This window comes from Anguilla anguilla, chromosome 14 (assembly GCF_013347855.1).
Source record: "Anguilla anguilla isolate fAngAng1 chromosome 14, fAngAng1.pri, whole genome shotgun sequence".
Taxonomy (NCBI): Eukaryota; Metazoa; Chordata; class Actinopteri; order Anguilliformes; family Anguillidae; genus Anguilla; species Anguilla anguilla.
The window spans coordinates 17,617,273-17,761,451 of record NC_049214.1 but is presented as its reverse complement, the minus strand read 5'-3'; the positions used below and the strand labels follow the sequence as shown (position 1 = coordinate 17,761,451).

The following is a 144,179-nucleotide window of genomic DNA, read 5'->3' as shown; positions in this document are numbered from 1 at the left end:
TTATGAACTGAGCTTATGAACTTGTTTTTGTTTAGAAGCCAGTGAACCATTTTTAAAGGCATCACCTGAAACTCAGACCCTAGGAGAAAAAATGCCAATACTCTGATAGTTTACACACATTGAGAACAGAATACCTGATATCGGATCTGCATCGCTCCAGACTATACAAAAGGAAACACCTGTCAAAACAAGGCAGTGTAGAGTGAGAGATTTGTTACTACGCATCCATAAATGACTACAGTAAACAGGGCTGTAAACAAGTGGAGGTGTGGACAGCTGCAAGCGTATTAATAAGACTATGGACAATAAAGGGCTTAGTTTAGGATCGAGATAACCACAGTGATATGTTAAAAATTCCCCTCAGGGGTACTAAAATAAAGACTTCTCCAGCAATGCTACTCTTAACTGTCTGTTCCTCCAAAGTAAAATAACCAATAGTTTCTAATGAACTGCCAAAAAATGCAATGGAATATAAAATTAAACCCAAGGCAAACTTCCTCTGAAGTAAACTAATAAACAACTATTTTAAAATTATATAGTGTGGGTTGAGACTGTCATCTGCCACCTGACAAAGATGGGTATTCATACAGAAGCATACTATAGTAATGTGTGGCCAAAATAAAACATACCATCATGTGTGGGCAAAGAGAAACATATGGAGATGTGTGGGAAGGAGCAAACATGCTGTTATGTAAAAGAAATAGCACATTTTCAGTAATGTGGGAACAAACAGGTGCTTAAAATTTCAGCTTTTATCTGTCATTTGTTAGGGATTCACTCACATGCTGAACAGTATTGCCCATTCCTCATGATGTGCAACTATCATCTCAGTGATCTCTGAGTTAGTCACTGCTACTTAGAAAGTTTATAATGTCCCGACTGATGCTTTTCAAGTTCCTTCCTGCTGGAATAGCTGCTTACAGTGATCTTCTGAGGTACTATTTTTTGAGGAAATGTCTCATGCAGGCAGACTAGTATGAAACTTGGGTGGTGGTGAAGTGACTGATGGAATGTAAGTTTCAATACAGCAACTTGCTTTGTTAAAGCACATAGCAGCTTTGAGATTTGTGGTTGAGATACTAGTGGGTGTAATTCATGTCCTAGAACAAAACACCTTAATTAACATCTTAATCATGAATTTTGAAGCTGTTATGTGCTTTAATAAAGTAAGTTGCTAACAAGTTGCTGTATTGAAACTACAACAAACAGCCACATTCCATCATTCTGTGTTGCCTCCTGGAGCCCTGCATTATTCTCTTTTCTCAATGTGCCTGGGAGGACTCCTCAGTAGGCGCTCACTGTGGGTGGAAGGCCATGTCACGACTGAAGTGTTTTCTGAGAGCAGCCATCAGCAGGGTACACAGGGACCTCTGCAGCTCAAATGCTGTGATTCAGAACAGATTGCAGGGGTCAAGACCCCATAAACACCTCTCTTCTGTACTGGACCTCAGTAACCACCCTGTTCTTACCACAGTATATCACCTTTCACACAACACTTGCAACTGCTGGGTTCAGATATGTTCAAAACATTAATATGTCATACAAAAGTGTTCTAATGCATACCAACAACAGCTGCATTTTAAATGCATTTCCTTTTCTCACAAAAATGTCAATGAACGAATCAATTAAATACAACCAATGTAACAATTATTCAATTACTAGTTTGAATAAAGAAAACAAATAAGCAAATACATTAGAATTTGATAACTAACGATGGTAGACTATGGGTGTGAATTGTAATGGTTCACTGGTGCACCAGACTTGGCATTGATAGTCATGGTCTGTTTCCTTTACTCTTGTTGCTTGGGACAGGCCAAGACTTCTGTCACAAGATATTTATGTTATATAGCCACTATAACTTTGCTTTCCTTGTTGACTCAATGCAGTTTAAATTTATTTGTTAAAAGAGAATTAAAAGAGAATTTGTTATTGGTCAGTGGCTTATCCAGTGATGTGAACTCTCATAACATACATAATGTATTAGGAATATTTAACTTCCAGTTTGAATTTGGCGAACAGACTTGCGCTTCCTCTCCCAATCAGTTGCATTTAAATCTAATGTCAGACTTAAAGAAATGTTTAAGTGAATATTCATTAATGGTAATGATGGAAGACACAACAGCACATTGACATAATTTAGGGTGGTTTTGTGAGGGCGAGAAGTGAAAGGTTTAGGGCACTTTGAGCTGTTGTCCCTAGTTCTGGGGGGAAGCATGTTTCTCAGGTCACAGTGCTGTGCCTGTCCTGGGACTGGATGAATGGTATATCTTTAAACATGTGAAGGGCGTTGCGCTGACCACAGCCCTGTAATCATGATATTGGGTGGGGAGGATGCTGCAGTGGCCCCTATTTCACTGCTAAATCAAGGCGTAATTACAAAGCACCGAAAAACTGCATTAAAACAGTTATGTCTCCACTCCAGGAGGTGCATGTGTGCACACCATGTAACTGGACCTCCACGATATTCTCTGCAGGTTTCTGAGCATGTTAAACATAGGTTTTTAATCTGTCAGTGCTTCTCTGGACAGGAAGCTCACTTTAGATATTGTAATGTCTGAATGAAGCTGGAGGAAACCCAGAGAAGTACACATATGCTCAACCAACATGAGCAAAAATCAACTTGTTTTTTCTGGTCATTGAACCTAAAGGTCTACAGTGATTGAATTATGCCCCCCAAAAGTGTTTGTCTGACCATGCAAAGTTGTTGTTAAGTTACTTTGTTACACTTTGTTACATAGTGTTCTGGAGTATTTACTCAATTCCATACAAAGAGCGACACCTCTTGAAATGTGAGCACAAATTCCAAGTCAACAAAGGATAGTCTGCCAAGTTGAATGTGCAGTGTTGTACAGTATGTCAGATTACCAGCAGGTGAAGAAAATCTACTCATTCCCTTTTGTGTGGTCCTATAAAGGGATACTATCCATACAATGCAGGCATTTAGGCATTATAATGGAAAGTACAACTAAACAAATAATTATTTTGTCTCTGTGGTTTGTGTTCATATTGATGTTCTGAAAACAAGTAATTTCAATGATCAAAAATTTTCACTTTTATAATTACTCCTCCCTCCTATGGTCAGCCTTGATCCCATTGAAATAAATCCCTACACATTTCCGCTGGTGGGTTCTGGGCTGATTTCTATTCTTTAGTACCTGATAAGGAGATCTTCAGAGTTGAAGGGCTGGTACACTGGTAGGCCATGAAAATCAATTTCACCAAATATTAAACAGAAAATTGTGATCTTACTAGAAACATGTAATTCACTTTTGCTTACACATCCATTGCATGTGTGTTAAGTTAAAAAAAAAAAAAATTAAGATTAAATAATACAGAAATAGTACACTAATAAAGAGTAATGTATAAAGCATGTCTAAGAGGGTTTTCCTTCCTTTGTTGGCAAACTATGTATCTATGTGGCTCATTAGCCCTGGTCAGTTGAAGTGAGTGAGTTTTTTATGGAAAATTGTTACAGCAGTCACAAAGTTGAATACAAAACGTAATAGTCTGATTCCCATGAGAAACAAAGATTTATAGAATTTTTATCCTTCTACAGCATATTCATTCACTCACCTTTTCCTTTTTATTTTTCATTCATGGACATCAGAAAGCATGCAATAATGACTAATGCATTAACAAATTGAAGCAGTTATTTAAATACATAAGTAGCTTGACGGATCATTACCGCCAAATGCGTGGTTTATGTTGGAAAATGGATACACCTTTCCTGGAAACCGAATTGGTTCCTTCTGAAAAGTTCTTTTTTCGTCGTCAGTGAGTTTCAAAACAAGGCACGCCATTATAGTCCAGCGACTGGAAGGTTTCTCAGAGTCTGAAGTAAGACTTTCAATCTTCTCTGTTTCTCCTGGACTCAGATCAGTGATCCCATTGTCTTTCCCCAAAATGCGATCTTAATCTTCTCTGAATGGAGTTCTGTTGCGAAGCTCTTTCAACTGCCCCGCCAGAGACGATAAGGCCCTCCCCGTCTTCAAGGTATTCGCAGGGAAGTTTAACAGCAATGCAGATTCAACCTGGGTCAGGTGAATGGGGTTGAAGAAGAATACTTTCCAATTTCAAAGGTGACAAAATACCATGATTGTTTACTTATGCAAAGATTGCACATTAAAAGAATATTAGCAATTTTCCAGTTTGCAATGGCACTGGTAATGTTACGTCTGACTAACTGACGTAAGACTTAACTTTAGGAAACATTCTTGACTCATGCATCAGGTAATCTAGAAGAGCATCTCTCATCCAAGGTGAATCATGCAGTGTTTGTAAGCATCACACTAGTAACATGTTTCATTGCAGTTTATTTTAGGTTAACTCAGTTTTGGAAAGTATCAGATATGTAATTAAGATCAATTTTGAAAGAATGAGAAAAATGCATACACTGTAGTGTAAAAATTCAGTCTTCCAGTAATGTTTTTGTGATTGTACATCCCTACATATTTCTCTTTGCGGTGTCCTATTTTGAGCTTGAGAAAGTACAAGATATCTCGGATCAAGAGCAGATCTTTCAACCCTATCATTTGTCCAGCATGACTCTGCTCTGCCATTATAACCAGGAAAAACCTTGATTTATTTTCTCTTAGAGCCTTGCCAGCCCGCAATGCCACAGTTACACTGCTGCAGTCACTGTGTGGCTGCAGTCTCAAAAATGTAAAGTCACAGAACGGATGCAAATAAGCACCGCGGCAAACATATGTAGTTATTCACACCCTAAAGACGAAGCAAAATTCTTTTAAAAAAGATCCGTGATTAAAACTGTTGGAGATCTGTAAACATCCACCCTGAAGTATATATCCAAGAGGTGCCAAATGCTGAGAAGAGTCAAGCTGCCAAAAAGCTACAAAAAGATAAAAGTCAGCCGAGACCTTCCGACTCTCTAATCAGATTGCTGCTGTTGATGGAGTATATGATTCAGTCTCAGTCTAACCATGTGAAACAAGCTGGAGAAGTGCTGTATGTGGCATTAGATGAATACTGGGTGGCTTCAGCAAAAATACCAGAAACCTCTGACCTTAACCCTGACTTTGGAGAGCCATAAAAGCTCAATGTCTCCCTGTGCCATGGTAGAGATGCACGTGCATTTAGTATGTGCCAGTCCAGGAGGGATTAGGGGAGTGATGCTAGTCTGTCCACAGGTAATAATGATACGGCTTTTATTCATGCCTGCAAAAGGCTGCATCCTGGCAGCCTGAGGGTAGAATGCCTGAGTCTCAACAGAGGCCTGCTTCCAGGAGAAACTCTGGTGAATGGCCAGCAGGAATGCACAGAATGCTGGGTGTGCCTGGGCTCTGTCTGCTCAGGGTTAAGACTCTTTATTTCAGATAACTGGGCTGTCTGGTCCCCACTAGGCTGGGGTGACCGGCTGCTGCTCGCAGCTTTCGGCTTGAGGGCTGCTTGAATCGTCTGGGCCCTGCAACACCCGTCTAATATTGAGTTTTAGGAGTTCCTCCAAATGAAACTTGTCACAAAAGTGCTAATGCTGTGTTCACACAAGCAGTGAAAAATGTTAACAGTGTAGTATGACTGTAAATTTGGTTTTGCTGGATGATAAGGCAGTACAACTTTTTCTGTCAGCAGTAAAATGAACAAGGCTATGTCATCTGTTACTAGGAAACGCTAATGTAAGTAAGATGTTACAGAAGTCAAATAAATTAAAATACAAAACAGACACACCGCATGTATTCCATAGTAATAACATCATTTTTTTTCAATTTAATAGTATGAAAACATGATATTATATAACTGCTAATATGTGAATACACAAGGTAGCTACATTGCTACACTCTCAGAAAAAAGGTACCATTCAGTACCTAGAAAGGTACAATCGCTTGTCACTGGCGGTACCCCTTGAAGGTACAGAACTGTACCTTTACCAGAAAAAAAGGTACCATTCATTACCTAGAACTAGTGACTCGCTTGTCACTAGTACCTTTAGAGGTACAGTTTTGTACTTGTACAGAATTTGTACCTTTGTGTACCTTTATTTCTGAGAGTGTACACTAAAAAAACACAAAACCTTTCAAACTGTTAGCTCTTCTCCTGAGCTCTCTTTTGCATGGGAATACAAATATGCCCTTAACTGGCTAGAACCAGCCATATTCCAGGAGGGAAAAAGACTGATCAAAGAAATAGCTGAGTTACGTGATGTTATTTGGCAGATGATCTTATCTGGAGCATCATGATGCACATCTTGTGTACTTCGCATGCTATCCATTTATACAGCTTGATATTTATTGAAGTAATTCAGCTTTAGTACGTTGCTCAAGGGTGCAACAGCTGTGCCCCACCTGGTGTTCAACCCTAAAACCTCAGGGTTGGGCTTTACAAGCCCAATTCTCTTACCATTAGGCTACACTGCCATCATTTGTTAATCTACATTCAGATAAATGACTCGCAGGAGGATATGCAGCCTTTCAAATCTGAAAATAAACTACATTTTCCTCAAATCTGAGACTGCCATCAAAAGATTTTACATAGTCAGTATAAAAGCTAAAATTTTGGCTTGTTGATGGGATGGATTATTGCTTACTCTTGACAGAAAACATTTAAAGGAATCTTATATAATTTGTACAATGTATAATCGCTTTTGGTGAAACTTTGTTAGTCTTGTGCCCTGTCAACTTGCTAGAAACCCTGTTAAGCTAGCTTTCTAGCTCAGTTAGCTGGCCCCAGTCAGTGATACAATTCCCTTTTTAAATAACTGGAACATAATCATCTCCTTTCATGAGACCAATAGTGTGTCATGGCAAGAAAGGCCATATTAGTTCAACTTGGATTCATGCATCTGTTAAATAGACGACCACTCTTCTCACCTCAGTTTGCTGACGTTGCAACTGACAGGCACCTCACTCTGCCACCTTGCCTTGTCCTGGAACGTCTTTGGGAGGAATTAGTGCAGCAATAATGGGATCAGACCATTTGTGTTCTGCTGCTCAGGTCACCGGTAACAGTCATGCAATTGCATAACTATCGCTTTACCATGTGACTCGTGTCCAGTCTGCACTCATGGGGGTGCCTTTACCTGAAATAAAGAAACACTGTATACTTGACAGTAAATGTAATGCCATTTTTATTACCTCATGTCACTTCAGGTTTTTCTATGCCAGTACTGTTCTATGTGAGCCTTCTCTGTGTAGGGAGGATAACTTCTGGCAATTACAACCCAGAAACCTAATTTTAAATTTCATAGCACTGCTCCTTCCAATGTGGGAAAAGAAGCTGTTTTGATCTAGCGTTCCAGTCTTAATCAGTTCCTTCTCTTTTCACTGAACTTTATGCTATTTAAAATCATATTAGATTCAGTGGGAAAACAAGAAATTTCTCAGAAAAGTAAGCTCTTTTTCTGAATATAAGAAGGAGCCACTGAGTTTACTAATATTGAAATCGTTTGCCGTACCCACAGCATACAGATAAATTATAAATAATTTTTGAAAGCTTATTGGTTTGCTAATTTTGGGTAGTTGGACGAGTTGCCAAGAAGGCGTTCGGCATTGAAAGCTGGACCACTTTTTCTGTCCAGAGACAGCATTGTTCATTGTTTGACTGAGTTAAGCTGAACTTCTCTTCTAAGGTCAAGTCTATCAAACCATTACACTTAAAAGCAACAAAATAACTTATTTCAAAACTTTGCTATCAACAGCTCTGAGATACTGAAATATGTACGTGTGTTAGGCCTTTTCTTTTCATACACTCATTTAAGTGTGTGCACAATCTAAGTTCAATCTGCCTAATTTCATCCAAATGATCTTTATGCTAAATTGCAACTACTGTTGGAAACTGACATTAATGAAGTTAATAAGAGCTGTTCATGCAATTGTAGCCATTAAATAAAGTTTTCATTTTCAATGGAAGATACCAGCACTAGGGCGATATGGTACATGTTTAAATAATAATAATAATGAACTAGCATTAGCAATAATGGTCGCAACAAGATTAATGACAGTACCTGTGCATGAATGGTTTTAATTGTGAAATTATATCCATTAACCTCATATTAAATTCAAACAGTCTCAGTTCAGTCTGTTTTTCATAGTTTTTAGAATCTGTTTTTTCTTTTTTCCTCTATTTAAAATTAACATCTGTACCTCTTGAGTAACCCTTTTACGCACTTGTATCCCAGAAGCACAGTGGCAGAAGTGCATGTACTTGTCTGATGTATTCATCTAAAGACCAGGGCTTTACAACATCTCAGCATACAGGCTTTTGAGTCCTGCATTATAAGAGCTAGCACCAGCTGGAGAAGAGACATATCTCTCACTGGTGAAAACTGGTAACTTGTGGCTAGTTGTGGTGTTGGAGGAACTAATACAGTGGTAACACAAGGAATATTTTCAGACTTAAACTTAGAGTACCTACCCACACTGCCCAGTTATGGTTGGTTTCCAATCTGTCTGTTTTTATTAGTGCCAACCTGTCTTACTAGTGTTTATAGTATTTTGTGAGAATATGACACATTTCAATTTTCATGATTGCAAAACTGGCATAGTACAATAATGACTTGCGGATAATTTAACCTTTGTATCATAAATTGCTCTGTCTGCATATGTGAACAGTTCCAGCTGTGGAGAAATTTAGACCACACAGTGTGCCAATGGCAAGATCACATCATTGCTTGAATTGTACTTCATCATGTTAAAAGAGCCCCCTGCCATGGCTGGAAGTGTCTTGAGCAGGCAGAATGACACCATGTATGCAGTCTTGAACAGCCAAAAAATTTCAATCACACATTAAAGATGAATAATTATGCACTGTGGTTTTATATAACCAGTGTAGCATGCATTGACGCAGCATCCTCTGGAGTCCAGCTGGCAACATGACTGGCACCATCAGTGTCTCCAAAAAAAAGAAAGTCTACGTACTGCCAGGACATTGCTGAATCTGTATGAGGGCGGCTCAGTCCTGGCCTTGCAGGGCCACAATCCAGTAAGATTTCCATCTCTCTGGTGTGAAGAGAAGCCTGCTGAGACGCCCCTGCTGCCTGTAGCCCTCCTGGGCCAGGTATGTACAGCCCTGATCTAACAGCTGAGGTCTGTTCTGGTCTCTGGGTAACGTAGTCATAGCGTTGACACACAAGGCGCTGTTGTGGGTATCCATGAACTCTACAAATAGAAACTCTTACTCATGAAAAGACCTAGTATTTTGTGCGTGGGTGTGTGTGTGTGTGTGTGTGTGTGCGTGTTTATTTCAGTGTACTTTCAAGAGTTCTTCATGCCAATCAATGGAATTATCAAGATGAAAGAAATTAAAATTGAAAATTAACTTTAAAAAGTTAATTGGAATTCAAATCACGGAGAGGTCAATTAATTTCTCCCACTTATTAATTGCATTGTATAATCAATGCAATCTGGAACCTAAGAAACAAAATGTGTGTGTGTGTGTGTGTGTGTGTGTGTGTGTGTGTGTGTGGCGTGGGGTGGGGTGGGGTGGGGTGGTAGGGGGGAGGTGTAGGTATGGGCATGGTTTGTGAAACCGGACGTGTCAGTGATTCACAGTTTCTCATGTCTGTGCAGGCAGGTTGTCTCTGAATCAAAACTGTGTTTCAGCCCCGAGTATTCAGCATTTTCCACTTGTCCTGTGTGACTCTCAACCCTGTGTGGTGTCTCTGGGCATATGCTGTCACTAGGTAATCCCCACTGAGCGGTGAGCTTGTGTCTCAAACCTGGTCCTGCCTATTTTGTCAATGAAGAGCGATGCCAGAAATGGTAGTCAAAGATCCAGGGCTATTCCCTCAGAGTAATAGCAGATTGATTTGGAGATCAAGGATATTACTTTTATTTTGTCAAGCGCTGACCTCTTTATATCTTTGGGACTGTCATGACATCATGCACTCAACCAGTGTATGCATGTACTGTAACAGAGGTAAGTAATGCCAGTAGGGTTAAAACAGGATAATAACTGTGGGCCATGCAATAAAGTGTTGTTATCTGATATGTAATTACAGGGAGCCGACTGTAGTGGCGTATGCAGGAGGAAGTCTGAGCTGTTTTTGCTATATTGTAATTACAGGGACAGGAAGACAATGACAAGCCACATCCTGGAATACCATGGCGATTGCTTTTCAAGTGTCCTTGTCAAAGAAAGAGACATTGATCATCTCTCTGGCTTTGTCATATCATCTTACTGGCAGCTACATAGGTCCTTTTTTTGTTTATATGATGAGTTTTCAGACTTTGACAGGTTAAATTAATGTGAGCTGAATAGATACTGTATTTGACTTCATAAAAATACAGTATTTATTATTCTATAGAGAAAAAAGTCAATGTCAGTAACAGTTGGCTGTACATCAGTATAGCATCATTCAGTATAGCACAAACAATACAGTAATAGTAATTTAATCAAAAATGTATATAACATAGGATTGCAAAATATATATGACTGAATGACAGTATACAGAGACGAATACAGAAGCATTTATACATAGTCCACTAATAAAGACTTGCCACTTTAAAAAACTTCCAACCTGTTTGATAGCTATTGTATGTCTCTGGCTAAATCATTTTTCAATTATGTCAATAGTGATTTCACATCAGTAAAAAGGCAGCCACAATTTGTCTTACAGTAGCTGAAGCTTAAAACTTGAAATGATTTTTGTTTCCAAGAAAGAGATTTAACATTCCAGAGCTGACAGGACACATCTTTGTCCTGGATCTGGAAGCTGGAGCTGCACAGGCATCAGAGCAGACCTGTCAGTTAGCCCTAATGAAATGCGTTTCTTCATCAAGAAGAACAGACCCTGAGGGGAGCGGATGAACCAGCGGAAGGGAGTACCCCAAACGCCCTGTGTTTGCATTTGCTGAAGCCAGGTTCAGCTGAGCTCAGACCAAACAGCAGAGGCTCTGTTGCTTCCATTCCAGCTTGCCCGACTCTCGCCCACATTGCAAGGGAGTTGTTTTTGTCTGGCCATTTCAAATCAGACATTACTTGCGCCTCCTGGCAGAACCAGGCTGTTTGTGTTCAGTGTAAAACGGTTATTTATATCTATTTAATCACATGTATTTATTTATTTTCTGTTTGAACTATCTGCACTCTGTATACAGTACTTTATGCCCTATGCACAAGACTGCATATACCTACTGGCACATTAGAGATCATCGCAGGTACAACATCACAGACACCTTGGGGGAGACCATTATGTCCTTCTGTCATTAGCTCTGTAAAGCTGGTGCTGTGCCCCACTTCTCTGATTTTATATAGTCAGTGGAGAAAAAGGCCTCTCCCACTGCATGTTTTAAAACCTGCTACGTACAAAACATGCACATCCAGTCTGCCAGATACTTGGCATAGTAATGAGAAGCCAGAATGGGGACCTGGTTTGAGGTTATGTACAGTACTTGGCACTCTGCCTCACAGGTCAATATAAAGACTTGGCATTAGTGCAATATTATTTATAACAACTTGGCACCGAGATACCTTTGGTTGTGGCTGTGCTAGTATAGATCCTATAATCCTTTTTAATGTCATCCATCATGTTCTCTCATTTCTAAATTTTCTCTGCCATCCATTAAGCATAGCTGAGTTAAAATTGAATATTAAAATTGTGTAAACCCATGGTTCTAAGTCATGTGGAAGCAGAAATGACAGGACACAGCTTGTGGTTGTGGTTTCTGTGTGATCAAACAGGCCACAGTGGACCAAGAACGAAAAAAAACTGTAAATTGGGGTTGCTGGTTGGCTCATCCAGATAAGGCGCTGTTCTAGTTTTAGTGCATGGAGGGGCCCTACGGTCTGGGAATGAGTCCCAACCATGAATGATGGCAGTCTCGCCCAGAGTAAGGGACGGTTCAGCGAGCAGGGATCTGTGTCTCATTTCTCTCTAGGGAACCCTGCTGGTTGATCAGGTGCCTGTATCAAATGAAGTATCTTCCTCTGACTCATTTCTGTGTGAGCCTGACTTGTGAGCCGTCTCTAAAGTGACCCTTGACATTGTGTGCTTCAGAGAATGATTGTGTGCACTCTCACAAATGGCAGACAGTGGCAGAGTGCTTTTATAAGCTACTGGGTATTCTCAATAGAGGGGAGCATAAAAATTAAATTTAATAAATCAGGACTAATGCTAATTATTGCAAGGTACTGCTATTTTCCAGCTTTTCTGTATATTTTAATAATGGCTCTGTATAGCTGTAATACGTTCACAGACTGCTGTACTGCTGCCATATTCAGCTCCTGCCTGTTTCTGGGGCTAGTTGCATTCGGTTTTCTCGTCAGCATATGTTTAATTGGTTTCAGATCAAGTGAATGACTTAGCCAGTCAAGATTTTACCAGTTTTTGGCTCTGAAAAACTCCTTCCACTTTTAGGTATTTCTTAGCAAGCTGTAACCTGGCCATAGTTTTTTTTTTTGAGGTTAACAAGTGGCTTACATCTTGCAGCATAGCCTCTGTAGTTCTGTATGAGTGTGTATAGCCTCTGTAGGTCTTCTGTGGAGAGTAGTCACTGACACATCCACGCCTGCCTCCTGATCAGTTTTTCTGATCGGTCAGACAAGTGTTTGGGGATTTTCCTTCATTGGTGAGAATGTCCCCAGTGCACTCTTGTTTATTTTGGTAAGCCTAAAGTTTGGCCTATGTCTCAATGTTTTTTTTTCTTTCTCAGCCTCATAATGGCTTCCTTGACTTTCATTGGCACTACTCTGGTCCTTATGTTGACAAATGGCAATAAAAAATGCCACAGGAAATCAAAAGCCTAGAATCCAGATTAGATGCTGAAACCTGACTTATACCTGCACTAAGGAAACAACTGAACACACCTGACTCATCAGAAATACCTATGAAGCCTTTTGTTCCAAATGTTATGGTGCCCTGAAATGGAGCACTATGAATAAAAAGTGCTGTAATTTCTACATGGTGAAACCAAAATTAATTCAAATACCCTTTTATAAAAGCTGAGAATCTGAAATTTAACCACAAAGATTTACAAATCTTAAAGAAAAATCCAGTCAAAGAAAAAAAAAGTATTTCCAAACATTATGGAGCTCACTGGATGTATATTAGTGTATAGTGTAAATAATTATTGCACTTGGTTCTTAGAGGATTGCTAAACATTAATATAGTGCCTGCTGCTCTTGTATTCCTGTGGTATGCCCTTGAACAGTCATGTCATGATAGAAAGGAACATCTTATATATGACGTAAAATGTCTTGTGTGATCATAAGCATGCTGTGTACATGCCCTCACTGAAGCATTCTGTCCTACATCTAACCAGATTAGGTTCTAAGGAAAGATAAACTTTCCCCTTCAAACAATCTCATTAAACCCTTCAGAGTTCTCTGTATTGTGTGTTTGGTTTACTGAAATTCTACCTTAATGAAAATTGTAGGATCACAATGAATCTAATCCATAAAATACTCAGTTAATGGCTGTTTTGTTGGGGAAAATGCTTTGGTGCTTTCCAGGAAGGCTCTGGATTTACTGCTGTTCTTGATATTCCCCATCACAATTATTCTGCACAGATACAAGCCCATTTTTTCTCTCAGTAAAAAAGGACTAATGAGAAAAAATAGGTTGATAGCTACATTACTGCTTAGCGGCATAATTTCATCTTTGGTCCAATGGAACTGGGCCAGGTGGCGCAAAATCAAATCTCTGCCTAATAAGAAATGCAGAGGAAAAAGATGTTTCCAAAGTTACGACAGCCGCCCTAATGCTTTGCTCTGTAGCATTCATTCAGGCATGATTCTCAATAGCCTTCCTGTATCCATAAAAAACCTCCTCAGCATAGTCAACTGAGCACAAATCCTGCATCGAATTGTGTTTCTTCAAATAAACAGCACACACTACAAAAAGGAAAGTTTTCTTCATATTTCTGTCAGTGGTTCTCTGGATCTGGCTTCCAGAATAGAAAAATCAGAAGTCAAACCCATAGATTTACTACCAGTTATACATTAAACTGGTTTTGTCTTGGAAGTCATTCTTAGAGGAATGCAGAAAGACTTGAGGCAGAAAGATTCAGTGCAGATACAGTACGGCTGGGAAACACCTCTACTAATAATGCTTATGTCATCAGCCTCCTCATTTCTTTCTTGTCATTTGAATATTTTTTTTTTTTTTAAAGTTATGATGAAAGGCTCATTTGTTTAATGTAAAATGCCAAAGTAAGGGCTGTCATCTTTAAATGAGGTTGCCTAAAACATGCTGACTTGTTACATTTTTGCCAACAACTGAGCAATGTCTAAAACAAAAGCAAATGTTTGGCAGAGGGATGAGAATGGGGATGTTTTCAATTGCATTTTCTGAAGTCGAGAGTGAGATCTCCTGCTATTATGGGGCGAATTGTTCTTCTGCTAGAAGGATGTGTCTCCACTTGAAGACCTGTGTGTATTTCTAGCCTGGTTGAAATGTCCTTCCATACGCCAGAATGAACCTTGCTTAGTCAGACCGACTCAACTGTAAGGCAAGAGCTTTGTTCTTAAAATAGAGGAAGTAGAACTTTTAAGTACATAGTGGATTATTTTGTTGTACATCACAGTTTCAGACAACATAAATAGTTAATCTATTCAATTTATGTAATTGGCCTTAGAAAAGCACATTTTTATATATGTTCACATGTATACAGTGTATACTATGTTTATACTTATATAAACACACACATATATTTACAGCATGTGTGCATGGATGTGTGTGTATTCGCCTATTGAAGCATGAAAGGAATCCCTGAAACACACCCCCTAAACCCCTAAACCCCTAAACAGCAACATTGCCCAGGTCTAGTAAAAATAATTTTGTCCCCCTCATATGTTCTCCACAGCATGATCTCTGAATGTTAAATTATTCTCGATTCTTGGGTGTTTCGGGTGGCTCTGTCGGACTGGTCAGAGGGAGATCAGAGGGTTGTACCGATGCCACAGCGCACGTGCCGTTGGGTGCGAGGGTGGCCTCTGTCAGGTGTAAAACGCTCTGTGCCTGAACAAGCAGAGCAGCCCCGCATGGCCCAGCCCCAGCTGCTAAAGATAGCCCGTGTGTGGGGGGCATCCTTTGGGCGTGGCTCACGGTTGGCTTGGGGGGGGGATGAGAGGAGCGCTGTATGTCTGTGAGATATGTCAGCATGGTGAGACTTTGTCGAGGGTCCCTGGCCCGAACGCAGCTGCTCCTAGAGCGGGAGGGATAAAGGGCTGATTTATTCTGCTGCCAAAGGTTTGTGAAAAGTGGCCAGATTCTCTGACGTTCGTATACCCACAGGACTCTCCTCCGCAAGTGTCTGCCGGCACAAACTGTCTATTCACTCCAGATCCAAACCTCAAGCCAGAGTCACACAGCACAAAGAACAGAACTCCGCTTTCTTAAATTTGTTCAGGGCGAGAAAAGGAAAGCTGGACGCTGTGTGTTCAAATTGCAAAGGCAATGGCGTTTTCCTCAGTCTTTCTTCTTTTCTGACATCTGGCTTCTTCAAGCATCCAATGATTTTGTGCTTCTGCAGTTTGATATGAGAACTGTCTGAGATTCAGAGCTCCAAGTTGGGCGTAGACCTCTCCTCACCATTGAAGTATTTTCACGTCTTCAAATAAATTTCCCATGGGGCTGCAGTCACCTTCCGCTCTCTGTTTGCTTTCAATTTTTGTTCAGTGGCTCAAATAAATGCTTCTGTGCAAATTTGACACATATTTTACAAATGGTTGAGAGTGGAGTCATGCAAATTCACATACACGGACACTGGAGCCTGCAGCAATCTGTTCCAGCACCCCCCCTCACATGCACCATTTTCCATGCTGGGGATGTTCCGGAATGATCTGCAGTAGACTTTCCAGTACTCTGGCCACACACAATGGCTCTTGACTTTCTGCCTGCCGCCTGGTATTTTACAGAAAAGAGCACAGAGCACACTCAATATGCTTTATTCATCAGTGCTTGATTCATGGCATGACATTTTAGCGTATTCATTCCAGCTGCTTCAGTATGGAATATTTTTTCCATAATCAGCAGGAATAAAAGCAGCAATCATGATAAGTGACAGAGAACTTGCAAGGAGGCTAGTAATTCTGTGAACTTTACATTCTATTCATTCTATATATTCTATTTGGTTTACATCATATTATAATTCTACACTTTCCATATTCACCTTTAAAGAAATTGTTTTTTTTTAATTTTTACAAAAAAACTTATTTTGAGGAAATACCATAGATTTATTTCTCTTTTCCCTTAGCAAATGAAGAATGCAGGTTTTTCATAAAAACTTCAAACTTCTGCCATATTGCTCTGAGAGAATTAACCTTCTTTGCGAGCATAACCTCTTCAGATATTTGCTTTTTGAAAAACAAACAGTTCAGAAGGTAAATAACACTGAGAGAGGAAGGAGTTAAAAGGCCCGGCTTTCATCTCCATTTAAATGAAGCCTTTTGATGGATGTTTCTGTGAAGTGTGGCATGGACTCGCATTCATGGCTCAAGTGCAAACTCTCTCTAAACAGGCATGCTGTTCTGGGGAAGTAAATACGGGAATTTTCAAAAGTCTTTCTGTCTCTCAGATCTGTTTGGATTTCGACAGGAAGTTCAATGAGCGAATATAGGTGCGACTGTACTAAAATATTAATGAGGTTGTATAAAGGATCTATTCAAAATCCCGCTGCAAAAATATGGCTCTTCTGGGACTTCAGTTTGCCTGGCATCCTGTTGAATTCCAGTCGTCGAAATGGGACAGGAATCTTATTTTATAAATCACACTCTTATCTCCTTTTACAGCAGGCTGGGCCCGCGCAGTACCCCGTACAAGGTTTACAGCTGAAACATTCCTGCCTGGACTAGAGAGAATAAGAGAGACGAGGCCCACTTTATTACTAAGCTGGGTAAAAGTCAGTTTAGAGATTAATGAAGGTTCTTATTTGGTGGAGATTGCTGGGAAGGTGGTAATGAACAATGTTTGAACAAGAAGTGTACTTGTGATGTAGAGAAACTTTGGAGACCATGGGCAGCAAGTGAAATCAATAACGGGAGACAACAGCGGTTTCTAAACAGGCCTCTGGTACCAAAATATTTTTGTGGGATGGCTCAGAACTGGTTGGGCAAACATATATATATATAAACATAATTATAATACACAGAGAAAAATATAGATTATGTAACTAGTAATTATCTTTCACAGAGTTTTAGGCATCCAGTGGCCAATATTGTACAGAAGACAACATATTTTTTACTGTCTTTCACTGTCTCTGTTTTAGTCTTTAATTTGAACCTTAACATTTTTTTCATCATTAAATGTATAAATACATGTGAAAGATCAATAAACCAAATGAAACATTTCAGAAAGTCCAGCAGCTGATTTCTATGTGGTTTTGAATTCCTATCCCAGAATCTCACTGCCCATCACAACCATTCCTCCTCTTGCCTGGTAATCCCATGAACTGCCTTTTTCTGGAGATCAACAGTGTATGTTTCCCAATGTTCCCCTTGAAGAATTTCTGTGTAGCAAGCAGATCACAAAATTTGAGGTATTTTGGTCAGTTTTGATTAAGAAGTGCACTTTATAGAAAGGTTAGGATCAGTCCACTGTAGGAGTCCACAATGAGTCCTTTTTTCCAGGTAAAGAACTCAGGTGTGCTGTGGTGTTCCTGAGGTTAAAACAGACAAAATGCAAGATATTCCTGAAATCGGTTATTTCAGTTTTCAGTGCGATGCAGCGAACTCAATGACCCACTGTTTTGTTTTTTTTTGTTTTGAAAGGGGAGCATCAGAAAATGTACTTGCTTGTGTTACCACCAGAAGCCAGTGTTGTCCCTCCAGTGGTCCTGCTGTAGTGGGGCATGAATAGAAGCAGGGACTAGATATGGAGAGTATTGGTTGTTCTCCCTGTCATCTGTTTGTCATTTTTAAGCATGAAATTCTGAATTCAGAAGGGAATTATAGTTGTACATCACTACAGCAGGATTTTAAGGGCTTTACACTATTTATGATCGTATGCCAAAACTGACATTAAATTAAGAACAAGGGCTGAGAAAAAAAAAATATGAGAAAACATTTGGCTGAACTGAGCACAAGCCTCTGAGAAGAGTATGCAATCATCTTTTCATCTCAGCAGAGGCAGAACGATGGGACCAGTGGTGTGCACACACACACACACACACACATACACACACTCACACTCACACACACACACGCCCACACACATACACATACACACACACGCACACACACTGAACTGTTAAACAGCAGTGTATCTAGGGAACTGAACTTTGAACTAGAAGGTGGCAGCGATGAATCCCCCCAATTTAGAATGTGGGTGCTGCTGTCATACCTCGTTAAGCAAGATACTTAACCTGAGCTGCTTCAGGAAATATCCAGCTGGATAAATGGATACCCTGTAGCCCATAAGCCCATTGAATTGGATAAGGGCTTCTGTTAAGTAAATAATAATATAATGGCTAAACCCTCCACTCTACTACTGCTTTACTCTCTGGCTTGTGTAGCCAGCCCATGGCTTCAGTCCAGTGCTCTCCACAACTCCATTCACCTGTACAGAGAAAAAGAGAGAGAGATAGAGACTGAGAAAGAGGGAGAGAGAGGCCAAAGAGAGGTTTGTCTGTTCCCTGTCTACTCCACGCCCAGTGCCTTAGCTATGAATTCTGCCTTTGTGATGTAACTCTTATTTACCCTTGAGGAAATAATATTTACTCAAACAAGTTGGCGACAAATGTTTCGCATCATTCTGTACAGTGTGGTCTGGGTATTCAGAGCCACTGGAACCTTTTAAGCAAATTAGTTTTTTGTTTTTTTTCCCCTTCAATGTTCAGAAATAGTATGGCCTGAAACATTTATCCAGCATTATGTTCCTGGGGTGAACACTTTGCTGCTGCGTCCAGAGATGTGATGAAGGCACAGTCAAGTTAACATCACCGTCTGTGAGCCACAAGTGAACTCCTCTATATTAACTGGCATGGTCTGTGACAATTCAGTTATGCAGTTCCTCTGTTCCTCCACATCTCCCCCCCTCTTCAAAACCCCATGCCCTGGTGCCCCCTCATCACCATAGTGACGCCCTCCTCTCATTGGCGGCACATGATACCCTCCATTTGCTTTAAGAAGGATCGGTTTAAGTAGTGTTTCCCAGACTTCCTGTGGGCTCTGGTCAGGCCGAATGCTGAAGCGCTAGGTTTAAATATGTTAGCATGGCATGTGATGGGTGGAGCCCCTGCAATATCCTGCTCCCCAGGATGGTAACAAGACAGCGGTCTGTTCACACCGACTGCATATTTTCCTTTCATTACAGCGATAGCCACTGACTCGACTGCTCCCTCCACCAGAACCCTGCCGCTCTCGGCCATGAAAGAGCGCTGTGTCAGGGCGAAGGAGTCAATGCCACAGTCAGGAGGGGAAATTGTGTTTCACACGCCAGAGTCAGGAGAGGAAATACTGATACACACACGCCGCTGTCAGGAAGGGAAATACTGTAACACACACCGCAGTCAAGAGATTAAAACACTGTTACCCCGGCTACTGTCACACGAGTGTAACAGAGGGGCAGTCATCAATCATTTTTCAGTTATGCACATTTTTAGTTGGAATTAATAAAAACTGTTCTTTCAGAATCTGAGCTTTATTTTTCTATGAATAATATCCATTCCGATGCTTCTCAATCCTGGTCTTAAGTAAGCTTTTTATTTCAGCCTCTAGATAAATTGTGTCTGAGTGAGCTATTTGCCTGAATACTTACTTTATTTAACAGTTATATACTAAAATTTGACAATGTGCATTGCTGGATGTGTTTTTTTAACAAATGTAAAATTATTTCTCTGTTTTTTTTATCCATTTCAGCATGGCAAATGGCAATTTTTGTCACTTGGACCAGGAGTTGTCTGCCCCATTTGCCACCACACTGGATAAAGTTGGGATCTGTAGAGGGGTGTCCTGTTTTTTTCCTTCCCCCAATTTAGTAGGTCCTCTGGGGTGATGAGGTGTGAGCCATCGACAGCTTTGAAGTTAGGGGTGGTTTTGTTGGAGTTTCTCGAGTTTTCTGTGGAGAAAACTCTGGAGCCCCCTCTTGGCTGCCAGCTATGCTTTGTGCTTGTGAGGTAATTGGCCCACCTCAACGTGTCCCTCCCCTGTGTATGGCGTGTCTCAATTTTTAATTGAATTGCGTTAGAAAGATGTGTTGCCTTCCAATCTGGTTTAATCCTCTTCTCAGCTGTCCTGAAATATGAAACTCCTTCTTACCTCTTGTGCAGTCAGCCTGTATTGTGCGACTTTGCACATTCTGCTGATCAGGATTCAGGGCTCTGAAATGATGCACTACTATGTTTATGTACGTTTGTGTGTGTCTAAATTTATATATATCTCATAATTGAAAGTTTGTTTACCATAGAAATGTACCTTTTCTCCCAAATGTTTTATGTCAATGGCCTGGCAACATTTGGTTCTGTGCAAGACCCCCTGTAGAACATTGCTGTACTTTTATATAATTTAATTCATATGTTGGTTTTTATTCACATTCTTTATTCACTGCCATAATTCTTTATTCACGGCTAGCTGACTGAGAGAGAACTTCTTCTGAATCGCCACATGATTTTGAACAATACATTCAGTATGTGTTCTTTTCATTACATTTAAACTCCAAAGCAGATCCTTCAATGTCATGTTCCTCTTGGTAGTAGGATATAAATAAAGCTGAATTAATATTTTGTTTAGTGGTAAACTATCTTTATCCCTCCCATGATAAATATTGCAAATCTCGGGTTTGAGGTCATGAATGTATTTGCAGATATACAAAGAGAAGGTCCATAAACTCCAGAGTGGAAAAAGAATGTATAGAATGGACATACAGTAACATTTCTCCGAGAGAGTTGGGGAAAGTACCCTTTCTGGTTTGGAGAAGGTCTCTGGTGATGTACAGAGATCACTGATCCAACCACCCTACTTCACATCCTCCATATCATAGTGAGATTAATGGTCTCTGAATATGATCTTTATTATCTGAAACAAGTCTGTGTTGGTCGTACAAAGAATCTTCTTGAAATCGTGGGTGAGTAATGGGTGAGTAAGCCAAAATGAATGTGTGAAATGAATGGGGTTAAAGAACCCTAGAGCAGTGACTCAGCTTTGCCCCATTACAGAATTTGTGCTAAAAGTTTTGTTGTTGAATTATCAACAAAGGAAATAATCACAAAGGGCAGAATATCTGTCATAGCTATTTGGAATAGACTGCCCCTGCTGTAAAGACGATGTAAATAATAATTGTTTTAGTCTTTACATTTTTTTATTGAAAAATTGTGTTATCCACACATTTCGCTTATCAGTGAGCAGTATGATTATTTGAAATTCAAACGTGTTGAAAAAGAGCATAACTCTCAAAAGAGGAAAACAGAGCGCACAAAAGACCTATTTTTGGTGTTCCAGTCTACAGCTAGAGCAGAACCGTGAAGTGTCTTCAATTACAACGTGAGCACTAAAACGTAATGGCTGATGTCTTATACCAAAAAAGTGGTTATTCCTTCAGGATATAATTGCTAATGTTTTGTCAGGCATTCATCAACCCTTCTGGTTGTCAAGACATCCCACAGAAAAGACGAGTACTGAAAACAACTTCACTGGCCTCCAAAGACACACCCTAGGTGTAAACAGGAAGCCGTTTTCTAAATTGATGTTCTGCAAACCTGGGCAGGTTATGTGGATTTGCTGCATATAAGTATAAGGAGCTGGTCATGTGGTCTATTGTTTGTGTCAAGGACAGCTAGTGGTCTCAAAATGTAGTGTGCAACTAACAACTACAAAAGGGGATGTGCCAAAGAACACATAACGTGACAATAATTTGGCTGTTGTGATTTGTTTTAATAAATGCAATATATGTTCCTAACTTTTAACGGCATTCTGCAGATTTTGAAAGCGCTCTCTTTCTCATTTTCACAGCCTTCTAAAATCAACTGCACTGGCATACACAGTTGAACATTCATTTGATAGTTCAACAATCGCTGTTACAAGTAGTTCACTGTGAATGTTTCATCCTGTTTTACTCTTGTTTTTTTAAAAACAGGTAGCAAATCTAAGATGCGATTGTTCTAATTATAACCATACATGTGTATGTCATGCAGGAAAATGTTATTTCTTTCTAGCAATCAGAAGTGAATCACTTGTTTATCAGGCTATTGATAAATATTTAACCAAATGTTTTATGGTAGAATAAATCATGAGAAACGGTGTGGTTTTTCTCTTTCATCGGTGGAACCCCAAATGTTTTATGGTAGAATAAATCATGAGAAATGGTGTGGTTTATCTCTTTCATCAGTGGAACCCCAAATGTTTGAACCATTACGGTGAAGGTCAAAACTGAGGCTGAAGTGTGCTGTTGTGTTCCATTGGTGTTCACACTGTAGCCACTCAACTTTAACATGTATCAGTTGCTTGGAACTCATGTTATGTTGATATTACAGTTATTGGTCCCTTCTCAGTGCCCTCTGGTCCTGTCAGTCCCTCCATCTGCATTTCTATCTGAGGTTTATTATTACAGTATCAGCACTGACCATATAAATCTGGAGCCTATAAAAAGTATTAAAGCCATAAACAGAGCTGATCTCAATGCCTGTTTTTAATAAGCTACTCATAGGAAAAGACGAGGGTAAAAAACCATTTATATTTGATGGAACATTGTAGCCTATAGCAGATAACATTTTGTTGGTATGACCACACACATGGAATGACGTTTAAAACAATATTTGATCTTGGGTGTTGTGGCTTCTCTAACTTCTGCTATAAGTTTTCTGTGCTCCACCTGGTTCTTGTTAAGCTTTATGATCTCTACTGAATGGTAAAAGGAAATGGTCCCTCTGTCCCAAGTTCAAACTGCCCCACTCTCTGGGCACTGCTGAGATTTCCGCCATTTTGCTGAACCATAGCACAGAGCAGACTATACACAACAAATCACACATACACCTCCCAGATGAGGCACGGAAACAGAGCATGAATCTGGGAGGTGTATACCTCCCAGCTGCATGCTCACTTACGCTGTAAATGTTTACGCTCGATCACATCGCATAAACACATAACATGGCTGTATGTGCACCCTCTGTCAACCGTCTACAGTCACATATCAACATATACACTACATGCACACAAGGGAGAGACCTACGTACAGTATAAGTACACATAGATAGAAGGCCTTCTACACATGTGCACTCACACACAAAAAGACTTTCAACCTATGAATGATCCCTGCCAGCATATTTCAGCATGTGTGAAATCTCAAACAGTATCCCTTTATGTGTGCACACTCTTAACACAATCCGACCATCATACAAACACAAAGATGTATGTACATGTTTATGTATTTTATGTCTGTAAATCTTACATGTGAAGAATGTGTCCGCATGTATAACTGCAGAGAGAATATGCCAGAATGTATACACACAGCGGCAGTGGGGAGCCATGGGGAGTGGACAATTTGGTATGTGTTTGGTAAGATCAGCTCATGCCATAGATGGAACTGGAGTTTTGTTCATTTCCTGTTTAAATGTATGAAATGGGAGAACATTCCATCTGGACATGTAGCATTATGACAGCTGTACCCAGGGTGCTGCCTCAGCCTTCTGCCTAGCATATACAGCAAGTCTCCTCACGATGAGAACCTCAGCTTGCTGTTATTTTTTGTGTTACACAGAAGTTAGCATCCTTCCTGGACTGTTTTAGCTTATGTGAGCTTTTCTGTTTGGGTGATCACATATATGACTGGTGGATGGTCATTAGCTAAAATTATAAGAAACTAAACAAATGGGTTGAGCTCCTTTTTTTCTCAATGGGTCTGGAGTACAGACTGACGTTTCTTTTCATGGGTGACCATTGGCATATCCAGTCCCAACAGAGCCATCCTAGAGATTTAAACAGTCTCCTTCATGGTTGAAAGGAGTTGCTGTTTCATGGATACATGGGTAATTTGGATCTGTTTTCTCTATGGAATAGAACACTGCATTTTAGACATAATAAGGGCTCTCCTTCCTTCTCATATTATTCACCAGAAGCTTCCCTTGGGGTCTGCATTTGGTGTAATCTCACAATCAAATGCTGAGCTTCACAGTACCAGTGGCGTAAGAATCCAGGGAGGCTACTTGCTGCAGTGAGCATTTCTGCAAGACTCCCCTTTCCCTGCTGAATTATTAACTTCTTCTGCGAATCCATAGCTATAACTACAGGAATTAACCCAGGCTGAGATGTGGAGAATGACAAGTATTCTTTTAGCCCCTTACTCTCAGCGTCTTTACATCGTATAAGCCTTCCTATTGCTTGCCAGGGGAAATTAAATGTTTATTATGTACCCCTGAGGGTTTCTTTTCCAGAGTGAGTTTTTGTAGACTTAAAGAAAGAGGATAAGTCTTTCCTCTTTTTTCAGAGGCAGACTTGGCTTCCTCCCCTGACATATGAAACACAGGAGGTGCAGGTCAAATGAACTGGAAAAAGAGCAGAAGCAGTAGTTTTCAGGTTAAAAAAACACATCCTGTGAATTCTACTGGTCATTGTCTTGCTTGCATTAAGATCATCAGGGGTTAATCATTAGGCATAATGGGGTACTTATGAATACATCTCTCAGACACCCGGTATCACATGCTTTAGAAGACTTCTTTTTGATGTCCTTGCAGAATATCAAGCACAGTGAAAATCCTTTCAGTTTATCTTGAATGGAATGTGTCAGAACTGATCAGATATAATTTTTATGAGTTTCCAGGGTGGGGTGCATTATAATAGCGCATTAATAAGCTCTGATTTTATAATAGGAAAAATTATGTGTTTTTCATGGCTCTGATTATCCTTCACTATTACTCTCTTTACTCTTTAATCTCTTTTCCTCAGGCCTTATAATTATGCTTTTTCCTCCTGTAAAGCTGTCAGGCAACTTAAAATGATGAAGGTAGTATACCGAATGTAGTAAAAATTGGAAAGATTTGAATTTAAGTTGTGCTGAGAATGCTATGGTTGTGGTCTTGTAATGTCTCGTTTGCTAGAATATATAATAATTGTAATTCATATATAATAATATATCTCAATATTAATTACACTGAAAAAAATATATTTAATCATGAAATGTATTATTTTTGACAACTTGTGAGGGTATATATGGCTCCAGTGTCTGTGGACATTGGGCATGATCGCTCATTTTGGATCTGTTGAACCCTTCCTATTTCTGCCAAATTCATGTCTATTGCCTGTCCTTTCCCTGACCTGACCCTCTCTGCCCCCTTACCCTCTCTGACCCTGACCCCAGTCCTTTCGGTCCTCCAATCATACAGGCTGACCACCTGTCTAAGTATCCACCCACCTCCCCAACCCTTTAAACTCTAAGTTGTTAGCACTCTCCTTCATCTCCCTAATGTTCGCCTTCCACTTACTGTTTCCCATCTGCATTCAAACAGACATGAATTTGATCATTCCTGAAACCAGCCTACACCATCTTTCTCTACACTGTGATGGGTTTAGAGCAAGCGGACACCATTTTGTCCTCCACCCTTCTTCATCACAAGTATAAAAAGTGCTGCACCCTCACCAGTCTTGCTTTCAGAATTCTCAATTGATGGTGATGGAGGTTCCATTCCATTTTCTCATCACCCTCTGCTGTGCCAATCCTCCAGATCTTTCTGCAGAATTCCCTGCTGTGGACCCACGGATGCACCTGACTATATTTTCTAACCATCCGCAACAGATTCTCCTCTCAGCAAAGCATTCTGTCCAGGTCTAATTTGGTGTGACCGCAGGTTTATACAAAATCCTTTTTGTCCAAAGTGATATCTTCCTAAAACATCTTTTTGAGTACACAACCTTGCCAAATCTCTGGAATCCAGCACAGTGGCCTCTGTGTCATGTACAACACCACTCACGCCTTCTCTCTGAACACTGTATAAGTAACACAGGTCTCCCAATATTTCTTAACCCAAATCTGTAGTCAGATTTTCATCTCTGTGCACGTGCAGTTCTGAGTGATGTTAATCTCCTGCCTGGGCTACTTCTTCTCTCTCATGAATGCGCTACTTATTAATGATGCAAAGGCCTTGGAAGACATCTAAATCCCTGTGGTCTACCTTGTCTTTTCCATTGAAAAAATTTGCCCACATCAGCCCCCTCCTCATTTCTCCCAAAGATGATGAGTTGATGAGATGTAAAATGTTAGCCTTGCTTATCACTGCATTTACCATTCCTTGCCGATCTGCATCCCAAACATCTTCAGTCCCTTAATTCTAGCCTGCCCCTCTTGGACCTCATAGCCCAGACTTGTGCAGTTACAGCTCTGGTCTCCTGTGCTGAAATGGGCAAACACCACAATCAGAATGGCTTGGTACCTTATTTTGAAAGTTGGACATATTCCAAACCAGACTTTAGCAACCCTAGCTAACATTTCAAATTTCAAGAATTGTCAGTAAATGTTTCCTGCTTTTCTATAATATTATACAAAAGTCCAGCCCTTCAAACTCAAAATGTACCTTATGGCAAACTGGAAACCACAGTAGGCATTTCAACAATTATTCTACTGTACAAATGCTCTCTTTCTTTTTGGAAATGAATTATGGTTGTATTGCACATTGTGAATATTACACAATAGCTTGGCAAACTGTACTTGAACAATGGTGTGGGCCAACGTGAAATTCCTCATATATTGGCCCATATTGGCCCACTTAAGCTTTTACATGTGCCAAAAGTATTGGTGACAATGAGACTGTGTACAGCTTTTAAATGCAGATAACGGCAGTTTGAGCAGTTTGTTGCCATGTTAGAGATCGTGGGTAATTGACTTATGGTTTATCAGAGAGAGATTTGTGAGTATTGTGGAGAGTTTCCCAGATGTATTGGGCCAGTCTGCAGGAAAATTCTCCAATTTCCTGCAGTCACTGTGCTTACAATGACGAGTGTAATGTCAGTGTATAAAGGCCAGATGACTCCCATTCTCTGTCATCAGTCTGGAATAAGGCCTGTTTTTCAGAGCAATCTCATAAAAAATAAAAAATAAATGAAATAATCATCCCTTCAAATAGCAGTCATGTGTGACACTTATTTAATAATGAGGTTTGCTTGAATTTCAGGAAAATAGTATTCCATTTCTTTTTTTTGGAAAAAAATACTTTGGAGAAAAAGAGGAAGAAAAACAAGGAAGGAGGAGTTGTTTGAAGGAGCATCTGTGTGGGTTTGAGAGTAGGAAGAGTCACTGAGGTAGAATGACTGAACTGTGTTAAAATACACAAAAATGATGGGACACAGGATAATGGAGGCAGAGGAAATTGAGTGCTGAGATATTTCCAGCTTCCTCCTGCCTCCTCCGTGCAGAAAATTGGACTGTTTTCAAAGATTGCTATGACACTGCACAAACTGAAGGGGTGGCTTTAACTGGCACCACTAATGAAACTTGGACCAGGTAATTGCAGGTGAGAGCTCTTCTGTCTTGCTCTCTCTCTGATGTTCTCCATTGTTGTAAATAGCTTTTTCCAAGGCTGTATCTGAGCTGTTCTGTTTCAGTGCCATTGCTCATTTTGGTATTGTCCTCTTTTTAGGCTAGGAATTATGCTCCCTGTCCCATTCCCCTTGGACACTGTGGAGGTCATACAGTCACCTGAAAAAAAAGATGTTGTCTGAACTTGTATGTATAGGCTGTTTAAATTGTACCTATGCGTTTGAATGATATATGTTTACCAGTGATCTGAGTGACTAAGAATATTCTAGTGTGAAAGCTAATATGAACTACGGTTTAGGTAAGAGAGAAGGGATACAGATATGCCTATTAAAGACATTTTACATATATAAAGATGATATTTAAGGAAGCTGTTAACTGTACAACTGCAACCTGGATAAACCCTAACGGTGTAAATTTATAAAATATCCCATAGGGACACTGAAACTCCACTGTTTAGCGAAAGTGTTCCCCAGGGTACTTTATAGTTGATTACTTAACAAGGAATTCAGCTCTGCAGTAGTGCCAAAATCCATACGAAAACACAGAATGTCTCAGTTATTAAAAAAGGTCTAATGGCCTGTCATTGGCTGCTTCCCCTGTTATAGAAAAGCAAGCAGAAAAGTACTTGCATTTTTGGTAAGTTTAACAGGAATTACAGCTTTATATCAGTGTTTCAGGAGGATGCATATCAAACACCTTAATGTTTGCTGAAGCATACACACAAAGTATAAATGCAGATATTCACCCTGTTTCCCATTCCTCCTTTGTATGAAAGGATGTTGTTGTTTTATTTATTTTTAGTTTTTCTTTATTTCCTATGAGCACTGGTGCCCATCTTATCAAAGAGAAGGAATTAATAATAAGCTTTATTCTTGGCAGGGCAGAGGACTGATATCAGTACAAAGCCAGTAAGACAATAATATTTGAACTCACAGATTGAAATAATTATCCTGGCCAGTATATGTAATTTCTACTATTGAAGGTGTCAGAAGGGAATGGACTTTGGCTTACAACTGCCAAAGACAGGACGTACCTATTATTTAATTATGAGTTGTACCTGTATTATCTCCCTCACACTCCCTGCATTTTTGCTTAATTTCTAGAATGTGACCTCTTGTTGGAGAAGAAAATAATGACTGCAAGTGTCAATTATGCATGAAAGTCTGAGTGCACAGTAGTACCATAACACATCTCAACAAGTAATAATATGGCTGTTTGCTTTTTTTTTTTTTTGTATGTACTTTCAAAAAGGATTCCATACATTCTGTTCTGTGGAGCTGTTAGATAGGGTTGTCCTTTCCATATGGATATAGTCCAGCAGAACACGATATAGTGCAGCAGAACACGATACCAGTGTTTTATGTATGTATTAGATTTATGTTTCTAGTTTTGTCAAAAGCATTTCTTTCGGGCCGTCTGGGTAGTGTAGAGGTATAAGCACTCGCCTACCACCGCAGAGACTCGGGTTCAATCCCCGGCAGCGGTACTTCCGGCTTGGTCAGACGTTCCTACGAATACAATTGGCAGTGTGAGGGTATGAGTCCTTTCTTTCAGAAAAGTATGAGCTTAATTGAATGGGGTGGGAGGTTAACGTTTCCCAGGTCACCAAGGAGGGAGAGTGTTGGGAAGGGGGGTGCAGTGGCACATGACCTTACAGAAACTGGTGGCCAATGCCTGAGTGAGGCACTATCAGTGTCAGAATGTGATGTGGAGCAGTGCTGACGTTTGGGAATTGGCATCTCCCCTCAGGTTAAGCCATATCTGGGTAGTGGACAGTACTTTAAAGTGGTTAAGTTGTAGTCTTGTAATGAATGTGAAGGCAAATAATTTTCCATTTAATTGAGCCCACCTTCATATTAGGATCCCTACAGTAGTTTTATGTACGGAGAGATAACGAGGTGAGGGTCTGTTGTATGTTTTGTGTCCTTGTGATATTTCAAGTAGATGGTAGTATAGCAGAGGGATAAGGATATAAATAGGAATTCCATACAGGAATAGGTATAGAGTTTGCCATTTTGTCAGAGGGGCTACGTGGACAGAGCCCAACCAAGCAGTGAGACGGGCCTTGTGCCGTCCAGGTGACTGAAACGCCAAGCGGCCCGCCAACTGTGAGAGGCTCTGTGCGCAGGGGAGGGATCCAGTTGCAGGGACCTGAATCGGGGCTCTGTTGGGCCCCTATCTCCAGAGCTGCTAAATTACTGTCACTGTGTTTGTTGAGGGCGGGTCCACAGCAGCTTTATTTGGCGGAGGACTTTTGCAGCGCACGACCGGGCCAGTGTACGCCACCGTGAGTCAGGTGCAGTAGCCCAGGTGGGAGAGAAGGTCACCGTACGAAATTATGAGGCCTGAGCTTGATACGCCGATCAACGTCACACATGTGCATGCGTTTCCCTACAAAACACAAAAACACAGACACTATACCAGCAACAAGGCTGCCATGTCCTAGATTCCCAGGGGATTGGCTATTAACTTCCTGGACTTTAGACTGTCTGATTAAGTTTTCTGACATGATAGAAATATAGAGCGACATAAACCTCCTTGTAATGAGACTGAGCAGGGCTCAAGTAGCCAAACATCTCTGCTCAGGTCCTGAGAAGCTGAAACAGAAATAAAACTCTCACACCAGTCCATTCAGGTTTGTGTTTATAGCTCAAATGCTATTCAGATGGCTCGAGATCCATTATTGCAGCTAATTCAAAGGGGTTAACTGCTGGTAGTAGTAGCTTGTGCTTGTTGGTTCTTGGTAGTTAAATTGCACTAGTGCTTTGGTGATCCTTACTCACTAGTGTGGGAATGTTGTTAGCTAGGTCTGGCGCTATTGCTCTTATTAATCAGGTGAATGGTGATGTTTTTAAAGAACATTAGAATGTTTGTTTTTGTTGACAGGAGCAGTCCATACTTGCTTGTCATTTTTGGTATTGAATGTCCCTCTGCCTCTAGAAGAAATCCTGCTAAGTCATTCCATAAATTAGTTATTATGTGTTTAAAATTTATTAATGATATAAATTAATGGTATTTGTGAATCATGTATCACTGCATGAAAAACAATCCATGGAATTCTTGTCCCCTTCAGCCGCATTTATAAACATCATTCCTTCCATTCAGAAATAAAGAACACAGTGGAAACAATAAAGTATTTTTACAATATCAACCCATTTGTCAGTTCTGAATATGCTGACATTTTCTTTTTTAGTTATTCCAAACATCCAAGGTTGCATTTCCAGTCTCATTCAAAAATGGTTCTGTTAAATGTTTGGTTGAGATTAGACCAGCCCAACTGCCTCTTAACCACCCACGTCATCAAACAGCACGCAGCTTGAGCCTACAACGGCACACACACTGTCTATGTGATGTCTATGCAAAGTCCATGCATGAATCTTAACTTCATACCCATGACAAATAAAGAGCCTGGGGTTACCTAATGTCATATTATCATGGAAAGCACCCTGCTTATCGTACTCTGCGTGGACTCTAGAAAATGTTTTGTAAATGATGACAAAAATTATAATGCTTGAGAGATTTATACAGATACAGAGGAAATTGGTTTGGTGATTGGCTATGTGAAATTTATACTGTAGTCGTCTGTACTGGACAGCAGACTGCAATCCCAATACTGTGCATTGTTGTAGTCCCACCCACCCACCCTTATGTGGTTAATCAGTGCGTACTGTAACTGATGGTGCTATATTCACACAGATCTTTGTGTCCTTAAAACTCTGAAATAATTCTGCAATGGTAGGTTGCAATGGATTGAAACTTATTTTTTCAAATACTCATTGGTGCCTGCTTCATTTTTATAGAGACCTTGAAGTATTTTTATCTTGTTTTACATCTGCCTCAGTTATTGATGGTTGATTTGATTCCCCTCCCACTGTTATGTCAGTTGAACACATTGGATGTTAAATTTTATATTTGATTCCTGCATCCTGTGTCCACAAAATGCCTTCCTGGATACATACTATAGAGCAAGTGAGAAGGCTCCCAAAAACTATCCTGGCAAAGATGTGTGATCTCCAGGGTCTGAAAACGAAAAGCTCAGCATGTTTGCACACACAGGTTTATAGCTGAGGACCTGAGGAATACAGCCCACTGTTGATCTAGGGGTGTATGAATGCCAAATGATCAGGTGCAATGTTTTTATCTGCAATGAGTTACAGTTGTTGAACAAACAAAATCATGTATATTGGTCATGAGCTTTTTCCAGGAGAAAGTTTCAGCGTCACATCTTTTATAACAATGGGCCTTTTTCTTACACTGAAACAATCTGTGGTTAAACTATATTAATTTCAGATAGTTAATTTTCCTTTCTTGAGGGACTTTCAAGAGGAATAACCTCTTAATTCTCAGCAAAAGAAAAACACACCCATTACATACAGACATCTAGATAAAAGCGATGAAAGCGTCACACCCTGATTTAGATTATGAGTACTTTAGAACCGGCAAGGTTGAAGTTTGATTGCAACATTATTATATGAATTAGAGCACACGTAATTCCTATGATAAAGCTCATCACAAGGAAGGTCTTAAGACAGACTTTTTAAGGCATGCTGCTGTTATTGCCCGTGGTATATCTGTCCCTTGCCTGTGACATATAAACATGTTCAGATCATTTCAAAAGCTACTTCTCAATGTCACAGTGTCCAGAGACAGTGTGCCACAGACAGCACAACTTCAGTTGCCATTCATTAAAAAGCCTGACTAGAGACCTTCTGAGCAATAAGACAACCAAGCCAAACACAATTTTATAAATTACACTTTGCTACTGTGGCGTGTTTATCTGTACATATCAGACTCTTAGATGATTTACAAAAACGATACACCCCTTCTGCCTTATTATGTTATTACAGGAGTATGCTGGTGCCATTATGGCCCAACATGGCGGCAGTTCAGCCTTGTGCCACCCATGAACATGCCTGTGGTGAGAGAAAGCTCACATTGGGTCCTGATCATACAGTACAGAGCTCTTTTTATACTTTAATGGGCTCTCTATCGTCCATGAACCTCTAGTGAAAATAACAACAAGGAAAATAAACAACTGGGTGTAGCTACTGCGCAAACACAACCAGGAAAAAAGGGTTCCTACGTGCAATCCTACAGTAAATTTAAAGCAGAGGAGAGACATACCACTGCCTGACATTATTTATGGTGGGTACAAAAACATACATTGTGTTTTTGGGACATAACTCCAGGCTAATTAAAGCTCTACAATATCTAATCATTAACAATCTAATACAGAAGAAAGTGTTGGTCAAGGAGAACACCAACCTTCAATCTGTATATTCTATGTGAGGAGTGTATTTTCCCGATACTGTCTGGTAGGACCAGTTCCTGTATGTTCCCCGTTTATCAGAATGTGTTGGCTGTCTTTGCTGGAACTCCTTAAATGATCTTTGACAGAGATTTTCTATAGTACAATTCCAAATCCAGTGTACTTGAACCATTCCCTGACCTGATCTACTGACTGGCAGTCCAGGTTGGTTCTATTTCTGTTGTTGGAAATATTGCCCATGTGTTTTTGTTATAATTCACTTGGTTTATCTGCTTGGAAATAAAAACACTATCAAATGCAACCTTACAGCATATGTTATAATGTACACTCAGGCTAGCCAGCAAAGTCATCAGTGAGGATGTAGCTTACCTCCTTCTCTGATTTATTGCACACATGGAAGCAAACAGCATTCCATTACTAACCATAAAATCCTTCTTTGTACAAGAGAACCCAAAGGAGACCTCAGCAATCCACGGAGTCTGGAATAATGACTAGTAGACCTACAGTATATATCAATCATAATTTATATTATATGTATTTTCACAATTATTTCCTGTTAGAAATACATGTATTCATGCATTTATTTATAAGAATATTATTGTGAATGTTTCCAGAGAGTAGATAAAGGCATGAAGCAAAAAAAAAAAAAAAAGAAAAAATGTACAGCACTGATTACTATCAAGCGCTCTACAAAACACGATGTGGTAGAGTATAACAACCTCTTCTCTGTGTAATTCTCACTGCACTTTATACAGCAGAGGTTTGTGTAGTGACAGCTGTTACTACTGGAGACCTACATGATGCGGCAGCCTTAGAGGTGTGGCCTGCCGGCCTTGCTTTAATTACTGCCTCCCTTCAGATGTGTTTGATCTGGGTTGGCTGGCTTCTTAAAGAGCTTATTTCTGGAGAGACGGGATAAAGTGTACATTGTGACCAGTGTGAATGACCATAATTAAACCGCTATTGGTGGCAGCATGCGAGGCTGAGCTGTAATTTCAAGAGGAAAATAAAGTGCATCTAAAATATATGGGAGGGACACGAGGCCCAGCCCTTAAACACAAGGGACTGCAAGAAGAGACTGTTAATGGATGGCAGCGCTAATTAGCTGCACTCTGCCACGGACTCCCTGCCAACGCTTCACAGGATGAGAAAGATTACCCAGAATAAAACAGCGCTAGTTATGAAAACAATCAGGTGATATACATTATCTCAGGTGTTTCCTGGGTTTGGGCTTATTTACTGATACAGTTTTAATCTGATAACTTCAGGTAAGAAACATTTTTGCATGAATAAGCTCTATTTTGTTCTTTCACTGGACATTATTAATATCTATGAGGCCCTTTCATAGTGTAAAACTGACTGAAAGGGCATTAAAAACAATACAGGTCTAATTCATAATCTAGGAACTACATGATGAGAAATATTGTATATGTGTGGAGTTTATATGCATGTACAGGTTGGACTTGCAGTAGGTGATAAATCCACTGGCATGAATTAACTGGAAGCGTCCTCACTCAATCTTATCCTCATAGATTATCATCCCATCCATGGATGAAATGCTCACCTTTCATGTTACAAGTCTCTGTTAACATTTGTATAACCCCTCACCCTGGAACAGTGTTAACTGAGGTGCTGTGGAAGGTGGCCACACCTGCACCAACCCCATTAACCTTTACTGAGGTCACCGCACTGTCCAGACCAGGACTACTAAGGTTTTCTCCTCTTTTCCATCACTTAGACTTGTAATTATAATTTTGACATCTGTTTGAGCTTCTGCAAACACGTCACCAAAGATGTGGAATGTCTGGCTGTTGTGTTTTGCTGTTTTGGGTATGTGTAGACATGTGGTTCTCAGTTACGATAGACTGTCTTTTGAATACATCGGAGACCTTAGGCTTTCCACAACAGCATCAGCCCTCATCAACATTACTACTGTCACTGTGACACACAGTGGCACACTGAAGCAGTGTTTGTGCTAGTGGGGACTAGGTGACCTTTTAAACAAAAGGGTGGAGTCAAAACATTCTTTAAAGTGGCACACAAGCTCTGTCATGTCAAGTCATTTCAACTGCAATGAAGTTTGACAACAGGTTATAGTAGACCTTTTTTATTAAATGTAATCGCAATGGCCCTGATATAACACCATGATGAAGGAAAGTATAATTTGTACAACAGAGTAAGTATAAAGAGTATATAGCTGTGTTTGAACTTTTCAAAGGCACACTTAGTGGCATTATTACTTTATTACATTTTTTAAATTAAATATGTTGAGTTTGTTCCTAATGTCAGGGTTACAGTTATAATAATTTCTCAATCCGTAGTTACCTGGCTCTTAGGAAACCTTACCTCGAATGACTCTATATACGCCAATGACAAGAGACTAATGACAAATGATTCTTATACTTATCTGTTAGCACAATACCACGTGACTATTTCCAACCAGTTATAAATACTTATTATATCTAGGGGGCATTTCCACGAATAGGGGAATTTATTTATTTATTTATTTATTTATTTATTTGTTTGTTTTGCCGTTGTACTTTAAAAAGCATGGTCTTATTTTAACTGTAAAGCATTCATATGACGTCTGAATGTGAATAAAGACTAATTTTAACACTGTCAAGAACACGTTAATCTCATGGAAGACAATGCCAGACATTGGAGACGTCTATTAAAATCTATCCGCGTTCTGTCTGTAGCGGTGAAGCTTCTTCAAAAATGCCGCTCCCGGTTTTAAATGGGATGTATGCTTAACACTAATAGTGAGTCCGTCAGAAAGTTACTGTATGACTGTGCGCTGGTGGTTATGCCCTGCCCCCTAGTTGCTTATTAGGACCACAGTTTGATGTAACCCGACACCTGGCGTTGCGGAGCCTATGCCCCAGTCACCCACTGAAAAACTATTTAAAAGCGAAAAGGATGAGCCCTCCGCTTCCAACTCGAGACTTCTAATTCCAAACCCCCCACCAACCAATCTTTCTACAATCAAACGTCCCAAATCCGGATTGGCATAAATGAATAAATTACAGGCGAAAATAAGAAGAAAAACACTCGTGGAAACTTCCTGTCAAACTCTTCTTCAAAATATAGGGATTTATGTTGGGCTTTCTAGGCAAATCTATAGGAGAACTTCCTTCTGGACCATTGTTACAAGCTTATCCAATGCATAAGAAGGCAGTTGGTGCTTTCTACCCCTTAGCTAAGGAGTCACGCTGTGATTAAAGGATCAGGTTTTTGACTGCCGGGACAAATGAATACAAATGAATTTAGGGATCCGAAGGAGAGATTGCAGAACCTCTCAACTCGTCACAAAGTAAGTCTTGCTTTGCGTCGGCTAACGATGCTTTGTGATATGGAGTCGGAGAGAGATGTGTCAGACTCAAATGTTTTAGGGATGTTTTATGTCACTGAAATTATCCCACGTCCAGTGAAGAGACATGTAGCTCTTAATATTTGCATTTACTAAGTCAACAGCATGAATGACCGATGGAATTGGGCTATTTTATATAGCAGCCGGCGTTTTACATGCCCATCTACCTACCTTGAGTTTGGCACAGGTGTAGTGAACCGATGCACGCGTGACAGTGATGGGTTCCAGGTTTTGATATAGAGCCATGATTCGTACAGGCTTGCCACGGTTGTTGGCTATATGCACTTTCTTTAATATGAATTGTCCACTTGAAAACATGCTTTGTATCAGTGTTAAACCCAACTCAGGTCCGTTGCAAATATATTTCAGTTAAAAACAGCTGAGGGCGACAGAGAGAAGTGCTTCCCGTGTCCCTATCCCCCACTTCTTGGCGAAAGGAGAAATCATTTCAGTGCTGAATATTGAGCTTCAAGCTATGCGTCTGTGGAATACACTGCGCTCGCCATAACGGTTTACTCATACATTTCAGGACGCAGTGCCTGGACATCTGCGAGTTGTAACCTCGGTGCGGATAGCTCAGTCACAGATGGAGCTCCATGCTATATTTCCAACACATCTCCACAGAGCAGAACACAATACGCGAAATAAACGCGACTTCTGTTGAGCAACTTTTCTATAGTATTTTGTCGTTGTCAACAATTGTAGGAACCAGCTGGAATGGAAAGAAAACGTGTAGTTTGGTCAAGGCTGGACTGTAGTAAAAATCACAAGAAAGAATGAAGTAACAGCGATGGAGCCGGATAATGCCCCGGACTCCAAACTGAAACCAGCTGGAGTCGGGGGGTGAGTAGAAACTACAAGAGCTGTATCTTCATGCTCAGTTTAATCGATAGGGGAGTTACTACCGAGTAAGTTTTTAGCCTATAGTTGCAGACGTGTTGCGCTGTTACACTGATGTTTTAGCGGGATGCCACATTCTTTTTTCATGGCAATTTGCGTTTATGCAATGCTTTCATATGCTTAAAGGAAAAGGCGCCACTATGTTGGCTAATGAAGTAAAGGGAAACGGTAGTATGCTATCAGAAATCCGAATGAATGAGTGCAGGAAGAAACTGACTGTATATTGTGCTGGAACTTTGGCCAAACCTCGTTTATATTACCTACTGGAATTTTATCAAAGAAATTAGCCTATATGCACCGTATTAGCTCGCTATAGGTAAGGGCTTTGGCATCCTTCAGAGCCATGGACAAGATGAGGCGGAAATTATTTGCACGACTATGCTTACGCCTTACACCAAATTTATAAATGCTTTCTCTGTCACCCGTTTCATAATGTAAACTTTATTATCCCCTCCCCCATCAAAAATTGAAGTAGGGGAGTTACTAATGGTTTTGTAATTTAGCGACAGTCCCAGACATTAATGCTGTCAAATACGGTAAAGTTAGTGTGGCAGAGCGGTTACTAAATGTATAATTCACATATTAAAATTGTGAGAACTGAACTAAAATATAATCTTTGGCATTTTTTTTCTACATGGAGACTTCCTGTTGAATTCCGGTCGTAGCGCAGTTAGCACAGTTACCACAGTAGCCCAGGATGATTTTTTCACTCCAAGAAAAGCTTACTGCTGACTTGCTATGTGGCAAGAAATCCTTTTCCGCGAAACGTTCTCAAGGCAGTTCTGCATGTTTAACTTAACTGAGGAGTGTCGAGAACTGTTCTCTCATATTTTTAAGAATCATTGACAACATGTCGCATAACTCGTTGGCATTCTAACACTATTTTTTATACAATGCCAGTTATATTTAATAACATGCAAATTTGTTCAAATACAACTGAAATGGAAAACATGCATGGACTTAAGGAAAGCCTCGTTGCTTTTGATCTCTGCATAAGTTGCGAAAATTGTAAAACGTATTTATTGCATTCAGATCAAATGTCAAGTTATATTGACGGTTTATACAGACTGGATATGTAAAATGTTTGCTGAATAAACGACATTTGACGATAACCTAATTTCAAGGTTGTGGACGTTATCTACCATAATTAAAATTTAGATGCCAGAAGGTGTGTTTTGGAAATGCATTCATATCGCTGTCACAATGACGTGAAGTCTAATGTATTATCATTATGCATATTATATATATAGTGAAAGTTTTGCCTTGTTGCCTTATCCTACGGTTTCTGCTGCCTGTCTGTAACCCGATCTTCTGCTAGACCGGACTGTGTCCGCATGGTGTCGCTCTACTTGCCTGCCTTTGGCAGTGGGGGCCGCGTTTTGCGCGGCTATTCGTCAGCTTGAATTGAACTGTTATGACAATAACTGTAGCAGAACTAGGAGAAACATGTGCAGCGCTCCAGTATTGCATAGCTCTTGTAAGGACGTGTCTGCTAATGCTTTGTCTTTTGTCAGTGCTTGTTTTAATATCAGAATAATATATACAATACAGTAAATCTATTATTAAAATTGTTCTGCCATGCAGGTTAGCACTGTATATGAAGTATTTTGTCTTTAATCTGGTAACAGAGGAATAATGTCCTCAGATTTAGAAGTGATTGTACATTCAGCAAAGCAGTCAGAGGAAGACCACCTGAACTGAGGGGAAGCGGGTGGGGTGTACTGGCACCACTCAGCATTTTTAAACAGGAATCATGCTGCGTCTCCACTCAATGTCCCTGTGTCTGAATGGCAGGGATTTTCCACTGCACCAACTAGGCTGTGGTGAGTCGCAGGTGGGGCCGAGAAGGGTGTGCACACACGTATACACATACACATGCAAGCGCTGCTGGAGAGTCCCTAGCATCTCACTGATCTCATCCATCTGTTAGTGATGGAAAAGAAAACCGGGGATGCACCCTGTGAGCTGGATTGCACTTTTCCCCCTCTGGTCTCTGTTCATCTGTTCCTCTTTTCCTATAGCTGCGCTGTGCCTGCGCATTGGCTTGCTGTATGCTTTCGTGCAGCCCTCCAACTAAGTCACTGATGAGCAGGAGTAGTTTGAGGTCACTGAGGGATGTTTTTAGTTTCTCTGGGAGGCCAATAAGCAGGGTTTCCCCCAAAGGTGAACGTGTATGGAAGTAATTGGGATCAGCAAATAAAATAAGCAAGCTGGAGAAACAGAGGAGAGTTTTAAGATGTTCCCTGAAATACTGTTCAGATTAGTCAAGCATATGAGACACATCCTTGTTTCCTTAGCAGACAGCTGGTTGTTTGAGCCAGGGTTGTACACAGCACCAGGATGGGTTCAGCTGTCACAGACGTGAGACATGCATGGCTCCTCTGAGCCGCGTACAAATCTGGCAGGAAGAAATCTGCTTCCTGTTGCGCCTCGCCTCTCGTATGCCAGTGCACACTCAGCAGGAACGGGAGTCCTCGTGTGAGCGAACTCGACCGCAGCGGGACGCAGCTGAAACCCGCCCATGCCGCCGTCGAGAAGGTCTGTTTCTGCTGTCAGGGCATGAACGAGGCAAGTGAGGGAACCGATGCCCGAGCGCATGTCACAGAATCACTTTGAACAACTTGAGTAGATTGGGAAACCAGCTGATGGATCTTCCTGCACACCCCGCCTTCCGCTGGGCTGTGAGGGCCTGGGGTCACCCCGCTGGGGCACCATTGTTTTTGTGGCCTGTCAATGCTTGGGGTTCCCCTCCCCTTGCCTGGCCTCTGGAGAGCTGAGGGCCACAGAGAAGCCCGTGGGGTCAGAGGTCACAGGAAGGTGATGTAGCATCCTAAACTCAGATTGTCAGGATTCTCAGACCGATGTGTCATGCTATCAGCACACTATCCTAAGGCATCAGAGGGCATCAGCCTTTTCCTGTTCATAAAATGAATGGACTTAAAAATGCATTTAAACTTGTACATTTTAACAGAGCAGGTTTTTGTGAAAATAAAAGCATCCAACCTCCCATTTTTTTGTAAAATATTAAAGCAGACTGTACTGTAAGTGTGTCTTGGATGTTAAACTTTTGGATCGCGTGTTTACTGTTATATTAGAGGATGACTGAGGAGGTATGTTTGGCTCTGAAGGTGTGGTTATAATGCATAAACTGGTAATTAACTTTCAGAAGGCATGAAAGTAGAAAAACCAAGTAAACCACAATTAGATCTCAAACTTCAGTTCTTGAAGCTTGAGAATTGCGTTACATTTTTCACAGATTCCACTATCAAATGATCAGAAATATTGGAATTTACTGACAAATACAGATTGTGTATCACTGCAATGTACACAACAACTTGAACTCATACCTTTATCTAATATGAAATCACATGTGATATATATGTGATGAGATCACAAAACATATGTGATGAGGTCACAAAAGGCTGTGCTCAAGTAATCTGTCACAATCAAGTACCATTTCTTCCTTGGACAGTTTTTCTTAAAGGGCACCCTGGGAAGTTCCCTGGAGGTTTCCTATTATTATGATTTAACATGTATGTGTAATGGGGTGTTTATATTAATCTCAGTGTTCTGGTGGAAAATATGAGTAATAATTCTAAAAAACTCCAGGTTTTTCACAGTACCAACTAGTTTGCAGTTTGTGTAGGATCATTGAAACGCCCTCCACAGGTGCTTCAGTGGAGCAATCAGCATTCTTAACTCTGGATTGTGTTTGAGTGACTAAGAGTGATGAGAAATGGGTGGAGGCCATTCAGTGACCACAAATGGCTCACCAGTCTGCAGGAGAAGAAGTGGCATTGTACTCACACATAGGAGCTCAGAATAACTGACGGGTCTGCTATCCGGATGATTGCGGCGAGAGTGCTGAGCAGCCAGACGCAGTATGCACAACGCACATTTCCTGCTGCTAATCATCCAGGTGACAAGCATGTCTGGGAGTTGCGGGGATCTGCCCCAGCTTTGTTGTCTGACCTCTGCCTTTTGGGTGGCGTCCCAGCTGTTTTACAGATTTCCTCCACAACCTGCGTGTGCTCTAACAACAAATGCAGCAGCCTCCCTTGTCTCCATTAAATCTAGCGTTCTGACTGTTCCCCTGAGTGCAAGACCTACAGTATCACGCACATCCCTGTAGTTTACACACAGCTGTCATCTGAAATTGTGTTTATGTGAGCGTGAATATTGGCAGGGTCTTACTTAGGCCTATGTTCCATGGATAGGTCTGATAAATGTTATGTTGCTTTTTTAACAGTCATCTCCTTTCTTCCCTGCAGGAGAGCTTTAATTCTCTGTACTGTTTTATACTGTACTTGTTACCTGGGGCTTGCACAAGTACACTCTGAAGGTAAGACATTCTTTATTCTGGAATTCATTTAATGTGTATTCGTAAATGTGTCATGATCGCTATTCATGCATTATGCAGTCATTTTTTCTCCAATATGTAGATGTGATTAATGAAATGATGCTGACAGTCATGAAAAAAAAATTGTGACATACAGTAATCCACATGCAAAAGCACAATTGCCAACAAACACCCCTCATCAATGCACCATATGCAAGTTGTATATATATTTTCAAAGTACTCCTGTCTCGCTGTCAAATTGATTATGCATGTGTGTAGTAAGCCAGGATGTCTACACTAAAAGAACTGAAACATCATTAGCACAAGCAAATAGGCCATACCTCCATACCTTTGTGACTGTTTAAAATTTGGAGCAATGTGTTCTCATAGAGAAGCAAGTACATGCACAAAAGAAGCAGAAAAATGGTTTACCCTAGAAAATTCCTGGGACTAATCTTCTTCAGAGGTGGGCTCTGAAGTCAGAGGAAGTAAATTACATTTTACCCATCTCTGCTATCTGGAGTCTTAAATCTTCCAGTGCAAAATAAATACACTCCTTTTCCAAATATATGTCATCACTGAGGGCAGGTGTTTACTTATCATGCCTCAGTTATGAGTAAACGTTTCTGGGGTGATCCATTTTGCATCTTAAGTACCGGCGCCAGGATATGACTGGGTGCTGCATGCTGTTTTCCTCCTACTGAAGGTTTGAGAATTCTGAAGCACTGTACCGCATTGTATGTGCAAATGAAGTACTCAGTTAAGGAAGATTTGGTAGTAGCTAAAGGGAAAACCCTGCTTGTCTGCCATTCTCTCCTCGGTGTTTGATTTTATTGGGTAAGGGTATTAAATTTGGACCAATGGTAAATAAGGAATTGCACCTTCAAGTGCAATGAAAAAGAATGTTCTCAGAAGATTGCAATTACAGCATAGACTACAAAATGAGTGTAGTCTTATTTTAAAATAAACCCATTAACCTAAGCAATAATGACATTATCAATATCATACAATATTATGCAAAACATCCGCACTATATGCATTAGATTTCTTGCATAGTAGTAGCAATAATTATCAATAATTCCCAGATATAAGCAGGGTTTTGTAAATTATTCCACTTTTTGGTGAGGGAGTAGTGATGAAAGGTGCCACATTGTTTTGAAATAACATGGATCCTAAGTTCTGACTTGGATACTATGTTGGCTTACTTGGTTGAAACCAAATAGGATAATGCATAGGCAAACAAAAGTTCATCTTTCAAATGGTAGGGTTAGAAAGGATTACAATGTCTGGCATGTTTTTCTTTATGTGAATGAACTGGAAAACACAGTAAAAGACCAACTGAAAGATGCCTGTTTTGCAAGTTCTTCTCAGGCCAAAATCCCCCCCTGGTTTTTCCAGCCTGTTTCAGATGGCGCTCTCCAAGAGCCTCAGCACTGGTTTTCTGAACACCTGCTTATGTAGTGAAGCTGGTTGACCTCTGGCTTGCCTCTCTCTCAGTCTCAGTTCCCAGTAACATTCTCTGGTGAGGTGTTTGGCACCACATAATGGGCATGTGGCTCTACAATCGCTTCCAAGAGAAACACTGTCCTCTCTGAAAAGCTTGATACTAGACCCCTGAAATGCAAAGCAACTGTCCACTTTGAGTGACTACATTAAATACAGGTATGAGAGATGAGAAAAACATGCCCAGAGTAAACCTGATCAGGCTCACTGGGCTGCGGAGAACGTCACAGTTCCGTGTATCTACTGAGCATGCAAACGCATCAGAGATGTGCAGGAAATCCAGGAGCCTGCCTTAACTGGTGAATTTCTTTTGAATGAGCTGGGTCTACAGAGCACGAGCCACTGCCAGCTCCATTGACCTGAATGGACTTACTGTGGAACAGGTCAAGGAGTTGATTAAAAGACTACTGGGAACCTATTGTTGTGTAAAGAAGACCCAGGGAGGTCACAGCTGGACTTCCTGAAGCCTGCTAACTGTTCTGCACAGTTTGCCAAAATTATACAAAATTAATTTAGAGAAGAAACACGGGAGAATCTTATGAATCCCCTTTGCTCCTTTACTTCTGTTGTTTGCCGCAGGTTTACATTGATTAATGGCTGAACACTGTGTTAGCCAGGTCAGGCTGGTCACTGCTCATGTTTACTGTAGCCTGACACATTGAGGCAGATGAGGTCATGCCTGCACAGCTGGCTATGCCTAGAGAATTTGAGTCACATAAACCCATGCTGTGTGAGAACAGTGCCTGGGCACAGAATCTTTGAGGATTTGTCAGAAAAAAATTATTTGTATTCTTTCTGCATGCTTCTTCAAATTTGTTTGAAGCAGAGTCTAAGAACTTAAAATCATAAAATTTATCAAACTTTCTACTTGATTTGTTCTTGATTGTTGTAACCAAATGTACTTCTTGAATGGATGTACACAAAAGGAAACAACAGTGGCATGTATATTCTTGCAGCTGGACTCTTAACCACTGATTTTAATGAATAGGAAGGGTCCAGTCATCCTGTCGTAATGGATTAGAGCTCCTTTTCCCCTTACTAGTTCAAAAGAGTCTGAGTCACAGATGACAACCGTCTAGAATTTTCTTTGATCCTTTTCTCATTGTGGAAGTTGCTTTTTCAGCAGATAAGTTACCTGATACAAAGTGTTCCCGATACGGAACAGTAAATCACAACTTGAGCATTAAAAACCTGAACAAAATGTAAAATATAAATTAATTAATTAATATTTTTGTGTAACTAGTTACACAATAGCAAGGGATTAAATATGTGTACTATACAATATTGGGCCAGGAACAGGGATTGCAGTCTGGCACAAATACTCAGTAACAGAAGTCCACAAATAGCAAAGGTCTCTAGTATTCTTTTCAGCTTTGAGCAACTCGCATTTGCTTTATGTTGTTTCCATAATGGCCTTTAACTGTTGAACCACAATGGTCAGTTGGAAAGGATTAACCATTTTAGCTGTTCTTACTCAACCTGGTACAAATAGCTCTGCAGCTGATCCAGAGGGTTTGAAGTCCTCACTCTACAGTACCCAAGGCAGGCTAGTATGAAGCTCTCTGAATCCCACTGATTACAACCTGACCTGCTACCTATATAGCCTTCTCTCATTTCAGTAACCACCCCAAATTGGTTTTGTTGATGTCTGACTGCTGGTTTTAGGCATGATAAACAGTGTTGAAGTACTTGTCATGTGAGGCATAGCTTGCTGACTGTTTACTGGAAGAATATACATTTTTATATATATATATATATATATATATATATATATATATATATTCTGTATTTGATAATATCTTGAGTTTTGGTATATACATTAGATGGTGAACAGTGTCTTTCATATTGTTATAGTGATTACATCTGCAATCACTTGATGCCTTATTTACAAAGGCCTCAGGATCAGTCTATTGCTGACTGATGCTAGAAAACAGCTGCAGTTGCACCCAAAGTGAGATACAGAACCTGCTGCAAGGTGGGTGCACACGACAAACTGCAGCTACATGGCATTTAGCCACAGGGCATGTTCTACTGAGCCAGAAGGTCTCCAGCAGACTGAATGAACTGTTATTAGTGCACTTGGGGGATGATGTCACCATCTATTACTGGCCAATGAACCCTGTTTCACTGACTGATGTCATTGCTGGCTCGCTAAATGTTTGGCTGCTTCACCTACTGTATAGGGGATGTGAAAATGTATCACAGAACGGTGCTGATTGAAAAGCATTCTCAGGATTCAGTCCTTCCAGGACGTTTGCAGACTGAGAGAACTTTTCAGTCTCCACATTGGTTTAGTTACAACCCATGAATGTGGTTTCCCCCAGGCTTTCAATTTCACCTTGCCAACAGCCTGTCACATTTAGAGGAAGTCAGAGGATTTTTGTGGGTGAAAGGTATTTTCCTCTCCTTGGACTCGTTTCAGCTACTGTTCCGAGGTGTCTCCTGATGAAATTTGATGTGCATGTTCATCATTATACTACTTCACCAGGATCTGAGGGTTGAATGTAGACATTTCTGTGTGCAATAAACCCTTGTGGAAATCTGTACCTCACTGCGTACAGCGTTTTTTCCACATGTTTTATTTAGTCTCCTTTGTTCAGAGTGGCAGCTACTGATCTGGGCATGAAAGCAGTGGATGCTGAGTTTGTTTTGAACTGCATTGAATTCTTCAGTTCTCTGGCTGAAGCTCAGATTTCAATGAATAGCATAATTGAGCAGATCCCTTCTATGAAATAAGGCTTTTTAATTGTACTGGCTGCTATTTGATATGAACATTTGTGAGAAATGGTTGACTACAAGTTCTCGTAAAAGTGCTATGGCACAGTATTTTGAACTATCCCCAGGTGAAGGGTAAAACACACTCCCTTTTTCCTGGAAAAAACGTATCCAGTTCTTAGAAATTAGTCCTGTTTGTCTCATTAACAGTCTACTGAGATAGTCTTTTCCTCAGCTATTTTTTTTTTGTTTCATGATGTCAGCACACACTCATCTGTTTAGTCCGTAATGCCAGACTCAGCCAAGATTTGTGGAGGAGGGGGCAGTTAGAGAACAAGCCATGTTCTCCTAAGTTCTCCAAGGTGATTTTGTACCCCAGTACTGAGCTAGAATTAGATGGACCGTTTTATGGATTCAGAACTCAGGAGACCTGCATGACCCTCACGAACATATCATGTCTTCTGTTGCCTGGCCATTCTATAGATGGGTTGTAAGACCACACTTCTGGGGTCACTTTGTCACTTTGTTACTATTCATTCCCAGATTCAGATCAAAATATAGGCACCTGGAAAACAGTTGTGATACACACTTACAAGTTTACAACTTAATGGAAACAATACATATTTGAAAGGGTATATGTATAAACTTCATATTTAGTTAGCTTATTATGCGCAGTTAATATACAGTGAGCTCTACTGTAGATTGAAAAAGGAGTTGATTTAAGAAGAACAATATGCACCCATCTTCATTAATGAGCCCTTCCTGTCTATCCCTGAATAACTATAACATTCACACTATAATAGTAAATCAAATGACAAGCTCAGTAATAATGTACTTAAGCAGTTGCTTTATATGATCGTTCATGTGATTCTGTGATTCACATTTAGTGTTGCCCCAATTTCTGCAGTTGTGTGCCAGCACTAGATCCTGTGATTCCACAGGAATTGCAGCTGTGTCTCATAGTATGACTTCACCAATTTCAAAAAAATCCCCCATGTGTTCCATGAGGGATTCACCTGGCAGATATGTGGCCTATACTTACATTAGTATAAACACATTCATGTACTGTATGCATTCTGGTCACCCAGCTGCTCCCCCCCCCTAATACTCTCCAAGTTGAGATCCTGTAGTTTCTGACCTACATTCGGTACACATTTCCTAGGCAGAGTGTGGATAATTCAAACCTGAGTTAATCTTGACAAACAGTTTATTACAATAGAGCACTCTGCCGCTGTCTGGTTTCAATCTGAGGCCTGTGATGATGTAAGGCCTTTTGTTAGCTTTTGCACAGCTTCCAGCAGCAGGCTGCTTGCTGGGGGATTCCTTGAAGGCAGACTTCTGATATCGTCTAACCTACTTTTCAGTGAGGGAATGGAGGCAGAGCATTCCAAATCACATAAACATGGTGCAGTGATCCAGTACATCACCTATTTATTCAGCTTTTTAATGTTATAGAAACAGTCTGGCCCATTACTCCACTAGTAAATGATACAAATGGGTGACCCTTGGAGCTTTATCACGTACACGGACAGATGAAAGCATGTGCGAGGACTGTCATTGCACTGATAGCTCATTGGCTGCTGAGGATGAATTGGAAATTATTTCATCATGTATGTGAAGAAAGTTTTTTTTTTTTAAGTTTTATTTTTGTAATGTGAATACTTTAAACATGTATTTAACTCATGTATTTGGCTTATATAAATTAATCTGATAAACCCTCTCATACATTAAAACATATATAATATATAATTTTATAATATAATATATCATTATTAAAAACAGTCTACTGTGAATTGATGAATCTGTTGATAATCCATGAATATGCAGCTGATCTAGCTGTAACCAACGTGCGGCATCTTTCTTCCTCCACAGATGTTGACATCCTCCAAAGGCTGGGCCTCACAGGAAAGAAAGCACCGGCGGTATCTGGAACCCGCTCCGTTCCTCAGGGGGTCATCCCGTTCAAGTCGGGCGTCATCTTCACCCAGCGGGCGCGACTTGAGGCGCCCGTGGGCTCTGTCATCCCCCCGGCCTTCGGAACCAACCTGGCTCTGATCCTGAGCCTGTGTTCCCACCGGGTCAACAATGCCTTCCTCTTCACGGTCGTGTCCAAGAAGAAGAAGCTGCAGCTGGGAGTGCAGTTCATCCCGGGGAAGATTATAGTCTATGTAGGGCAGAAGAAATCTGTATATTTTGACTATGATATTCATGATGGCCAGTGGCACAACCTGGCCATGGACATCCGAGGCCAAAGGGTCACTTTATTTACTTCTTGTGGGAAGCAACGTGTACATGCAGATTTGCATTTTAAAAAAGAGGAGACTCTAGATCCCGAGGGCTCTTTCCTCTTGGGCAAAATGAACCAAAATTCAGTGCAGTTTGAAGGTGCCATCTGTCAGTTTGATATTTATCCTTCTGCCAAGGCGGCTCACAACTATTGTAAGTACATTAAAAAACAGTGCAGGGAGGCCGACACTTACCGGCCCAACCTGCCACCCCTAATCCCCCTGTTGCCTAGAGATCCAAATATTACTGTCACCTTTAATACCCCACTTGCTTTAACCGAGATCACCAAAAAGGCCTTCAGCCCGAGCCTATCTCTGAGAGGTGCTGGGACCAGCATCAAGTACTTGGTCCCGACTGGCCGTCTGACGGCACACAGCTCTGCCTCTGTGCACGGGACGTTAGTGCCCCTGCACCTCGCCACCACGTCCCTGCCCCCTCAAGGTACCGCAGCACCACTCCCAGCCCGGCCCGGACTACAGCGCCCCCAATCTCGGACCCAGACCGTCACAGAACCCCTCAGGACCAGCAAGGTTTTTCCCAAATCGGCCACTCAAAAGTCTCCAAAGCCAACCCCCCACGAAGGCCCAAAAAAAACCACAGTGAGACAGGATGTCAAAAAGAAACCCAAAGCCACCAGCTCCGTTGTCACTGCTGCTACCAAGCTGACAAATAAGAAACTGGAAGTCCCGACCTCTGCCGCATCAGAGCAAGCAGCCTTCGGCCGTGGTGATTCCATCCTCTCGAAGAAGCTGCAGCCCACCCCGACCAAAAAGAAACTTGTTCCAAAAGACACCACCCCACCTTATGCCAAACCCACCCCATTTGTGCCCGTTACCCTGCCTGCCACTGACGGCTACCAAACCTATGACTTGGAACCAACGCAGTACTCTCTCTTGGCTGGACCACCAGGACTAAAGGGGGAGCCAGGACTAATGGTAAGGGCATTTCCATTCATGCCGTCATTGGGAATGAAAGCTTTTCCTATTTTCTTCATGTGTACAAGCTGATGGGTAAATATGTGTCCTTGTGTGCCCATATGTATATTCAAGTTTACGTGCATGTCTGTGTGTCTGTGGGTGTGCCTACGCATGATGAGTGTTTGGGGTAGGGGTTTGGGAGCCTTACCCACATGAATGGCTTAGAACCCAGCATGACCACAGTGTGTGGTACGCTCATGTCTTAAACTCAGTGGAGCGGTTACAGTGGACCATGTTCCATATGTGAGGAGCTCCCGATCCGCACTTTGTTCTGCCCCTAATCCTGGCAGATGTATCTGCACTGCTTCTGTTACACAAAGAGGGCAGCCTATTGCCGAGGTGTTTGGGGGATGAGGTGAGCCCCGCTTCTTCAAAGACCATGAAGAGGAGACCCCCACTGGCAGCAGAGCGACCTGACTGTGTGGTCCTGTCCAGCAGAGAGGGGTTGTAGGGGAATGGAAGGGTAGGGTGTGAGAGGGGGTGGGGGGTGTTTCCATAGCCAGATGAGTGCCGTTTTCATGCACTGTCAAATGCAGACTTGGCCAAAGTGTGTGTTCAATGATCATATATGTAGACCAACAGCAACAGATTTGGCTTTCCTAGAATATTCGCACCATCAATATTTTGTATTCACACTGGAAATCAGCCATATAACTTTTTCACTAGACAGGTACATTCACACAGAGTGTTTAGTGCACTTTATTTATTTTATACCTTTCCTGCTTGTGCTGTAGATATGCATATTGCCATACAGAAAAAAACTCAGAGGGTTAGCAGCAAATCAGTGGCTTTTCAGGAGACTGCTTGCTAATGTGAGATTTCCTTTTTGACACACAGGTTAGAAATAGTCCTGTGTATGGAAGGGCTTAACCAGCCCTTGAGTGTCCCTACTGAAGGACTGGCGCCTCAGCACAAGATTCCTCTTTGAGATTGTGTGAGTGGGGGAGCAGAATGAACCACTTTCAATGCTAGGTCAAAGGTTAGGGGGAGGAAAAGGTCAGTAAACATTTAACTGTTTAGCTCCTCGTCACTGATATGGGCTTTTTGCTGGATCTTTAGCTGGCTTCTCTGCATTTTCTCTGATGCAGGTAGCAGATTGATTAAGCTTGTAGTGTCTCCTGTCTACAAAGGAATTTCTACAACCGATAGAATAATTGTGACTGTAACTGTCACTATAATTAACTGTGAAATATATAGCAAGTGTTATTTTACAATGTTTCATGTAGATACTTCTATGAATCCCTCCCAGCCAGTTCATCTTAGAGATTGTTGTTGTGTGGGCTTTAGTGAGCATTGCAGGTCTGCTTTGACCACGTGCAGGCTGTTGTTACCATGTAGTTTGTCCCTCAGATAGTCGCTGTCTCTGTAATTAAAGCCCAGATTGTAGGCCTCAGTCTCCCTAGATGGTAATATGACTTGCACGCTGAAGCAGCGGCACACGTCTGTCATTACAGTAGCCCTAATTGCCAGTGTGAAATGTGCTACACCTTGTTCTGTCATGTCAACCGGCGTAGACTTTTCACTGTTATTTTCTATTTATAGGCGTCTGCTTAAAAGCAGCACGGAAGACAAATGACCAAGGTTTTCCTGAAAGTCTGTTCATGAATTATGTTACGAATCCGAAAAGGTCTTAGGGCTCATATTTTTCAAGCTGTCATGTCAGATATGCACTGTGAGGATTTCTGCATGTGGAGCTGTGAAAGGAAAGCAAATACAGTTTGGACAAAAGCGATGTAAAGGACTCCAAGGACATTGCTTGATGGGCAAAGCAATCATTTGTCCTCTGGAAATATTGCTGACCTATGAAAGGAAAGTTCACATGTTTGAACAGCTTTAAATAATATGAGCAGACATGAGTAATGATTTTGTTATGGGCCACGAGGTGTGTGTGCTTATGAGTTGCGTTCTGTAACACTGTAGTGCTGCCCAGATGGTAGGCTAACTGCTACGCTTATTTTTAGAGAGCTCACATGAAATGTGGATTAACTTTCCATTCACTCAGTGACGTATTTTGTTGACAAAGAGGAAGTCCAAATTGATGAAGTTTTGAAGTCAATGTGTGCTCTGTGAAGGTCATCTCCTATAGTTTGCTCATGCACGGACACTGATTGGTTCTGATTTGCCCACATCCCACTGCATTCCACAGAGGACATTGCGGTGAGATAGCTGCGTTGTTGTGGGTGGCATCCACAGCTGTGGAACATCAGCTGTGCTCCCAGTGAGGTGGAGAGTGTGTTTGAGTGACTGCTTGATGCCACCAACTGTGTGCCAGAATGTATTCGGCTGAGCAAACGGAAAGCTTGCTGAGGAATGCCGCTCTGGCCCTGTGTTATTTCTCATGATTGCACTTAAACCAGCATCATTAGATCATGCTTGAGGGTAGAGAGAAATTAAAATAAAACTTTCTCCTTATGTTTCTGTGGTGAGGAAATGTCCTTCATCATCCCCACCTGAGGCAGTGGGAACCATGGTTCTTGGTTTCCACATTGCTGACATCATGCTTTTGGATTCCAAGTGGAAAATTGATTTGCCGAGGAGGCACAGACTGTGATTAGGAGACAGTGATTGTGCTCATTAGTGGAGACAACGACTGTGTTTGGTAATAGGGTGGCGGAGACTGCACCTAGTGATGAGTTGATAGATACTGTGCTGAGTAATAAGGAGACACAGACTGTTCAGTAATAAGGTAGTAGAGACTGTGTCCAGTAATGAGGAGGATCAGAAATGAGGTAGTAGAGACTGTGTTCAGTAATGAGCAGCATTGGCAATGAGGTAGAAGAGACTGTTTTCAGTATTGAGGCAGCAGAGACTGCCTCATTGGCAACCATTGTGTTTCACGCTTTTGCTGTTACACATGCTTCTCACTGACCCAGGTTAGAATGCAAATACTGCTCGATAAAAATGTTTAACAGCAGTTTGCTTCACCTGGGAGGTGTGTCTGAACATTCTGCCATTGTCCTGTTCTGTTGGTTTCCTGTGTTTGCTACCATGCACAACACCAGAAACAAACAGATGTCCTTCAGTCCTATGGCCCAAGCAAGAATATTTTATGTAAATAAACACACTGGAAACCCAGCTCCCGCAAGGCCTGCCTCCCTCCTGGGGTTATCTGCTCCTGCCTCAATAGGAACCTTTCTTCCTGTGTGGGGGAAATGTGGCACGTAGCACAGTGGGGGGCCCAAAGAGAGCGCTGCGCAGGCTGTGAGCTTGTCGCCACTTTCCCTCATGACAGAGCTCGTTTAAACACACACACAGGCAGAGGGGGCGGGTGGTGGGGAGGGGGGAACAGGAGCACACAGGATTTTGGGGGCTCACAATGCAACAGCTCATGTCACTTTAAAATACTCAGTAGGCTTAATTTAAAGTGTTGTCTTCCCTCAAAAAAGTATTGATTGATTTTCTTGTTCGAGCATTTTCAAAGAGGTCTGGCTATTTATCTTCTGGAGAAAAAGGGGCGGTAATTTATTGTTTTGAGAAGCCAAATAAAAATGTACTTAAAGGGGTCTGGGGCTTGACTTCTGTGTCACACAGTTCAATGGTCTATTGTGGGAACCCTTCAGATGAATAGACCCCTACTCAGCCTATTCAGCTTAGCCTTTTCCCCCAGTTTGAATCTGCAGGGGGGACCCGATCACCCCTAAGCCCTATCCTTTGCCTTAACAGAGAAAATAAATACCCTGATCCAAACATGTTTCTGGACATTACATATATTTAAAACCACTTGCCCTTCTACCAGCCCCCTCCCCTTCCAAATAAAAAAAAAAGTCTTGCAATGCTAATATATTATCTGTCTTGGCTTTGAACCATTTACCTTGGCTCTTCTCATCTCTATATCGATTCCCAATGTATGCCCCTGGAAGTTGTCCCTGTGTTTGAGAAATGGGTACAGTCCTTAACGCGACAGGCAGAGTCAAGTGGGACAAATGTGGGTCTGGTGACGACCTCCGGTAGTGTGCAGAATAGGCGGGACAGGCAGGCAGCTGGTCAAACTTTTGCAGTCAGTTGGGGGGGGGGGGGGGGGGGGGGAACCACACATACTGAACCCTATTTAAAGACATTATGCATTCACCCCACATGCCCCAGACATTACTGGAGAGAGATAAGCTATTGCCTGTACCTGACTCAGTTTATATATGAGGATTACTCTCTGCCTGTGAGGGAATGAGATTATTTAGCACAGCACTTGCAGTGCAGGTGCTTGGAGATGTTGCCAGAGCATGTCTCACCAGTCTGATGGCAGTGGATATTAATCACAAAGACAATTCACCAACTAAAGCTTCCAAGAGCAACACTGATACAGTCATTTCTGTTTCCGTATTTATTTTATTTTATTTTATTTAATAAATATAAATAAACATATCATGCATGATCAGTTCTTAAGTTATTTCTCAAAAACAAATTAATCAGAACGCTTCTTGTTGGGTATATTTATATCTTTGTCAGAACTATTTGTGGTTTTAATGCTGTATCAAACAGTTTTTTGGTCATAGCAGACACAGCTTTTGAGGTGCTTAAGTGAGCTTAAGTTTTGTTATTAAAGACAGTGTAAGTTAATTTCTTATATGAAAGCCGGGCAGAAAGAGAATATTGTTGAAGCGGAAATGGATCCTTATGTGGAGGTGACCCCTTGTACGATTTTCCATGTTTGTGTCCACCATCGTCTTGTTAATGTCCGTAATTGTTTTAAAAATGATCTCGCTGAATGAGGTAGCTGAGTTTTCAACCACTTAAGGGAAAAATGAACATCGGTGTGTTGCCTTGACTGCTCTTCATGGTCCAAGTGAGTGCGAGTCGGCCACAAGGCCTGCCTAAAGAGCTACTCGCTAGCACATCACCACAACACTCTGGAATAAATACTAACTGTGCAAGAAGAATTTTAAACAGTCTATACAGAGGCCATAGTCTGTTTCCCCTCACTCTCTAGTCCAACAACCAAATGACACCCAGCTATTTTCCCATCTCTGTTTCTCATCATGTATTATGCTCAAAGTGGAGAATTGATATATTATTGTCATTCTGGTACAAATGTGGTATCACATGTGGTGAGATACTGCTCCCTAACTAGCTGATAAAGACATGTCCGGACAGTCAGGAATTAGTGGAACGATGGTACGGCTTCAGCCCTATAGAGGGAGACAGCTGGTTCACATTCTTCTCTCTGAACTCTCTCCCCTTCACGAACTCTCTCCATAGAGGTGCGTCTCTCCTCCTTTTCCAATGAATTGTGGCTGGAGGATGCGGGGGCAGTGTCCCATGAAGATGTGCAGCTGCTGGTTTGTATGAGTATGCGTGTGTGTGTGTGTGTGTGTGTGTGTGTGTGTGTGTGTGTGTATGTGTGCATTGTCTACAAGTCATATTCAAAGGGTGAGGCATTACTCTTGTGCCCCCAAATTCCATGGCGTACGTGTACGTCAGATCACAGCCTGTGGCGGAGAGGAGAAGAGAACACTGCTTCTCTTTGTAAAGCGGTTCCACCGTGTGTTTGCCGGGCCCCCTCTTCTTATCTGGTCAGGAACAGCAACATTTTGATGTTTGAGGAAACTGCATCGCACATCATGCTGACATCATCAAATGGATTATCACACTGACATGTACAGATGTACAGTATTTGTGTTTGCATGACAGTTCAAGGTAAAAATAAATCACCCATTTATGTTGTACTCAGAAGGCAGTGACAGGCACAAATGTGTTATGTGAACACATCTACAGTCTCCGTAAAACCAGTGTGATGTTGTACCCTTACTGTGGGTCTGGTAAGCTGTTGTACAACAGAGAAAGAACACACATGTAAGAAAAGATCTTTCTGTGCTTCCAGGACAAATTAGCAGCCTGTCATCACTGTCCGAAGGGTGGACTGGCCCAGCTGCTGTAGAGGATAATTTTACTATGAAAATAGAAAAAACGTTGATCTTCATGTAGACATATTGCTGCTCTGGTATAAAAGTAGAAAAAAATTCTTATAGAATAAAAACTTTTAAAGCACTCAGGTCTACTTGAACAGTGCAGCAAACCTGATTTCAATGAGGTGGGCCTGAATGATGGGGATGGTATACATGTAAGGTGGCCAGCTTGAGTTACCTGAGTGGTAACTCAATGCAGGTGGTAAAGTTGAGTGGTATGGGGGAGAGAGAAAGAAGGAAAAAAAGTGACATAACAAACATCCTCTTGAAACATGGACATGGAATGATCTGAGGTGAAGAAAACTGTTAATCCAATGAGACCCCCAGTGACTTGCCCGTCTGTGTTGTGGTTTCACATGGTAACTGTGGAATTATGTGGTATACTATGCAGAATCAGTCTCGCGCTGCACTGAAGCTGTGCGGAAAGGGCTGTGTCATCAGTCAGTCGGTAAGAAGTCAGTGTTCTACCTCACAATGGCGCTCTCTCTTTTCTTTAGGGACCTGCCGGACCACCTGGAAAGCCAGGACAGCCAGGGAAGAGGGGCCCTCGGGTGAGTCTGCGTCACATTGCGCCTGACGGTTTTCCTTCATCACGCCCCGGTTTCTCTCCACTTCATTTATCCTCAGACCCATGTCCGCCCCCTGCACCTTCCTGTCCTTCGAGCGTGGCCTGCCGCCTGAGCAGCCCTGAAAAGCCAGGGCCCTTTCAAGAGCATTACATAAAGATAACAACGTTAGCGGCGCTGTGATAGAACGCGCTTTGTGGGCTTTATGATGCGGCACACAGAATGGGATCCTGGGATTATGAGGCATTAGCCCCCCTGCGTTTGTTTTCTTTTGGCGCTACTGAAACCCAGTTTGACTGGTGGCGAGGTACACTCCAAAAGCTGCAGAGCAAACAAACACTCGATGATAACACTCTGGGGAGCCAGGAAGAAACTCTTTCAACATATTAAACTGCCATTCCTGGGGAAATATGAACAGTGTTTGTATGTTCAGTAAATATAGTTTTAAAGCATTCCCCCCTCCAGTTACATCAATAAGACCTCATTCCTCTCCTATACAGAGGTGTCAACAGTGATTGGGCACAACTTAAAATTTTAGATCCTCACATAAAAACAGGAAGGGAGAAATAGCAAAATAATAATTTCTGAACAATACAAAATTTATAATGGTGTGTACACCGCTATTCATAGTTGGTTTTACATTTTAGCTCCTGATTTGGGTTTTGCTGTTTTTTTCCCCAGTTGTATGCGTATTATGACATGATAAATCTATAAATGAAACAGTCAATGGAGAGCTATATTCCATGTATAATTTTTAAAATAGGCTGGATACTCATGTTCCACTCATAAAACTGTTGTGATAAAACAGTTTTACAACTTGAATATATAAATGCGTAATGTGAGCATTGCCAGAACAAGGCTATAAGCATGAAATAGCAAATAACAATCTTCTTCAATTATGGAGCATCAGGCTAAGGGACAGGGACAAGTTAACTTCGGATACAAGCACTTAAAGGGATCACAAAGCACTTTTTTAAACAATTGCACAGAAATTCAAATGAAAATGCTACTACAGTTGTATTGCATGTGTATTTCTCTTACTTGTTTACAAGCTCTCTAGTCAGTTTGCAAGTAGGCAGAATAGACTAGTGGAATGAATGTATTCAACTATGAAATAATGTTGTTTCCTGGGGATTTCTGTGGTTCATGTACAATCCCTGCATTCAGTTGTGTCTCTCTCATTCCCAGTCCATTCAGTGGTTCTCTGTACAGTGATTATTGACCAATGTTTTGTGCAACCCCACCTCCCCCCTTTGGTGTTTATAATATGAGAATCTAGCTGATGGTAATATCTGAGTGTAATCTCCAGTAAACCAGCATTATCACAGTATTCATTGCAACATATTTAACCAGCAGAAGTAGATTTTTTTTAATAGAAGGAAATGATTGGAATTTCTCATAGTGATAAGTGCATGCCTCTTCCAGTTAGAGAGGATATTTGGAAGGACATTATCAACGTCACAAGCAATGGAAGTCATAGCAGTTACCAGGAAATTGCAGCAGAATGAAACATGAGGCAAGTTTCCAGACTCTGTAGTACTAATGCAAGATGAAGGCCTAATGAGTCCCACGGTGGGCAGAGCATCATACCAGCAGAAATTCACTGACTTACACTACTGCTTTGGAGCTCCTTGGATGTTATGTACGAATGTAGATTCTTTCCTTTATTCCTGGTGACCTACAGCAGTTTGAAGTATTACAATGTAGTATATATTGTGTAATATAGAGCTATTTTCCCAGTGCACATATCCACTGTGAGATTACACCTGTATCAGTAGCTGGGAGGGGATTAAAGGGTCATCTCCTCAGGAACTGTGTGAAGAGCTTGAGTCTGGATTGAGTTAATTCCATTTCAGTGTACCTCGAGGGAAGGTGACCCCTAGTAATGCAAGAAGTGGAAATTTGGCCTGGCTTACCTAGACACATAAAAAATTCAGTTCAGACCCCAGAAAAACACAGGAGAGAGATGTTAAATGAACCCTCAGCTGATTCTTGATTGCTTTCTTGCTCTTAGCCCTGTCGGTGTGCGTATGTGTGTGTGGCGGGGAGGGGGGTGGGCAGGGGCTGGGGGGAGGACCAGCCCTCTCTGGGAGCCCCAGAGGTAGGCTGAGGGAAACCAATCTCTTTAACTGAAGAAAGGGGTCTTTGTATGAGTCTAATCAAAGGCATTTAAAATCTGAAGTGAGCTCACAAGCTCCCTAAGTCCATATATAGGCAAAGACTGTAGCACACGTCAGTATTATTCTGCATATTCCCAACTGTCACTGGTAATCTCTCATCCTTATGACTGAAGAGTTTAAGATTTGGCCCCCAGTCTCTCTCTCTCTCTGTTTAAAACTGCCAGCGCATTAACGCTTCCCCGCTGCAGAGACAGAAGGTGACGGTGCGTACATGTAAAGGAACAGAATAGAATACGCGTGGTGGTAGCGGCGCAAAGCTGACGATCAAAACAAGATAGTGTTACTAAAATGGGGGGGGGGGGGGCTGCTAGCTGACATTGACATGATTTAGGGTACACATTTCAGATCTCTGGTGGGTGTACAAAAAGCCTCAAACAAAACAGAAACATCCACAGGGATCACACAAAGCGTATCCCCCACAACAGGCCAGACACCCACAGCTATGTTTGCTGCATGCCGAACAGATGCCTGGTACAAAAGGGAAGTAAATATAAAGCAGCAATTCCGCCTCTGGACTTCAATAACACAATACATAAAGCCACCCTATAACTTGTCCTGTCAACAGACATAACACGTGAAACCTTTTTTATTGCCAGATGTATATATGTCAAAGAGCCAGATGGAACAAAGGGTTCTGTTAGTATAGTCTCCATTTTATGAATGCATTTTATTAGACCGAGCAAAAGTAAGCAACGTTTACGTTTTTTCTGTGGGCCCGTGCAACGGGATTCAGATCAAGTGCACTATCAAATGTTCCATAACTGCGGTGTGACCTTAGAGAGTTTACAGCTTTCCACGTTCTTTTGGCCCCTGACTAGAGCTCAGTTCACGCAGTGGCCTTGGCCTCCCGTTTTGGTTGAACCACAAACCTAGATTTCTTTCTTCATTTTGTTCTAAATTTAAATTTGTTGTTGTACAAATTATTACTGTATATCTTAACATAGTAAATATTTTATTTTGGTCATCATATTAAAAGTGTGAATGTTGCATGATTGAGTAAACAGAATAAAGGGATCTTTTATCTAAGGGTCTTTGTGAGTGATGCGTATATTTTTTACTTTAAGACTATATTAATACTTCTTAAAAATCTAGAGATTTTACTAATGAGAGACAGCTTAGTTAACACTTAAAAGTACAGAGGTTGACACACATGCAGAAGTTACCACAACATTGATTAAAAAATTGAGTTATATTATCCTTGCTTTTCTGTAGCAATCTAGCACCGGCGTGAGCACATAAAACAAGCCCCGCGTGTTTGCGTTTCTGTTCTTTAGCACACTGACCCCGAAGAGCCGCAGAATGCAGTTTTATTAGGCACGGAGTTGTGTGGCATAATGACAAAGCAGGGGATTCTGACGCCCGTGAGATTTTCACACAACCGCAGCCAGTGAAACCCAACTCTCAGGATTCATTCATGTGGCTGGCGTGACCTTTGACCCCCATAAGCCGCCGCACGTGGGTGTGAGATGTAGTTTAGCAACCGTCGTCAACACACAGAGGACACAAGGCGTTTCCAGCCGCGGTCGTCCCCTTCCCATTCATCCCGCCGATGCCTTGGGCATGATGGAGGAGCCAGTGCGGGGTGACAGTGTGGGTGAGCCCCCCGCATACCTGCCGCAGGGGCGCTCGAGCCTTCTGACGATGAGGTGTCAGGTCAGTCTGGAGGCCAGCGCTGCCGTCTCAGACCCTCCACGCCTGTCTGCCTCGGCACTAAATTCAGCAGCATTCAGCCGGAGAAATGATCCCAGGCTGGAGTCTGAAAGGCCGGTGTCAGGAGCCCCAGATCAAAGGAGGCTTTGTGTCTGCCAGAGACCCTCCGTTCAATATTTCACTGAGAGTACTGAAGGAATTCATGCGCTTGCAGAATCAGAGCTATTGATCTGCCTTGGCCACAATGAAACTGTTCCATAAGTTAAAAATAGAGGGTATCTATTTTTTGGCATGTCTGGTATTAGACATGTGATGGTCATTGACTTGCCTATGTGTATCTCTATGCATATGTTCACTGATTTCAAAATACATATGTTGTGCATTGGCATTCTAGCCCGCCTCCCCTTCCCTTAAGTGACTTTTGTCGCTTGCCAGGCCACCATTGTAAATAAGAATTTGTTCTTAATGACTTGCCTGGTGAAATAAAGGTGAAATAAAATTTTAAAAAAATAAGAAATACATAAAGAATAGGAATTTCTCATATATGGAATAGTTTTGTCAGTCTTTTTGAACGTTTTAAGATATATGTTATTTATATTGGGACATATGTTACTTATTCATTCGGTCTGTCAGCTCTGAAGTCACAGTTTTCAGTGTTTAGTAATGGAACTGTTGTAGTCATACTTTTATATGGGCACTGTATTAATCACTTGAGTTGTCAAAGCCATCTCCAGTGGAAAATAACTGTAATGCTGGTGGGTATAAAAGTTGTGAACACTACTGTGTCCACGTCTGGACTTTGTCGTTCTATTTAGAGTAAAGAGTAACAATGGTGAGTGGTCATAAATCTGGCTTGGCCATGAGGTAGCCAGGGCACTTCTCTTTCATGGACTTTGGCTGGACCTTGATGTCGTTAGCTAAGAATATCCGAGCAACGCATTTGAGTGCTTTACGGGCTCTTTTCAAGATGCTCGTGGACAGAAACGTGGCAGCTTTTCGCCAGACAGCCTGTTTATGGCAAGCAGATCATTAAAGACGTCTTAAATATGAACTCAAGCGGATGTTGTGTTCTTGGAATTGTGACTTTTGGTGATGGTAATGATGCCGGTAATGGGCATGCATGTGTCCTGCCCTGGGCCAGGCCTTTGTTTCTGTTACAGTGGTCTGTAATTAGCAGGGTGGAGGGAGTCTTAGACAGGGGTGGGACTCGTCGCCCATGAAAAGTGTGTGGGAGTATGTGGAGAGCGTAGGCACAGATAAAAACGTGTCTGTTTCAGTGTTCCATTTGATGTCATTTTCTATATTCATAAAATGAAATCAAGTTGTAGTAGTGCTAGGAGTTTTGAAGACTGTTCTAACAGGGCCACCCAGCTTGTTTATATTTGACAGTTTTTAGTGGAATATCTTGTCTAGTAACATTACTGTACATCAAAACCTGCAGAGTAGGAATATGATGAACAGCAAACCATAAGAGTAAAATAAAACATTTCATGTTTACAGAGCCATGAAAACATACAGTACAGTGTATATAGAAGAATGAGGGCCTGTGGGTAATTCAGTATATTTTTTGTGCTGGGTCTGTGTGCTGTATGCGCAGGTTCCCATATGAAGCTATAAATGGTAATGAGATTGTCAGGACTTTCCTGATGTTGACTCTTTCATTCAATGTTGTGAACAGAATTGAGCTGTGCCAGAAATTCTACTGAAGTTATGAATGTACAAGAGAGTGATGACAACATGGATCTAGTCCAGAAATAAGTTTTAAAGAATCCTTTAAGTATTTTCTCCCAAGAGAAAGCCTTGGTTTTGTGGTCTTAAAGGGTCCTTGAAACATATCCATGTTTCAGTGCAACCCATTTGTAAGAATAGCATTCAGGAAATGTTATGCACACAGGAGGAATATTAATAGAAGCTGAGCATGTTGAAATTAATAGAATGTAGTATTTTTGTAAAGAACATGCATCCATACATTACAAGCACATTTTATGAACATAACACTAGTGAATAAAACCAGACTTGTTTTAATACAGCTTTTAATGAAAAACAGTAGTTATATTATATAGTATAATACAGATAATACTGCATAGTGAAACTACAGTAAAGTATTTTTTTAAATGAATGCTCACAATGCTATACATCATCTGAACAAAGACATCAGAAAAACTTAACAAATAATTTGTCAAATGTAGATTTTTTATGTTTACAGTTTGAGTTACATAAGAGAAACAGAGCAGTTTTAAAAATGTACATATCTAAATGGCTGCCAGTTTCACGGTTCAGTTCTAAAAGAATGCAGCTTGTTATCTGCAATGCTCTTTCTCTGATTTTCAGGAGTAAAAGCCTCAGTTTAGAAATATGAATACTGAATCTACCAGAACTGCAAAAGTGCAGCCCTCACAGTAAATGAGGTGACAGAAGTTTGGCTGTGCTCTGCTCCGAAGACCGGCTGGATGATCACATTTTGGGCCATTTCAGTGTGGACCGCAGTTACAGGAGGTAGAGTTGGTAGGGCAGGTGCCGGAGATCTGGACCTGGGGCAGACACCTATAGCACAACCTGTAAGACTGACAGAAACATTCAATTATTGGAGTCATGTACATAGGTATCAAATCAGATCCAACATGAATTTTACCTACTGGGCAATCTGACCCACGACTAACCACTTAATTGCCATTCTATTACATGAGTAACATTTAATTGGTCATTAACAATGTGTTTTCCATGTTTTAAAAACATGATAAATCCAAAGTTCCTTGTGATCAGTGAAGCTATGCTTAGAAATCCGTAGATTAAAAACATCTGTAATCTTCAGGAAAGTTCATAAAAGGTCACTACAGTATATTATATTTCGGTGTGAAGGATACAGTTCCTAAATACTGGGGACTGCTGCATGTGTGGGATTTGTGAGCGATTACTAGAACACAAGTCTCTGCAAACTAGGAGTGATCGATCGTCAGCCGTTACAAGTTACTTTTGCGGGAGACATTTTTAAATTAATTATATTTCTAATTTTGAAATACCATGCTGGGAAAACTATAATCTCTGTTTAGGGTCCTGTGTGCCCTGTAATTTGGAGTGGCTGTGAAGTCTCTTGCACACACACCACTCAAAACCTTACTGCTATCTGCTAGAGGAAGGTGTAATTTGCTATTGGTTCATGCAAGTGGCCTGTAAACATATAATCCCACAGGTTGAGGAACTGGAAGAGACGTATCAGCTTTCATAGCCGATATCCTGATTTAGGTTTTGGTTTGGGGGAGGGAGGTTGCTCTATGAATTGACTTCATTAGAAGTAAGATGTGTTATTTGTATGAGATGAAGAACATGGGATAATTATAAACCAGAGCAGTAACTACATGCTGCCATAATGTGTCTGGTTTGGGAGCTTGTGTGGGCATCTGGAATGGGCTGTAACCATCCGTGGTTACGGCCTTGGCATGCAGTACAGAGATTGTGGTTAACCAGTTCCATATCCCAGCATCCTCCAGCTCTTAGCCCTACCCTGGTCTATGGTGAGCCCCACCCAGAGCTCTGCCCTGCCTCGCACCTGTGGCCCCCAGTGCACAATGTGCTTGTCTTTTCTTTAGGCATCAGGCCGCATTGCTCATAGTTCATCTTCTTCCATTTTTTCAAAGCTGTCCTTAGGTTTATCCACTAGGTCCTCCACATGACCCTGCTGGACTGTGTGTGTTGTATCTGTCTACATTAACGGGATCTTCTTTCTGCAGCAGTGGCCCAAAACAAAGTTTATTCTCATTAAGTCCCAGGCATTTCCTCCCTCACTGACCTCCTGTGCACATCTAATAGCTCACTTTAAAGCGTTCCTGAATGATGATGAGAAAGTCATGCTTGTTTGCTGGTTAAAAACTGTGTGAGGGCATTCCGTATGGGTGTTGGTGACCTGCTATGAATCACTGACCCAGGACAGTGGCTTGCCCTGTGCTTTCCCCATAAAATTCACTGGTGTTGCAGTAAAGTCAGCCACGCGTCTTTCCCAATGATCCCGGTGCCCTTTCACCTGCGGCTGGACAGGAGCCTGGCTGGACTGAGTCAGACACAGGGCAGGAGTGAGGTCACGGCCCGGGCCGGAATCTGGAGAGGAATTACAGGTGGAGGCGGTCTCCATGGGTCAGCAACTTAAACAAGTCCAAATGGTGACAGGGGGGGTAGGAGCCACGACGCCAATGACAGCCTAGAGTAACAGCAGAAAGATGGATCACATGACTCACCCAGACGCTCTCTGAGATGCTTCCCCCAAATTTTTGGGCAGAGTAATTATTTTTACTCATTTTATTCATTTTGTTTGTAGCCTTTAGGGATAATGCAGTTGTATGGAATTCAATAGGCTTACTGCCACATTTTTTTCTTGGCTAACTATTGCCATGTGTTTAATATCTAACCAATGCTAATGGAGTGAAATGCATAGCATGGTTGGACAAAGAGAAGGAAATCTGTAGATGAGCTTCTGTTAAGTGCTCCCATGTGTTCAATATCAAGAGGATTGATGCCTGCAAGACCGATCAGGGAAGAACTGCATTCACTGTCGACTGTGGAGTATGAAAGAACAGAACAATGGATATTGTGTCTTCAGCAGCATGTCCACATACAATAGGGGGAAAATCAAATCGTTTTCACAAGCATATACACACACCCACGCACGTGTGTGTGTGTCTGTGTGTGGGTGTGTGTATATGCTTGTGCAAATAATTAGATTTCAGTATTTAGACATGCTGTCCATGGCATGAAAGTTCCACCTGAAGACACAACATCTATTGTTCTATTTTTTCTACACTGGCTGCACTGGTCAAAGTATTATGCCCCTTTTCCCCAGACATTTATATAAGCCTTGTGTTTCGTCTTCCTCGAAATCAAAAAGCAGAAATTAGGTTAGGTTAAATTATTTTGCAAGACCTTACTCCTTCTGTAAACCTTTTTCTCCGTACACTCCCATTCGACCAGGTAGAACACCCACATGCACATCACCGCACCACAGACTGAACCCCAGTGGACCCCAACAAGGTACCCCCCTGCCCGAGGCAGCGAGGCTGGGGGAGAAGCCACGGTGTGGGCCTCACGTAGCTGCTGGGAAAGCGAGGCTGGAGAATGTGAGGGGATGAAGAAAATCACATCCATATGCCATAACTCAAACAGAGGGCCAGTCTCCACACGGTATACACAGAGACGCAGCTGCTTACAGCAGGCAGAGTGTCAGAGCGACGTGGGGTTTGACGCTCTCCAGATCCCCCTCGCAAGCTGTGAAACCGCGTTGCACCAGAACCAAGGGGCATACGCAGGGGCCCATCTGGTGCCGCGATTCTCCTTCCTTTTTAAAATTCCGTTTCCGTTTTAAGAGAATGAGGCTAATGAAATTGCCAGTACCGTCCGATTCAAATCCCTGGATGAAAAAATGTTTTATGTGTTTGCAAGTTTGGAGCTGGTTCTTGTTAGTCAGGAGCTGCACAAAACATAATTTTTCTGTTTATGTGTAAGGTTGGAGTCCCGGGGTGGCTGCAGTGGAGTTACCTGCTTCCTATTAAATTTTTCCATAGTGCTTTCAGACACACACACAGTCAGAGGAAGTAATTTGAGGCCATAGGCCTTCTTTCTTTCCTGTCAAGATCTTTTCCTCTCCTTCTGATGAAGATGGGAATCATGTCTGTTCTCTACAATGCCTCAGTACTTTGAGTGTAGTGGAGAAAAGTGCACAACACTTAACCTGCTGAAACTGTTCCCTGTCTGAACTCCTCACCCATCAAAGGGAATCTCTCATCCCTCTGTCTGACAATTTCTTTGACATGATTTTTAATGCGGTGCAGTAGATTCTCTCACTAACATCATGCCTTAGTTACTGAACCTTAATCCATAAATAATCCATTGTCCCTCATGGTGGCTTCTCGTGTTGCAGGGTCCCCCTGGTCCACATGGAAATCCAGGCCGTCCAGGTCCACCTGGGCTCAAGGTATGTGCAGACATATTTGCTTACTTCTTGTATTGCAGAAGGCAGTCCTGAGCTCTGGCTGCTTCTGTAGACTGATATAATAAAGTTAAGGGATCATAACTGTTAGCAATGATGTGTTGATATTGCTGCCAATGCTGGTACAGTGTGTACTTATTATACAATCAGTTTTTTCTGAAGAAATGTGGGTGAAAATAAAAGTCGGGAGGCTGAGAGGTGTTATACCCAACTGGTAATCAGGGCCTTGTTGAAATGTGGGGACGTGCTGCGATGATAAAAAGTTGAAGAGATACAGTAGGATGGATTGAAATGAAACGAGTTAGCCTTTCTTTAGTAAAAAACAGACCTTGTTTGCATCATTTTTTTGACTCCCAAACTACAAAATGTTTCACTTACTGCATCTGAACTGAATTCAGTGAATTTAGTGTAAACCAGGAAGCTCTTCAGCTGCTTAGTACACTGCTTTTCACATCCTTGGACTCAAGCGTATTTAATGTTCATTTATCAGAGTTTGTGTATTGTATTCATGCAGAGGTTTTGCTAACTGTATCTTGAGTAAGACAGGAATTTAATTAATTATTTACTTACGAGTATATTTGACAGGAACAACGCACTGCTTATTATCTATGAGCTAATTTGTCGCTTTAATTTCTGGGCAGGCAACAGGGAAAAAACAGCTGTGTTGTAATAGGCCTATCGTAATAGGTCATAATCCAGCAAATACATTACCTATACGACATGATTTAAAACTGTAAAAAAATGGAAACACTATTTAAGACACACAACACACCCCGTTCTAGTGTACCTGTATTTCAAGTTTTGTTAGACATCAGTAATATCTATAGGCATGATAGCCTACAGAAATGGTGGACCGTATAATCTTCACTGTCAGGGTAACTTATGTCATTCCCATCACCTGTAGTCTAAAGATGCTTCAGTGGAGCAGTATACGGCCTCGCACGTGTTGTCCTGGTCTTTGTCACCCCAATAAGTTCTTTTCAAAGCAGAATGCTTGGATTACTACTAGGACAGATTCAATTAAATTTGTATTAAACTAGGAGCCATATTGGTTCCTGTTTTTCATCCTGGAATGTACAAAACTTAGTTTCAGCCTCAGCCAAATTTCTTGCCTCTCTGCCCCATATAGCACTAGATCTTTCTCGTGTAATTCTTTGTGCAGATGCCTGTAGTGGCCATGCAGAACTGGTACATGATCCAGCTGTGTCTTTAGATGGGAGAGACACCTGTTTTTCCTTCTTGTGTCTGCCACAGAAGTCACACACTTCCCCACTGTCTGTAACAGCATAATAAAACACACTGAAGACATAAATGTGATTTATTACCATTCATAGGAAACTGATCCAAAGTTGGAACATTATAATAAAGAAATAAAGATGCTTCCACTGTGTGTGTGTGTGTGTGTGTGTGTGTGAGAGAGAGAGAGAGAGAGAGAGAAAGAGAAAGACATCAGTGCAGTCAATGTGATATTTTTATTTGTTTGACCTTTGGTAGTGTACTTACAGTAGTGGTACCTTTTGTTTCATTGAATTTTTTCCCTTATACCATAACACTTATGGCCCATTATGCCTCTTCAAGTTGGTAGAGCAATCATTAGAATGTGCATCATCCAAAATGTGAAGCCAGCTGGACTCAATCAGCAAGATGGGTTACTATCGTGCATAGGGTCTGGTGTCATCCAGGTTTTTGGATTTCGATGGTATTGAATAATAACAATAACTTTATTTAATATATGCCCTTATATACAGTACGATTTTTTTCCAAAACTAATTGCGCAATGTGGCATTGGGTTACCCTGCCAGCAGAATCCCTGCCACACTCCCCAATGGTGAGACCAATCACAGTATATGCTACATGTGACAAGTCCACACTGCCACAGTACAGATTTGATTAAGGACACTTTTAGTTTACTACCGTTAAAAAGAGATTTAAAAAATTGGAGCAATGACTGAAAATAGGTCTCACCGCAGCTGCATGTAATCATGCGGTGTTCCCCTGCTCTCATTGCAGGCTGCAATTGTGTTCTCCTGGGTCACCGCAAAACGTGATAGCATTTCTCTAGCCTCTGCCTTTTCCATGTCACTCCATTGGCTCGGTTACCTTAAAATACTATATTTCAGCAGTTTCTCAGGGCCAACTCAGGTCCCTCTGCTCTAATGGGGCCCGCTTTTTGCAAGACATGAAAATATTATGATGCTGGCGTTTGGTTAAACCACGAGGCAGGCCCACCCCTGGTTTAAAGCTTCCCTGTGAAACGTTTTCTTCACACTTCATGTAAATGAACATCAGATAGGAAATCCCAGTAAAGGGAGGCCTTGTGTTTATAACTCAATGCCAGTGCAGGCTAACTATGCCAGAGCAAGATTTTTGTGGGCTCCGGACTCCAGCTGTAAAAATAAAATAGTATCAGCCCATCCCCCACAAGAGCACAGTAGTAGGCTAAAGTTCCCCTGATTTCTCCTTCTTCTTTAAATAGCAAGCTTCTTTAAATGCCCCTGAGCCTCTTAAGGTTCTGTGAACATTCCATAGCTTATAAACCATCAGAGTTCTCCTGAACCCCAAAAATACTGATGAGTTATATTACAGATAAACTTTTGAGGGATGACAATCTTCACTACTGTTTTATTAACAATATGTGATATGTTCCGTACATGTCCAATTGGCAAGCTATTTTATTTGAGAAAGGAAAGCAGAGAGCAGTCAAGACATACTTGTATTTTGTGTCTTTGCGGTGAAATGGAAGTTCTTATACTGATTTGTTCTCACATTGCACTCCTATTTTGAAAGTATTCCCATTTTACTCACACAGACATGGGCAGAGATTTTTTAACAAAAGCTTTTATATCTTGGTACTAAAATTTGTTTGGACACATGGAAGTAAGCTCTACTGTTCCAACAAATGAGAATGAAATAATAGATCTTCAACTAAGAAATACAGTACGCCAACAACATGTAAATCTGAAATGGTAATTTAATGGTGATTGTACATGACATATTTATCAGACAAATGTATAGTTACATCACCAATAATTTACTTATGCAAATGTGCTGTATCCATCAAATTAGTTTTGCACCATTCTTTTTTTGTTCACCTATTAATTTTTTTGCTTTTCCCTGAGTGTGGCTTTTGATATTCCTTTTTGTGTGGGTGGTTATTGGAAGGGGTCCATGAGGCAGGTGTTTGCGAACTTCTCGTAGGCATTTGATGTTTGGCCCCACTTTGAATAATCGTCTTTCATCAGGTTTTAGTGGAGGAAAGTATTAAACCACAGGGGTGCTCAAAGAAGTCCGCTCTCTGGGTTTCATTTCCTACGTGAAGCTTTGAAGTGCAAAACTCCTTATTGTTTACTCCAACAGGATGAGGCTGGATTTTTACTGGCAGGAATTGTATTTGCATGATGCTGGCAGGTATTCTAATTGCATTTGTTTGACTTTAAGTATTACACTGCAAAGGCTTGCTAAGGTCTTTCTGGAGTCATTTAAGAATTACTGAAATATAATTAGGGATATTTAATGTGTTCTCATTCAGAACTTCAAATAAGCTTGCAGTTGCACAAAAGGACTTCACTGAATTCAAGGACAAGGACACCATTCCTCAGCCTGAAAAGGGAAAGGAATGTGCCAGGTGTTTGCAGATGTCATTTTAGGAGCCTACTGTAAACGCACTCATGGAGGATCTATGGGGCGGCCTTCATCTTTGAGTAAACAATACAGCAATTTGGTTTCTGAGTCACCTTCCTTTCTTTAGACATGAGGACAAAACTGTAAATAATTATGTGGTAGATAAACAAACCTACTGGGCAAATAATACATTTATATAAATGCTGTGTAATGTTGGCAGACACACGGATTTCGCACCTGTTGATCAGTGGTGGTAGGATTTAGTACAGAGAAATGTTACTAAACATTTAAACTGAAATGAATGTATTTTTTCCAGGGAAGAAAAGGAGACCCTGGGCTTTCACCAGGAACAGCACCAAATGGAGAGAAAGTGAGTACTCATTTCAGGTTAGCTCTCATACTGTACTTCTCTCTCTGTCGATGTGTTGTATCGACGAGGCCTCAGGATCATATAAAACCTCAGGAACCTGTCCCAGTCTATCCTGTGCAGCTCCACTGAACCCAGTCAGAGACCATCCAGCTCAATAGTCAGTCAGATGCAATAGTCAAAACAAATATTTTGTTTAAATAATAGACCACTTTTTTAGAGGGGCACATCCAGACAGTTAAGACATTTTCTCTTTCCTTGATGAGCAAAATTACCACTAACCAAATGGTCCTATGTCAGGTTCAACATATGTCCACAGTGCTCTTTTACATTTTTGAATGTTTATTTCTGTCATTCCAGGGTGACACTGGGCTTATGGGTCCTCCTGGATTACCTGGTCAAACCGGTCGAAAGGTAGGTGTTCATTTAAAATGGTGCTGTTTGTAACAGGAGAAAAAAACGTACCTGTGAATTTAAGATTTTCAAGTAGGAGGACTTAAAAAGTTAGTGTCTAGTCAAATTGAATCTATGGTACAATAGGCCCGTAGCCCTAGCTGACCCCAGCAGCACACTGGGCACATCAGCAGCCTCTGCATGCCTTAGCTCAGAATGTGGAACATGTTAAAAAGTAAATGTCTGGTAGGCAAAGGTCAAATACACAGCATGGAAAGGTTTTCTCCTGTGGAATCCCTCTGGACATCAAGAGGACAGGTTTTAGGGATAAAGCAGGGGCATCTTCCACTCAGACTGCTGCTCCTCACAGTTGGAGGGGAGCCTCAGACCGCCCAGACGCGACTCCCCTACCTGATGTGTTTAGACACTCGGGCCAGAGGAATAGCTGGTCTGTGTTCCGCTCGAAAGATAATGACATCACCCCCAGATATTTCTCCTGAAAAAAACGTGTGGAGGAGAAGCTTCCTGCTTGCTCGGTCACTTTTTCAGCAGTTACATAAGCAAAGTCTTTTTTTCCCACTGGGCGTGTTCAAAGGCTGTCTGAGCTTCGCTTGGGGGAGCGGTGCCTGATTACTGGCTGCTTCATTATTGATCGGCTCTTGGAGTTGTCATTCTGCCAGCGGTTTTGCTTTTCATTAACTTGGTTCCACTGGAGCAGCACCCAGCCAAACTTTGCTACACACCAGTTCTCATATATCTCTGTGAACTGGGTCAGTCATATTTCTGAGCGGTAGAGAGTCCAGTCGCTGATGTCAGTTTGAACAGGAAATGGTCGGTTCTTCCAGCAGTTGAGAAAGGTTCAGCTGGGCTCGCTCATCACTCTAAGGCCTGATCTGCTCCAAACTCGTTCATCTCAGTGCCAAGCCCCTGAAGGGGGCTTTCCTGTCCTGACTCTTTATGTGTGTGAAGCTGTGCAGCTCGTAACAGTATAAAAGGATCTTTGCTCAGGTGCACAAATGTTTTATTAGAAGAGCAGAGCCTTGAAAATATTTATGGAAATTTTTTTTTTTTAATTTTTAAAATACAAAACATACATCTTAAGTCAATTATAAAAGATTAATCCAGCACATAACTGAACTGTTATGCATTATTGTATAAGTAAATATAATGCATATATGATAGTGTGTTTGGATAATACCATAGTATAGTTCTGGCGTTGCTTGGTTTTACAGTCACAGTGCTGAATTACTCCTAAAACACTGTAAAATATTGAGCCAAAATTACCTGGCAGTTGCACTGCCCACATGGTTTTCATTAAGGGTCTGTGGATGAAAAAAACACGGACAGATTAAAAGCGGGTGGAAAAATGCTCAGAGAAACTATTTCTGCTAAGTTACTCTTGGCACTTGACCATTGGGTTAGTCTATACATGTTCTGTGGCCAGAGGACAGAATGAAAAGTATAGGTGTGAATCTCCACAGCAAGTTCTCCAGTACTGATTGCTTTCATTGTTGGTGCTTAAGGTTGAACCCAGTGACTGCTTTTTCGTCGTAGTATATATGTACTTCATGTGCATGCCCATTCCCAGTGTTAGAGCTGCAGATGGTTGCCCTGCTGAACTACTCTGAATATTTATTATGTAATGCGATCCAACACTGTCTTGTCACATTCAACGCTGCGGTTCCCCATTCACGTCAGCGAAAAGGCAGTGGAATTCAACATGAACTGTTCCGCTGGGTTCTTCTGACTGAAGGTTTTGCCAGTGCTGTGGGTTTGTGGCATGGGGGCTCCATGCTGTTACAGTTTTGAAAGACAAGGCAGAAATGGGTACTTCAAAAGCTGTAAATGCATTTCTTCCCACTTACCCACTTAACCTGATGTTCATAAATTAAACTGGTTGAAAGGTGGAAGGAGGTTAAGCAAGTGCAGTTTTAATTTTTCAACTTATAATCTATTGGATGTTGATAACCCACGCATCACATAAAAAGAAACAAACAGAGGAGAACCTGCTATTGGTGAACTGCCTGCAGTTTGAGGCACATGTTGTGTGCATTAAAAATCGGTCAGTAGGGCAGACTCTGAGAATTGGCGGGATCAGCCTTTTGCTAGGGAGGAAGATCTAAACAGCAGCTCCCCTGTTGGTGGCTGGCAAGCCTTGCAGCCTGCTTTTTGTAAGGGTGTATTGTCCTGTTCAGTGAGAATAAGTTTATACTGTAGCAATCTGGCCCCCATGCTTTGCACACGTTACATAACTTAGACCCCCAGCACACCCTCCCCCCCCTCGTGTGTAGGCCTGTGGAATGACGTTGGCCTTTTGCTGGGGGATATTGCTCAAAGCGTGTTTCTGGCCCTCTTAGAAGCTCTCTTCTGCGGGAAGCCCCCCTCCTTTTCTCAGTAGCCTCTTTGGCGAAATGGTGGCCACAGCTGATCCCGTGACCCCGCAGGCCACCGCAGCGAACGCTGCTCTCCAGACAGGCCTGGCCCTGAGCCTGGGAAAGCCGCGAATGGAGTCGGGGCGTTGTGCGAATGATGCAGCGAAACGAGGTCAGCCCGTAGTCATCAGCCGAAACTGGGAAAATAAGGAAGAGACCAGGGGAAGTGTGGGAAGAACTGGCATGGCTGCTGTGTCTTATTGTGGAGAACATGACCAGCCCCTGTCTTCTGCCCGGCATGCCTGTGGTTTGTTTTCCTCCGGACCCCCTGTCTGTACCGCGCCGCCACTTCATTCGGTCAGCGAAACACACCGTGCCCTTAAACGGCAAATTAAATAACAAAAGATTGGGCAATGTTTTCTGCTTATTCTGTCTCACGCTGGTTTGGTAACCTTTGGCATGTTTGACTTGGATCCAGCAGTTGTTTCATCGCTGATTCTGAGGGGGTCATCATTTTAGGAAATGCTGTAAAGTAAAACTGCTTTCCCCTGCAGTCCAACTAATGCTTTTTTGCACTCTTTTACTTACTTTTTGCCTTCAACCTTCCTTTTCATTATTTTCATTATTGTGCTAATACCTCAGCTCCTACGGCCGACTGTTTGCTGGTGTTTTTTTTCTGTATGGCTCATTGTTCACATTATTGACTTTGTCTGTAAGCGTGAAGCTGTCAGCACAATACCCGCAGACCAATGGACAGGGGCCTACGTTAGCAACTTTATTTCCATCAGTGGTGAGTTACTAAGTGTACGCAGGGGCTGGAAGGAAATAAGCCCTGGCTGTGGGGAGCTGCAGTTATTCTACAGCAATCAGCCACAGGCATGTCAACCTCCTGAGCAGAAACACAGCCTTTCATTATGAAACCAGGGCCTCTTTCACCTCACACAAACACTCAAATCACGGCAAAATGTGCTCAAGCTGTGCAGCTGCCCTCGGTTCTTGTGCTTGGGACACAGAAACAAAAGGCAGTCGGTGTTAAAGTGCACATGTCATCTAGCGATTAGGAGATCCTAATATGCACAGATAGACAAGAACAGAGGCAGATTTTTCATAAGATTCAAAACAGTGGCTTCTGTTAAATGCTGAAGCATCTGGTATTTATTCATTTATTTATTTACTTACGCCTGGTTATTTTCAGTTAATTTTAGTGCACTCCTGATTTTTAAGGAAAAGCAGAATCAGTGTGATTGTCCAGAAATTATAGATGTGGAATATATTTTAAAATGGTAATATCAGTCCTTGAAAGTGATCAAATTACAGATTTTCATTTTACTGGAAAGGAATGACTGTAACCATAGAAGCTGATTTTAAGGGCTGAAATAGAAATAGTCCTTAGGGAGACAGACATTCTGAATATTTGGGCTTTGTTTTGGTATTTGCTCAAGCAAAATGTTGACGCTACCATAGTTGGTCCAAAATCTGAGCTTGTGAGTTTTCTTTTAATCTCTCTCAAAGTGCACGTACTGAATAGAGGCACAACGCTCAGGGCTGGAATGTGTAGCCGGCCAATCATTTTCCACGGCGAAGACTAAGAGAAAGAACAGACGTCCCTCGAAAACCGGACAGAAATGTGTGATTTTACAGTCTCGGACAAGCTGTGCGTGTTTTCCAGTTCAGAGGAGGTGTTCTGCCAGGCAAGGTCTGCAAAAAAACCCCATAATGAAATATCTTTCTAGTGTGAGTTGAGTTCCTGGAACAGGAGCGGATCTGTCGTTGTACTAACCAAAACACCACCGTGGGAGAACTTTTAAGGCCCATTGCATCATGGGGCAATCATAAATGTGTCCAGCATGGGATAATGGGAGAAATATTATCACCTGTATTTTTTTGCTGTCTGAAAGCATGAGAACAGTAAAGGTGTCAGTGAAGGGGAAAGCCCGCCTGCTCCGGTTGACGTGGAAACGCTGACCCGTGACTGTCTGCGTGTTTTTTCGGGGTGGGTGGATCCCCGAAAGCCTTGACGGCCTCGTGCTATGTCGGGGAGAGTGGCTCGGGGTCAGGAGGAAGTGTCAGCGAACTGTGACCTCCGTCAGACGTCTTTCTCAACGGCGTCACTGTCAACACTGCCATCCGGTAGCAGCGAGCCGAGGTGATAGGCAGAGGTCCTGCACTCCTCACGCCCCACAGAATACAGACAAAAGTCCTTTGTCTGGCCCCCTCGCTCAGGCAATATACGAGGTGCAGTTCGCCTGACAGTGTAGCACAAAAAAAGCCATCATTTTCAATTTATATAATGTCACTCAAACATCAATATACCTTTTCATTATTTATTTATTCATACAGGCATTCTTATATTAAAGATTACAGATAAGATGGTAATAAATGCAGATGTATTGCCTTACATAACTCTTAACCGAGCATCTGGCTCGGTAAGTTTATTTTGTGGTTTGGATGCATTTTACTCTCAAGTTGTTGAATTCAGTAGCCACCCCCTCAATTATAGCAACATTACATATACAGGACGTTCCTCCACAGCTTCCCAGATGACTAATTTACTGCAATAAAAAAATTTCCGAAGGAAATGTGTTTTTTGGTAGTTGTGGAGAAATGTGCTTGGTGCACAGTCTGAGGAAAGTTCAATTAGAAATTTGCTTACAGAGCACAATACAAGCTAATGAAAGGAATTTTCATGGTTTTATCTGATTAAACACACATGGTCATTAGAAGTTCCTTTATAAATGGTATATTTAAAATGGCAAGCATGGCTGTTGTTATGGTAATAATAATGGTATTCATTGTGACGTGCATACTGTTGTTCATAGCTGTTTTATATTTATGTATTTTATAATTTGACACAACATTGGATCATTGTTTCTTGAAAAATTGACTGACACATTGGAAGAGCGTAATGCGAGCCATGCTTTAATATTGAGGCCTGACATCAATGTCTAAACTGTTTTATCATGTGCTGGCTTGGTTTCCACAATCCCAGTTTGATATCAGGATAACTGCAGAGGTATTGGGGGTCCTCAGCATTTCTCAGTGTGGTTTCACATCGTAAAACCTCGAATGGATGGAAAAATCGAAGCAAACACAGAGGAGAGAAAAAAACAGTGCGGTGAAGAATGTACGCTTAGTCTGCCCTGGGGTCTGAATCAGAGACGAGCAAATTGCATCCAGAACAAGAGGGAGGGGGTCTGAGTCTCCAGAAACAGCTTGCATGTGGAGTTACTCTTGCTTTCCCTCTATCTCTCTCTCTCTCTCTCTCTCTCTCTCTCTCTCCCACTCTCTCTCTCACTCTTTCTCTCTCATACACACACATACACACAAACATGCGCACACAAACATGCATATGCACACACACACACACACACACACACACACACACGTATATGCACGCACACACACACACACACACACACACACACATGCATATGCACACACACACGCACGCTCCCTGGGGTTTCGAGCAGTTCTGCACTCACAGCTCTGTGGACCAACGCCGTCATGTCGATCGGTTAATGAGACTACTTGACACCGTGCCTTGCGAGGAGACTCAACTGTGCGTGCCGTATTCCGGCTCTCTCCGCCACATGCAGACCTCAGCCTCACTGGCAGCCCCACTTTGGACGCTGTTCCTTTTTCCTTTACGTACTTACTTGCTATATTAGGTTGGCTTGAGGATCCAGACACACCTGTTTTCCATGGTTGTGTGCTGACCTGCTGCTCCAGGAATCAAGAGAAGTCAGAATTTTATGTTGCACATTTCCCAAATTGATGGAGACATTGTTCTGAGCCCTCAGGGGCAGCACGAACAGATTCAGAATGGAAAGCATAGTCCTGTGCAACAGACCACATTTATTACGCTTCCATGCTTAATAACTGCCCCCTGCTGCCTTTGATTCTCCAATTACTGTGACCGTGATTCGTAGACTTGCATCTTACTCTATTGCACTTCCATAAAATGTATTTTGTCTGCAATTTAGGGTTAGAAAGGAAGTATTGCAGTGGTAAAACCATTCTGCCTTAAGGCTGTGTATTTCAGGAAGGATGAGCCATAAACATCACCTTGGTGCACTAGCAGAACCCACTCTTGTAATCTACAATCCACTGGAAGTCATTTCTACTCATAATAAATGTGATATATCTTCAAGAAACCGGCTACTGTGTACTCATACTTGTGACAGTGTAATACATTTGACAAATGTGGCTTCAAATATAAATTGGGAAGTGCTGTACTAATGGCTTTAGGTTTGAAGATCTGAGTCAAATTGCACCTCCTGGCTAAAGGCCAGTGGAGCCAAAGACAAAGCTTATTATTGGTTCAGATACAAAGGAAAATGGTCTCCCCAGGGGTGATTGGGTGTCAGAGATCTTTACGTGTTAATTGATGTTAGGCGAGCAGCAAATTAGACGCTCTGGGAATCGTCAGAGAAAGAGGTGAGCACAGAGTGACTGACATGACTGACCTGAATGGTATCTGTCACAAAGGATGCCAGTTTAAGAGGGATGAAAAGCTGGCCTTATGTGAGTAAAGCAGGAGTGGGTATGCCTGTGCCTGGAGTGACACAGGCCTGCAGGCTTGCTTTCTTATCACACCTATTGGAAAAAGGAATGGCCACAAAGTCTCATTGACAAGTTGTCACTTGTCAGGAGGTCCAGGTTACTGTAAAGCATTGATGGTTCATGGTCCATGGGCCACATCTTCATGATGTAAATAGATTGCAGATGCCTTATAAGGAAACCTTTTTAAACAAGGTAGAACTGTATTAATTGTAATAGTCATTTTTTATGAAAAATTAAATAATTGCACATTAAATATTAAAAGATATAATGTGCAATTGTACTCTGCTTCCAAAAAACTTTTTTCCAGTCATGCTATTAAGAAACTCAGAAGCAATGCTAGTATCCTGAGTTCAAGCATGCCTGTGTTGCAAACAGGAATTCCTCTTAATCATCTGGATAGTCAGATTTTTAGCTATACAGTTATAAGCTATTCGGCTTCAGAAACATACAGTTTAAACCTCTAGAACAGGAGAATCTATGTATCACATATTATTTAACTAGCACAGTCCCTGTCTCTGTTTCTTTCATTTGGGCCTAGAAAAATTGTTAATAGCTAATTCAGTAGTTGAATTAGTGTTAGACCCCTTGATGGGATGAATGTCAACAAAAAATGTTAGATGAATTCCTTAACTTTAAAAACACCCCAGGAACATATTTTGTTCACTAAGGAATTTTCACCAATTCCATAAACTGCAGAGATGCTAAATATGGGGTTATATTCAGTTAACTGTTGAATCATTATTGAGTGTAATTAAAAGTTGTTTGAAAAAATGGTACTGTACAGTACACAGTGTGTGCCAGGATCAAGGTTGTGAAGCACGACTTAAATCACATTCTCAATCCAACAGCAAGCTCCAAACTCTCATGTTCTTGTATGGCTGACAGTTAATGAGAGTTGTACAATTCAGCACTGAATCCTGGGTTTTTTTATTATTGAGGGCACGCAGCTCTGTGTAAAGAGGGTCCTCTAGTGGTTTCTCTGGGTAGAGACTCATTCAAGGTCAGAGATGCGCTGTTGTGAGGGCAGTCTGGTGTGAGGGCACAGCGTGGGCTAGGAGCATAGGCGGGGGGGCAAAATTTCAGTGGGCTGGTTTCCTATTCTACGAGTTGTAGGCACTGCTGCTTTCCACACAGGTAGATATCACAAGTAATTTGTGAGATACTGATTTGAATTGAGGAGGCTTGGTCATGTGTGATTCCTAATCCAGTGCTCTTAGACTACTGCATCACCTTTATCACGGTTTTTGCCAACCTTAGCTTGTGAATATGAAGTGAATATCCGGTGTAGACATCTGAAGACATGACTGTATTTACTGGCATCCCTGAGTAAAACCATTAGTGCTCCCCTGGGCGAGATGACACGTTAAACACAATTGGCCAGTGTTTGGACATTAACAAGAGTCATCAGCCAATTACTCTGCGCTGTGGTTTTGGAAAATGACCATCGGTTTCCTTGAAAGAGCTGGAGTATTCAATGTTCACTCTGTCTGGATTTCCACATGGCTTTACCTTTGATTCCTTTTTTCCATCCTTTTGTTCTGCTTCTCTGCTGACTCGGGCAAAATGTTCCATAATCCCCGGGTGGAATTTCTACACGTCCCGCTTCTTGGATACAAGAAGCTCTGAATTTAAACAGAAAGTATTTCTGTTCCTAATGTACAATGTTTTTGGCAAGCCATGTCAGGCAAAATAATTTTTTTCTTTCAGTTTACACATGCAGCAGAAATCTTATTCTCATGACATGGTGCTGTTTGATTCTTGCGTGTGGTGTCTTATGTTCCTTATATGATTGATACGGCGCACATTAATACACCAGACATGTAAATAAAAACAGATGCCTTCACTGTCTCCAGTTTATTAGCTCCAGTTTGCATTATGGAGACAAGCATGAGACCTTTGTATGATGGAAGCAGCCATTTGGTCTGGTGTCCGCTAATAATACTTGTGGTGTCTGTCTCTTTTCAGGGACAGAAAGGCCACCCCGGTCCACCTGGTCATCCAGGAGAACCAGTGAGTATTCTCTTGGCTTCTTTATATCTTATTGATATGTAGAGATTTTGTAGAATAGTACCAAGGGAGAAGAGTAGTGGTGCTTGTCTTTTAGTTCACTGATCCTTACCTCATTGATTGATGTTGTGTTCCATAAATGCATATTCAGATCCATGAACATTGATTCTTTAGCTGACTCCTTTATCCAGGGCTACTTCAGTAGTTTACATTTTACGTCTTAATCTTGCTCAATAAACACTTCCCCTGTACAGGCAGGGATTCAAACCAGCAACCATCTGGCTATGAAACTACAAGTCCAACCGCTGCACAACTCTGCCACCCATTTTTCTAACAATTGTAAATGGGTTGTAGAGACTGCAGTTAGCATAGTAACGATAGATGAGTCAACCTGCAGCATGTTAAAACCCCGCCTCAGCTATTTTGGGTAATTCTCCCATTTCAAATCTAATGTCCCATGCAAGTTCAGAATCAATTCATCTTTGCGAACTTAGCGGGCCCTGTAAACAGTGCTCTGCTGCCAAGCTTTGTTAAAAGAGCCAGTGCTGAATAAAAGAGAGCAGAAACATCTGCTCGCGCTTTGCTACAGTCCAAAATACTACAGTATAGAAGAAGATGGGGACCGTTCCAAGGCGTTACTCACGTCTGAGCATCATCAGCAGCCTTGTTCCCCGTGATGAGCGAGTGAGATCTAAGGGCAGCTTCGCGGGAAAGGCACAAGGGAGCCAGCAGGGGGAAAGAGTTAGCTCTGTGCTGTTACGTTTTATTTTACAATGCAGAAAAGTCCTCCCTTGAGTAGACAGCACTCCTCGGTCCTGAGGAGAAGAGGGTGAGTCACGATGTGGAGTGCTTAGCCATGGACTTAGTCATCAGACTTTCCCGGTCAAGAAGTGCTGGCACAGAAACGTCACAAAAATGCGCCCTTGAGAGGAAGCGATGCTGAAATCCCAGCTGAGCGCCTTCTCATCTGCGAGCTGAAGTGACAGCTTTATCTCGTAGATTTATTAAAATGTGGTGTTGAGTAACACAGCTGATTCATTTGAGAGGGGCTGTATCACTGTATCTATGGCAGGGTCACCTTGTTAAGCAGGTCCCCAGCACCCTTCTGGATAACCCAGCTGCAGCTACTGACAAAAAGAAACACCCTTCCTGCCTCCCTTCCCACCCTTCATTAGACTGTACTTCCTACAACCATGCAAAGGTAGCATTTAGCCAAGCAGGCATAAAGGATACCTTTCTGGAGGCTTGTGCTTGAATCCCCCTTTATGCATTCGGTCAAAGCCAAGCACAGAGAGCCCTGCATGAATAGGGGGCAGTGTGCACGACGGGACTATGTCAAAGGATGTTATACACGAATGCGTCTGCACTTAAAGAATCTTGGCAAGGCGGTTTCCCACTGAACCTGGACCATATGGCCAGAGCATAACAAGGCACAACTGAAAAAACCAACAAGAAAATAACACCTTATTTCTAGCTGGGCCCTGCCTTCCAAAAACAATATTTGACCAAACAAAGGGCTTTTATGGGGAGCTGAAAGAGTGACACGTGGATCTGGGGGAGCACCGTGTGCGGTGTGCCAGCCCTGTGCTTTCCTCAGACCTCATAGAACCTCCTGAATGCCTGCATGCTGGAGGTACAGTAATTGTGATAAATCTCCCCCCCCCTCCCCCCTACACCCTCTTTCTTTTCCCTTTTCTCCCCAGGGTGAACGAGGGCCAGACGGAAGCCCGGGTGCCAAAGGTTATCCTGGCAGGCAGGTGCAGTAAATCTTCTGATGCTGTGCTGGCTAAACTGGCTGTGCGCACAAAGTAGAAATTTAAGTGTTGCTGGGAGAGGAGGGCCACAACTGTGGCGATGAATGGGGATTTCCGGAGAGGGGAGAGTAGATTAAGTGAAGGTGTTGGCCAGAGCCATTGACGTCCAAACTGTGCAATTAAAATGCTTCTCTTGAGCCCTGAGTGCCCAATAGCTTGACAGTCAAGTGTTAAATGACTCTAAATGTGGTAAATGCAATTGCCGCAAATGGTGAGAGACATTCAGTTTACATTCAGTAGGGCTTGTGGGTTTTCCATGTTCTGTCTGGACAGTCATTTGTAAGAGTTTACTGCTAATATAGATTACCCCTTATTATGAAAGTAAACATGAGATTGAATTTCTCCTAACCCCTAAGCAACAATTGAAATGAAAAAAAACCCTATGCCTCCTTAAAGTTAATACACTCTTGTAAACCTACAGTGTGCTGTCCTTTAATATATTCTCCTGGATGCTCTGTAAAATCAAGCCATAAATTTCAGTTAGGGCCCTGGTGCTGTTAATGTCATTTGGCAAGGGCAAGGGTTCAAGGTATTTTTTTTAAATGTATCAGTTATGGATTTCACTGCATTGTGGGACATACCTCCTTTGCCCGCACAAATACATAACTCAGCATATGGGGAATCACTTACAGTATCTGCACCAGTGGTCCAGGCCTGTGGTCTTGTGTAAACGGTATCATTGTCTTTTCTTGACCTGCTCTCTCACTCTGTGCTCGGCGTGTGTGCATGTGTTTGTGTATGTGTGGGTGGGTGGCTTGGCACTGGTGCCGGCCCGCTACACACGTACTGAGGGCTCCCCGCTGTACGTGCTGTATGTTTCTCTGATGGATTAGGCTGTAGCACCCCCTACCATCCGAAAAGCCGTGGAGTACTGTTCCGGCTCTCCGCGGGGTGGGTCTGGCAAAGAGATCACACAGGCAGGGAGTCCAGGCCCGCTGATGCAGCACTCTCCTCTCCTCTGGGAGTCGGAGGGAGAGCTCCAGCTTCAATAGTGCCTCAGGTCTCCACTCATCCTGTAATCAATCAATGTCTGCTAAAAGGGTACCTAGAGTGGGCTTTCTGGAAAAAAAGGACTGTTTTGTACCTTGCAAGAATTATTTTTAAGGTGTCTGTTATTCTTCTGGAAAATGTTAACAAGTATTTAAAAGTGAATCAGGTTTAATGGGATGTGCCAACTGGACTTGAATGTACCAAAATCATTTTTAGTCTTTGGTACATCTAACCAAAGGCTTAAGCTATTCCCTACATTCCTCCCCCCACTGAATCACCCTAGGTGCCTTTTAAACAAGGTAGACATTTGTTTTTTGTCATCAAAATGAGAAGGCACAGTTAAAATAAAAGTGTGTCTTGTAAAGTTTGGTTGGTGTTTTGATTTCAGGGGGGTTTTGCTGGATGAGAGGGTTTAACAAGGTTCTTCTGTGGTCATTCGTGTGGTAAGAGTAGGGGGAAAAGCAATCAAAACAAGCACACATTTCTGACCTCATAGAAGCCAATGGAGTAGGCAGAATATGCAGAATATGAGGATTCAATTTATTTATATTTTTTTTGTGAATATATCTATACACAGGAGGAGGATTTAGGAGGAGAAAGGAGCACGATTGTGCTACTGTATGAATTGCAAGTTGCCATATAAGTACCATATACAAATAAACTCTGAAAGTGTAATCTGTTTTTTAAGTGTCATCCTATAAAGTTTCTTTTTCTGATTCTTTTTTCTGTTGAAATTAACACTTTGTAAAAATGGCCAGTCCACTATAATAATGTAACTTATTAAGTATCCAACTGGGCATTATACCCAGAGAGCAGTCAAGTATTTGTTCCACTGAATTTTATGAAGCATTTTGGCAGTTTCTGCAACATTTACAGCCAACAAAATGCTCACATTACCGGCACAGTAATACAATAATTATTCATACGTGCTGGAATATGTCCATAACAGTACATTTTCCCTGTTCTCTATTTCCTTTAAATAGAAAGGGAATAGTTCTAGTAATCTGTAAGTAAACACAGATCTTTGAATGAATTGCAGCTGCTGGGAGAGGTGTAGGAAAATTATATCATACTCTTCATTATCAGAACAGTGGGGCATTTATCACTTCAACATTTGGCCCACTGTTTCCAGCTAGTTATGTGTCTTAAGGTAAGAATTGGCACATTTTCAGTAATTTAAGGGCCTTTTCTGGATTTTCTTATTTCAGAAGAGAAAATGGCTAAATTAGATTAATTCTATTATTGCATTTATATGTAGCTTTCACTTACTGTGTTCTTGTTGTCAATAAAGTTTTGTCCTATTCAAGTTTGTGTTTAGCTGTTCAAGTACTATTTTACTTTTTGTGTGTTTTAGGGTTTACCTGGGCCTATAGGTGAACTGGGGCCAAAAGGTGCTCGGGTAAGTGATTTTTTTCTACTTGTGTGCATAGAACATTAGATCGGCTGCTTAGCTATACATAATACTTTTTTCACAAAGCCCCGGGTTCCTGACTTCTGTGATTTACATGTATAGTGTGCTCTGCCTTTTTTTGGTGTAACTGTATGCCCTGTTTTTGTGCATGTGTATACAGTATATACATATTTATTATGGGAAAATTGAAAATAAGTCATTAACAACTTTACATTTGGAAAAAAAATATGTATTTTACAATACTTTCTTAAACATTAAGCTAAAACGTTATCCAATAGCAAGAAAAGTGTGCTTTACACACACTTTTTATGGTTTTTGCACATTATTTTCTGGAAATTTTCTGGGAAGTGTTTAAAAATCATTTCAGCCATCTTGTCCAACATATGTACATTTTATATATGGGTGTGGCTGACACCCTTCATAGGGTGGAATATATGATCTAGAATACAACATTGCAGTGAAAAATAATATTTACATAACAATACGTACCATATGTACTTCTATATTATTACAGTAAAGTATACATTCCTCTTTTGACCATGATCCCACCACAACCTCACTGAGAGCTCTGTGCTATACCACTGGCTGATTCGCCATCACTATTGGATATCATTTGTTTTGCTGTATTATGAAAGCTGTGACTGAAGCTTCTACTGTAATCTCCCCAAGGCTCTTTTGGACCTCGGCATAACATGTTAACAGTCCAAAAGGGATAGTCTCTTGATTGTACCTCTAGTTCCAACAGAGGTGGTGGTCAAGAGGAAAATATATTTTTCCACTCATCCTGGTGTTCTTGGATGAGACCAAGGAATCTTCCCTGTTCCTCAGAATTGTGGACAGAAGCCACTGAATATCATTTTGCTTAGTTGGCTAATATAATCTGCGTGAAAATCCAGAGCACTCAAATACAATGGCAAGCCCTTCCAATTCACTTCATTTATTTTCCTGCACAGTTGGAATTTTCCCTTTAAATGTTGCATGACTGTACTGCAGGAAAATCAGTGGTCGTGGTGTTAAAGCCTCAGACAGGAAGTGCTGCCTAGATTAGACCAAATCCACCATGATCATTAGCAAGATGCACAGTTCTTTCATTATTCACAAATGCATTTTCCACCTACAGTATATGCTTGTTGTTTAAATGCACTTTGGCAATATAAACAGAACACCAGCTCCTTGCTCTACGTTGTAAAAAAGTAAAAAATAAAAATCCTAACTCTTGGTGAAATTAACAGACCTGTCCTTATCAATTTTGTTCCTCATCAAAATTTTGCCTAGTTTCCACTGAAAGCTTTATTGCTGTAATGTCCATGTGAGTAATGCTTTCAGTGGCCTTTCCCATTGGCAAATTGCCATGAAGATGAGTGGCATTCTCCCTGTATAAGACGTACATGGGCAGGTGAAGGCGTCAGAACATCTGGAACAGCTGTAGTGTGCTGTAGTGAGGATGACGCATCGAGTACACACTGGAATTGCTGTTGAGCAAAGAGATGCCACGTTTTTATTGATGAACCATGACAGATCCTTCATCCATATTTTTTGCCCTTGTGAATTTTCTGTCTACAAAAGCATGTACTCATGGTTGGAAAGTGTACTGTGCTCTGAATTCTGTGCATGTGCTCTCTAGTACTCCAGCAAATCATCCTGGCTGCAGTCACTGCCAGCAGTTGTTAAATCAACTGTTGTCAGTATTTGTTTCTCCTCCATTCCACAGGAAATGCGTCCCTCTCTTTCTCCACAGCAGACTTTCCTCTTCATATGACTCCAAAATGCTTAAATACCTAAAAAAAAAACAGCACTGTAACTTTGAATTGTAGCTCTCTGACTTGTCTTCTCCTAAGAAACTATGCCGTAATGTGCTGTGGTAGCAAAGCCTCCGTTAAGAAGTTTATCAGCTTCGATAGGTTGCCCCAGCCCTTGTCCAGTGGAATTTCCTGTTTAAACTTACCCCAAGGACCTCTCTTCAGAAGGGCCTCTCCTGATCTCCCGATGCTCTAGCTCTAATTCCCTTCCCCAGCCTGGTCTCAGTTTGAACAAGCCTCAATTTTGTTATAAATGTTATACATATTTTCTGTTTGCTTGTTTTTTGTTCTGTATTTCCTTTCTTTTTTTCCCCTTCATGTTTTAACCAGCTTTTGTCACCCACCCAAGCAGCGCGTTTGGATACGTCATTGATCCCTGGTGTGAGGGTATGTGCCCTTGGACTACATCGTGGAAGCCAGCACCATGCAGTCCATGGGCATATACACTTGCCTCAAGGCTTAGTTCTTCATGGAGACCAGCGCCCTGCTCTCAGAGGACACGCCCAGCAGTGGATTGAGCAACACAGGGGCCAGGGCACTCCTGAAGTCTTACGCTGTGAAACCTCACGCCTCTGCTCTTCCCCACTCTCTGCAGGGCTTCATAGGAATCCCGGGGCTTTTTGGCTTACCTGGGCCTGATGGCGAGAGAGTGAGTCAGATTCATTTATTTAGCCATTCCTTACTAACAACATTGCTTACATATATGGTCAACGGCGCCATGACATGATTATTTTACTAGATTTACTGCAGTCCATTGTGGGAGGTGCATGATTGGTGTAAAACTATGTCCCTCCCACCCAGTGGGGTTTGAACATCAAACTTTGCAAACACTAAGCATTCGCTGGCCTACAAAATACAATGTGCCTGCTGTGCCAAAGAGCCAGATCCCCTTCAAGGAGCCCTTATCACAGTCTTCCCAGGCTTTTATTATCCCCAAAGGATAGTGACATCATCATCCGTAGTGAATTAATGTACACAGAGCTCCCCTAAACCAACACAAATGCCAATCAGATTACAGTCACGGTCTCTTTGTTCATATCCTGTAGACTAAGCATTTTTAATTTCAATGCTATCTAATCACACTGAGTGACATTGTGTCTTTGTCTCTTCTCTTTTGCCATGCATGTTTTAGGGCATTCCTGGAGTTCCAGGGAAGAGGGGCAAGATGGGTAGGCCGGTAAAGTTTTCTCTCAACATACTTTATAGATTAATATCTGACCATTAATATTTCACTGTTTTTTAATTCTCTCTTTGATCTGAACATTAATCAATTAATGTGAGTGCAAACTGAAGACTGATTAGTCTCCTCTGATGAGCCCGTAGACGCTAGTGGTAGTAGTGTAGCTGTCTGCGTGGCCTTCCATGGCTTCATGTGCGGTAGAGGCCCCTAACACATGCCACAAAGCTGCGATTAATGCAAGAGCCGATGACATGAGTCACTGTTTGAATGTTTTCCAGCGTTTCTCTCTTCATCCAAGAAGATGGCTACCCGTGTTGAATGAGTATAAACACATTTTCACCAGTAGAGCGGGGATCATAGTCAGCTGGGCCCTCTTCATGGGTCGGCTGTCAGTGAGGCTTTAGCACAAAGGTTTGAGTGCTTCATTCTATAGTGAACACTTTCAATTAAAGGGTCATTTTAAGGTTATGCAGTATATGGCATGCATAGATGTGATGAGAAATTCCTCTATTGAAACAGGCTCATTATACATTATTTTAGAACTGCAGCATTGCAGAACTTCTTTAATTCTTTTGAACATAATTACTGAGCCTGGAGCCAACTTCTGAATGTGTTTCAATTCAAATGTGAATATAGATTATGGCTTACGCAAAACAACTGAGGTCATCATTTGTTTTTTTAACTCTGAAAGAAAAAGAGCAGTGCTATGAAAACACGTCTTCGTTTCCAAACGTGGCTGGTCGTTTTTTTATGAGCTTTTCTTTCGGTGCGATTTTCCATGATGTGGTGGTGGTTTTATAAGTGATTCTCAGACACTGTGCTAAGGTGTGTGGAAATGATCCATGGTTTAGTATTGGCAACGTGACTACAGGCTCCCAAAGAGACAGGGATCGCCTATAATGGAGAAGATTCATACAATAGTCTCTTTCTCCAAGATATCTTCCTCAAAGAGAAGGAAGAAAAAGTGGAGTCTGAAGGGGCCAGTTGGCAGAGGCTTTGTTTAATGGACATGGTATTTTTTATACCCCTTCCTCTCTGACAGGGGCTGATTTAGTTTAAAATAGGAAAAAAAGATTCTGTGGGCCAGGAGGGAAATTCAATCCTATTTTTGGATGAGGGCTCAGTTGGATGGAAGGGGGCCAGTACTCTCTTTGTCTCGCTGGCCCTCTGTTCTCTGCTAACTTCCAAGCAGGCTACGGTGCAACATCCAGGCCCCGCCCCATGCATGCTGGCTCCGCCCACTCAGCACAGGCTTTTCTCATGTAGACAGCGGGAAGTGGAACTGAAGTCATTTCTTAGTCTGTTAAAGAGCAAACATCTTGTGCAATTAACAAAGTAATAAAATAGTTGTTGCGTATTTATTACGTGTTTCAAACCGAAAGAATAGCTGATTATTCATGTGCTTAATTATGATCATTATTATATTAATCTTATTATAACTCCAGGATTTATAACTCCAGTAATTTTTACTATAGCATGTCTAATGTTATAAAGTCAGTTAAAAAAGACTTGCAAGGCAAAAACATTAGCAACTATTCATTATTTTAACCCTAAATTCATATTTCACATCTAGCCAATTAGTCTGTTTTGTGTGCATATTTCCCACATTGTAATTTTCATGTACAGAAAGGTCCCAATCATTTCCATATTATTTATGCTTTTTGCACAAACATTGCACACTCATTGTGAAACATTGCATTTCAAAATGTTATCTAGCAAAGGCAAGTGAGTTCTATTTCTTAACGAGTCAGATGGCATGTTGTGTACACTGTAGCTTGGTCTTCTGCCAATTGCTGCAGTCAATACCTGTGAATAATTAAGTCTGGTTAAGGATATTGTGTGAGAGTCTCATTTCATCAGAGCTGCCAGCCATTTGAATATTTTATCTACAATTTAATTTTACCCCATCTATACTGGGTTTTTGTATATGTCCTCTTAGAGGCCTATACTGCGCCCTGCTTCTGGTGTGCTAATCACATATGAAAAAAATCTGTTATTACTTACTGTAACTATGGCTTCAAAAATGCCTACATGGCACAAGCAGACTGACACCAGGGCTCTGCGCTAACATTTTTCCAAGGGGCACATGCGCTCCTAAGTTGAAACATTTAGGAGCACACTAATGCATCCCAGTTAGTCAATGTCGATTATTTTTCCAGTTGACAGTGAATGCTCCTAATATGGGAGCGCTGTAGAGCTCTGCCTGACACAGTCAGTGACACATTTTCTCTTACAGTGTGGTTCTGCCTGTTGGCTGTTTACTGTGCCTGGTGCTGTTATATGGTGTTGAAAGTGATTGATATTATCATTATTAATTCTAGGAGTATTGCTTTTTTTGCTGTGTTGCCAGTGTCAGTTGGAGGTAATATCAGAATGCAGAGTTGCATAGAAGTGTTTATCTCTGTGTGTAGTGCCTCAGGCTGCTTCCTGGGGCTGGAGAAAGAGAAGCAGTCTCAGGTAATGGTAACCTTGTCTTTGTAAACACTGAATAATGGAAGATCGTGATTAATAAATAAGTAAGGAGATAAGACAAAGACTCCGATATAAGAGTAGGATTCTTATTAATGTGAGTACTTAGCAACTTTCTCAGTGTTAAATTAAATGACTGCATTCATGTGAGTCCTGTATGGTCTAGTAGATGTACAAGCACTCTGTAATGGTTGATTTTACTCTGAACATTTTGCTGTGTTGGCTCTGTTCTCACAAGAGCATCAATTCATTTGACTACATGAGAATAACAAACCTACACTTTGCTGTCTTTCCTATGGAACAAGGAGGAATCCTTCTGTGGTCACATGTGGTGGAAAAAATAAAGAGGATTTTGTTTTTGTCTACGTAACAGTGTTTTCCACTTGTGTGTGATGTTACTGAGGCCAACTTTGGCCCATGGACAACATGTATTTGGTCGGCCCATGTGGGTTTTGGCAAGTAATAAGGAAAAGGCCCAGACTGTCTAGGGACGTCTTAAGTGACTGACACTTTGGGAGGGATTTGTATTCTTCTCCTAGCCCAGAAAATGTATTAGACTTTTTATTATTTTTTTTTTTTTGTTAATTTCTTTTTTTTTTTCATTTGGTACTCAACGTGAGCCTGCACATCTCCAATTCCTGTGCTAATTTTTAATATTCAGTAATCTGCAAACTCAGCTACGTTCATGTGTGAAACCCACTGCTAAGTATCTCAGCAAACACCCCTGTTTCTGGAAGGCATGTAAAATTAGTAGCTTGTTTGTCTTACTGGTGGAGTTCGTTTCAGATTCTTATTATTTTCCACCTGCTTTTTTAGTGCTGTACTGGATATCAGATATTTGATGTGTCCTGGGAGAGAATATGAAACAAAAGACGAGGCACATCATTTGAAGTAAAAGCGGAAGAGCATAGGGAACACAAATCTCATTCGTTGTGCTCAGGATCCAGATGATGGATATCTCAGGACGAGGCCCTTTTCACCTCACCGCTTCCTCCCATGACGTGTCCGTGCAGACCTGACACCATGACCCACATCCGCTCATCTCCCCATGGCTCATCATCCAAGCAGCCTGCCCCTACCCTGCTCCACCACCACCCACCCCCTCCTTTCACCAAGCACTCCGGCCCCACCATCTGGCCCCGTCTGACTCAGCATATACACAGAGGCCTCATACAGGCAGCCAGCCAACAAAGTGATGGTCGCCTCCTCCAGGCCCCTCTCTGCTCTTTCTGAGAAGGCGAGTGGCTGACGTGGGGGTTTTCCCAACAGGGTCCTCCTACTGCTCTGGATTGTAAATTACAGGAAAAAACAGAGGGATAAAAAGCTGGAAATCCTTGAGAAGTAGAGCCAGCCCCCTTTCTGCTCCTTATGAAGCTTTTGGAAGTCTGGGAGTGAGCGGTGAAAAACAAAAAATCGCTGAGCGCAGGCCTCCAGATCCGGACACAGTGCAGCCGTGTCTGAGTCACGCTGAATGGAAAGAGTGATCTGTAGTTAGTCACCCCTCCCCCTTCTCTTTGTCTTTTTGTTTCTATTTCTATCCATTCTCTCTGTCTATCTCTAAGTGGTGTGCATTATGAGAAATGGCTGCTCAGGAGAGTTTAAGCTGCACAGGGAGCAGCATGACCCTGGAAAGAGAGCTTTCTCTGAGGCCCAGCAAACACAAATGAGGAGGCTTATTGCTCTGTACAGTACTGCCTGCCTTGACAGGTCACTCCAGAGGTAGTTGCAAGGCCTACAGTATAGGGTCCTATGTGGGAGGATGATGTGTCCCCCATCACACACATGGCCTAACAGTGTCTGCAGTTCAATCTCATCCCTTACTTACTGTCAACGTCTGACTGACTCTAAATGTCCACAGAGAAGCAGGAATTTGTCCTCAGTTGACATTGTTCACTTTCAACACCTTTGAATTCCTCGGGCTCTTTTTTCAGTCCTTTGCTGCACAGCTGTTCATTTTAATTTTGGACATGACCTGAAGGTCGTCTTGGCTCGGGAATATCCTCTTCTATGTACAGACAAACAAAGCCACCTTTGCTATGGCAACATGGGTTCCTTTGGAAAATGTGACTTTGGACAATAGGTGGGTAACTCGAGTTTAAGCATGATTACTCCACTCGCTGCCCTTGTCAGTCCAGGCTGCAGCCCCCAGGAGCCCCCTGTGGTTTTGCCTGGTCCTGATGTCAGCTGTACCACTGCAGGATATTTTCAGGACCTTTCTTTGCAATGCCGTGACATGGCTTCCTCCAGCTCATCCAGTCACTTGAGGTCAGCAGCAAGCAGATCAAAGGGGTTCTCAATCAATGCGGTGACAGGTTTGGTCTTCCTGGAACCATTTTAGCCTTGTGAAAATGGTATATTTTACAACTCAATTTTCTGTTGGCCTGCTAAAAGCACCTCAGCTGGTGTGCTCATGGATAATGAAGAACAAATTGTAGGGTGATCACCACATTTTTCAAACCCAATTTTGAACAGTGTGATAAACCTGCTATAAACCTGACATCATTGTCAAGATGTAAACCATTAAATGTGTTTCTTGCTAGACATATTGTTTGTGTTCAACATGGCCAGTCACATTGACTAGGGCTTTTTGGCAAAAGGATCTTTTTTCCAAATGTTCTCGTTTCATATTGCAGTCATTATACTATGGGATTCTCTGTTCCCCTAAACTGTTCCCGTGCAAACATTAGTCATGAATAATTCTCACTGTCAAAATTATCTTTATTCTGTCATCTCCATGTCTGATTTTCCATTCAGTTTCTTGGCCATAAAGTTTCACCCTCATTGGTCATGTAGATCTGTTTAGACCATCGGGCTGCATTCACAGGAAATCGTCTATATGGCGTGAGTGCTGTCTTTGGCAGAGACAAGCACACATTCGGCTTAGTTTAATCACTTCTCTTGAACTCCAAAGACACCTAGGATCATTCTACAAGGGAACAAAAACTTAAGGAAGGTGTTTGGTTTAAAATACCAATTTGTTTCTTTGAACAAAACATAACTATAAGAAAACATGGGTTGGGGCAAACTTAGAAAAACAACAAAGCAAATGAATGTCTTGTATGTCTGTAAAATGAATCGCTTTAGCTAAGGTTCATTTCAGAATAATCTTGTGTGCCCTTTAAGGTCTCTTCCCATTGCCCTATTTGAGATTTTGTTCTAGAAGCTGCTGCCCCATGAGAGTTTCATTCTGGGCTATCGGTTTCGAATACTGGCCCTGAAGACTATTGTATTCTCATACGCTAGATATTTGTGACAGTGATTGAAGCTTATCAGGGACGGTACAAGTGGAACAAAAGATATAAAAGAAAGGTTTGTGCATACTGAGCTTTATATAATGTAACAGTAAACCAAAGCAAAAGGCCTCTGTCAGCAGATCACAGCCACTGGTTAGGGTTCCTGCCAATGAGCTTGGAAAGACTGTGCTTTGGAATTTCCTGCTGGTCTGGCAGGAATGAAGATCTCGCTTGTTTCTGGGGTTTCTTCTCTGTAGTGTGTTCTCTTACACTTTTCCCCTAACCTTTGTAAAGTTGTAGCACGGCAGGTATCACTCCAGTACACATAGAGACATGTAGACATACATTTGCATACTCACTCTAAGACAGTAGAAGCACACAATCTCACTTGCACACACACGTAAGCAAATGCACACATATGCTGTCATAAAAACACACATGCACAAAAACACATTCTCCCACTCGCTCACTTATAATGTAGCCAAATAGGTAAGCACAATCAAACACGCACATTTACTCAGACTGTACACACATAAAAAATGCTTTCATGCAGAGAAACAGAGATGATCAATTATCTTAAGAGTTCTATAACTGTTTCACTGTTGAAAAAACTCTTGTTACATGATAGGTTGAGGTTGAGTTTTCCGTAGTAGTCCAGCCCTGTGGTTAATTTATTTGCAGTGAAAGACGTAACTACAGTGTTTGAGTTAATTTAACAGAAAACCACTTCATTGCTCTTACCACTATGTTATTGCAGGTCTTCATATTTTATACTTCATAACAAGCCACTTAAGCAGAACATGTATGCTTCCTTTACAGTATCACTGTCACCGCAAGCCGATCCCTTTAACTTAGGTACATGCAGTGAAAAAGTGATAATGGCTTTATTTTGCTCTGCAGTTCCAGAACTCATGTAATTATATTATTATATTATTATATAAAACACAGTCATTAAAACAATAAAAATAACACACACACATATATATATATATATATATATATATATATATATATATATATATATATATATATACATATATATATATCAACATGTGCCAAAATATGTATTCATGTATTCATGTACCTATGGAAAGACTCAAATTTTGGTTTATTTGGTTTGTTCTTCCTTGACTGAAAAACTCCTCTCATGGTGATAGTTCATGTTTCGGTCACATTAAACTGAGAGTCCTGGTTTTGGCATTGTAAAAATAATCCAGCCAAGTCTAGCTTTTGAATGCTTTGAAGCTACAAAAGTAGTACAAGTGTGGTGTGCATGGTGACTGTTTCCTTGCCTTGCTTTGGAGTATTTCCTCCTTAACTGATCTGGGGATTAGAAAGGACACCCATTGTTTTTTTGTTTTTGTTTTTTTTTTTTAATTTAAAGTGAAATCATTCTTTCAAAACACATCACACACATTGTGCTGATGTTTGATTTCTGTCCCGCATTCCAAATGACTGCTCCTTTTAGTTTGTTTTCAATAGATTTTTAACTCAATAATAGATGACGGTATTGACTTATTTGCAAGATATTAATCCAAATATTTATATGCCTGAAAACAGATGCATATAACATTGTAAGTGGACTAGTTTAGTTCAATAAGATAAAAATGGACATTCCTATTAGTCAAAGCCGCACTACTACACCTCAGTGAATTAAAAGTGCACGTCAAATATTTTATCTACTGTTTTAACAAGTGACAGTGCTGAAATTGATATGGTGGTATTCAGGGGTCCTAAACTTCACCTCTTAGCTTCTTCTCATCTTAACAAATTCATCCCGCTCCAATGCTTGTGCCTGTGCCAGGTCAGGGGGTGATAATAACACGTGTTGGCAGGGCACAGGAAGCTGGCATCAGAGAGGCAGGCAGTGTTGAAAAGCCAGTCTCCCTGCTATTGCGAGAGGCTTCACACAGCCACAATTCCCCGTCCCCTGGGAGACTGTGGTCAGCTCAATCACTTGATCACGGTTCCCCTGTCTGGCACATTCAGCTCTGGCGTCTGTGTATCTGCTTAACACGAGCACAGTAGCACATGGGCACTGTGTGGAAGATAATGGATATCACATTTGTGCTGCATGGGTGGCAGGATTTGGAAACCTCTCCCATTTGTCACAGTGTTCCTGCATGAGTCTTGGGAGTGGGGAGGGATATTACACACCAGCACTTATGTGGTGCGCCTGGAGAAGTTCACTGCCCAGATGGGTGCTATATTTCAGCAACATCCTGTGGTCTGAGGAAATATGGTTGTTGGCCATGTCTATAATTGTAGTCTGATATTGACTACGCCACATAATTGCTACTGGTGGGCACAGGTGGAAGAAGGCTTGGCAAGGCTGTATTTAAACACCAGGGGGTGGTTGTACCAGCTATCTATAATTTTTTATTACCTAGATATTAAGCAAAGGCAAAAAACCACATAATCCTAGATTGCCTTTTTTGCTTCACATCGCTAATTCACGAACAGACGGCTGGCTCACAGCTGACATTGAGTCTTCAGTAGTAGCTGTGTGCCAGTGCCCTCCTCTGCTGAGAAATGTTTTTAAAGACCCTGTGCTGTCAAAATGTCATTTTACACATTATTTATAGTACTTGAGCAGAGGTAAAGATGGGTTAAAAGTGCATTCCTACTAAATTTAAATATGCTTGTTATCTGCTGAATGTTGAATTGTGACAAAGAGTGACAAAGACTGTTGATAGACTAGCAGAATGTTATATTGTTCTTACTGCCAATATCTTACGTATTTGTGTGATGGGAAATGTATGATTGTTGCGGCTAACACAATTTAATCATTTTAAAATGAAATATGCTGGGACTTTAAGAAATCTCTCTTGTTTTTGTGCTCAGGGGTTTTCAGGGGACTTTGGGGAGCGAGGACCACCAGGGCCTGATGGGGACCCAGTAAGTGAAACACCAGAGACCCCTCATCTCTGTGTCACACTGTTTGCATGAATTCCCTCTCACCTCTGATGTATGCTCATTTATATTCGCAAATATGCATGTATATATGGCCTCATTCACATCCAGTCAAATGGCCACAATAATACAGTATACTGCTTTGCACTGCTTTTTGCGGTGTTTCCCAGCTCTTGCTCAGCCTGCACGTCAAAATTATGGAGCATAAAAATCCAGTAATGAGAAAATCATCTGTGTCTATAGAGGATGTAGTGGTCTGTGAAGTGTTTTGCTTGAAGTGAGTGTTTAGGCCCCAAGACAATCCGTTCTGTACCTTAGAAGTTTTGACAGCCAGTCCTGTTTTTTGAATTTAGCCCATTTTTTAAAAGCCTGCCCTTTTTGCCTTCCTAAGCAAGAGAAGAATATTTAAGTTGGCACTGATGTTTTTTCCATTCAACATTTGTGTTAGGTGGATAAAAATGCTAAGACGTTATAGAACAAAACACCGGATGTGTTTGCCAGTGAGTCGTAGAAACCCTCTACTAGATAAGGAAGCGATATGCTATTGTACTGTTTTGTAGCTTTTTAAGTAGCAGGATTGATGAGAACATCCATTGACATAAAGAGTCGCAGGTGTGTTGGATGGCATTGGATAGACGCCATGAAGCGCATTCCTGGAGTTCCTCTCTGCCTGCTCTCTGGGCGACTGCCTGGCCAGGAATGTCACTTCTCCTGGGATCTCAGTGTGCATGAGACCTGACAAACGCCCTGGCCCAAAGCTGCACACACACATTCGCTCACTTTGTCTCTCACACAAAAACACACACACGCATAAATGTCCTGATACTATACCTGCACTTTCGCAAATAACATATGCAACTTCACTGGCACATACAAGCATATACTGTATGCACACATGCACACACTCAAATGAACATATGCACATGTGAATCTCAAAAGCGCATGTTGTTCATGGACATTCTCACATGCAGAACATGAACACAGGTTTGTGCACAAATGCATTTTCACAGACTTACACACTTATACCCACACTCACACACACACACGCACATGCTCTCTGATGCACATTTCTGCAAAAGAAGCTACTCAGCAGTTACAATAATTGGACAGCTAAAAATAACATCTCGCCTTCATTTTCCATAGTTAAGAAATCCTGCATTTCATCCAATCTGTGCCTGGCTGCCTGTGCACCACAAGATTTCCTGCCCTGAGCCCTTAATGAATCCAATCTGATTGCTATTACTTCTCAAAACAAAGGATTTGAACTTTTAAAATTCATATTATACTACAGCAGGAAGTGTGTCATTAAGAACACTGGCTGGAGTTTTCCATATTGCAGTGTGAAATGCCATTCTGTATACAATCTTTGGATGTGCAAAGTTTTACTAGTAGTAAGTCAAACACCCCATAGTCTTACATCTTATGCTGTATAATTCTTCTGGAAAGTACATGTAACAGATCTGAAATGGGTTAAGACAGGCAGTTGGTCATGTTACCAGAGCCTGCTTTGGACCCTGCTTTTGGATCAGGGTTCTTTCTAATTTTAGTCTGAAAGCTTGGCCTCCAGAGAGTTACTTGAGTTTTCAAGTAGTTTAGGAAAGTGGCCAGTTTGAAAGTACTGTTTTAAGCACAAAACGGAAATAGGTGCCTGTCACAAGGGCTCAAGTATTGTGATTGAGGGACGGATACTGTGACCTCACTGCCACTTCCTTCAGGTGACTGACTGGATTAGCACAGTTTAAGTCCAGGTGTGGACTGAGAGTGGGGGGCTTTCTGTGCAGGACTTTGTGCTTATTCAATGGTACCTTAAGCCTCAACCTCAGTTCACACTTTTTATAACTGACCTATCAGGAATCTTACTAAAAAAGGGAAAGCGACTGTTCAGAATTCCCTTACTTCCTTCAGGAATGAGTTGGGGAGGTCATCGTGAGTCCGGTAACCACTATCTCCCCTTCCTAAAAAAAGGAAAAAAGAAAACACTTTCTTTTCATCCCAGCCGCCGGTGCGGGAGGAAGTGGGCATGGCATGTAGCAGTAGGCCGGCGGAGCTGGACAACAAGCCTCTCTCTGTGTCCCACACCAGGCCCCTTTCATTAGCTTGGCTGGGGAGATGGGAGCTCCAGATTACACAAGCTATCAAGGGACAGAGGCCGAGGTCTTCCCCCTCCCACCGGCTTGGTGAACACTGAGCCTCTCTTCAGACTCTGTTTGTTTAAAATAGAGCCAATAACCTTAGAAATCTGCTCTCTCTCCTAGGGAGAAATGGGTGCCCCAGGTCCTAATGGAGTTCTTGGACTTATTGTGAGTATATCGATATCCATTAACTCTTTGCTTACGGTTCTTTTTTTACGCTCGTTCTCTGCTCCTCTTGTGCATGTCCTGTGAGTGTTTTGGCTCAGAGCACAGACAGCTGCAGTAGTAGAGTCTCTCTTTCAGTGGTGCTCTGCCTGCTCGAAGGTGAGTGGGCCCCTGCTCACTGGGGGGCCTTTGTGGCTCCTCCCCTGGCCTCCTCCCGCAGTGTAAGGAGGTCCCACTGCGTGCCACCATGTTGTTTTATAAAACCCCAAATTTCAGGTTGGAAAGGATATTTATTTTTATTTGGTGAGCATATGTGTATAATAATATTATATTTTTATTTTTATAGTTTTGTAAACTTGTGATTAGGTTTCTATACTCATAACTTTTTTTTTTGGTTTCGGAATATGTAAAAGGGTAAACTGAGAGCTAAGAAGCCCTTCAATATCATTGAAGGTTTTTTCTGTGTATCATTTTTTTCAGTACTTATGTAATGTAAAAGTGGGCTGAATGTGGCTTTTTGACTCTTTCCATGAGTCGAACTGATGCTACACACCCTCATTCTGTGCATTGCTCTGGCTGTAGGTGGGAGAGTGCGCTGTGATCTGACTGAACAGAGGCTTTATAAATGCAGGGGAATGCACTGTCAATCTTAGGGTCTAATGAGGGAGCTGGTGCATTTCAAACTCCTAAAATAAGCTTTCCAAGAGCACGAGGCATTTACAAACCAGCACCAAGCCACATAATAACTGTAGATTACATGTTTCCCAAGTTTGCCTTTCCTCCTACACTATTCCAGGACTTCATAATGCCAGTAATTGTGATGTTAGAGGCCCTCTGATTACAACTGTTAAAAATGTCGCACTGTGTTCAATAGAGACTCCGTATCCAATCTGAGGCAGACAGAGTAAACAGTGTTTTTGCATGGGGAGAGAGCCATCCAGGGAAGTGACACCACGCTTTCAATTAGTGATGCTCTGATGACAGGTTTTAGTGTGTAATTTTATTCATTTCGTCGCATGGCGCTGCCCTTTGAATCAGCAACAGTGTTAACCATGGCTTACGCTATGCGTCTGGAGGTGGCAAACCTCCACTTGCACATTCGTTGCTTTTTGCTTTAAAGATATTTGTGACACAATAAATCAGCTGTCCTTAAATTATGGAGTGGAGTCGCAAAGCAGAGTAGAAAACATTTGTAATTGATTGCTCAGATGACAAACAATCACAAGTTCTGCCAATCACAATGCAGATTTGTAAACTGATAATCAAGTGTGTTTCATTATTTAGAAACAATTTATGAAATGCTGTCAGTAAGTAAATTACAGACACAGTTGTGCTGCAGTATATTGTGAGCCCTATAACCTGAACCGAGCGTTAACCTTACCCCAACTATATCTGTGGCTGGTCGCATGTGAACTGCACTTTTTATATCTACTGCCCTGAGGTCAGGTGAACCTTACTGCTTGGATTTCCATTCATGCTCTGTGTTTAAACCATAAGTGATCATCTGAGTTATACATTAAATAGATCATTTTGGTCTGGTGAATTTTCAGAATGCAAAGTTTTTTGTAACGTTAGTTCAAGGAAAGATGTAATGACCAGCTTTGATATGGGATGTATGTTTTTATCATATATTTCTACATGAGGGGTGCACAGCATGGGTCGTAGTTGATATATGGTACAAGTTCTCCCATTAGCATCAGTCCTCGGTATGGTTCATTTCTCTCCAAGTGTTTATTCTAGTTAAATCCAGGGCTCAAGTTCATGGATGACTGCTTATCAAGTGTCCGTGTTGGTGATTATGTACTGAATATTTCAAGTTCATTTGGACCAGGCAATGTTGAAACTTTTGAACTCTGGCCAGGAATTACTTTTAATATGTGTTGGATGACCTGTAGTATTATTGTTATATATGGTTAGAAGGGTCCATGACTCCAACCAAGCCCAGAAAAACTGCATGTGAAAATAAAGAAATTTCAAGCAATTCTTGATGGGATGGAGCATCAACTCACTGCAAAACAAAACAACATTTGCGGTACTTCACAGTGAGTAGCACTGTTGCCTCACTGTAAGAAGGTCCTTAGTTCGAATCCTGGCCCGAGAGTTTGCATGCATGTCTGCGTGGGTTCTCTCCGGGTACTTTGGTTTCTTTCCACTGTCCAAAGACATGCAGGTTAGGTTAATTGCAGAGTCTAAATTGCCCCTAGGTATGAATGTGCATGTGAATGGTGTTTGTGATAGACTGGTGACCTGTCCAGGGTGTATTCCTACCTCTCTGCCCAATGCACGCTGGGATAGGCTCCAGCATAAGCCAGATCAAGCAGGTTAGATAATGGATGGATAGAGAGTACTGCACAGAATCTACATGAAAAGCACACTTTTTGTTACCAACAACAATAAGAAGAAACTTTGTTTGTAGAGCACATGTTATTTGTCATTAAAATGCACATTTCAAATGCTTAACAGAAAAAGATATTCATCCCAAGTTGGCTTCATTGTCAGTGTAGGTGGCAGAAGGTACAGTGTATACTTGACTTGGCTTGTTTTATTTCTGTGCTGGTAGTGAGGTCACTCTTCTTTGTTTCCTGATTATTTCTTCATGATGATAAGGATAATTTCACTGTCTAACATGGCTCTGTTTCTCCCCGCTGTGGGTGCCAGGGCGATATGGGGCCTCCTGGGGACATGGGTTTGTCAGGACCGCATGGACTCAAGGTGATTATCCCAAATGATCCAGTCTAATCCAGCTGCTGCTAAAGGGGTCAAAAGGGACTTGCATGCACAGAACATTCCAGCGTATGACTTCGTAGGTGTCCTGTTACCTCCAATGCTCTCCATTGAAGACGTTTGCCTGTGTTATATAATAAGCTAGAAAGGATTTATAAGATAGCGTTTCTTTTGTACAACATTTTGCAGAACCAGGAAATTCTGACTAGACTCAGGAAACATGTATGAATACAATATGCAGAGACACTGTAGCCCACTGCTACAATGTTCTTGTGTGAATTCTCATTTAAATTTTCTAGAATAGTGCCCAAGAATCCTTTGTAATCCGATATTTATTTATTTATTTATTTATTTTTCACTTCAGCAGGTTTGTTCTTTCGTGCTATGCTATATTTTTGTTTCTCATAAACATTTTATTAAAATCACACCATGTTCAACTGGTTCATCTACCACCGTAAGTTTATCGCTAAACATAAGATGAGATACTTAACGTTAATCAATTAACGGGTTTGTAGGTTATTTGATAGCTGCTGTTTTTCAAAGAAAAGTGAAATTCTATGTGCACTATTAATTCTTACATCCTGCTATTCCCAGAAGTTTGCCCTTCTGCTCATTACAACGAAACAGAGAAGCTCTGCTACAGGGTTATTTACATTTTCTTTGTTTATCTCTAACGGACATTGAAATTGGATTCTGGATTTGTTATTTTAATAGATATAAACACCCAAGAGCACCCTTTTGCTATTAAAGACTATTAATGGGGGTTTATGAAACACGCATTCCGGTATATCACATGCATTGTGTGTATTGATTTATATGTGCCATTTGAGGAAGTGATGGGAGGGGGTGAGGTACTGGTGTGACAGTGAGATGTAACATCAGGCGTATTAATGGGAGTGCTGCTGTTTTTCAGGGGGTGCCAGGAAACCCTGGAGAACCAGGACTGAAAGGTGATAAGGTGATCTGAATACTCCCTTATTGGCCTGTGTTTACAACGCATGTGATCTAAGTGCTGCATTATTGTTTACTCTGTATGACGCATATAGTTAATGCCCCCTGCTTGTATTGCATGTGACTGTATTGCCTAGAGCCCTTCACACAGCTCAAGTGAACCTGCAGTGTGAAGTCTGACTCTTCCTGCCATGCATGGGCCATGCTCACCAGACCATGGCCTCCGTATATTCACAATTCAGAAACGAGTGCTTTTTAACAGAACGGTTCAGGGGACCCCCTGCCCCGTCTGCAGCACACCAGTGAGACTCTTTCGAATCGGTCTGTGTGCAGGGTGAGCGGGCAGGTGGCTTTAAAGACCCACACATGAATTGTAGATACATACATTCAGACAATCCCAAAGGCAGAGGAATGCCAATGAGCTGTGGCCCAGACAGAGACCTGCCTGTTTTTTAGGAAGTGAGATGATAGCAGTCTGAGCCCCTTAGGAGGGCATAGTGTGCCTCTTTGACACAGCTGGCTGCAATACCACCTCCAGTACAGTCTCACAGATTACCATGGAGTCTCACAGGCTGTGTCCATCTGACATACAGTACAGTTATGTCAGGCTATTATATATTCTCACTGGCTACAGTACAGTCTCGCTCCTTGTAGTCAATGAAAGTGTATTCCCGGGCTCACAGAAGGAGCTCTTGACCTCCTGTATTCTCTTTCTTCATAATGTTGAACTTGGCACCAGCACCGATGTCTTTTTTGGCTGCCATCTTCAGAATGTAATATATCATTCAAAAATGAATGCATATTAAGCTTCAGTACTCCATATATGTTATTAACTCTGTTGGGTCCAAATGCTGTTTTTGAATGTGAATAACATTAGAAAGCACATGTACTCCTTGTTAACATCACTCTTGCCTCTCTTCAGGGTGAAGTTGGTCTGCCTGGGGAGCAGGGAGAGGTTGGATTCCAAGGTGACAAGGTATTTGCTTCTTTTAATTAATGCCTACATTTCTCGCATCAGCCTCTCTTTGTGTGTGCCCGCTCTTTTTTAAATGTATTGGCCAGATGTCCATTCCCTCTGGTGACATCAGTGAAACCCTATCCAATAAGAAAAATATTTTACTCTATATTATTCAGATGGAGTTACAGTGGTGCTGATTCGAGATTCTGCACATTAATCGTTAATTTTACATGAATATCAGTTTTAATATGTGGCTATATACCTCCTGGGAGTTTTGTAAGTTTGCATATTTAAAAGCAAGGAAGGTTCTTCACAAGCCCAGAAATGTCCCTGTTCCTTGTTTCACTCAGTGACGTGAACATATTTCCCCTTTCTTATGAATTTACACTGATTTACAACTCCCTTCCACAAGTGTGGCTTTCATCTCTGTATGAGCCCTCAAAGCACGCACAGGTTGGGTTTCTGAAACATGTAAGCATCAATTTGGTACTTTTTAACTTCACTTTGATGTCCTCATTCAGTAGAGAAGTACGCGAGCTGGGCTGAGCAGCTATAAAGTAATGTGTGTTTGTTACTGTTGTCATGTTGGGGTGGTTCACACATTTCTGGGTGTAGGGGTATGTGGACTGTGTTCTCTAACTCTCCCTGTGTGGGTGTCCCAGGGTGTACAGGGCTTACCAGGACTGCCCGGGCCTCGGGGGAAGGCTGGACCACAGGTGATCTTCCCGTTGAGTTGCTGTGACTCAATCCATTCATAATGGTCCTTTTCCATGTGTGGTTATAGGTTATTATTAAGCCAGTAAACCTGGGGGTTGATTAGGTAGCCATGCTAACAGAGATGATTTATTTGGGAATTAGGCCAGGATACTGACTCATTGACCTTATTACAATTAGTGCAATTGGATACATTCTGACACCCAGTATGGGTGTTCCCCTTTAAATAGGTATAGCAATTCAAGGGATCACCTCATGTGATTGGACTGTATCGCAGAAGCATTCTTAAACAGAGTCTGATGTACTCAAGATGATAAGAGTCATGGAGATGAATTTTGACTCAAAATCCTCACTAGCATATGCACCTATTTTTACTCACATTTGTTTTTTATTGTCTTATTCACAGGGGAAGATGGGGGACAAAGGTCCAGATGGCTTACCCGGTCCTCCAGGTCTAGAGGTAAGTGCTTGGCTACATTACACTAACATGGATATAGCTTTATACCACTGTCATGTTGTTCTTTTGACCCGGATGTGCACATCCCATTGGGTATGCAGCTGAGTGACCCAGCTGTGTAGAAATATGCCCGGCCATGTGACCCTCTCACTGACCCTAAGGCAGAGGAAGTGTTGACTGCCCAACGTACAGGAAACTTTCCTCACACAATACTTGATTATCGCTCCCTCTAATGGCCTTGGCTAGATTGCAGCTCTCTCCCAGCACTTCTTTGGACCTGTTCACATAAGAGGGCAGGTCTCAGTCAAGCTCAGAACACATAAAAAAGGCTATGCTAAGAATTTAACAATGAATGAGAGCTTTCTGTTATTCAGCTCCAAGCGTAGCTGGAGTTTTTTTATCCACATTGCTGCTGCTGCCGGTACTGTGCACTTTGGTGGTGTACTGAAGTAGTGCCAAAAGCTCTCAATTGTTCTCAGCCACACTCAGGGCAGCTGCTGATTTGAACTCAGAATGACATAAAATGTGAACTACTTTTGACTTTTTCAGCTAAATCAAGCCTACTTAAGACATTAAGAACTGATTCACCACTATTTTAAAATATGATGCATATTTTCTGTTTGTCCGATAGTTTTTTAATATGAAGTACAATGCATTTTTCAATGTTTTTCTTTTCCATGGAAACAAAGCTCTTACTGACTAATTGCAGTATCTTTATAGACAAAACAAAGTCACATTCATAATTGCAATTATTAAATCATTTCATGCTTTTGTACAAATAGATCTAAATACAACCCTGTTTATAAATTGGCTCTACATTCCCTTGTCTGCATTGTTGTTTTTCTGTTCAGTTATAAAGGAACCAATCCCAAGACCAAGCTGTTAGAATGGTGCACTTTGTCTCATTATGGTAATGACCATCAGGCCTTGTGCTTGTTCTTGTGTGCAGGGTTTTCCAGGTGACATTGGACCACCGGGACAGAATGGCCCAGAGGGACTGAAGGTCTGTAACACGCATCCACACACTGCTTATTCTTAATTCTATCTACGAAATACAAGGAAGTCCATGTATCCATTACACGTTATTTTGATAACGTGTAATGGATAGTAAGGTGTGATTTTTGGAGGGAAATTTGGTATTGGCTTTTGCTTGAAATTATTCTGGGCCAGTGCATTTTCTCCTGGGGCTGTATGTATGGCGATCTGTAATGTGAGCTTTGGCTCCCCAGGGAAAGCCAGGAGCGAGGGGTTTACCGGGCCCACGAGGAGCGGTTGGACTGGAGGTGAGAATGTCATTTGGCTCTTGTCCTGTTCAAAATGAAGCGATGAATCAGTGTTTCCTGTTTCGGCACTGAGGACTGACATTGGTACTGTTTTCAGGGAGATGAAGGGCCGCTTGGACCAGCTGGGGCCCCTGGACTGGAAGTGAGTTTCAGTTTTAAAAGTCTCATTGTGATGGATAAAAATACCCAGTCTCCATTCAGGGCGGTTTTCCATTGTCATGCTCTGGGCTTGTGTAAGTTTGGTTTGTTTGTGATTCAAAAATAGTTCTTTGTGGCCCAAAGCCTGTATGAGTGCAGTGCAGAACTAAATTGCATGGATGCTGTATTCACCTTATGACCCTTGCAGCTTGTATTTAAAAGTTGATGCTCTCCAATCATTTTATGTTGGCAACATGAAACATTCTGCAATATTATGTCGTTGATGAAAAAATTTGCAAAATATACTAATAACCAAACCCGCTATTGTCATTCCTTTGAAGCTCTATTTTTCTAAACTGAAGTTAGAATTCAAAAATTGACTTGATGAGAAGCCATATTTTAATAAGCGATGTGCTGACATTACATACTTTAAGCGACATTTCTGAAACTGAAGCACTACGTGGAATTTCTGATGAAATCTCTGTCATACGTCACGCTGTTTGGAAAGCACCTACACAGTGATGGGTCCAACTATGAAAGAATTGAAAGGGCTGCCAATCTCTACCTTAAAAAAATTGCTGTTTCACTAAATGGCCACCAGGTGGTGATAATTGCTATGACTCTTTTCAATATGATTAAATTAATTAAAATATAAGAACTGGATTTACCAGTATGAAGAATGAAATTAATTATAGTTTGATTTAAAAATATAATGAATTCCTGCTTCTTTACTATAAATATCAGTAACACGTGCAACTGCACTGCATTTTTTATTTATTTATACATTTTCCCAAATTAAAGTCATGCCATCTTTATGCTTAAATTATATGCTGAAGTATGTCATTTAATGCTACATTAAGATAATACCTATTTCTTTAGCTGAATTGCTGCTGATTAAATTAATATCTGATTAAACCCCTGTGCTGGAAAGCAAAAAAAAAGTAAAAAGATTTACAATAAAACATCTGGAAACATATGTTCAGAAATATTTTTTAAATCTCTAGCGCAATAATAATCAGCCCACCCTTTTTAGCCAAATCTTGTCCTGAACTAATTGTCCTGATTGTAGCTCGCCTTCCTGCAACACTTTAATTCTAAGGATCTCATTGTAATTTACAGAGATGCTCTTCTCTAGCACCGATGTACAGTGCCTTCGGGGGTGTTGTGTGTCAGTGCAATGCGGATAGTAGGCCACTTAGAGCCACACACTGCTGCTGCGCTGTCTCTCTGTCTGTTGGAGGGGAGGCGGGGTCCGAGGTCCCTGGATGGATGCCATTGGACTTTCTTCCAGCATTTCATTCAAACAGCTGTCTGCCCTCCCCGTTAATCTCTGCAGGAAACACACTGGTTTTTATGAAGAGCGGTTTGCATGGCAACAGTGTACAACCGCTGAGAGAGCAAAAAAGCGTGAAAAACTCTCTGAACCATAACAAAAAATGTCTGTAACAACAAACACCACTAGGGCAAAATGGAATGAGAGCGCGTAAATGTTGTAACTCACCAGAACAGCAGTAATTCCTTCATGCTGGCGCTGGGGTCTGCAAGAACATTAGATGCTATGGGGCATCTGAGGCTGATGATAAAAGCTAAAAATCGTGGTTCGGTCTCACGTTCATAGCTGTAGTAATTTAATGATATTCCTTGGCTTGTTGTTGCCATGATGACTGAAACTTCCTGGGCTGCTCAGTCCATTTTTCTTTGCAAAAGCAGTAACATCTGGTTTTGGGAAAGCTGCCCTGCTTGAAGATCAATTACACGCCCACTAAAGCAAAGTACTGATTATCTCAGTAGCCTGGGATGCCATTTTACCCTTCAACACGTGGGAGAAAGTGAACATCTCATCAGAGCCAAGAGGTGGATAGAAGAAGGACAGTTTTCTTTTGAATGTTCCCCAGCTAAAAAGCATCACACGTGTTCCCTCCCACAAAGTATGTTTGTGCTCGATGTAGGTGGTTCACGTGTTTAGATAACTAAAGGTTGACAGTAAGATATCAGTGGAAGGAGGCTGGTAGATGTGCACCGTATCTCTCTCCCTGTGGCTGTGTGTCTACATAGTAGAGTAGATTCACCCCTAAGCCCCCTACTCCAGAACAACCATTGGGAATGGGGGTTGTTCAGAACTTTGAAAGGTTCTTAACTTTAAAAGTGAAGTCAAATTGCACAAATTTTGATTTGAATAATGCTTTTTTATTTTTGAATTATGTAAGAATGTGCATTTGCATTAGGCCTACTCTAGCCTTATTTTTAAACAGGCTGTCGTTTTTAGCTACAAATCTTGTTGTAAGCTAAAAACCGATAACCAAATACGTAGAAGGACATTATTATTTTCTAAGATGCAATATAATGTCATCCTATCTATAGCTGACAACTGTTTGGGAAAAATGCTGCTCTTTAATTCACAAATCTATGACATAACTATAGGCTAAGTTTATGTGATAAAGAATGTAGTTTATGTGTGTCGATTACAGAGAAACTGCAAGCTATTAACTGAGTTTAAGAAGGATACACTGGGCAAACCGCCAATTCAGAAACAGATAAAGAAATAGAAAGTGAGGACTTTTTTATTTTTTTATTTTTTTGCTCTATGCCAGTAAAAGCACTCCCTTTTTTGAGGGACACATGCAATCATTGCAGGTTATACCATCTAGCTTGCTATCTTCCATTATTACCATCTAGCTTGCTTTTCATATCTTTTTGTATTGTGTGGATAGCAGTCCTGACAGCAGGCTGTGATTGGCTATCAGGGGAAAGTGGACAGGCATTGGAGTGAGAGCGTTGACAGCTTTTTCTGTCTTCTGTTTAGGGTAGGCCTGGGAGGAAGGGTTTCCCTGGGAAAATAGGTCCTGATGGATTGAAGGTGAGACCTGCTTTGAATATAGCCAATATGTAATCAGTGAATCTGTTAATCATTCACTAACTTTGAATTGAAGCATATCTCTCTGGTTGCATACCACGTCTGTACCCAATCATAATAGTCTTTGGTTTTAAGGTACAGGTTTACTTGTGTGTCTTGTGTCCTCATCTTCTCAACTGTCCTTCAGATGTGCTGTGTATATGTATGAATGTTTATTGAAACTCTTAACTGAGGCTTGTAACACAGGGTGAGCCTGGAATCACTGGAAAGGTTGGAGTGGTCGGGGAAAGGGTAAGAGCTCATCTTTGTTTCATGTGTATTCTTCTGCGTGTTTACATCTCATTACACTTATCTAATCCCATGCATTTCCCACAATGCACTTCAGGGCCTTGTGGGTTTCATTGGACCTGTTGGTGAGACCGGAATTTCAGGAGAAAAGGTGAGTTTTGTGTCTGAGCAAGAACTGATTAATGTATTGCTCTACAAGACATGTATTTTTTCATTGTATTGGGTTTGGTACCCTGCAAGGACCCTAAGGTCACTGTATTTCCCCTGAAAGCTGTACAGCTGTAGAAAGGGTGTAGTCTGTGTTCTCCCTGTTAGTGTCTGATGAACAGAAGGTGCTCTGCATGATGTGTACATTGGACTCACTGGCTGTCTGTGATTTCAGGGGGACCGTGGAGAGATGGGTCTGCCTGGCCCTCCCGGAGAAAAGGGAGCGATGGTAAGGAGTAAGTCTGGACCCTCTCTCTGTTTCCACGGTGTAAGATTCAGACATGGAGTTTGACAGGGGAAAAGCTTGGCGATAGAGCTGGTCTGAGGTATCAGAGAGGAGGGCCTGGCTGCTGAGAATGACTGGGAGGGAGTTTGGACACTTCTTTATGCTTTCTATACACAGACAACTCAATCCTGGGGAAAACCTTGGGTCAGGGTCTCAGAGAATGTTAGCTGCAACAGCACATGTCAGTTAGGACCCGCCAGGGAATTTTTCCTGTTTCTGATCATGGCTGCAGAACTAAGTCCATTCTTTACCATCAACAAGCTGCAAAAACCATCAGTGTCAGTACTGTGAAGTCACTTGCTGGAAGACTGGCCTTCTGAAGCCTATAAACTGGACAAAGGGCAGTTTGTCACCTCTCCTGTCCACCTCCCACCTAAATGTCTGTTCTGCCGGGCCTGGCCCAGCAGCATTGTGGGACCAATTAAGCGTCATTGCTCTGTGATCGAATGATCTAATCCCTTGCTGACAGGTCCACTGTGCGATGCCAAAACTTCGGCTCCGCAGCGGCCTCTCACCTTGTGGCGCGGTGTGATAAAACTCAGGAGTAATTCCACATGTGTCGCCGCGGCAGCTGGATGCCGCTGAGCGTTCTCTGCCGCTTGAGAGCACCGGAGAGCCTGGCTCCACGGTCCGGTTCACAGTACCGAGCGGGATCAAGGGGCCGGTCCCGACAAACAGAGGAGCACTTCGGTTAACGGTCTGCTGCTTCGCACTCTGCCGTCTGAAAGCCATTAAAATTCCTAACGCAAAACAGACATTTCCATTGGACTCAATAAGCCACAGTGTCTGCCCATCAAAAGACCCAATGAAGTTAACATGACGTAATTTGAAAATGAAACAAGTAGCTTCTTTTCGGGGGCCTGTGCACCACTCCCAGTCTGGTCTAAGCTTCATTTAAATGAAACTCAGCCATTGTTGTTGCTGTGTTACTGGTCTGTGTATTAGTAGTCATGTAGCTATGATGGGAAAAGGAAATGTGATTCCTTGAACCATAAATCTGAAGTGTGCCTACCAGACTGTCCAGTGCATAACAGTATAAGCACAGAGAACTCTAGTTCACTTGGTCCTACTGTACCTTGTCTAGTTGTCTCCATTGCAGTGATATTGGATTGTGTGGGAGGTACACTGTAAAAAAAAATTGGCTGTAAATTTACTACTAGTTGCAGTGCTTTTACAGTAAGCTTCACAGTAATTTACTGTTAACATTTTCTGTTATTAAGCCCCTCTCTGGGTTGATACCCAAGAAGCACCAGTAAACAAAAGCTCTCAGTTTCATAGACATGTTTGGCATTGTTTCTACAAGGTACATGCAATAATGCCTCTTTCCTTCAAAACACTGAATGAAACAAAGAAAATGACTGAAAGTCAAGGTAGATTGATGGCACATGTGTTTTAATGACACAATAACACAACCTAATTAAACATTGCTTGTTAGAAGCATTGCTGTTGTAAAACGTTCAATTAAACTGACCAGTTGGCTAATAATTTCAGTATACGATTATGTTAAATCACGCAATACCCACTTCCCAAATATAGGATATTGTACCTTATTTCAAAAGAAACGATAAATTACTTGAACCAGAAAGATCATTCATTTGTTGATCCATTCATTGATTTTACGATTTTAGATGGCTTGACTGAGGTTAACAATTACCTCCATAAATCTGACACAAAACACTCCAGCTACAAAGCCTTACAATTGAAAGCACAACTATCTCCGCTGCATGACTTAAAAATATAGCTATATATAAAGTCATAAAGGGGAAGCCACTGTTAGTAGGCCTATCTGAAATAAAACGTAATACTGCTTAATATTGACCGTATCTGTCTGTGTTAGTCGTTTGCCTTTGGTGCGGCTTCATTAGGTGTCAACCACAGCTGCCATATCCCATAATTCTGCACAATCTAGTTCGATTCAAATAAAATGTTCTGCTGTAATATTGCGTATCTTACGTTGATTTCACAGTAGTATTCTGATTACATTGTGAAATATTACTGTTAAATATTGGAAAATCCAGGTAACCATGGATTTCACCATAAAATTCTGATTACAATATTTTATGGTGGATATTATTGTTAAATCTTGCCAAATCCAGGTAGCCATTGTTTTCACAGTAAAATTCTGATTACAGTATTTTACTGTGAAATAGTATTGTTAAATATCTTGTAAGGTAGTAAGGAAGCTAGGTCATTTTTAGCATTGTATTGAATATGTGAAAAAAACATATAAGATAAAATCTCATATGTTACAACTTAAAAGATGGCACAAAGATCACCCCAGGCATCATGCTCAAGTATACCTTTTCGGCTGCTGTCCAACAGAAATGCGTTTATCCTGTGAGGGCTCGATCTCACTAGAGGGTGCTGATGTTTACTGCCAAACAAAACCTCACCATGCGATCAAGCGAGGATATGGTCCTGATTGATAAGTTTCCTGAGGCAGAGCAATACTGAAATAACAAGTCAACGGTTTTCAGTTTCCTAATAGGATTTAGCTTGTTCCACTGCATAAGCTTCTGTGCTTTGCTATAATAAAAATTTGCTCTGTTAATGGGATACAGAATATATTCCATAACACGGTACTGTATGATATGTATTGGTGTGTTATATTAATAATGACCTGACCTGCGCTCTGTAAGAACTGAAGTATTTGTACTTGGAGGACATATTGCGTATTAAAAATCTTTGTAACAGATGAAATGTCAGACAATAACTGACTAAGATCACCTCCTGGCTGACAATCTGACTCTCACAGCCTGCTTAGGAATTTGCACCTGTGTAGGAGAATTCAATAACTTTCCCCAGTCTGTGCTGACTGGCTCACCTGAAATGAGCTTCCAGTCCCAGATTCAGTCCCGAAATGCTAATGTCACACTTGATTGACGATGACCCTCTTTCAAAAATTGGGAAAGGAGGAGGGGGAGTCAGGCTGAAGGTCACCACTGAAGGTCCCTGCTTTCCAGCTCTGAGGAGTCAGGATGTCTGGGTTCCACATTCCTCACTGGGACCATTCCTTTCATTTGCCAGCCATTGTCTGACCCCCCTGTACGCATGTTCAAGGCATGAGATCTGTTTCATCTCAATGAATGACGTGGGGGGGGGGGGGGGGGGTGAAAGAAATGATGAGTCATCTTAGTCTATCAGAGTTAGATATGTAATAAGATATCAAGGTATCCTCCAACAGCCAGGCAAAAAAAACACATTTCCTTTTTTAAAATGTGTGATATAGTCTGTTTTGTCATTTTATGAATCATATAATGGATACTGATGGGATTTAAGAATACTTGGATCCTGCTTGGTTGATCCTACTCTTCGTAATATTATTACATTTTTTTCATTATATTTAACTTCTAATCAATTCCAGGCTTGACAGCCTTAGGGAGACAAGCTCCATAAATGAAAACTGAAAAAAATTGGTACATTTTGCTAAAGGTTCATCAAGTACCCCATTTTTAATATGGAGGTACCACAGTCAACATTGTTGTTAATAGTTTTATGGAAGACATCAATCATTCAGGTGAACTGCTCAACTGCTGGCATTTAAGAAAACTGATGGTGTGTGTGCACTAACCAACAATTATAGCCTGTTCGGCCCCTTGTAATAACAAAATGGCCTCATTTTAAGACTGCTAGCATGGGGAGGTAAATATTCCTGGGCCTCTGGCTCACTCTCTGCTCTGCAGCAGAGAATTCCCGAAGCACAAAGCGATCCTGCAGATGTTCAAAACCACACACCAGAGCCGAGCATTTCTGTTCCTGTTCATTGACTTAATGTGACCAGTCATCATTAGGGTTGCCACCACAATATATTCACTTTTATTGCTGAACACCCTCAAAGTTTCCTTTCTACAGCTTTTACAGCATCCAACGCCACCCACACAGAAAATCAGGATATGAAATTTTTTCATTGTCCTTATTGTATGTATTTCTTAATGTATTGTGTTTATAGGGACACCCAGGGACACCAGGTGCAAGCGGACCTTCTGGACCACCAGGGCCACCAGTAAGTTGCTTTTGCCCACAGTGAACATGCCCAATAATGGGATTATAATTTAAAATAACCTCAGAACAAGTTATTATTTAATGTCATGTTTTATACAGTTTTATAGGAAACACTCAGCCTTCCAAGATTTGGTGAATAGGGAAATGGATAGACCTTGTGTTCTGAGGGGAGAAACTACTATCTGGCCCATTAATTGCAAAAAACCTGATACTTAATAGCTTTTTTTTTGTCAGCATAAGACAAATGGCTTCAAAGGTGGGTCCAACTCCTGATAACCAGGGAGTTTGACTTTGAAGTATTACTTCATACTTAGCTTCTGTTAATTTTCCAATCCATTTCCCACACTACAAATAAGCTGTGTGGGTTTGTGTATTCCGAGTGGCTGAGAGTGTAGACTTGCAGTTTGTTAAACCCTCTCCTCCACATTCTCTGTCTCTCCATTAACTGTCTGTACAATGCTAAGCTGATCAGACAGAATGCTCGGAATATCTGGAATGTTTTGAAAAGTGAATTCTGTCCTTTGTGGATTGATAAACAAATGTTGTGCCTTTTTGTGACCAAGTTTGCTGTCAGCGCACTATAGCCATCTTTGCCATGTTTGTTTGAGGTCTTAATGCCACAGGAGTTGTGCTTGGGTTAAGGTGCTGCGTGGGAATTTGGGACAAATGATAACTATAAAGGCCTAAACCCTCAAGCGATGAAAAGCGATTAAATCAAGGCAGGCTGGAAGGTGAAATGCTCCTTCATCTGTCATTAGAGACTAAGGCCTGCCTTGGCGATCACATGTAAGGAGGCTGAGGAATTCTTCCTTGGTGCATAGTACTGGAGTTGATGGGACCTGACAGCCTCGACCAGAAGAAGAATTACTGCCCTGTCATCTCAGAACTCCCAACACCTGACTAATTAGACCTCCGGCCTCAACGTTTTCTCTCCATCTGTTTCTTTATTTTCATCGCGTGGTGTGTAGACATCACAGTTGTGGCCAGAAACACCTTGAGGTGCAGGTTGAGTGGGCCAGGAGGAGGTTGGAACCAAGGATAATTGAACACAAATATAAACACTGTAGTCGGAGGGGGCAGCAAGTCAGCTCTGGAGTCTTAATGGGCTTGAATGGCATTGAATAACAAGCTAGACAGCGTGCTGAACTGCGATCCCCGAAACAGGAGGTTTGTGTGTGTGTGTGTTGGGGGGGTTGGGGCGGTGTTCCTGTCGTCAATCTCAGTGTGTTTTCCTCTCTTTGTTCCGCAGGGGACTCCTGGGTCTCGTGGGCCCACCGGCAGCAGAGGACCCAAAGGCAGACGGGTATGAACTAGAATACGTCTGTATTATGTCTCACTCTGCTATGTAAAACAGTCTGAAGTATGCTCCAATGAGAAGGGCAGTATTTAGTAGGGAGCTGAATGACTCCTAGGTCTATGCTGCTGCAGGTTTATTGGGGCATGAAACTGTTTTTCCTCCTGGTGCCCTGGGCCTCCCCTGCTCCCAGCACAAGCAGAAGGGGACTGCTAGTGAGCAGCGGCCCCTGGGCACAGACCTTGCCTGTGTGACTGTGAAATATGTGTTGCCTCACCCCTCTCAATGCCAGTCTCAGATTAATATGTCTGCCTGACTTACTATGAGACAGATACAGTGGGTTCAATAAAATAGATGAAGGAAGGCTCTGGAGAAGCCCCAGGAACTGTACAAAGGCTTGTGAAACTCATTCATAAAAAATTCTAATGTCAAGGGCCAAGATGGCCTCAGATGCACCTGGGGTTCCCTGACAGTTAAGTTTGGGATATCTTGAGACATTTTGATGTCTGCTTTAAGAGGTTTTAGATCAGTAATAAGTATATTAACATTTCCTAGACTAAGGCACTGCCCCCATCTTGTTCATTAACAAGATGACATGCTGTAGATTGTAGCTAGAATTAGAGATGTCGCCAGGTGACAGTAGTGCATTCAGTAGTTGCTCAAGCATGTCCCTTCATTACAGGCTGTGTTTTTTGGGGGAAACGTACTCGCCATCTCATTTTTATGCAATTTTTGGAAACATTTTGCTGAATTGTAAGTTGAAGAAAAACATACTTAACTGTTAGTGGGTTGTTTGTTGTGTCAATTAATGATGTCATGTGTTTATTTGGAGTGGCACACATTCATAACATATTTTTGGAGTCAATATATAAAGAGAGATGGTATTCTTATGAGCAAGAAAGGCTCATTATGGTTTCTGGAGGTCTTCCAGTGGTGTAAAACACTTCTCGTCTCATAAAAAGAAGTAGCAATGAAAAGTTCAATAGCGTGAAGCCAAGTTGTATTTCTATGGAAAATATTAGCTTGGCTGAATTATATTTAAGACAATCCAGCATCTTCCCAGCCTGTTTATAAGCAAATGTAATGAATTATCTGCAGACCTAGTCTGAGATTCTTGAGAAGTGAAACAATCACTCTGTGTCAAAGTAAGAGAACGTTGGCAACATGGGATGGTACTGGCTTGTAATGAGGGCCTTCTAAGATAGAGCAGGATAGGCACCATGAGGGCTGAAGGGGAAGGATGGCCTTTGTCTGACTGGGTGTGCGGCACCGCGCTGAAAGGGTGGCTCGGCAAAATCTCCACATATCATCAGCCCATGACCGGCCTTTGCTCATTTGGCTTCAGCACAAAACCTGTTGGCTTGTGGCCCTAAAACATCCACTACAGAATGTGTGGAATTTTGTAAGATGCAACAGAGAAGAAAGACAGAGAATTCTGTCTTCAGGCATCAGGGGCACAGGTTCTTAAAAGATTTTGATGAAATTATGATGATAATGATGACTATGATGATGATGATGGTAATTGTATTGGTAATGATGCCAGTGCTGGGCACACTCATCTCTTGCAAAAGCTTTTGCTTGGGTGAGCTAAGAGAGAATACAGGGTTCCTGAAAAAAACAGCATTGGCTGAAAATAGACTGCAGTCTGAAGGGTTATGGACAGTAAACCTCTGAACACATATTTTCCTCTATTCTCATCGGTTTTCAGTCAGCTGACTTCCACAATTTCTACCTGGCAGGTAGAATGAAATAATATGAGGCATGTCTATATACGGTGAAGATCTGAGAGTATTTTTTTATTTTTACTGGATAGAATTATGTGCTGTGCTTCCAATTAATCTTAATGGACAGTGCTTCCTGACTCCATAACTTTCACTACTGTGGCTCGAACTGTGGCTACTGTGAGTCTGAAATTCAAATCTCGCACAGGGGACTCTTTGAAGTCAGAAAAGAAGCAGCAGGATTCAGCAAGACCGTATTGTGACAAATGAAAAATTGAAATCTAAAAAGCTTGCGAGAAGGTTTGACCAGGGCCTGGCTGGAACAGGCTGTATTTTCAACTTGAGTCATTGTGTGGGGATTTGGGGTGTCAGCTTTTCTGCTCAGGCAGCCCAAAACTTGGTCTTTGGTTACCCTCCCCATTATGTTTATCCTGAAGTTAGTGCAGGTCAGGCTAGCTTTGCCATGTATCACAGATGAGGCTGAAGTGTGGACCCATGTACAGTATGGTAGATCATGTTTTCATGTCAGTGCCCTGATTCCCATTACGGTAAAGTCCTAGCTCAGGCTGGACTTGATGTTTGAGACATCAAGTGCGGTCTGTAAGAACTCGGTTCATTACAGTATGTAAGCTTTGGAGGGCATTCTGCACGGATTCCATTATGGAAAAATGGAGAGAACTGAGATATCAGTAGCCCCACTAATAACTGGCCTTGGAGCACTAAAGGCTCAATGGCAGCTACTGCAGTGTCTCAAAACATAACCAGTAACCAAGGAATTTACTTAGGTTGTGAGAAATCCCTGAAAATGAAGAATATGATTTATGTTCTGACTTGTTTTGAGTACATTTGTTGCTTAATGTCACGCCATATAAGTGTTTCTGCCTGTACCTGCTTGTGTGAGTGTGTGTGTGTGTGTGTGTGTGCATGTTTGTTTGTGTGAATCTGTATATCTGTATATAGAATCAGTATATCTGTGTGTAATTGCGTCTGTTTGGTTTAATGTGCTTTGTGTGCCTGTGGTTGTGTGTGTGTGTGTGTATGTTTGTGTGAATTTATATATGTCTGTATATAGTATCGTATATCTGTGTGTAAATGTATCTGGTTTGGTTGAATGTTGAAGTTTTGTGTGCCTGTGTTTGTGTGTGTGTGTGTGTGTGTAACCTTGTCAGCGTTTGTATTGTAAAATGTTTGTATTTACTGATGCTTACAGACCCCACGTGGAAAGGATTTCCCTCTAAACTTCCCAAGTTTACTCACACTCGCAAAATCATTCAATCAAACATCACGTTTATGAGAAAAGCTCACTGGTCTTGGCATGTGGTAAAATCCACAGCAAGTACTTTGGAAGCCACCGTCCCACAGGCGGTTTTCCCCTCAGAACCCACCACTGTTTTTAAACAACTCGGCAAGAGGAGATAATTCCCCCCATGCATCATGTTCCCTCTGATTATGAAAGTGAATTTTTCTTCATACCAGAAAAATATTGTTTAGTGTACTCCCAAGCCAAGACTATATATATATATATATATATATTATCTATGATGGCCTGAGAGGTTAGTGGGTTATGTTCCATATGGTTTTGCAGAGAAATCTTGGAGGTTGTTCAAGAACGCACTTCCAGAAGCTTGCAACTGCAGATTTAAAGATAATCACCTGAAAAACCTGCTGTTAATGGGCTGAAAAAGCTGTCACATGCAGAAGCATGTTTAGAGCAAGGAGATGTACCTGACCCCCTGTAACGTGGAGATGCCAGTCACTCTCTATCCCGTGTCCCCACAAGGGCTGTTATTTTTTCTACCCTATTATTTTAAAGTGAGTCTGTGCTAGAAGACTATTACACAACTGTTATACAATTTTAATTAGTTTTGTTTCTTTATAAATGGAGCATGGTCTCACACATTGTATAAATAATATATACTTATCATTAGTCATGCTACTTCATAATTAGGCATATGGAGTGCTTCCACAATGTAATGATATTTCCCAGGGAATTGGAGATGGCAATCCTTATTTGTAGCACTATTTTTATGTATTATTTATTTAGCAGACACCTTTTTCTGGACAAGTTTCGAAGGTTGCAGATAACGACATGAAAATGCTGTGCAAGCACAGTAACACCATTTCTTTGTTACAGGCATATTTGGCAAATACCATTTTCCAGCTAAGAAAACAAACAGATACTGATCCAAAGATCAAGCCAATCTTTTCAGCAGACTTGCCAGTAACAGGCCAATGTACTGGCCAATGTACTCAGTGCTGACTCACTGGTTTAGTATCGGAGTCTATGTCAAATTGATGGGTGTCTGAGTTACATTCCTTTTGCAGAGCATTCCTTTTGCAGGTTTATATTACAGAAATCAGAACAGTAAACTTTTTAAATCTGCATTGGTTTTAGGTTGATGCTACATTATTGCTGGAGTGATAGTTAGTTATGAGATTATTTGAAGTATGATTTATTGTGCGAGATACTGCATGCTGAACAAAACCAGAATGATGATAGCATGATTTGTAACATGAGCTATGAGGCTTGCTTTAGTCCATTTGCAACCACAGAAGTACTCCAGTGTAACATAAGTGGCAGTAAATTTTAGCTGAATGTCACATGTGTGTATACTAAAGAATTTAGGGGGGCTCCTGTGGTTGTAAGAGGATGTATACAATCATTATATGGCCCACAGTGTATGATGAGAGGAAGGGAGGATTCCCAGTGCTGAAGACTTTGAGTGAGTGTGTGTGTTTTTGGGGCCGGAGGCATACATAGGAATGCATTCATCTGTGTGCGTGCTTGTGTGTTTGCATGTGTGTATATGTGTGTGCATGTTTGTGTGTGTGTGTGTGTGTGTGTGTGTTTGAGAGAGACTCTACTCGCAATTAAAAAAATAATTATACCGAAAAGAGAGAGGCCCTGCTGTTACATTGTTTTGGGACGATGATGACCAAGAGTACAGATTAGCCTCTCAGCTCTGTCTCTCTCAGACTACACGAGGGAGACCCCTGCTGTTCACACTGCTGTTCTCTCTCTTACAGGGTGCCAGAGGGCCTGACGGTCCACTGGGGGAGCCAGGGTCAGTGGGAGGGAAGGTAAGGGTCAAGCTGTGTTCATAGGTCAGCCTGGGTCAGGAGATATCTGCTGAATACCAATGGCCTCGATTGTTGGGGTGGCCTCACATAGCATATCACTGAACACAGGAGATGCTGAACACACTCTCATAATCATAAAATAGGACTGCTCTGAGCCATTAATCTGCGACTACCACAATCCCAATGGTAATGATCCCCATGGTTTATGACATTCTGTTGTAAAATATCAAAAAGTCCTTGTTACTAACCTCCTGAATGTTATTGATGAACTACCAATTTAGCTTAAAAAATTATAAATGGATGTATCATTCAGCTAGTTGGTAATTTCTGGCAAAGTCAGTTGCAAGTAGAAAGTGGAGTAAAGAATGCCTATGGGTATTTTCCTTAGATATGTTTTTTTCATCAACTCTTCTCTGCAGGGCCCTGATGGTCCACCAGGAAAAATTGGCTTCCCAGGAGAACAGGTGAAAGCACCTTTATGCTGTATAAAAATTGTTGTTGAGATTTTCTTCTTTATCTTGCTGAATCTGTACAAAATGCTTCAGAATGTCCTCTAGCTGGCCCTGTCCATTGTAGTTAATGCTATAATAACATGCCTACTCTCTCCAAGTCTGCCCACATGTTTCTATGTTTGGTTGTAAAATAGCTCTTTAGTACACAGTGTCCAGAAGTACATCTTTTAAAAATGTTTCCCAAAATGGGGGTATTTCAATGTCTGACCATATAGAAAAAAACATGTGCAATTTAGCAAATAACTCCATGAAAAGGTTAATAACTTAATAGATACACACAAGTTTACCAGCTTAGAAGCATATCCAAAGAAAATTATTAGAAATTCAATAGTACCAGTGAGCTAATTCTTAGATGAGATTACTGGAGACACATATTTGGGTCTTCTTGGAGTTAATGTTTTAGAGGCCTTCAGAATGAGACAGCAATTAGGGCAGCTCCACCCAAACCATGGTCATTTTAAATATTATGTACATTTGGTTAATATGTGGCGCAGTAAGCAGAACACTCATAGTATTGTGTAAGTAGCAAAATAAATGCACACTGGCTTGAAGTATTTCTCAAGGGACAAATTATGTTGAGCTGAGTTGGAGTCAAGCCCTAGGTCACCTTAGGTAACTTCATCTGCTGTGTAATAAAGTTACATACTCACATGTTCATTACAGTATGTGGACCTGCCTTTGTAAATTAGCCTACATTGTCTTCTGTTTCCAGGGGCCCATTGGTGAGCCAGGTGAAGCTGGACCTCGAGGATTCATGGTTAGTGTGCCATTTTCATCTTGCTAACCAATGTTCTGTGCTGGTAGTCACATATACTGTGCTTTAGTTATTTTACAACCCTGTGTAGTTGGGCTCCATTTTGATGCACTGTGCTCTGAAGAATTCATGTAGGATTAGTTTGATCCAAGGACTACTGAAGCAGCAGTCTTAGGCTATAGTAACCCAGGCTGTTGGATTGTCATATATAACTGTTTTAGGTTATCAGACAATATATTTCCCAATGTTTAATGGCATATATTGGTATTTTGCATGGTGTTGTATGTGTGACTGAGTTGAATATGTCAACATGCTTTATCTTCACAGGGTATCCATGGATCTTCAGGACCTCCAGGGGCAAAAGGAATCGCAGGAGAACCGGCAAGTTCCTCTCCCTCTCTGTCTCTTGTCTGTCTGGGTCTGTCTTGTGAGTCTGTCATGTGCCTAGACAAAAGGCTGGGTGCTATTTCCCATGTGAATTCCACAAAGGCTGGCAGTAAACAAAACATCATGGGTGTGTAATATTTCCTCGCCCGAGAGGAAACAAGTCTGCTGCTGACAGGTCTGTTTTTCCTTCTACTTGTTTGTTGAGATCTGCACAGAAACGCTGACTCCTTCCGTTGGCAGATTTCTCTATTGCAGATGTCGACAGAGACTTCTACCTTTGCTCTTCTAGAGTCTTCACTGTAGTGGTTTAGACACCTGTATATTTGTTATGTGGTAGAGACTCCTGTAGTGTCTTAATAATACTTCTTTAGCCTTGGATATTTCTTCGAGACTCCTATTGTCTCAAACAGAATCTCTTACAATTGCTATGGTGTTAGAGGATCTGCAGTGAAATTCTTAAAGTCTCTTTTGTGAGCTTGATAGCCTTTTAGTCTATTACAGAGACCAATCCCATGTCTGTTGATTGCCTTTGTGGAATTTTGATTGTGGGTTTCCAAAAACGGGGAAATTGTTGCTTGGTGGATAACTATAACATGTAAAATAGTTTATATGTGTTATGTAATGGATCCAGTTGTACAACAGCATTGAGACAGAGCATGTAGACAGATGTGCTCTGTTTAAAGATTCTCTCTCTGATCTCATGTGGTCTAAAGGCAGTTCTCTACAGTAAATATTGGTAGAGCTGTGTGAGGTAGGCCTGTCTCAGATATGGCCTTTCTCACACACCTCTATAGTCAACCAAAGCAAATTTCAGGAATTTGGCTTTCTTACTATATTTGAAAGTAAACACAAATAAATCTTCCAAACAGTCTTAATACCTTTCAAATCATATATGGACTACAGAACTATCAATAATACCAGAGATCCCTGTGCTCCTATTAAACTGATGAGCCTTTTAAGCCCATTTTGGCTAAATCACACCATCTAGCACTGTATCACATTTTGTATGGCTATTAAAAGTGTCTGTCAGATGCGGTGCAGGTCTCCATCCATAAAAACAGACGCCAGATTTTTTTACTCCAAGCTCCAGAGTACAGGATAAAAATACTGGGTGATTTTTGAAAGATTTCTTCCTAAGGAACTTCGGTTGCTTCATATAGAATCTGTTGGAAAATATAATGAGCATGGCCATGAAGATATGAAAAAGTTTTCAGCCAAGAGTTTCCTCAAAAATGATTGATTTTCAGGTCTTTTCTATGATTAAAACACAGTATGATTTATACCATATAAAAAATCTGATGTGCTAGTAGATATTTGTGCCAGTACACTACTGAAAAACACAATAAATTACATTGAATTTAAGAGTAAATGGCAAACACCTGGATGTAAATAGAAAACAGCAGAGGTTGAGAAGGTATCAATTTCAGGACTCCTGTCAGTATTAATATTTACATGCAGTTTTAATGCGTATTTACTCTTGTAGAAACCAGGGAGCAGAACGTAAACAAAGGGGAAGACTCCTTCCACTGGTACCGTCTTGTCTGAAGTGCTTTGTTGACATTTTGTTTAGTTTGAATGCAATTCATTAAAGAAAAATGGTGTTCTGTTGTTCAGGAATTTAGATGCCAGTGTTAGCCTGCCATATTGAGTTCATAACAGTTTGATATTCTAAATGTCTTGCTTTTCACATGGCATTCATTCTGGAGCCTTTTATACAAGAGAGTTCTCAGCCACATATCTTTTGTGAGCTCAGTTTTACATGCATCTCTGGAAAACAATGGGGATATTGTAGTTGCATCAGTTCTCCAATTTCCACAAATGAACTGCTGACTCCAAACAACAAGATTTACTGAAAAGTACCAACTTTGTTGCTGTGAGGTGTGCTGCAAACCAGCACAGCAATTTCAGGAACAGTAAAAAAAAAAAGTTTTATCAGGACAATCCAAAATTGTATCTCTTACGCAGATGTACTAGTAAGCACAGTCTGTACAATGTGACTGAACTGTTACAGGACTAAACTGTTTTGCAGTTTGGTGCTGTCTGTAGCAGTATCTATCAATCACAAAAAGAAGGCACAGCCTTTTGGCATTGATGTTTGGATTTCTTTTGTGTTTATATTTCTTGTAGTGTATTTAGTCTATGAGATAAAAATGGTGTTTGAGCTTACAAGACATTTATAATATCAACAGGCTTTATTATTATAGTGAATTAACATTTTACTTTAATGAATTCACATTTTTCATGCAATAGGTCTGTTTTCTCTGCTGTTCCCACATTTTAAAGACTGGCACTGGTATTGAAAATCAAATTTGAATGAATTACAGATAAAGCAATTGCCTAAATATTTCTTGAAAATCTATGAATGTGCCTCATGCTCTGCTTCAGAAAAAGGTGTTATATTTTTATTGGAATAAATTTTAGGAAGATAGCCAGAAGGTTCGTCAGTTACAAAAGTAGGCTACTGAAAGTTTAGTTGTCCTGTTGTTTGCATTCAAGGGATTACTTTTTTGTTTACAGCAGTACATCAAAAATAGTGACATCACTATAGATGTAAAATGTGTGAATCACATTGAAAAAATGCTAAAATATTCAAATACCATCCATTAGAACAAATTCAGGCCTTAAGCTTGGTATATTTACATACATGATATCAAAACTACCTGGCAACTGCAGAACAGCTGGTAGCCTAGAGCAGTGAGTCCTGTGGGGTCAGTAGTTGGAGAAAGGAACAGAGGGTACTTCATCTGGGGGTGTATTTTCTCAGGGAAGTGACAAATACGAGTGATACCAGATCAAAGGCCTCAATTACTGTCTTATGCTGGATAGCGTTGCTGAAAATCTTACAATGGAAAACGTGTTGCTACATAATTTACTGTGTATTGAGTCGAAAGCCTGCTTCACAGCAGAGACATTTCCATCTCCTTCCACCATTTTTCATGGTATGATGTCAGCAGATGACATTCCCCCTTTCTAATCCAAGAATGAAAAAAGGGCAAATAAAATCCCTGCAACTTAAGTTTTTCCACTGAAGCATGAAAGCAAACAGAGTTTGGTCACTGAAACCTTTAACCATTTTCACTGACATTTTTATGCTTAAGATATTAGTTGAATTTAAATACACCCCATCTTACTTTTGACCTCTACAGCTAACTCAGGGTCCTTCTTGCCTGTTAGTGCAGAACAAGTACATAAATAAAAGGTAAATCTTCTATTTAAAATAGCCAATTTTTTGTGTGCTTTTATCCATCTAACCAAGTAATCAAGAACAGTCTCCTAAAGAATGAGTAACAACAGTGCTATATGCAGGTATAATTTGTAGCAGTGTGTACAGTATTTACAGAGGGGTAATTTGTGCTATCCCTTCTGGGCATTTATGAAGGCTAAACAGGCCGTGAAACAGTCCTAGGATGCTCCATATTGAATTTCAAATGGCTCATATTATCAAAAATTAAAAGCAAGTTTTCATATTAAGTCTTTGAGTGTGGATGCCTACTATTGTGATGGTAAGCGAGACCAGCTTACAGTGGGTACCCTTTAATGTGAATAAACCCAAACTGAGAGGCTGCTTTGTTCACCACATCTGCGTCAAATGCTGAGTCCATTGCGTGGAGCCGCGCAGAGGAAGGCCCTCAGCAGTTTCCTGATCTCACCACAGAGTATCAGGAAAGGGAGGAAGTGGTGCAGTTGGAGGAGTGTGGGACTGGGACACGGCTGCTGGGGTGAAATCAGCTGTGTCCCACATGATCTGCTGTCCCCCCCCGACCTCGCTGCTGTCCCACATCCTGGAGTCCCGCGTAGAGACACGCACCCTGCAGCTTCATGCAAAACGTGCCGGTCCAGACGGCTGAGATTTATTTGTGTTTGTTCTGCTCTTCTGTTCTCTATTATAGGGACCCCCAGGGCCACCAGGGACCGTGGGTCTTCTGGGAGAGCTCGGGTTGAAGGTGAGGCCCGTCGCACAGCCATGGAATGGGAAAGCACATGGCTAGTTCCTAACACACATACTTCCACACGTACGCACACATACATACTTATGCACCCACACCATCACACATACACACAAACATACAAACACACACACGCACACACACACACACACATGTACACACATATGCAAGATGCAAGAGAATTTAAGTAATGTAGACTGGGTGCAACTTCTTGTTTGCAAGGCTGCAAATGAAAAGTGGAGCAGGTTCAGAAGGTTTTTTCTTGATGCAGATGTAAATTCATTCTAAAGGCAAGGAAAAGTAAGTTGAATTAGCAGTCTGTCCAGTGGATGAATAAAGCTATATGAGAGAGTTTGAGAAAAACAAATATAGAGAGTCTGCAAAAGGCTCAAAAGAAGGCAACCAAATTAGTTCCTGGTATAAAAGTTATGAGGAAAGACTTAGGAAGATGTTTAATCTCTTCAAGATTAGTAAAAGGAGATTCATGGGAGTTTCGATTGAGGTTTCTAAATTTATAAAAGGGATTAACAAAGTGAACTACTAGAGATTCTTTAGGTTGAGTTCTGTTAGTAGAACGAGGGGTCATAAATGGAAATTAGCAAAGGGTAAATTCCGGACAGACGTTAGGAAATATTTTTTCACACAGAGAGTTGTCACTGTCTGGCATAGCCTACTAGGTCATGTAGTAGAGGCAGAAACTCTGGGGGTTTTCAAGACCAGGCTTGATATGGTGTTAGATACTGTGTAGCTGCAGCCAAGCTTGTAGCCATTAGGTATACTTTAGTGGTTGGAAAATGGTGAGCATTGTTGGGCTGAATGGCCTGTTCTTGTCATCATGTCATGTTATGTTATGTTATACACATTAGTGAGCATGGCAGTGTGCATTGGCTTGTGTCATGGTCTCCACAACACTGATGTACTGTACGCTATTGGCTCACACAGCACTGTCTGCAGGCTCTTCTTTGGAAAGCTCCACGCCTCGCAGTGAGCATTCTCCGCCGGTAGAACTGGATCTCTTTGCAGTCACCTGATCTAGTGCCAGGCAGACATCTGGTCCCCTCTTTGCAATGAATTATTAATGCCCTTTGATTAAAATAATAGGTTTTGTAGCCACAAAGAGGAGAGTGTAATTTGATAAATGTTATTTTTGATCCTCTGACCCAGCAGAAGCATACCTGTGCTGTGAGCCCCTTCTCACTGTGAACCACATAGACCGTAACACTGTGTACATAATTCTGACTCTGTTGTGACGCAAGCAATCTCTCCTTCATTCTGATAGGGTCCACCAGGCAAAGCGGGCGAGCCAGGACTGCCAGGCGAGCCAGGGGAGAAGGTAAAGGCAGCCAAATCCATGAGCACTTCCACGCTAGAGGCCCAGAAAACGATACCCTGGCTAATCCTCATGCTACTTCCCCTTGATTTCTACAAACCACACTCAGTCAGCGCAGGCGGGGAATTGGCTCCTGGTTCTCTGCTACTCACTGCTTTCATATGGTTCCTCCCTCACTCTTTTTACGGTAGTGCGAGGCAACAGTTAAAGAGGGCCAGGCTCTGGAGAGAACAGATAGATCCATTGAGTACCGTTTCTCCAAGGCCCTTTGGGTCACATTACCATCCCCATCTGCTGCCACTCAGATTGGAGAGCAGGAGCCTTGCAACAGGATCCCATCAGCCCACAGCACCTAACTCCCAGTCATTTCCTCTCCTCAGTAGCCCATAGCTTCTGTAATTTTTCTTCAGTTCTGACCATTTTAAAGCTCCATTTGATGAGCTGGTGCTGGGCAATACAAAGAGTGAACATACATCTCTGGGAACTGAGGAAGCATCCCAGTTACTAGCACTTGTTACATTTAAGATTAGCCTGCAATGGGACAGATAAAAACAATGACTGGTTTGTAGTCTGACAGCAGTATCCTGTGTATAATAAGAAAGAAATTCAAATCTCTAATAGCTTGTAAAGGAGAAAGGTTATATGTAAATTATAATGTAACCCGACACTTGGGCTTATTGGGAAAAGAAGAGAGAAAAGAACAGACAAATTTTTGACCCAGTTAAAATTATTTTGCCTAACTGGTGGGAACCTCAGTGACAATCTTTCTCCCCTTCATCTGATATGCTAATCTGTGTGAGAGTTGCTTGAGTAAAGTTGTTGGCCTGTATAAGCTCTATATATAGGTTCACCTTTTGGGGGTAATTGTCACCAGACATGGGCCTTGTGGGTTGAAAGGTCTCTTTCTGTTTAACTCACGATGTAATAAAAAGCTGTCTTGGGAGCCACTGCAGTATGGTGGTGTTATTTGAGACAGTGCTTGACATGTGTAGAATGTTAGTGCTGTATAATTTCATCTGGCTTTCTTTCTTTGCCCAGCATTTAATGGATCTGGATATGTGTCCTATATTTTGTTGTGAATGAAACGTGTATGCACAAATAGCCTGTAAACCTTTGGCAGCAGTAAGGATACTGCATAACTTCAGTCAGGATCGTCTAATATGTGCAAACTTAGGACTATAAGCATCTGCAATTTTCCCCTTTAAAATGATATAGCCAAGATTAATTTTACTATTTTTAAGAGAACTGCATATTTTTAGATGTGCATGATAAGGCTATATAAAACCAAACAACTTTTTTGTTTTGCTTGTTGTTGTTGTTGTGTATGTGTTTGTGTGTGTGTGCATACATGCATGTGTATGTGTGTGTTTTTAGGGTGCTCTTGGGACAGCTGGGAACATCGGAGAACAAGGCCTAATTGGACAGAGGGTGAGTATTCCCATTACCATCTGTTTTATCCCAAACTATGCCAGATTTTTATGATCTGAGAGTATTGGTAGATCCATGTTTTTCTATGGATATGTACAGAACACTCCAGATAAGAATCCTCTGGTGGTTATTGTGGAAAGCACTCTATATAAGAATCCTTTACTTTTCTAGGGAGAACCTGGGCTTGAAGGGGAGGCCGGGCCTGCAGGACCTGATGGAGCCAAGGTGAGAGGAGGGTGATAGACCCATTTCCCCCAACACGTAAAAATGGTTGTCCGCAATCTATCCAAATCTGCTCTTTATGATTCATTTATGATGACTGATTTGAGTCATCATCAATGAATTATCCATTTTCCCTCAACACTGTTGGTGATCTATTCATAGATGATTGCGGACTTTGGGGGGGGGGGGGGGGGGTGATTTGGAATGGTGATTGTGATTGCAGACCAATCTGCGGGGGCATTTGCAATGCCGGGCACCCTGTTGAAACCCCAGGCTTTATTAATTTTCATCTATTTTCCCTGAACACTGTTACTCATCCGACAGGGATGATACATACTGTGTCTCTCTAAGAGTAGAAGCCAGGGAAATACTTATTCTGAGGGACAGCTGGCACTCTGTCTTCCCTTGAGGTGATGCCATTGGATAGATGTGTCCCAGATATAACACTTGCTGAGGGAGCAAAGTCATGTTTAACAAGTTCTAAAGGAGAAAAACCAAAAACCATTATGAAAAGGAAAAAGTCAATAGTACAAAGGAAGAAGTCAATTCTATTTTATTGCTTTGACTTCAACATGAGTTCTTTTTTGTCCAAGTGACTTCTCATGCCAACCTTCTCACAGGGTGATGCTAACTATGCCTGACTATTGTATGCATTAGATACTGTATGAGGGCAAAAACTGAGCTAAAGCGGTTTGGGGTTTTTTATGTTTATGGTTTTATGAGTCATCTTGTCTCAACATGTCTGTATTTTAATGAGCAAAATCTGTTAGCTTGCTGTCCTATCATTGCATAGCATGGGAGGCAAATTGTTTTATTTTTTATTTTGAAAATTGTGACCTTCAACTCAGTTGTACCTGGGATGCCAGTCATTTGTATTCATGCTCCTAGGTCAGCTGAGAAGCATCCATCTCTGACTTTCAAAAATGTGGTGCTGAAACCATAGTGGTTTGCCTGAAAGTTCTTTAGAGATTCTACTATTCAGTGAGAGCACCGAGAAGGTGTCTCCTTTACCCGCACTGGTGTCTGAATCCTGTTTCACAACCTGGCCGTTTGTTGAAAGTATTTGTATATTCTGTATTTGCTGTGTGTCGGCAGGGCCCTCAGGTGGGGCCAGTGGAATGACTGCCGGATGTAGATGATGCTGGGTGGACCCCGGTGTGCATAACACCTGTGGTTGTCTCCTCAGGGTGAGAAGGGTGACATGGGACCTGAAGGCAATAAAGGCGACCACGGAGACATTGGTCTAAAAGGAAAGGAAGGGCCACCTGGATATCCTGGCCTTCAGGGTGTCAGGGTAAGTGTTGTCTCGTCTACTGGACCCTAAATTAGGGCTTTCCTCCAAGGCCAGTCCATATTGGGCGTAGAGGAGGGGCCATTTTGGATCCATTGTTGCTTGTAGCATTTAACTTCAATTGCATCTCTGCTATTCAAACAGAACATTTAACCACCATCGTAAAATGACAAAGCCAGTACCTTTGTTCTTAGTGTTGTTGTTTTTTGTACAGGGTAGAAGAGCAAACCTAGGCTGTAAATGGCTTATTGTGTTTGCTGTGTAATTTTCAAATGGTTGGTGGCACAAAATAACCGAAAGAGCTCAGAAAAAGCGTATGCTAAGTTTCTGAAATAATTTGAAGAAAAATAGCATTTGAGGACATGTAAAGTCATATTTGCTAAAAAAAAAAAATATTTCTACAACTATGGCAGGGCATGCAGATATATTTAGCTATTAGTTTATTTTTTATTTGGACATAAAGACGTAATACCTGGTTACACACTGTAATGATACAGCCATTGTAATTGTGCCTCCAATAAAGACTGGAGAAACCTGGCTGAAAGGCTGAGACTGCATGTTATTTTCGGAGGTCATGGTTGTCATCAACAGCTTAACTCAGTAGTACATGGTGCCTTACAGCATGACTCACCCCTTAATACACTGTATGACTCATGCTCCTGTGCACCTATTAATAATTATTTGTTCTGTATTTGGATGGTCATATTGGGAGGACTTCTTAATCATTTGAAAAATTAAGTTACAGTAAGTTCCATGTAGTAGTTTGTCTTTTTTCTTAATTTCTACTGATATATGAATGTCATTTTTAATATGTTAAGCCTGATCTTTATTTCCAGGGGCCTGAAGGAAAACCTGGCAAAATTGGTGAAAGAGGAAAAGCTGGAGCAAAGGTATTACCTCAGTCTTATTATAGCCGCCATAACAAATCCAGTTTCAGTGTGATTATTGGCATACCTGCTGTACTTAATACTTAATGGTTAGTCATGCCAAGGGCCCTGCACACTGTCTGTTTATTTCTTATCAACATATTCCAGCTTCTTTATATGGTTTCTATACCTTCCAGGGCACCAAAGGTCATCAGGGTTACCTGGGAGAGACGGGGTCAGTTGGCAAACAAGGGCCCACGGGATTTGTGGGACCGAAAGGATCCAGAGGAACGATTGGACCTGTGGTAATGTGGATGAATGATAAGCCTTTATTCAGAGTTTTGGGGTTTGACTGGAATCCTGATGAATAATAATACTGGAAAAAAATGTGAAAAAAAGCACACAGGCATTGCTAATTTGGGTCCAGTGGAGACTTAGCAAGATGAGGAATGATGGGATCAGACCAATGAGACAGTGCCTGTGGTGTGTTTCATATTTGGGGAGGGTGACCCCTGGTTTCCCTGTCCCACTTTCTCACAGGGTGCCCCCGGGCGTATGGGTCAGCAAGGGGAACCAGGATTACCAGGATATGAGGTAAGAAAAAAGTACATTGTTCTTTTACTACTTCTACCTATTGGATTACTGTATAACATTGCCATAGATCCAGAGAAGGGTTGTATCTTGCAGTTGATTCATTATCTAGAGTTTAGTTGAGGACAGCATGCAAATAAACTTCACAGTATTTTTTAAAGCCAGTCGGATCATGTAGCTAGTGCTGTATGTATGTGCTTCAGTTCTTTCTCATATCTAGACATTTGAGTTAAAGGCTCAGCTGTGCAGCACACTGTAGTAAATAATACTATGTTGGTGATTTGTCTCGTCAGGGTCACCAAGGACCACAGGGCCCGATGGGTCCTCCTGGACCAAAAGGTGAAAAGGTACACTCCCCACAGTCTCTGTCTAATGGCGTCATCTGTCTGCTTAAAATGCATGTTGGCTGAGTAACACCATGGTTAAGGCAAGGCCTCAGAAGGCTCAAAGCTGTTTGCCTAGCACTGTGCTACTATCCCAAGGATTTGTCTTTGGTGCTCAAATCACCACCTCAAATCCCTCTTGGACCAATAAAGACCAGGGTCCTGGGACTGTTTGTCCAAGCAGTTGCTAGAAACAATTCATCATTATTAGGTAACTTTCCAGGCTTTAAATGACTAACATACTCAGTTTTGAACTAGGTGATTGAGTGCCTTGCTTGAATGAAAATCTACATATGCATACTATGAGGCCAGGGTTGAGTTACACTGGTTCATATTATCTGAAGCTCTGTTACCATTTAGAGCACAGTGGGATTTTATAATGGTAGTTACACTCAGACCACAACTTGGAGCTTACTTAATTTGCTTAAATAAGAAAAATCTTTCAAGCACAATAGTCTGGATCTTTCCTGTGAAATAACTAATTGCAATGGACCATGCACACACTGTTCAGAAACAAATTTGTCTGTTGTGAAAGCCAAGGAAGAGTTGATGAAAGATTTTATCTCAATTTATGCAGCTAATTGGGTCAGATAAATGGCTCAAATAGGCTACCTAAAACTGCTTTCCCACAGGCTAATAACAGCTTGATACCAGTAACATACTGTTAGGTACCATGCATTGTGAGGTATTTGAATGTATAATTATTTGAATTAGCCTGTTACTGTAGTTGCAGATGTATGGACGATATTCAGGCTATGAGTTATATTTTGTAAATTTTGTTCAGGGTGCATACATGCAGAAATACATTATGTTGCTAATTTAATACAGTATAAACAGAATCAGCAGGTACATTTAAACAATCAACTGAGAAGAACCAGCAACCCCACCAAGATTGGTGGTGTATGATAATAGATTATAATTCTGAAACATATTACCAGTATTGCTCTTCACACTGAAGCAGTACCTCTACAATACCAGTTTCAAACTATTTCACAGAGGTTTTTTGTTGCCTGCATAATTTGTACACGGAAGTATGGCAGTTCTATTTCAGCATTGTTCTTGCTTGTAAATGTCTTGTGAAAGTAACTTAAAATACAAATCTATCCAGAAAAATTCACTAGTTCACATTAGTTTGGGGCTGTACCAGCTAAACATCACTCACCTTTAATGTGGCCACATTCCTCTCTTCCTCTCTGCAATTAAAGGATCCAAAAACAGTTGCTGCAAAAGCATCAGCACACAAAACTTCTGCTTAATGTGTAAATACCATTTAAATCAAGAAACACTTCTGAAATTAAAATGTTATTACTGTGTAACATAGTGATTGCCCACTTCATTGACCACTCCTCTCTGGGGTGGCATGTATGCATAACAAATCAGTGTTATGTGCTAGTGCCTGGTGGTAGCAGGGGAGGGGTGGGGAAAACCAAACTCATCAATAGCAAGAAATAAAGCTCACAGTTAACATTTACACTTGATGTCTTGGTAGTCATAATTACTAGTCAGCGTGATAAATGGAAGTCTGTTTTAACACAGCATGAAGTTCCTGAAAGAGCTTTTGCCTTGCTCTCACTTTGTCTGGCAACATGTGAATGGCTGATTCATCCCACAGACCAGTATTAGTAAACAGAATTATATCTGGAGTCTTGATTACTGAATTAATCCAACTCATATGCTATGAATAAAATTCTTGTGGCTTTTTTCAAAAGGAGATCTCCCACATCCATGCCACATAAATTTTGATTAATAGCATTTAGTCAAAATAGTTTGAATTTGGGTCATTGCAATTGTAGCTTTGTCTGCAAATTCCCTGTTATGGCAAAGGTACATAGGCTTTAATAAGAACAGTGTCTCTTCAATTCTGCGGTCACTATCTCTGTTCAGGGAAAATTCCAGCTTTAATGTTTCCTCTCTTCTGCTTAGCACATGACCAGCATGAAATATAAATAAGCGTTTAAGCTCTCATTGAGAGTTTGTTTTGAACATTGACACCATTCCTACAGCTGTCAATAAAATATCTAGTTTATCATAGAATACCAGGTTAACATTCTTTCAGACTTGAGCTTGGTCATGTGTGGTCTACTCCTCACTTGAACTACAAGATGTAACTAGATTCTGCCCCCAAGTGTCAGTCCTAGTCAATATCCAGCTATTTTAGAAAATTCTATGGGTTTGGATTTGGGGTGTTTAAGCTGGTTATGAAATGGTTAGATTAAGCAATTTATAGCAGCAACAAATTATAGCACTATTAATAGCCTTTCATCCAATGGTGAAGTACTCAACGTCATTTCCTTTTCTTCATCTTCATCAAGGGGGAACAGGGGGATGATGGGAAGGTTGAAGGTCCTCCTGGTCCTCCAGGTGACAGAGTGAGTTACTGAATATTTCTTTCTGTGTTGCAGTATATCTTTTTGACTGTGTGTTGAGGCCTACATTTTCCGCATTCTTATTTCTTTGCTTGATTTGATGGTCAGGGTCCCACGGGAGACAGAGGAGAAAGAGGGGAATCAGGGGACCCGGGGTACCTAGTAAGTACAGCTGTACAGCGTGTGTGCATGTCTTTGTTTGGCTTTATAAAAGTTAATGGCAGGTAATGATTTTGTACCCTTTACTCATTGTACTATGCTATAGTGGCAGTGCTTTGTTGCTAAGGAATCTTTATTTTTTAGGGGCAACAAGGTGTGGATGGAGAAAGAGGCAAGGCTGGGGCCACTGGATTACCTGTGAGTACACACACTCCATTATCCAGACATTATCCAGGCGTTTCCAGATATCTGAGAGTGGGCCACTGAGTGTATTAAAACAGAATATTCATGTGAATGCTGATACCATTTTGATGCCATTTCAATAATTTAGAGTGGTACATGACACTTGACTGCTTCACAGCTGCTGAAGGATTGAGGATTCACATTGAGGATTCCATCTCCTATATCAATGGGTGTATGTCAGTTTTAGCCCCCGTAGACATTTTCAGCACACACCAAATAGTATTACCTTTTGGTTATGACCTGGCTATTTTACATGTCGATTCTATTAAACAAACACATGCTGTATTTAAATGTTTTATTTTTATAGTATGTTTAAACACTCCATAGCAAGAAAGAAACACTTGACTAGTGTAGTCCTCTTCACTATATTAAAATTTAGAGCAGGCAACAACAGGCAGTTTCTCATAATAGGTCTTTACTGCCATTATAGCTTGTATAAACAGCTGCTTATAGAGGCTGCAGGACCTTTGGAATATACAGTGATGCTTCCTAATCTTTTGGGTTAGGGACATCCTGGACCACGTGGGCAGCAAGGGCCTAAGGGATCTAAAGGAGAGGAGGTAAGAGCCTTGCAACCGAGGAGAGTCTGACACTATGCATTTGCACCACCATTGTTTTCATGTAAGTGGTGTTCGAAATTTATATCAAACTGTTGGATCTGGGGTTCATTTTAGATGATCTCTTTCATGAACAGAGCCAATTATGTAACGTGCTACATAGTTAAAAATGTAATTTGTAGGTGTGTTTTCAAATTATGTCAAAATGCAGATTTGATCAGTTGCTGTTGAAATGCAAATGTAAATAAACTCGTTGGGAGAAGAAGGCTTTGTGTCACTTCATATCCCATATACAGAATGTAAAGATTGGTGTGGTGTGGTACTGCATGAGGCGATACTGGACCTAGTTGACTAGATCCATTCCTCTCTCTGCTTCAGGGTCAAAAAGGCAAGGCGGGCAAACGTGGAGAGTCTGGCACCAGAGGTCCACCGGTAAGTGGGGATACCCAAGGTTACAAAAAAATATAAGTTATGACAGCTACACCATTGTGTTTTTGAAGCATAATAATGAAGTGAAGTACCACAATGCAATCCTTGTGGTTCTCACTATAACGTGTATTTGCGCTTGTTATCATTTTGGAAATGTTGGGCTACAATTGGTGAAAACCTTGGTGTTTTGCGAACAGGGTCCTGTTGGCCCACCCGGCCCAAGAGGAGTAGTCGGTCGAGAGGGTCTGGAAGGTCACCCTGGGATGGACGGAATTTCGGGCAAAGATGGAAGCAAAGGAATGCCGGTAAGATGGCTAACTCACAGACAACCCTGAGCTGATGCAGGGTTTACCTGTTTGTTTCAGGGTCACCTGTTCATTCCCTCACAGTGCTCTTTGTGTCTGTGCTAAAGGGAGAACAAGGGGATGACGGGGCCTTTGGTCTCCCTGGGAACGCTGGGTTACGTGGCAAAGTGGGCGTGGTAGGGCTTCCGGGCACTCAGGGCTCATTTGGACTGAAGGTAAGAGGGCTAACATGCCACCCACTGTCAAATAATCAACAAAGTTATTTAAAAATCCAAATAATTGCAGAGTGAAAGAAGTGTATTCCATGTTTGGCAATTGAAGAGGTGTTAGGAGAAGGAGAGAGGAAGGGGCATTCCAGAGACAATCAGCATTTCCTGTGGTTTTATCTGTGTGGATTTGTCCCGACGCTCAGATCAGTCAGTCTGGGGTCTCCTCTGGCACCAGAAGGATCTCATGGCCCAGTCACTTCAATCACAGAGCAGCAAGCCAACTTCCACCAGACACTCCACACAGTCTGTTGGCCAGCATTGTTCCCTCTGCAGTCAGACAGGTATCCCTCTATGTGATTACTGTTCTCACCTGTGCTTTGTTCTGTCTTCTCTGCAGGGCGAGAGGGGACTCCCAGGCCAGACAGGACCCACGGGGAAGCGAGGATTCAGAGGCGGGATGGGATTGCCAGGGAGGCAGGGAGACCGGGGAACAAAAGGGCAGCCTGTGAGTTTGTGCAAGGACTCCAGGATGTACACACTGTTATTTCTCTGTTAATAGCATATTGACATAGGAGAAATTGATGCTTTCCATCTGTCCCAACCATGGTTTCATGCGTCGAATTGTGAATCAGAGACACTATATCAATATTGAGAGCATATGTGTACACTTTACTGGCTTTGATAAGATCATGACCTTTCAAGTGATTTTTTTCAGACTGCAGGACCACAGTTCATAATAGGAGTTCTTTAAGAAAGGTATTCTCTTAAATTCCAGGGTGATGTCGGAGAGCCAGGTTTCCCAGGCATTCTTGGGGTGTTCGGACCAAAGGTACACCATTCCCCCTTCTCTTTCACCACAGATATGATCTAATGATCGTCTAAAGCTCTGCCCTGTTCTACAAACGCTGGGAAATTTAATCATCTGTAAACGTTCACCATAAGAATTAAATATGACTTCATACGCATGTCAGCAATGTGGTTCTTATAAGTAAGTGAAAGCATTGTACATACCCAGTAATAAATCAATTATATTGTAAATTAATTTCAGGGCTTTACAAATGTGTTTCTCCACACCTTATGTAACAATCAGAGGAGCTGTAGTATGTGTGTGTGAGGGACAGTGGCTAAGGTAGCATAATATATATCTTGGGGGTTATAAAATACCCCAGTTTCTGTCACCAAACAATATTTTTGTCTCAACATGGCTAGTTTCCTCCATACCCTACATGAAACACAGCTGTTAAAATATTTCTGGTTTCACTTTATCTCTGGTCTATAAATCAGAACCTTACCTTCACCAAAAACATACTGTATTTGCTTTGAGCAAGACAGGATTTTATGGATCATTTCTTTTTAGTTCTCAGAGGCTGTGATCCTCTGCTGTTGTTTGTTTAATGTGTGTTTAATGCTCATTGTGGTAGGTTTGTTCTTGTGTGTTTAACTTAGTCTCATGTTCAACAGGGTAGTTGACAAGTTGTCAATCATGTCTGCACTTGTATTTACTCTCTCTCGGGAGAATATTTCCCCCTTCTAGGGAATTACTGCTCTTCAATCCCTGATCTTAGAACTTGTGTAGCATCTCCTAAATGCCAATGAAGAGGAAGTAAAGATATATTATATAAAATTGAATTTGGTTTGGGTAGACTATGGTAGATAACTGCATAGTTAAAAGGGAATTGGTCTATATTAACCAAAAAGGGCATTGGTCCCTGCTACAATGTGGACACATGAAAATGAAACCGCTAAAACCCATCCTCTGTTAGGTTGCTTTACATAAAAGAAGATATTAGCATTGTGCTGATGAAAATAACAAAGAAGTCTATAACTAATGTATTAATTTAGATTTGAAACACAGAAATAGTGCAGCATATGTTTCAAGTGCCAAATGATATGTAAGTGGAACCAGCAGCTTCTATTTCACAATAATAGTAATAATATGCTGTTATCAGATATGCGGTTCCATTGTGTGTGTTCTGGTTGTTTCCATCATGGCGGCATATTACTATACGTATTACTGTACATATTACACATTTTATGAAAATGTGAACAGCATTTCTCAAGTGCACACAGAAGGTGTAGATCTTCTGGGACTTCTGGGTCTCGTCCCATCGGAATGTACAGTAATGTAAAGCAGGTATCCAAGTAATTGATCAGTAGTGAACTACTACTACAAAACCTGAATTACCTTTGCAAAAAAGTAGATCCAATTGTGTAATGAGGTGTTTGAATGTAGAAAACACCACACATAACCTGGTACTCCTAGATATCTCTTTCCTACTCTAACTGAAATGTTCTCTCATTAGGGAATCGGTGCTATGTATTATATAAGGTGTTCAGTAGTCTCTGAATGCATCATCAGTCTACTGCTTCAGATTACTGTATGTTATATGTAAAGCAGGTCATAAAGCCACAAAAGTAACTGCTTTTAAGTTAGGCTTTGTATGGAAGGGTGGTGTTTTGATGTTTTGTGATAGAAACTGTAAACCTGTTTCCAGGGGACTCCAGGAGATATTGGACCAGTAGGTATTCAAGGGCCAAAGGGACCACAGGGCTTGATGGTAAGTAGGCCTTTCCATAATGAAGTTCATTAATCGTGTGCAGCATCATGCAACATGACACAAAGGTTTCGTTATCGCATTGTGGAGTAATTGCACACAGAGGTAAGACAAAATTGCAGGGTGCTTATTTCTCTCAGACTATGTTAAAGTTCTTCATGCCCAGGAATTGATTTTCGCTTTCTCTTTTCAGGGGAAAGAAGGTCAGATGGGCCCAATTGGTATAATTGGGCCCACTGGTGGTCCAGTAGGTATCTCACCCAGTTGTCCTCCATTCAGATAGTTGATACAGAACATTCAGTTTGTTATTGTGAATGTATCTTCTTCTTTTCTTCAAAGGGACCAAAAGGAGACAAGGGAAGCCGAGGGGAAAATGTGAGTTTTCTTCTTCATTATTTGTTCTGCCATGTACTGTATGTCTCGAATCAAATGCTTACTTTATGTTTGTATTTGTGCTATGTATACAACAAAATTCCAGAATTCCTCAACAATAGTACAGCTGTCTGCAATTGTCTTTGACTTGATTTGATTTGACTACAAGTAGCCTTCATCTCATCTCATTAATCTCATCATGTGATTTTTTGTTGGTTCCAGTCTCAGATAATGTAATGTTTATGCAACAGTAAGTGCATTCATAGCACTTATGAGGATAAACAATAGATGTTACAATTGAGTAGGTTTGTCCCATTATAAACATGTGAAAGGTTTGTTCTAACTTTTCCTCTGTCTTTTATGAACAGGGTGTACAAGGACCAAGGGTATGTTTTATCTATTTTACAAGTTCCTGTTAATTTTTCATTTAATTTGTTTTTATAAATAAAAAATGTATAAATATTATCCATCTTAAATGCACTGTCTTTTTACGCAATGGCATAAATTGCATCTGCGAGAACACTTAATAAGTAAATAAGTAAATGACAGCACTTAATGTATACTATAGGCCGATTTGAACAGAGGTCATTCTGTAATTCCGGCATGTTGCTGTATTTCTGACAGAACAACAGTTTTGATAAGGATACAAATGTAGATATACATTTACAGTGTAAATATATCATGGGGTTAATTCTGATTATTTATTCTTCAGGGGCCTCCAGGACCTCACGGGCCCCCAGGACCCCCAGTAAGTCCCCTAGTAAATCTCTTTCTATTTTTAGCTATTTTGTATTGTTGATGGCATGGAGACATTTAGTATAACCTTTTAGGAGACCAGCCACTGCAGGTACATTAGCACCCTGTAGTGTTTGCTGTTTTGTTATTCTTCCTCACTTTCTACAGCTCTAGCAAAAGAATTTGGTCTGTTTTTATGAAACTTAATATACTCAAATTAGTCCGTTTAGTAACAAATGGCTGCCACTCCTGCCTAAACACTTAAATCCAACAGGAATAGATCCCCTTCTCTCAAAGAACAAATATGACTCAAGGATTAATGACGTCATGAGACACTACATTTATTAATCAATTTTAATTTATTCCTCTAATATATGTAGATAAGGTTTGGCCAACTGGCACCAATTGAGTATGCAGGAATTCTGGACCAAGACCGTCAGTAAATCCCTGTTTAAGAAAAGTCTCTATCTCAAACATAATGGTCCATGAGCTTCTCTGTACCAACGCAAGATATAATTATACAACCAGATATGTAGCGTCCTGACTAAAACTTTAATTTAACAAAAACGAAAACAAACTGTCGATAGCGCACAGTTAGTTATACAATGTGCTGCAAAGCTGTGGCAGGGCTTTTCACCAGCAGTACAATTATCCAGGGATATGCAAGTTTTCAACAGACAGGTCAAATTTACGTGCAGCCAATACTGTTGCCATTCTTTGAACTGGAGTTAAAATTCTTTAAAAAAAATGTGTAAATATTTGTATTGTAATGCATGTAATTATGCGTTACTTAATTGGCTCATGATGTCATTTCATTTATTTAGAAACCCATTAGTTCAATTGAACTATTCTTCCTGGGTTCATACACAAATGGAGATACAAGCAAATCTAGCTTACAGTTATTATTCATGAAGAGATGAAACTTGTTGATTATATTAACGATAACATCCAGACAGTTTTCTTTGCACAGTTTAGGTTGTTGCATGATACCGACAATATTGAAAAGTTATACATTTAAGCTAAATGACTAATTCAGAGTATCAGCTTCCTGTGTCGATTATGTCGATTTTTAAAACATAGCATCGCATGATGGATGTTCATATTAATTCTGCTCTCTCTGATTTCAAGGGTCCTCCTGGTGTTCCTCTGTCATTCGTAAGTTCACATCAACATATTACACTGCCAGTTACCAAAGAACTGTCTTTGTTCACAAATGTAATCTCTGTAATGTATAATGTAATTCTGTAGCACACGTAGTAAAAGTATTTCTGCATATCCAGCGAGTATGAAGGGTTTGTATAATTTCATCTGACTTTTATTTATTCAGAAGCATGACAATCTTGGCGCTGCTCTCCAAGTGTTCATTGACTCAAACACGGCACTCAGGGCAGAGGTTAGTACTGAACTGTTATATATTTCTGTATGAGTGCACATTTCCTGCTGTTGTTTGACTGAGATGTAAACATTTTTTATTTCCTGCTATGGCGTCTAAAATCTGTAGTAAAAGACATTTATAATGTGTCTCCGCATGCAACAAGTGCATGGTGATTGCCTTGCCACATAGCTATACGTGTGGGAATTGAGAAGCCTTCATTCCCGTGGCTCTGTGATATGTGAGAATTTCTGTGTTCCTTACTCAGCCTCTCATTGATTTTCTCTCGAGCAGAATTACCAGGGCATGGACCTCCCCATGCTGGACCAGGGAACAGAGATTTTTAAGACCCTTCACTACCTCAGTAACCTGATCCAGAGCCTCAAGAACCCACTGGGCACCCACGACAACCCAGCCCGGATCTGCCGGGACCTCAAGGACTGTGAGCAGAGGATGAACGATGGTGGGGAAACCTGTATGATTTTCAGGGTTTACAAATATTACCATAAAAGACAGCGCATGCCAGTGTCACAATGTCATGGACACCACAGATGTGTTTCATGGATTGAAAATATTGAGTTTCAATCAGATTGAACAAAGAGGCAGTGTGTGTGTCTCTGGTCTGTTCCTCACCTGTTCTCAATTATGTCTCAGGCACTTACTGGATCGACCCAAACTTGGGCTGCTCCTCCGACACCATTGAGGTGACCTGCAACTTCACCAGCGGAGGTCAGACCTGCCTGAGGCCAATCACAGTGTCCAAGGTATTCACTCGTATTCAAATCATATTCTACTCTGTAATCTAGAAGGAAAAATATACACAAGCAACCAACAAATTTTGTTGTACAATAGAACCTCTGAAACACTACATGGCCGAACATATGTGGACACTTGACGACCAACATTTCATCCAAAATTATGGGCATATGGAGTTGGTCCACTCTTTGCTGCTATAACAACCTCCACTATTCTGTGAAGCAAATACACCTCTCCCTCTATAACTGAGAGTTGGGTCTATCTAAAATCAGCCTGTTTGGATCAAGTTTCCAAGGGAGCAAAATAATAAAACAAAACCAATATCCTTCTTGCGTGTAGTAAAACACATTTACTGCATTTATCAACACACTGACTTATGCATTCAATCATTAGCAATGCTAGAAGCCGTTTAAGTTGAGCTTGATAGTCAGACCTTGCCTGAGTTCCTCCGGACTGCTGATGTCCTTTCATTGTTTACTGGCTGATGCAGTATCTTTTATGATGTTTGTAATGTTTTTGTTTTTAAGAATGCAAGACAGGAAACACTTTTGCAAGCACTTGTTCAGTAGATATTTATTTTGGAAAGCCAATTTAGAAAAAAATATCTAATGATATCCCATGAATGATATTTTTATACTGACTAAAAACATTTCCAGCTACAAAATGAGTGTATTTTTAAAAAGACTAGGGTAATACAAATAACCAATATAATGGTTAATTCAAAATTAATTAGGTTGCATTTTGTTTGTAAGTTAAGTAATAAACAATCTGGTTCTAAACGCCACCCATTCCTGAAGGTTTCGGATCACTGAGGCTCTACTGTATTTTACCAGAATGATCTGTTGTGTTTCTTTACAAGAACATAAGAACGTGCCATCTGGAGACTCTCTAGCACTGTGGTTATGGTGCTTTGTTTTTGGGTGTGCAGCTGGAGATTGGTGTGGGGCGTGTCCAGATGAACTTCCTGCACCTCCTGAGTGCCGAGGCAGTCCAGCACATCACCATCCACTGCTTGAACGTATCGGTGTGGAGGGAAGGAACGTCTGAGCTCCCATCCCAAAATGCTGTTCGCTTCAAGGCCTGGAATGGCCAGATCATCGAGGCAGGAGGAGAAATAGAGCCACACGTGCTGCAGGACAACTGCTGGGTACGGCCATGGATGCTAGATTTGCATTATTATTACTGTGATGTGGGTAGCCTTATTAATGTCAATGGAAGGGAGTAACAGTTGTTGTGCTAGAACTATGATATAGAATATATGGATGTTGCAACACATATTAGAATCTGACATTTTCTTCTAGCTCAGCTGAGCCCTTTAATGATGTTACTCTGTTTCCTCAGATCAAAGATGGACGCTGGCATCAGACACATTTTGTTTTCAGCACCCAGGACCCAAACCTGCTCCCTATTGTAAATATATACAACTTGCCAAACACCAAACCCGGATCGCACTACCACCTGGAGGTCGGACCTGTGTGTTTCCTGTAGGGGCGTGTTCCCCACCATACGGCGAAATCGGGCCCTCGCACCCAAGCGAGCGGAGGAGACCTCTCTCCACATGTGCTGTCCAGAAGCCCGCCCCCGTTTTTCAGTGTTTGCTCGGACTGCAGAAACAGGACAATAGGGAACAGGGAGGCGGGGCACCAAGAGAGTTAAGGAGGAACCCGAGATTTCTCGCACTAATGACACTTCAAAAGATAAGCTCTTTTGTGATTTTCAGGAACTTTTTTTCATTCTGACAAGTCCTGGATATCCAGTTGGAGGAGATACTGCCAAATAATCTTTATGGGACAATATATTAACTTATTTGTTTCATATATTTTTCCATACCAAGGTTCTACATTCTGTTAAAAAAAGAATTGAAGTAATTGGGAACAATTATACATGTGTGGACATATATACTTCTTCCTTATTACTTTTATACATTTTATCTCATGAAAAAGAAATAACCTTCAAGTGCAATAGAAAATGAGAAGAGAATTTTTATATTCATCTTGTGTTTGCAATTATTTTTTTTAGGCAATTCAGGGGTGCTATTTTATCTACATATATGTTTCCTCCAAGTGTTGTTGGTCTTTTCTTGTCCCTACCTGGAGGTCTACTTGTGTGTCTTAACAGGTAGTGTATGTGCCTACTTCAGTTTCAGGTGAAGCGTATGCCAACCTGTATACTTCCATGTGAAGAAAGTACCTATCAACAGGTGTCCCTACCCAATCATCTCCCTGCAAGGCATGTCTGCAGGTCCTGCAGAGCGATCGACTGTAGTGAGGAACTGATGTAGACAGATGGGCGCAATGGAGCCTGCCCGCTGGCGAGACCTTGACGGCAGCCGCCCCAGAGAGCTGTCCCGCCCGTCACACCTGTGCCGCGGGTCTCTCTGCATCCACACACTCCTGGCGAAGTGGCAAATGGCAGGAAGGCTGGTGTGTGGATCCAGAAGAGTGTGTCTGATCAATGGTCTACCTCCCATCTCTTATGCATGGTGCTCGGGGGAAAAAAACCCTCAATTAAACAAGAGATGCTGACCTAGTGCTCCTGCTATGCCACCAACAAAGTGTAACACTTCTGTGGTAGGTTTGCATTTTTGAAGCCAGTTTTGCCTTTTTTTCACTATGCAGCAAAAATGGCATTCATTTAAGTGCCATTACTTGTAAGGGAATATTTTTATATAAACATAAAAAAATAGAAAAAAGATTTTGAGTCTACATATTTTTTCATGCAGCCAAACATCTTAGGGTTTCGAGGCATTTTTTAAAGAAAGTACTTTCTGCTCTTTTGTACAAATCCCCCAATAGCTGTTATTGATATTAGAAATCATTAGTAAAGATTTAGTTTTATTAGAAAGCTTTTTCTGTTGAAAACAAATGTGTATAATTATGCAAGCTTTGTTGTATACAGTGGATCCCTTCTTGCTAATTTAATGTTATTTAAGTGTGAAAAAGTGGTTGTCTACCAAGTAAAGTTCTCTTTGTCAAGGCAACAGGTCCTTTTTTCTGATAACTTTATGTATCAGTTTCCCAACTGGTCTTGGAGTTTATAGATTTTTATTTTATGTGTAAATTTGGGGCTCCAGAGAACAAATTTATTGCAATGTTTTTTATTTTTATTTTATTTTGTTAAAATTTTATTTTTTTCTATATGATAATCAAAACTGTACTGTACTGGGACTGTGTTCTATGCTATTTCTCGACATGTTTTTTTTTTTTTTTAAAGGAAGTGATTGACAATATGTGAACATTCTTTTTTGTCCTTCAGTAGTTAAAATGAGATCAGAATACCTCACATTTAAACACACCTGGAGCAATCATTTACTGTTCTTTCTTGCTATTTTCTTTCTTTCTCTATTTCTTTTTAAACAAGAATTCTGAGTCTGTGTGAAATATCAGCCTAAAATCAGCAGGTATTCAATTTTCTGAGGGGGAAGTACAGAGGGTGGTGGTGCTTGCCCATATTCATTTCTGTAGCTCTTGCATCTTCTCGTATACACCGTTTCACGTTTTCATGCATTAATAATGTTCAGATGTTCAATAAATATTTGAAACCCTAAGGAAATGGTTGCACTGTAATGTTTGAGAATTTAAGATGAACTGTTCATCTGCCTCCACCAGGGGTCTCTGTTAACTTTTAATCCACTGTTCATTTTAGACCACAAAGATTTGAGCATTAAACAATGATCTCTGGAATCACTCTGTTTTTTTATTTTTTATTTTAATGATTTGGATTAGAATTATGGATAAGATAGATGATCCTGGAAGATCTCTTGAAAGCAGAACACACCTGCATTGTCATAAACAAATGTGACGTGGCGACATAGCTCAGGAGGTAAGACCGATTGTCTGGCAGTCAGAGGGTTGCTGGTTCAAACCCTGCCCTGGGCATGTCGAAGTGTCCTTGAGCAAGACAACTAACCCCTAACTGCTCTGGTGAATGAGAGGCATCAATTGTAAAGCGCTTTGGATAAAAGCGCTATATAAATGCAGTCCATTTACCATAAACCAAAAAATCTGACTAATACTGAAAAACGGTTTTGCTCTCTGGGACATACTGGGTTAAAGATAAACAATATAACTTATACTGTTTTATTTGAACATTGAGCAAAGTGCAGATGCTTTGTTAACTTAATCTAAAATGCCTCCCTCTTCCATGAAAAAGAGGAAACGAGGACATCTGTGATTGAAGTAAACATATGAAACTGACAGTGACACTGTGCCAGTGGTAAGGTTTGAACTGAAATACTTTTAAGAGCCGCTGAGCATGTGGTCCTGTCAGAAGAGGTGTGAGGAAACACAAATGGAGCGGGTTGACGTACCTTGTTCCCATAAATATCAGTCCTCAAATTTAATTTTCATTCTATCCCATTCTTTGACAGAATGTTAAAAGGCAAAAAGTACATACTGTCTGCCCCATAGTATATTGAAAAATATACTACGCTCAGCCGATTTCATTTTTCTCTGGTTGGAATGCCCAATTGTATTTTATTATTGCCACTTCATTAAAAAATTAGCTTCAGCTGAATGTGCCACCCTGGAAAATATAACTCTCTAAACAGTATTTTTTGGGAATTTTTTAAAAAGTACTTCCATAATTTTCTTGGGACATTGTGTCGTTTTAACGCTAATGTTTATGTGTTCCACTTCCTACCTATTTGCTGACTCAAAGGGAGTTTAATGAGCCTGTGATATCTCTCATCCTACTTTCTCTATGTCAGAGTTAACATTAGAGAATATACCAAAAATTATTTTCTTGCTTAGGCTTTGAAATATGTGATCATGTAATTGGAGCTGCTTAATTAGGAGGCCCAATGGAAAATGGCACCTTCTCTATTTGCTATTATTATTATTATTATTATTATTATTATATTTTTACAAATTGGTAAAACAGGAACACAGGCATGTGCCATATCTTGAACTGGTTACCATTTTGGATTATAACTACTCACCTGCTATATATTAGTTCTGGCCTAACCACATGATTCTTTTAAAATTTGGCACGTTGAATAAGAGTTACCGCAAATGATCATTGACCAAATTTGGTGCCAGTTGATGACA

The 144,179-nt window shown here is 41.2% G+C and overlaps 1 protein-coding gene across 3 annotated transcripts; it reads left to right on the top strand.

Moving 5' to 3' along the window:
* The first annotated feature begins 35,484 nt into the window (after window positions 1–35,484).
* Window positions 35,485–142,683, top strand: col27a1b (collagen, type XXVII, alpha 1b). 3 transcript variants are annotated; one of them, XM_035392130.1, is made up of 61 exons: window positions 35,485–35,928; window positions 41,157–41,227; window positions 47,315–48,663; window positions 55,103–55,156; window positions 64,907–64,960; window positions 68,913–68,966; window positions 69,324–69,377; window positions 78,257–78,301; window positions 80,002–80,055; window positions 82,457–82,501; window positions 84,908–84,961; window positions 85,445–85,489; window positions 94,039–94,092; window positions 96,363–96,407; window positions 99,063–99,116; window positions 100,042–100,086; window positions 101,002–101,055; window positions 101,700–101,753; window positions 102,158–102,211; window positions 103,158–103,211; window positions 103,438–103,491; window positions 103,589–103,633; window positions 106,433–106,486; window positions 106,730–106,774; window positions 106,869–106,922; window positions 107,154–107,207; window positions 111,214–111,267; window positions 112,516–112,569; window positions 117,309–117,362; window positions 117,782–117,826; window positions 118,587–118,631; window positions 118,956–119,009; window positions 122,906–122,959; window positions 124,242–124,295; window positions 125,667–125,720; window positions 125,892–125,945; window positions 127,129–127,236; window positions 128,070–128,123; window positions 128,297–128,404; window positions 128,640–128,693; window positions 128,984–129,037; window positions 131,386–131,442; window positions 131,548–131,601; window positions 131,743–131,796; window positions 132,348–132,401; window positions 132,777–132,830; window positions 133,025–133,132; window positions 133,240–133,347; window positions 133,739–133,846; window positions 134,117–134,170; window positions 135,837–135,899; window positions 136,090–136,143; window positions 136,236–136,271; window positions 136,637–136,654; window positions 136,981–137,016; window positions 138,132–138,158; window positions 138,331–138,396; window positions 138,670–138,838; window positions 139,030–139,139; window positions 140,060–140,278; window positions 140,473–142,683. In XM_035392130.1, the coding sequence occupies exons 1-61, from the start codon at window positions 35,876–35,878 to the stop codon at window positions 140,617–140,619; spliced, it is 5,148 nt and encodes a 1,715-aa protein (XP_035248021.1). In that variant the 5' UTR covers window positions 35,485–35,875; the 3' UTR covers window positions 140,620–142,683. The 3 variants fall into 3 exon arrangements, 2 of the variants coding, with proteins under 2 accessions (XP_035248021.1, XP_035248022.1); XM_035392131.1 differs by lacking the exon at window positions 35,485–35,928 and adding an exon at window positions 36,375–36,828; XR_004762384.1 differs by lacking the exons at window positions 139,030–139,139; window positions 140,060–140,278; window positions 140,473–142,683 and having other exon boundaries at window positions 136,090–136,147; window positions 138,670–138,745.
* The last annotated feature ends 1,496 nt before the right edge of the window (window positions 142,684–144,179 follow it).

Excerpts from the sequence above, each read along its gene's own strand:
- col27a1b (XM_035392130.1), top strand. The coding sequence starts at position 35,876 with ATGAATTTAGGGATCCGAAGGAGAGATTGCAGAACCTCTCAACTCGTC. Across the intron at positions 106,923-107,153 it reads CCGGAATTTCAGGAGAAAAG|GGGGACCGTGGAGAGATGGG; the intron begins GTGAGTTTTGTG and ends CTGTGATTTCAG. Across the intron at positions 138,839-139,029 it reads TGAGCAGAGGATGAACGATG|GCACTTACTGGATCGACCCA; the intron begins GTGGGGAAACCT and ends ATTATGTCTCAG.